Source organism: Dermacentor albipictus, chromosome 2, assembly GCF_038994185.2.
Source record: "Dermacentor albipictus isolate Rhodes 1998 colony chromosome 2, USDA_Dalb.pri_finalv2, whole genome shotgun sequence".
NCBI classification, from domain to species: Eukaryota; Metazoa; Arthropoda; class Arachnida; order Ixodida; family Ixodidae; genus Dermacentor; species Dermacentor albipictus.
This window is the reverse complement of record NC_091822.1, coordinates 47,007,291-47,127,614: the sequence shown is the minus strand read 5'-3', so window position 1 is coordinate 47,127,614 and position 120,324 is coordinate 47,007,291. Positions and strand designations below refer to the sequence as shown.

The window sequence follows — 120,324 nt, the reverse complement described above, 5'->3', positions numbered from 1 at the left end:
AACTCTGGAACTTGGGAATCGTGGGACACCACAAGGGTCCGTCCTATCTCCCATGTTATTTAATTTGGCAATGTCAAAAGTGGCTCGAGGTCTCGCGCAGATTGAGGGTATCCACTTTGCTATATATGCAGATGATGTAACAATCTGGAGTGCCGAAGGTAATATGGGACAAACAGAGACCAAACTACAGGAAAGCATTTATGTGGTAGAAACAACACTTGAGGGTATGGGACTGAACTTCTCTGCTAAGAAATCAGAACTATTGGTACTACGGAGCAGTAAGCGTGGGCGCAAACCGAACGGATATATCCCAGAGGAAGAACCCCGCATTGACATATATGCCAAGAATGGAGAACCAATCAGGCAGGTGGAGACTATTAGAGTGCTAGGCCTTCTCCTGCAAGCGAATGGATCTAATTGCAGGATGATACAACACATCTCTAACAAGTCAGAAGAAGTCATTAGGCTTCTTCGTAGAGTTACCAACAAGCATAAGGGGCTAGGAGAACACAGTGCCATAACATTGGTACATGCATTCGCCTTTTGCCACTTCTCGTACGTGGCTGGCATGCTACAATGGACACAGGCTGATAAGAACAAGCAAAACGCTTTAATCAGACGACTTATAAAGACTGCACTAGGACTTCCCATCAGCACGGCTAACGATAGCTTATTGCGCCTAGGGCTGCATAACACACTAGAAGAGATAGCTGAGGCTCAGCAGGTGGCCCACCAGGAGAGACTAATGGGGACACGACCTGGGAGGGCGCTACTTGAAGAAATTGGCGTAGAAATTAACAATCCCACCAACGAAGGAGAATTATTAACACAATTGCAAGCGGGACTACGAGAAACAATAAAAACGACCCCGTTCCCTAGGAACATGCACCCGACACATAACCTTGAGAGACGGAAGGCAAGGGCGAAGGCACTCCTTCAAGACATAGATCAAAATAAGCAGCAGGCGGTGTTCGTTGACGCTGCCTGGGTTAAAAATAAGGATGCGTATACCTCCGTTGTTGTAGACACTCAAGGTAACATACGGGATGCCATCACCGTCTATACCAAGGACCCAACAGTAGCAGAACAAGTAGCAATCGCCTTAGCCATTCGGGCTAATCGGTGGACACATATTTACAGCGACTCTAGAACAGCCATACGCAACTTTACCAACGGATATGTGACACGGATAGCAACAAAATTTCTAGAGAAGGTCAACAGTGAGAGGATTGAAATCCGCTGGTTTCCTGCACATCTGGGGGTTGTGGACGGAGCTCGGAGAAACCTCAATGAGGTGGCAAATGAAGCAGCACGAGGACTTTCTAGCCGTGCTCTTCAAGACCGAGCAACTTACACTTCACCCGGGGAACACAGGGATCGATTATTAACATACAACGAAATCACGAAGCATTATTATTTAAGCAGAAGGGAGTACCCATTGCCACACGGTAAGCTTTGCAGAGCCCAAGCTGTCACATTACGTTTGCTACAGACTAGAACATACCCAAGTCCAGATTTTATTAACAGGATCTATCCTGAGAGGGAAATTCAAATCAACTGTAATAAGTGCAATGGCATCATTACTCTTGACCACATGCTTTGGCAGTGCCCCGCGGTCTTCACAGACTGTGACAAGGAAGAAGAATGGTGGCGGCAAATGCTGCACAGCGAATCACTCTCTGACCAATTACGGGCAGTCCAGAAGGCCCGCGATGTGGCTGAAGGGCTCGGCCTGACAGTCCCAACGTGGGAGCGGCCCGCGTCAACCTATGGTTGACCTTCAGGACCAAATAAAGTTCTTCATACCATACCATACATGCTTACGCGCATGTTGGAAAACTATGGAACATGGGAACAAAATTATAAGTTCAGCCGTCTTACCATCATGCACCCACCATTTGCCGTTGATGCATGATGAAGGCAATAGCGTTGAAGACCAAGCCGAGGCTCTTGACCAATATTTGGGCCTGCGTCCAGTTTGGCAAGCTATTGAGCAGCTTTTCTTAAGCCTAAAGTAATAACATAAAGCAACAAGTAAGGCACTAAAACGGAAATGCAGTAAAAATAAACCATGCAACCAAGCTTTTCCTGTTGCCGAGTTCAGAACTTCCTTGATCAGCTGTGGGAAGCCTGCTCCTGGATCTGATGGAATCATGTATTTCATGATAATATAGCTTCTCCCTGACAGGCAACTAGCATGGCTGTCTCTTTCATATAATATCTGGACCGCAGGATACCTTTCATTGACATCGAACAGGGCTATCGTAGTTTGTTTTCAAGAGGTAAAACACCTATCCTCACTGTAAAGCTACCGACGGACTGCATTTACGCGTTACCTCTGTAAGTTAGTCGAAAAGATGATCAACTGCCGAATATTACATTTACAAAGAAATTGCTCAACCCATATAAGTGTTGATTCCGAGAAGGCCGATCCACAGCCGATCATCTCTGAAGGATTGAGGCTTTTGCTCACACACAATATTTTCTATCTCTGTTCTTGGCATTATAAAAGACCTATGACACTGGTTGTCGTTATGGAATTTTACGAGACCTCTCATAAAAGCGTGTCCGTGTCAATATGCTTATTCTAAGAGAAGGTTACTTATTAAAGCGTACATATGGCGTTATAGTTGGCCATACCTTGACCAGGCCATTTTGCAGGAAGCTTGTGTACCGGTAGGGTAGAGTGCTTCGTTTTTGCCCTTTGTATTGTAAGGATGAGCTGTTTACGCTCAATCATTCGACGAAATAACTTTTATTCTGTAGATGAAGATGGCTTGCATTTAGGGGTAAACTCATGCAACCTCGCAAAAGGGGAACAAGAGCCACTTGGTGTGAACAAGGGGCACAATTCACTGTGGAATTTTGTGCTGTAGCGCTCACTCGTGACATGTTGCACCGCAATTCAACAAGTTGCGGGGTACTCTTTGCACGCTGAAAACATGGCCTCTGCCGTGTGATATTCTTGACCACATGCAAAGTAAAGCGGTTAGGAAATAATCAAACTTCTCTTACAGAGGGTTGTGACGACGACATCCAGGACGAGTTGTTGGCGCGGTACATGGGCGGTTTCAAAGCCGCGCAGGGACATCCTCCCAGGTACAGCGGGAATGAATAGCACAACCTGAACAAGCCGATCACAATCTTTGATGTGCAACAAGAAATTAATGCGCTCACACGGAGCACCACCCCTGCCAAGGACAAAATAAATAAGAAGTTCCTGCGCAATCTGAATGACGGCAGCATTCACTTTCTTACTTCTTGAATCCTCATTCGGAAGCGGGCAGGCTACTAGAGGATAAAACTACGCGGGCATCATCCTTGATCCATAGCCAGGCAAACCCTCCAAATGAGAAAATCTGAGACAAATATCACTGACTTATTAAGCCTAGGGAAGCTCCTGGAATACGCCATTCTCAACCGATTTCACCCCTGCCTAGCATATAGCGACTTGCTTCCTGAAGCGATGTTCGTGTTCCAGCCCCACCTATCAACCCACTACATTATCTTGCAGATGAAGGAAGTCCTTCATCACATCTCACCACACAACAATGGAGCGATTCAAGCACTAGACCGCAAAGGCGCTTTCGAAAATGTTGGTCAGCAAACCACCGTTAGAAAATATAAGTCTCACAAACTGTGGTCGTAATACTTACAAGTGCATAGGCACCTTTCTAACCGACCGTATGGCAACGGTACACACTGGCTCACTCAGAACCCCGATGCTGCCTACGTGCAACAAAGGAACTCGATAAGGTGCTATTCTATAATCCGCCCTTTTCAACATTGGTATTATGAAACTACCTGACGAAGTCAACCCAGTGCCAGGAATCAGTCATGCTATACAGGCCGATCATATCACTATCTGGACCACCACTGGTTCCGAAGGAGAGCAACAAGTTGCACTCCTACAAGCGACAGAAGTCGTCCAACAAGATTCAAAAACAAGTGGTCTCCGATGCTCTCATGAAGTGGCAACTATTTACTCATACGACTAAATTCCTGGAAACTCAATGAAATAGCCCACATCACACTCACCCTCGACTGCAAATAAATAGCCACAGTAAAACGCGTCCGGGTCCTCCACATGCAATAGGACGGTGGAGGCGCATACACTATTCAACGTCTCAAGTAGAGCACCTTCGAAATCATGCGAATATCTAGTCGTATAACCACTAAACAATACGGTCTGAAAGAAGACGACATAACCTGGCTCAATCAGAGATTGATAAGCAGCCGCATCGCCTGCCCCTCACTCCCAAAGAAAAAGAAAAAAAAATCAAGTATACAGCATATCATCATCATCAGCAGCAGCAGCAGCCGCCAATTTTTTATGTCGACTGCAGGACGAAGGCATCTCACTCCAATCTCCAATTACCTCTGTCCTTCGTCAACTGATTCGAACTTCCGCCTGCGAATTTCCTAGTTTCATCGCCCCGCCTTGTTTTCTGCCATCCTCGACCACGCTTCCCTTCTCTTGGCATCAATTCTGTAACTCTAATGGTCCAATGGTGATCCATCCTACAAATTAGATGGCCTGCCCAGCTCCATTTTATTTCTTTCATTTTATTCACAATATAGTCTTTCCCCATTTGCTGTCTGATCCACACCACTCTCTTCCTGTCTCTTAACATTACGCCTATCCCACGCTTAGCCTGAAAAAAAGTACTTCCTTGTGTCTTGTTGTTTACTCCGATAGTTACGCTGAACATTTTTTGTTCGATCGTTCTTTGCGCGACCCTTAACTTGTTCTCAAGCTCATTTGTCAACCTCAGTGGCGTAGCTAGGTCTTCTGGCACCCGGGGCCCTTAGCTCTTCTGTCACCCCCCCCCCCCCGGGTGTAGTCGAGGAAGGCAAGGATATCGACAATTTTCGGGTGTCTTCAGACGTATATGACACCCCCCCCCCCTACTGGCCCCGTGCACCCGGGGCCCACGGCCCCCCGGCCCCCCCTGTTGCTACGCCACTGGTCAACCTACAAATTTCTGCCCCATATGTCAGCAACGGTAGAAAGCACTGATTTTACGCCTTTCTTGTCAATGATAGTAGTAAGCTCCCACTGAGCACCTTGCAATACATGCCGTATGCACTGCAACCCATTTTAATCTTCCGTAAATTTCTTTCTCGTGATAAGGGTACCCTGTGAGCAATTGGCTTAGATAAAGGTGCTCCTTTACAATCTCTAGAGGATGACTCGCGGTCCTGAACTCTTGTGCCCTTGTCAGTCTATTGAACATTAATTTTGTCTTCTGCATATTTTTCTTCAACCCCACTCTTATACATTCTCTGTTACGGTCCTCCATCACCTGTTGTAATTCATTCCCAGTGTTGCTGAAACCAACAACGTTAGCTGCAAACAGAAGGTTGCTGATATATTCATCGTTATTTACTGCTAAGCCCTCCCAGTTTAATACCTTGGCTGCATCTATGGAGCCCGTAACTTCACAGCACAACGCCATCATAAAATACCACAGCTTGAACAGACAATACCAACCTCCTCAATAGATCCTCTTTCGCGAAGACTCAGTAGAACAGCGACAACTAAAAACTAACACATACCCCCATTTAAGCAGGCTACAAGGAGTAAACGCCCATTATACTCGCACAAATGCCTCCTTTGTAACGAATAGCTTCCCTATATCAATTCGTGGGCAGTGCACACACAAACAAAACAAGAGAAGGAAGATACGGAAGCGCCTTTTTCTTGTTTTTCGCTTGTGCACGCGCTGCTCATGAATGAATAGGTTCCAACTCGCCCGGTGTTCAGATCCTGTATCTCACCACATGGGTGTGCCCGACATACAGGCAGCCTCGCAAATACCCATTTCCGCGCATGAACAGCGGAAGGCCGTGCTGTCTAGCTCGGACCTCCTGCTCAGCAACAGCCGGTGTGACTGGCGCTGGAGACCGCAAGAACCACAGGAGGCCTGGACTGATGACGACTCCCCGAAGAAGCAGGAAGACATCTGCTTGTTTGTTTCTTATCATTTTTAATAAATGAATTTCCTCATGCGAACTAAGCGAACTTACGAACAATCTTTGGTGTAAGTCTTACAAAAAAAGCGTGTTCACAAAGCTGAAACTGTTCCTTAGATCAGCAAGCTTGCCATCACCTCCGCTGCAGAGAAAAGCATTGTGGGCGAGAAAAAAAAGTGTGTATGTAATGGTAAAAAGTGTGTAATGGTAGCAGTGGTACGCACTTGATACTTGCTACAATGGTAACCGCAAGTCGATTCAAAGACTTAAACAGCCGTCGCAGCTGCCGTCGCAAGAAAGAATTTCTGAGATAGGGGGTAGCACTCTTACGAACAAAATCATCTCTTATGAGCCGCACTAGCTGACTAGGGTAAGCGTTGTAATGAGCTCTTTCCTCCGACTTGCCATAGGTCACAACTGATAGCCGAGAATGGCGCGTCCTTATATATCTGGGGCACAGTGTAATTTCTCATTTCAATGTGCACTGATCAGCTTAGTGCATAATTGATGAGGATGATGAATATAGTGTTTTGTGGCGCAAGAGCCAAGTAGGAACAAAAATATTTGGCCCTTGTGACACAAAACGCTTGCATAATTGCACGTGCACATGCACATGCAAAACACTTCCACGTGCATAATTGGATTTGGCGTGTGCTGATGTGGAAGCAACACTAATGCTTTGTTGCGAACATCTGCTTGTTGTCTGATAGGCTGTGTTTTTGTATGCGCGCAGTGGCTGCGATGATTATCATGATGGTGATATTGTGTGGTGTGTAGTGGCGCAAGGGCCAGCGATGGACAAAGAGCGCCTTGTCGGTGGCGAGGTCGAGCCAATGGTTTGTAAATGAGATGGATAGGGGAATCGCGATAGGTAGATGTCGCTTGGCTGTAGAAGGGCCTAAAGCTCAGTCGCTGTAAATTATCTAGAATGTACAGGTATTGAAATAATGGCATTGAGTAATGGTGTATGCTGTTATCACAAAAACTCTATTCAAGAATGACCTACTAAGAATGTGGGTAGTACTAGCACTTGTACCTCACCAGTTAGCACTTGATTGCAAGGGCTCGGAGGTTCGCGCTTTAGAAAATATGCTGGCTCTCCCGTAATCGAGATTAGATGTAAGCATGAAATGGCTACTCTCAAAGCAGGTCGGTTGGAGTAATTATGAGGATTACTCACAACCATCCATGGCGCGCGGGACGCTACCGGTCTGGTGACGCCGCGTGGCACCATCTCACCAAGGCGGTGACGCAAAACGCGCGCCGCGGAACACACAGACCGCTGGCGTTGAAAAGAGCGCAGGCAGCCCTGTCCCAGCACAAAAAAAAATTAAAATCAAGTGTATGGTGCACTGCACCTGACTTCACCGTACTAGAAGTTACAGCTTGAGTGATATTGTGGACAGACATTCGGAAGAACTCGGAAGCAACAGTTTTTGTAGCTTGTCTGGACGGTAACTACCGTATGTAATGCGGCCCTGTACTAAGGGTTGGAGGCCAGAGACCTCATTTTCTTAAATTTTTACTTGTCCGGATGATCTCGTCTTGTTCTCGCAGCGATTCCCGGATAACGGCTGTGGCTTCTGATTCATGGCCACTAGAAGGTTGCCCACAACGGGAGCTAAAAGCATTTCACGCTTAAAACCTTATCACAGCAGAGTTCTATATTAGGAGGATCCGCTACTTATTCCTTCGGTTGATAACATGCAATGTTCCAACCTCACGTAAAAACTGACTTATTGTCAAATAGTCAATCGATGCTTAAAACATTGCCGGATGTAGGGGAATATGTTGATTGTATGCAAGGCCAAAGTACTGTTTTTTAGCTTCTACTTCGCGACACTTTGACAAAGCATGAAGGACTGCCCGCGTCTCACCGCATTTATCGCAGGCAGGAAAGTTATAAATGGTCCGAAGGTAGGAGTGAGTGCCAAACGTACGGCCTATCATATGACAGCAAAAATAAAGTAATTTTGTCGTTTCTTTAATATTGGTGGTCACTTTCCTACGTTTGGCTTAACGTGAAGTTTATTAGGCGCTTCAGTGCCCCATGTACGTTGCCACTAGCCCCTCAGTTTCTTGCGCAGGAAGGACTTTAAATCTATGACAGAGACACCTGTGGAAGAATTAAATGGTTTTGGGGTTACTGATGTGACTTTGAATTTTTTGAATCACTTACTTCGACGCACATACTGTAATCCACAATTTGTAGCCTGTGAGTTTGCACGGTATATCCACTCGGAATGAATTCTCATAATGACTACACTTTGGGGATAGGCGTCATCAAACGTGCCATCAAAGTTCACTGATGTTTCACTTGTCTTTTAGCAAAACGTTCTTTTATGTATTGAAGCACAAAAGTAAATGAATGCCCATAATGTCGTCCCGCACTGCGGGAAACAAAATACCGAACTGGCATCATCCTGGAAATTCCTTTCCAATCGATGCGTCTTGCAAGCTGGCTGGCTACAATTCGTAAATTGGAATATGTGCCGTAAAAGAATTAATTAAAAAGTTTATTATTGCATTTCTGGTAATCAATTGAATTTGTGTTTCAATTTCTCGTGCAATTAATGTCGGTCTTACCGAATAATCCAGTTCAAGCACAAGAATTATGTTATCTGCTACAGGCGAGCTTTAAAAATATCATAAAGCTTAAAAAGGATCACCCTGTAATAGGTGTCACGCATAACATGAGCCAAACTTTGAAAATATGCAATTGCCATGCAGGTGGACATAAACAAGGGAATATTGCTTGCCGGGGCCTTGGAGATACTCAGATTATTATTTGCACTCCGTCTAATTACACAACCAGTCTTATGAATTAACTTCTCAAATGATATAATTGGATAAAAAGTGTGACAGGGAAAATAGGAGTGCAACATGAAAAACTTCCGATGAAGCTTTCTGTTGCTCAATGCATCCTATATAAGTGTTTTTTCCAAACAAGAAAGAAGCCCACAAATGCACGAAAAAAAAACCGCGCGACTGGCCACTCGAGGCACTTGGTGTGTGTTGCTCTAATGCTTGAAAAGCACTTTATGAAGCACGTATTGAGCAAGAGAAAGCTGCGTCGCGAGTTTTTTATATTGCCGTACAATGTTATCGTTGACGATTTTATTCTACTCCTATTATTTGTCACGTTGATTAATTACGATCAACTATGCAGTTAGGCGAAATGGAAAGCTCAATGTGGGTACATCCAAGCGACGGCAAACAGCTTTACCTTGCTTCTGTCCAGCTACGTGGCATTTGCATATATTTAAAGTTTCGCTCAAGTTAACTGGGTCACCCGGTATACTGTGCGCACGGTCATCCATCCGACGCCGACTGCAACGTTTTTGCGGGTGGGCCGTGACAAGCCAGCTCCGACAAGTTTAATATGAGAGGCAAGCTGAATTCTAAGCAGTGACAAGGTCATTCCTTGCTTTGTGCAAAATTCCATTTGGTTGTATTTTTTTAACGCTTCAGACAAAATGCGCAAAACATGAGCGCATCAGTGACATTGTCGCGTTTATGCCGCGCTTACCCCTACCGCTGCAGCTGGTTTACTCAGTACCTAAGGAGGTGTGTCTGAAACTGGGCATAAAGGTCACTGATGCTGCTACAGTTTTGCTGCGTTTGGCCACAGAGCTGTGTCATGCAGCAGAAAATTTTATTTTGTGCCAGATATGACTTGCGTGAAGTGAAAGACGGGAACAAATATTTGACATGAAGGCAAGCCGCAAACACGTGTTAACTTGTGCTGGTGGCATCGTGCTAACTGGCTGTAATTGCATTCCTCAGTACATTTCTAACTATTTCCGAAACTAGAGAATCAAATACCACTCTTGGGTATGCAGCGTGCGCGGCACTCTGCTGTTGTAGTGCGACAGAATGTTTTTTTGCATTACCTATGGGCTGTTCGGAATAGAAAACAAACAGTTTGAAATTGTTGTATATCAGAAAGCCTGCATTGCGAAGGAGGCGCTATAAGTATTTTTCAAGAACCTCAGATTCCAAATACAATCACCAGCATTCCGTTACGTTAAACCCCACAATCTCGCTTTGGTGCGAAGCAGCCTCAACTGAACGCATAAATTCGGTGCTTGCAGTTAAAAAAAGCGTTACTGAGGCATGTGTGCAGTTACAGTATTCCACTGCATGCCAAACAGCACAACAAGATCTCAAAGTGCGAGGCTAGTAATTGTGAAAGGAAGCTTTTGACATTAAATCTAGTTTTCCAACTGAGCTGGTCACTCTGCGTTTTGGCGTAGAATACGCTGTTTTGCTGGAGTAGCTTTAGAGTGCAAGTCGCGTAACGTTCCTTGCGCCTCCTTTAATGCTAACTTGAACCAAATGCCTGAGAAGTACGATAGCGGAAGTATCACGCTGAATGCAACACCTAGATTCACTGATTACTTCGAAAAACGACCAAAGGTGCCTCCTAATAGGACCTTCGTCATGGCACACAAAAGAACAGAACTAAAACAAAGGCAAGTGGCCCAGCGTGGCATGGTCTTTAACAAGCGAGAGGCGCAATTATTCAGTTTTAAGGCGAAAGCGTTAAAGCGCCCTTGTCTCAGAATATCCGGCGCCGTTGTCAGATGAATAGAGGACTTGGCACCCGGAGGTGCCGCGTCCCAGAGCTTACATCAAGCCAAGATCATTCGGTGCATTGGCCCCGGCGCTGCAGCTCTACCCGGACTGACTAGGCGGGGGGCTTTGGTTCGGGCCAACGGTACTTCCCGGACAAGGGGGCTGCTGTGGTGCAGCACAGCTGAGTTACTGCACTCAACACACAAGCAGCCATGTCGGTCCTACAGGACACAAGCCTGACTGACCCTCGGACTGCGCTGACGCAAAAGAGGTCAAGGCATGCAACCATGGAGGCAACCAAAGCCATCCGCGGTGCAGCCTGACCACACGTGGGTGCGCCACGACCGGTTCCGGCTCTGGGTTCCACTGAGCCAAATAAACCCCGTAGATCGACTGGCACAAGCGGCCAAGTCGAGCGACCTTAGGAGCATGCATCATAACTTAATGGAGAGCTTTCCACCGGACTCATCAAAAATCACGGCAGGACGAGCCCACAATTCGAGAAACTTCTTGTCGCCCAAGAGATGCCGCTCCCGGGTAAGATGGAACCAGACCTCCTTCCGTGCTTTCGCTAGCACTTCGTGAAGGCTCCACGCCCCTATCCCGAAAATAGCATCACAGCGGGCCAACCAAAGTAGGTATGAGCACTCGGCGAGATGAAGCACGAACTGGTTGCTCGCCTGCCGTCGGCTTCCCGCGTCGGCGGCCGGCAAAAAGAATTTCGAACCAACTACCGAACCACGCATACCCAACCACTTCTCTACCTCCAAAGTTGCTACGACATTTGCTTTCATTTTTTACAAAAGTATTCCTTGGAATTGTGAGAACGGCAACCCATAAACAAATGTAATGAAAAAAAACGACAACTCATGTCCTTTGTGTTATCTATTCTCGCAATGAACTATTATAAGTGCGAAACAATAACAGGAGATCGAGCCACGCAAGAAGCCGCGTTTCTACCAGAAAGCTCGCCTTCGTGCATAGCGTTAGCACTCAGCATTTCCCGCTAAACGTTACGGTTACATAAGCTGCAGTTGCCGGGAAGCATGAAAAAGAGTTAGGGGTCCATGTACGCTACCGCGTTCCACTCTTAATGGCGATACGTAAGCTTCTTTAAAATTTTTAAAGCGAAAACTTTACTGGCCACGAACTTGCGATTTCGCCGTGGCGGTGCTCTGAGGAGGCACACGACGTCACAACGCGTACCTCGCCGCGGATATTTCTCTCTCTCATTCCCTAGTCACTACTGCGCATGCGCCACTAGTAGCACCGAGTCACAGGTGTTCCGCCGCTGCGCAGCGCCGCGCCTATCCCCCAGCCGCCGTTTGGTATGACGTCACACCACGTTCCTTGTCGTTGCGCTCACCTCAGCTCGCTTCGCCAGCTGCGACGCATGCCGGATCACATGTCGGAAGACTGAAACGAAGAGCTCGCGTGCGCCGGAACCACAGTTGAGGCGGCGGTATAGACGGTGACAGTTCTGATAAGCAGGAATAGACCTGGAATCGACGTCGGAACGAGATGAAGAGGAAATGAATCGCCGATGAAACAGAGGAACTGCGCGCCGAACGACTGGCTGAACGCCGCAACATAGCCAGATGACTAGACTAACCTGGACTTGCAATCAAGATTAACCAAGGTTAACCATGCTATGCCTTAGCTTTCGCTACGTATATCTTGGCATAGCCGATCTAAGCCACTGCCAATTTTTTTTTTTATCGCTCAAGGTCACCTGGCAGGAGGCGCGGACTTAAGCTAGATAGCACTTGGCGGTGGCACGGCTGAGGACGAGAGTGACACACATATTTTTTTTAGCTTGATTTCGTACCCGGCATATTGTAATAATGGAGCTAAATATAAGAATGCAGGTCCGTTTTGTGCAAATATTACAACAATGATTGATAAATGTGTTGTCCTTAGTCCATCTTTCAGTGTTCATTTGTATCACTATTCAATTTCACACTTTTGAACACAATTTCGCGAATGGTCTGTGTCCCAGGACACGTCCAATGTAGATCGCAGGCATCCACTGCAGGCGCGGTAGCGGAGCAATTCAGACACTGGAAAATATCTGTGTGGTTTACCTCAAGTAATAGTGTTGGCCGATGTAAGGGCTGCTGTGGCCCGAACACTCAAAAGAGAGATTTCCTCCACCCCACAAAGACTGTGGCGAAGGGAGCAGACACGCAGGAGGGTGGATTTTCGGTCAATTCAAACAGAGCGGGTTTAAGAAGGAAGGGAAAGAGGAGGAGTGGCGAGTGTCGAGGCGTCGTGAGCAATACGGTCCACAAAGTCATTGTTGTGGTCCTGACCATGTGCCCGCACGCAGTGGAGAGTAATTTTCACGCTTCTAGAATTAGGAATCCTGTGTATCTGCTCACAAATGCGTAGCGTTCTCGTTACCTGTTTCAGATTCTTAAATGCACCGAGGTTGTCGGTATAGATGTGGACTTCATTGATGTTAGGCATTCTGTAGACTGAAGACTTTCTGTAGCATCCTGTATGGTCTGCAGCTCAAACCATAAGGCGTCTGAAACGTACGTTGCATAGGTGCGAGTGGCTTGGATCTCAGGGTGTGTAGGACCTGAAAAAGCTATTTGGCCTCCTTCTGCGTTAACCGCCGCGTCTATGTAAACCACACAGCTTCCCATAGGTATGGTCGCTTCACTTGTTGCAGTTGGTTGAACCTGCCGGTGGAGCTTTGTTGTCTCGTTATTGGTTAGTCATGTATGCTTCCATGATGGAAGATTGTGAAAGTTCATTGTCAAGGCCCTATCTATAAAGAATGGATCGCCGTGACGGTCGGTATGTGGCATCTTTTAAGCTTTCTTGCTTGCTGTCTTGCTCAACGTGCTCAGAAGTGCTGTTAAGTTGTGCGTATTCTTGAAGCGTTGGTATAGGTGCTAGATGAGGGAGGGCCGTAATTGCTCTGATTGCACTTCTGTTGATAATCTCAACTTTACCCCACTTTTGATCCGTCAGTTGTAGGAGTGGCGCTGCATATATAATGCGAGGGGGCATGACACTACGTACGAGGAACCAAGCCAGGTGAGTGCTAGACCCACCACTTCGCGGCGCAATTTACGAATCAGGTGAACCGTTGCCGCTGATGTCTTACTCTTGATCAACTTCACACTAGACCCCGACTGGTGAACGTCCTGGCCAAGAACCCCTAGCTATTCAGTCTGAAGAATAAGCGATGAGCTAATCTTGAGATTGAGACAACAGGGGGTTACAGCAACGAATAACAAGAGTCCTCATTTGCACAGAGCACTTGCTGTTCAGTGAAAGTCACGGTAGCAGTGAAGTTCGTCCCCCAGCAGCATCGTGACGCGACGTTTCAAGTACCGTCTCTGTTAATTTGATAACATTCTTGTGGTAAAATATTACATCAAGGCACCATTTCGCGCTACAGCGTAATACCAAGGCTTCATGATGGCTACAGGGGAGAGGCCCTTTAATACATTTAACATTTCACTATTTATTTTGTTTTGCACGCAATGCGCGAGTTGGAAGCCAACCGGGAATGGAAGCCTCGTTCTTGCCGCCACGTTTGGACACATGGGATTGTCTTGCCGATGAAGCGATTGCGTCATTTAGGTTTTTAGCATCTCATGGGCGACAGATCCTTCCTTACACTGGCAGTTTACGCTTGTACACTTGCGGTTCTTATTTTACATGATCCCCAAACAGCACACATCACAGAAACAGTCTACTTTTTTTACAGGTATATGACTCTATACAGCAACATTTACCGTTGTCGCGGAACACTTTTCACCATCCGTTCCTCAAGAACAACAACAATGTCTGCGAAGCGACACTTTCGTTCGTCGGCCATGTAGAAACGCATTATTATGTTCTGCGTGTGCTTGAAGGAACGAGGAGACCGCTTTACAATGGCGCCGACCGACTGCGCCGGTAGGTGTTTACGTGGCAGTCTTCGTAGCGTGGAGGCCCCTGGATTTTTACCTTTCGTGGGAAGATAGTTCTGTGGTCTACCCATATTGGTCAGAAGCCGGTGTGAAGTGATAATCGTGCACAGCCTGTTGTAGGGACTCAACGTTTTGCGAAGCCTGATATCCACAGTACTCACAATTTGTTTGGGGTGGTGCGCGCTGAGGCGGGCAAGTAAGAAAGTCCTAGAGAGGTAAATGCTCAGATACTGGCAGAAGGAAACGGGACGGACTGAGTGCGAAAAAAACATTGAGTTCGAGGAGGAGCAGTCATGTTCGGTTTCCGAATGCAGAAGTTAGCATGTCAAATGGTGACTCAGTCAATTGCACAAATGATAAATTAGAACTCCGTGGATGTGTTACACCTTTAGCCATAGACCGGCTGCTTGTTGTATTGCTGGTGCTCGGTGTTGTCACAGATCGCCCGTCGTGTGTAACCAGCTGGACCACTCCCCTGACCGTTTCTTGAAGCCAAGCATTTTTAGACTACGCTGGCACTACGGCTAATGTTTGGCCGGTAGTCGCCAGCGTTGCGAGCCTCGACACAGCCGCCACCTTCCTTCCTCTCACCACTGGATTCGAGAAGGTTGCTCCTGAATGCTGTATAAACGACACCATCAGCAGGGGCATCATCCACAACGCAAACTGTACGAGTACCGCATCAGCAATAATTGGTAAAGTTATCCTATATAAACGTACACTCTTACATACTAAATTGGAGCAATAAGCTTTTTTCTACTCTTTCCAGGTCTGTATTTCTATCTAACCAATTCTTTCGATATATTTCAGTTTCATTTGTGATGTACCTGAAGATTATGTACTTGGCCCCCTCTTATATTGCGATAGAAATTATACGGACATTCTAGGCGCCTTTCTGGCGTGGCTGTTGGCGTAGTCATTACGTTCCGTATGAAGACCAAGGGCGATAAAATCGTTGCCGTGCGGCGCATGTTGCATGTGCGAGTGGAAGCGTGCGAGGGTTAGCCAGCAGTCGCGGCTCAATCTCACGCACGCTAAGAGGAAAGCGGGGAGGAGCGCGCCGTCTTTCGTCGAGCTCAAGGCCACGAGAGGCGTCTTCTACTTGGGGCGACCCCGTGCGTCCGCGCCGGCCGCGGTATCTTGAAAGCTATCTGCGACGGAGATAGAGTCCGCCACGCACTGTGTTTCCGCGACTTTGTTCAGAACTATAACTAGATCGAAACTATAATACATGAATCTCATCTGGGATCCGTCCCTGAAGTTGGTCGCACTAACGATCTCAAAGCAGTTGAAAACCGCGCCGCAAGGTTCATTCATTCTTCATATTCCTATAACGTTGGCGTTTCAGTCTTAAAAGCGCAATGCGATTAATCCCCTACGTCTTATCTTCAGCACATAGCCACCCTGTCTCTTTTTCATAAGCTTTCGTAAGTTTTCATAGCCATGCATTACATATTGATGGTTCATGTGCCAGCGCTGAAACCGAATTTCCTTCCTTTCGTTGAGTGCCTAAATACTGGACCCGGCTTTTTCCGCAACAACGCTCTTATCACCTGACTCTCGACCTTGGGCTCTATAATGTAAAACAATTCCAATCGGTTTATATTCCAATCTCCTAACGTCACATTTACGTCACCATCGACGCAAGTATCAGGAGGTAACCGGTAGCGTTGTTTGAAAAGCCCAATAAAACGCACTGCTCGTTAAGAGGGGGTCACTTTTTGTTGCTTTCAAAACGAATAGTATTGCCTACATTGAGCAGTTTCTTTTATCTAATTGGTTGACATGAGACGAGGAGCACGCAAAAGTGGAATGGGTTTCGGTGGCGCCGAGCCAGCGTGCTCAAAATATTTAACTGGATGAACAGGGTGGTGCCGGCGTCTCCAATTGGCCTGCTTTTTCTTACTTAGCTTGTGGCGCCTGACCGAAACCCGCGCCGGCGTGCAACGGAAGGCAAGGTGTACACCAAGTTGACATTTCCAATTTCCTTTAGTTTTCCAGGTTTTCCCTGAGCCCCTTTGCGAAATTCCCTGAAAGAGCTGAAACTTTGTTTTATATGAAGACGGCCTGACACTATGTTGCCCGATGCTGTCACTCTCTAGTAAGCATGTTGAAAGAGAAAAAATATTTAATCCAATTTGAATAGAAAGGAGTAATCGCTATTTTATTCAAGAAGAAAACAAAAAGAAGGTGATAGTAAAATGCACAGCGGAAGAAATGGCAAAACCCATTCCGAATCGAGTCGAACACTTTCAAATACGAATGAAAACCAGATGTATACAGAAGTAAATGTTTTTGAATATGAGCTATTTCTATCAACTGATAGCAAGCTCATCGGTATGAGGGCTGAACTGTGTCACAACTAAGATTCTCTCTCAGCAGCTGGGAAGTCAACCTCACCTGTCCTGACGTACATTCAGCCCGTACACAACATATCAGTGTTGGGTTTCACTGCTTTAAATAGTTTATTTCGGTTTGAATGAGGGACACCTGCATCTCGGCGTCGGCCAACACTTTGTTTTTTGCGCTGAAGCTCCTTCAAATGGGTGGCGGCACGCTTCCTTTCCCGTTCATTCCTCAGTGCGTCGGTCCTTTCTGTTCTCATCCTCCTTCCGCCACGCGTGCACTCCAGGGATCATTTGAAGCATCTGCTTGGTCAGTTGTACAGTCAACGTCCAATTTTTCGGACTCCCTATGGGCTGCGAAAACATTCAAAAAATGGGGCAGTCCGAAAAAAAATGAATGCATGTCTTTAACTGCCCTTAACTCTGTTGTTACCACGCATATTAAAATCGATCACAGGGGATTCATACTTTAGATCGCCGATTTTGACATGTTGGAGCCATTTCATATCCACTTCATGCCATCCGGTAGTTAGTACAGGCACTGAACTTTCCTCACCAGTTAAAATTTTCGCTCTCCGGTGAAGTTGAGATTTTTGATGGACGTTTTTGCGAACGAATGCGCGTATGTTGTAGCGAAAAGAGGAGTGGCCGTCATCTTCTACCGCGCTTGAGAAAAAATCATATTACTCACGATTACACTGCACTAGCATCAAAATTGTGCAATCAAATGACTCCCAGTAAGTCAAAAATTTAAATATATCACTGGTTTTGTCGTCCGACAATGGTGAGCGGGTATAATTAACCGAAACTGACGCCAGCTGCTTACTAGTGAGCTTTGGTTTGGAGTCCGAGTCGTTTTATTCCACCAAAGTGTATTTGTGAAGGTACGCCCTATGTCTAGCATGTGGACCTGGCATTTTCAACCAGTTTCCAAAAGCATCAGTTTCGCTTCTCTCGTAAAATTCACGCAAGGGGCGCTGCCGGTGTCACTGCGCAGTTATTGAACGTGGCTCCCAACGCGTCATCCCGCGCGACTGCGTCGCGAGAAAAGCGTCGTGCCCGAAACTATGCTGTACCCACACTTGAATTTAGTGAAGAGGACTCGAGTCATGATTCTGAAGATGAAAGCAAAGCAGATTCAAGCTCAGACGGCTACGATGTTTTGAGTCGGCATGGGACATCCGCAACTGTTCACTGGCGAGTTTAGGTTACAGCCTTCTTTGCGCTGACTTATCTGCCGATCTTTTTGCACAACCCGAGAGCTCTCCTGATTATCTTCAGAGTGCATACTTCGCTTGGTTATGATGTGCTGCCGTAGGCAGCTAAGAAACTTCTGTTCACACCAAGAAGGCCACCCCTAGCACATCTCGGCCCAGCACTGCGGATCAGCGCAAGACAGTTTGCAAAGGCGTTGGGATCTTTTTTCTACTCTTCTTCTCTGCAAAAGTGATAAAGACAATCTGCAAAAATGCAAACAGGTATGCTTGGATGCATAATCTTGTAGTTGCCCGGCTACGCTGGGAGCAATTCGTTCGGGAAGAGGTGCATGACTACAGACGAACTGGTGAAGTAATTTCTCTGGACATCTCATCGGACCATCCTCAGAAGATGTCGAAAAGACGAAACTGCAAAATGTGTTACGAGGACCGCAAAGATGAACAAATACCAGATATCTCGTGGAAAAAGTGCGGAGTGCACCTATGCTTCCCAAAACCAAGGAACTGCTTCACCACATGACCTGAGCGATGAACTGGTTTTAGTTCCCTTTTTTTTTTGTATCCGAAGAACGGCGGTGTACTGAGCATTTTTTTCAGACACTGTTCCTCGGTTATTTATATTTGAAATGTACATTCGGAATTTCCTTTAATAATAATGTTTTAGCAGACCATCTTTATTGTTATTTTTATCAACTGGCAGAAAAAATGGCGCTTTCTAGAATTCACATGTTTTAGCTAATTTTTCTTTGTTTGACACCGTATGGTTTTGAAAAGAGAATGTCATTATAGACAACATGCTATGCTGCAATGTGTGCTGCAATATTATTTGTAGTGATCAATTTTTTTACGTGACCTAAAAGAGCAGATTGGGTGAGGGAACAAACGCGGGTTAATGACATCTTAGTTGAAATCAAGAAAAAGAAATCGGCATGGGCAGGACATGTAATGAGGAGGGAAGATAACCGATGGTCATTACGGGTTACGGACTGGATTCCAAGGGAAGGGAAGCGTAGCAGGGGCGGCATCAAGTTAGGTGGGCGGATGACATTAGGAAGTTTGCAGGGACAACATGGCCACAATTAGTACATGACCGGGGTAAGTTGGAGAAGTATGGGAGAGGCCTTTGCCCTGCAGTGGGCGTAACCAGGCTGATGATGATGATGTTAAAAAACTACAATTTTTTCGCAGTAACGAAAGAGTTAAGAGCTTAAATTGCCACAGGCAAGTCCAAAAAGCTCTTAAGGTCTGCCAGTACACTTATTAGGCATATCGGTGCTCTTACTGTACTCGTGTATAATTAAGGAATACACACTGGGTCCCGTGACAATTTAACCTTGCCAAGCTTGTTATGCTTCGCCACGTAACAACTCTATATTGAGGCGAAGCTAACTTTCAAAGTGGCATTACGCAAAGCATTGTACTTTGCGAGCTTCGATGCCAATCGCCAAGATTACAAAGGCGCAATCGGTGCCATTGCTGACAGCGGTGAATTCTTTGGATGAAAAACACGGCACCGCATGGGAAGAAGCTGGCGAACGTAGAAGCAGCTAGGATGAACGTTGCGCGGTAATCGCTACGGCTGCCAGTGGACCTGCATGCGACAGCACCGGTTCGAGGCGGCGAGAGAATCGAAATGGCGGCGGTGGTGGCTTATTAATGCCATTTCAGAACTTCAGTCAGGAAAACATACATTGAGTCTATGGAGTACGTGCTGGTGCTGCGAAGCCGTGCGACTTATTGGGCATGTCCGAAAAATCAGGCGTCTGGAAAATTGGTTGTTAACTACCCTGGCAACACCTCGTGCCGACGACACGGCGTCAATGACGATTCGTTGCGATTGCTCTGTTACTGGAGCCAGCAGTAACACGACTTTCGTTCCCTTTCAATAAAATTCCACCTAACTTTCCGTGGTAGAAGCACTAATTCCCTGATTTCTCCCTGAGTATTTCCAGACTATTCAAGTTCGCTGAGAATTCCCGGTTGGTAGACACCCTGGGAAGGTTAAGACTGCCGCTAAAACGAATCCTTGGCAACTTCAGCAGAGCGACGTCGTAAAGATGTTGAAAGTGATCGAAAACGTTACACGACCACGCAAGAAGTTTTCTCACACGGAAATAAACCCATGCGTCCGGCAGGGGCGAGCAGTGAGTGCATGAGCAATCGGCGGCAGCCATCTTTTATTCCTTTCGAACTGGGGAACCCTGCGGCTATTTAGAAAAAAATACAATTTTTTCGAAATTTTATTGCATTTTTAGCGCGTACACATCACTTGACGCGGTGAGTTTTACTGCTTTTGTGAAGTTGCGTGAAAGGGAAGTGAAGTTGGTGCAGCCCGAAAGCTTTTTACCAATAGCAGATGGTTATTGGCAAAAAAGCGTCGACTCAGAAATAACTATTTTTCTTTTTTTCGGTCTGATAATGCATAATCAGTGTGTACACGACATATCAGATGTCGAGCAATTGCGGTTTTCGTGACGTCTTTTGACGAGCAGGCCATGTGGAGGTGGCCCGAAAATGTTCCGACCAATTCTGGAGAGCTGATTGCCGGATTGGAGGAGAAAAGTTTGGAATAGCTTTATGTAATAGCGCCCCTTGACAACGAATGTAAATATTCATGTTTCACCTAAAGTGCTTCCGTTTTTTCTGAGTGCAGCCAAATACAGGAATGGAATTTACTGCAACATGGCTCCTGTCACGTGACCTTCGCCCTTTTACAGGAAATGTAAATATTTATCCTTTACTTTAACTGCTTCCATTTTCTAAGAGCAGCCAAATAGTAGAACGGACTTTGCCGTAACATCGTGCTTGTCACCTTACCTTCGACCTTTACAACAAATTGAAATATTCATGTTTTACTTTAAAGCCCGTTGATGACTTTTTAAAACATATTTTATGCATTCCACCCCTTGTGTAATGCCACCCCACGATGCCTTTAAGGAAATAGCACGATATGAAATGAAATGCGGTGCTCGAGAGATGCGTCACCGCCTTACCGCGAAGGGATGGTAATGTGGACGCTATTCTAAACGGCCTGGAATATCGTCTCCATGAGATAATGCAGGAAACGTGGGATCTGCTGGCAGATCCCATGCCGTGTGGTAATCGATGTTATGCGAAGCAGTGCGCGGGAAGCCTACCAAGTTAACGAAACGACTATGAGAGCACCAAGACGTAGGCGGCTCTTTCATGACGTAGATGGCACATATGTCATGATATTCATGCCATGAACAATTATTTATGTTGGCCATACACCCTTGTCGTGCGATGCCAATTTTCGTGCATACCAAGTTAGTCAAACGACCACGCAAGCCCCAAGACGTTGGCGTCCAGATAGATAGATAGATAGATAGATAGATAGATAGATAGATAGATAGATAGATAGATAGATAGATAGATAGATAGATAGATAGATAGATAGATAGATAGATAGATAGATAGATAGATAGATAGATAGATAGATAGATAGATAGATACTGTAAAAGTGTCAAATGTTCGCCAAGAAATACTTCCCATTTAAAAACTGAGCCCTGTGATTGCGCGTAATACTCCAAGTAAGGTTGTCACTGTACAGAATTTCGGCCTTACTTTGCTGTAATGTTTTTTTTTTCTGCGAGAAAAATATAAGGTCTTTACAAGCACATACTTTTCACGCTAGCAGAGAATAGGTAGCTTTCTCGGGTATTGAACTACTGCTTTAAGGACAGGTGGATATAGTGGTATTGTCGGCAGCTTCCCGCTGTTCCGTTTACCCATAAAGTGGTGGTATCTATTATATCATTTATTATGTAGATGCAAAGTTTAGAGTTTCGTAATAGTGAGGTATAATACTTCAGCAAAGAACCAATGTGCGAAACAGGCAGGCAACTTTCATTTCGTAAGAAATATCCCCGTAGTAAATGTGCTAGTTTATTTCTTTCGTGTTCAGCAGCGCGACGAAATATCAAAGTACCATATTCGAAGAGAGAACAAACGGTTCTTTACTGCGTGTTCTGCCCTTCTGATGGGAGCACACCCGATGCTCAGCGGAGGGCTGGCGCGTATAAGGCCACATAGCTTGTGTTCAGGACGTCTCTGTTGTCCCTGTCAGATATTGCCTCTCGGTCAGTAGTCGGCGGGACTGGAGACGCAGGTGGTTCGGAGGGCGGGATCTTGGCCTTGTAAGCCGCGGGATTCAGAAAGTCGTAGTGCTTCAGGGTACGAACAGCCAGAGTACTGGCAAACAAGATGGCCAACAGAAAGGCCACCATGGCGCAAAGGCCAATGCAGAGCTGCGGCAGAGACCAGCTGGCATCGGGCCGGATGTCGCCGGGACCGGCGTGCACCTGGATAAAGACGCGGACGAATGAACCGTTAGTTTCTCTAAGTTTGCAGGTTGAGTGACAGACTGAGCACCATGGTTTAAGCTATCAGTACAACGCGTGTACCAGGAAAAACACCGTGGTGAAGGCCTAAGCATTAAGTTCAAGTACCTTGAGGTTGTTTGACCCAGGGCTCGGTACTCGAGCATATTGTCAATGCAACCACAACACAATTGCGTGCACCCCAGTCTGAAAGCACATTTGGTACTTTGTACTCACCACTGGAACAAAACAACCACTCAGCCAATAAGATCTTTTGAAGTTTGATGGAGTTAGCGAATATTCAAAGCGCATAGCAACGCTTTATAGATGCGGTGAATAAACCACATGCTAGAGCATGGGGAAACCTGTGCCGCAAAGTTAGCCTGACATAACTGGGCATTCATTCTCACAGGTTTCATGCATCCGCTGAAGATATATAGTGAAGTTGCGCGAAATTCTCATGTTTCCAGCCGTGCTTTAAACCAAAATTGAAGCAAAAAGTTAAAACAGATAAAAAACGATTATTTTTTGCTCGAATTTGTATTCCACCACAGCGTTACGAATTTTTTCACTCTGGAGCGATTCTGATTGGAACAAATGGTGGTCTTACACTCAGGTTACGACCTCTTGAAATCATTTTCGACCATACAATGTCTGCATTTGTAGTTTCAACTACGCTACCTCATTTGTAGGTACACGTTCTGTTGTCGTGACTTTAAAAGTAGCACAATTGTGAGTACACTTATCACCGTACAGCGCCAGGGGACAGATTACGTGTTCGGTTAATGCGACATTTGCATCGCATCCAATGCACGGACTCGCTAAAGTACGTGCCACGTGCAGAACATAGAGGGTCTCCCACGTAATTTGAGCGAATACTTTAAAATTCAAAGGTGCGTAGGAAGCGAACTGAACCGAATGTATACTTGCTAAATGCTAAGCTATTGTCCAGACTCCTCTTTGCGTTGCCAGAAATTCTTATTTTGGCAAGAGGAAATCATTCATTGGCCAACACTGCTCTCATTTTTCGCATCTTAATTTTATGCATATATCTTCAGTGACCTTTAGTAGCACAGCATTACGGCTGCTCATAAATTGAAGAACATGGCTAGCACGCACCAATTTCCAGTTTACCCCTGCCCTCTTCAGCCTGTCTACGTTTGTGCAACAGTGTATCGCAAAGAATTAGGAAGCAACATTGCGGGAAAGAAACATGCCAAGTGCGTAGAATGGCCTATTGGTGTAGTTACATATATATTTAGGAATGTGGCAATGTATACATCAGGCAGGCTGGTCGCTGCATTAAGGAGCACTTGAAAGAGTGTGGTCGTGTTAGTTGACCGCAACCAGCTCGCATCTACCCCTCCACTGAGATAATTGAGCATGTCAAACTATGCGGAACGACAGCTTAATATTGAAAAGACCCACCGTGGTTGCTCAGTGGCTATGGTGTTGGGCTGCTGAGCACGAGATCGCGGGATGGAATCCCGGCCACGGCGGCCGCATTTCGATGGGGGCGAAATGCGAAAACGCCCGTGTACTTAGATTTAGACGCACGTTAAAGAACCCCAGGTGGTCAAAATTTCCGGAGTCCTCCACTACGGCGTGCCTCATAATCAGAAGGTGGTTTTGGCACGTAAAGCCCGATAATTTAATATTGAAAAGGAGCCCCGATTCTACTGCCCGGGAATTATCAGAACCTAATTGCTTAATGTAAAGTTTATCGGATTTTATAAGTTTTGGTTCCCTTGTCTGCACAACTCCGAACTACCTTTTCCAGAACTACTTCTTATCTTCCTTTCTTGAACATTCTAGTGCCATTCTATCTTTCTGTACACCGTCATATTCTATGCCTTCTTAAGCAAGGATATGATGCAGTAAATATGTTGATAATAGCGCCATGCTCTATCTGCTTCTTGTGTCGTCCTGCCGGCAGTGAAGTATAATATGTATGCTTTTATTAGGTATTATGTATTACCTGTTATGCGTTATATCAATACAAAGGGTTCTTTATTAATTAGGCTGGCTAAGTTGTGCCACTGCATTCAAATATTTTCTAGATTTAGGACATGAAAAGTGAACGCTGTGTTTGCATTCTTCCTGGTTAGTGAAAGCTCAGAAATGAGGTTCAAAGGAGCATTTTTGTTTTGTTGATAACATAGCGCAGCCCACGCAGTTGATGCATGTTGCCTTGTACTACTACAAATAATAATAAAATAAATCAATACCGTTTTAAAATTTAACCCTAGAAAGCCCAAAGTAGTGTTCTTGATATTGATACAATGATGTGAGGCTCCCGCACCGCGGGACAGCACGCACGATGGTCGGCGTCATGAAAGACGATAAAGCGCGTAAGCTACACGCTCTTATCCTGGCCCGCCATTAAAGAGAACCGCCTATTTTGCAAGACTCCGTCTTCAGTCTGTGTTACAATATGTTGGACTTTCATTTTATGCGGATGGAAAATAAAAAAAAAACTGTTTATACTATCATTTTTCATACCATTGGAGAAGTTTTCCAAATGCCGTAAGTTCAGCAAATTCAAAGGAAATTAATTGCAATAAGACAGGAAAATAAGACCCCCCAAGAAGGGCTGAATGTCGAAATGCTTTTCTTGCACCCTTACTATCTCTAATAATTTCCAAAATAGCGCTGAAATAGAATTCGTTAGCCGAACACCTTCAGCGCACACTCTCAAAACAGTTGCGCCCTTTCGGGTGTATATTTGCTGCACAACGATAATCGTCATCTGTATTGCTTGCATTTCCTATCTTGAAAACGCTGCGCTCGTAACTTTCCTGTCGAGAATGCTCTCTGATGCTGATAACGCGCATGCCGTTCGCGACTCAGAAGGGGGGGGGGGGGGCTCACAGCTTTAAGGACAATAATTGCGGAAAGACAGATGACGATTATTGTTGTGTGGCAAATAGGCATCCGAAACGTCGCAACTGTTTTTAGAGCGCACCCTTTCGATAATTTGAGGGTGCTGAGAGGGTATATTGTGCGAAACAGGTACCTTCGTGAGGTTGGGTGGTTTTGACATTTCAACATTGTAAGAAAGCAGGAAGCCATAACGTGCTTATTCGCCAGCGGTTTCAGCGATGTCATTTTTTGAGCTTTTCATATGATTACACTAGGCTATGGATGTCAACCTGTTGCTCCAAGTAGTTGACATTCCCAGCGGTGATGTGGAAAGGTGTAGTTTTTTTCCGTTTGATTCCCATATTGCCTTTTGCTTTTCACCATACACTGTAAGCAAAAGTTAGCCGAGATTGGGGTTTTTGCGGCTCATGAGCTTTGAAGACTACCTTGCACCAGAAAATTACTCTGGCATGAGGCAGTAAAATGCGTTACATTACATCGTTTTACTACCATCTCTGAGAAACGTAGTAAAAGGATGTCATGAGCCGGCTTTACGACGTACAGAGTTTTAGATCACGTGACCAAAAACCATCTATTGAGAGTTTAAAACCACGTGATCTGGAACCAACCTGAAGATCACGTGATTAAATACGACCACTTTACTCCCCAAGGTTGCAAGCTCCGCCCAATCCAGTTAAGCCTACGCTCGGCGACAGGCACGGCCGCGGAAGGAATGGCAAAGATCGATGCCGTGGCGGTGCATCCACCAGCGGAACGGCAGAACGTTGGAAACTTGGAACCTATGTACTACATACGTCGCGTAAGAGCTGTTTCAAGTGGACGCGGCTTCCTGCCGGCGCGCCGCCCGTTGCACGACCAACGAGCCAATTGACTGCATTGCGTCAGTGCGAACTCATCGAAAATAATGTTCCGATTCCGCTCTGCACGGAGAACCGGCGTGGCCATGCTCGCATTCAGCGACAAAAATCACCTCAAGAATCGTTCCTGGACCGATCCTCTCTACGGCAGGTAAATATCTTGCCGTTCGCGAGGGATACCGCCATCGGCCGGCAGCCTACAAACGGCGAGTTGTTGCGTCTGCTGCTCCGGCCGGAAGCAAGCGTGTCAGTGAAAGTTCATTGCCAAGCACAAGCCCACTTTTTCATGCTCCTACGAGCGAGAAAACGACTGTCTCTTGTCCACTTTGAAGCTGTGAACGGAATCGTCACGACCCACTGTAGCACAAAATAAACAAAACGTTGGTTAGTTGTAGTGAAAGTCAATGGAAAGTCTCACGCACTAGAAATAGATGCGATCATGTCGAGCGTTCTCACCATTTCAAGGTGACGGCACATAATCTCGTAAACACGACAGCTAGCGCTATAGGAAGCGTGTATACGAGCGGTGATCATGAATTTGTGCTCAGTAGGCGTCAAAGAAGCCCGTAGGCCATCCACCATTGCAAGCAGACGGAGCTGTGCGGACGGCGCGCTGATGGGCTCGTGTTCGCCAACTAAAGCGGGAGACACACGGTCCGATTCGGTGTCCGATCCGGCGTCCGACGCGCCTGAACGGCAGCCGGAATCGAGGTGCTTTGCCGTGCCGAAGCGCCGGATCGGACGTCCGGCGTGCGACAAACCAGGCAAATTTTCATCGTCCGATGTGTCAGACAACCGCACTCTCCGCACCGTCGTTTGGCCGCAGCTAATGTGACGTTCTCTGACGTTCCCTCCACGGAGGCGGCGCTGGCAGGCCGGTTTGTCGCCGTCTTTTTTTTTCCCCCTTGCCTGCTGCAGTTTGTTGCCGACACGACATAGTTGCCAGTTCAATAAAGTTATCTCGAACATGTGCTTATTATGCAAAACAGCGCCTAGTACACTAGCACTAAGCTACCGTGGAAATCGGGAGCCGCGACGCGAGGGCCTTTCCGCGGACAAACAGCACACACCGATCTCTATGCACCGACCGTCCGAGCGAGGCTGCTCGCTTCGTTTGCACGTTTGCCCTTCGCAACGACTGCGTCGAGTAAACCAATAGTATTTGATAACGGGCTACCTAAGTGCACAGCGTCAATTGTTTTGGCAAAAATAAGCCCTCTTCATCGAGATCGGGCTGAATCAAGGGCCATCGGCCGCAGCGTCCGCCTAGCTATGCCTGCCGGCCGTATCGCTGGCTGTTACCGGAGCCGTCAGTGGACAACGCGCCGTCGTGAAGTGTTCTGTCACTTGCAGGGGCATAATTTTATTGACAGTGTTCACGTAAAGCGGAGCAGTGTTGTCGAGAGTTTTTATATTGCGTTTCTCGACGTGAATCTGAACTCAAGCTGGAGGGGGGGCTGGATCTGGGCGGGGCTTACGCGCCGCTCGACCGTTCGGATACACGCACGTTGGATCGTACGCCGAATCGTACCGTGTGTCCACTGCTTAAAGCTCGCTCATGGTTCGGCGTTAGTCCCTGTATATTCTTTATAAATAAGGAAGCCTACCTAGGCGCTGTAATCCCAACAATTGGGGCCTAAATGCCTGCCCTCCAAACAGTTTCGTTTGAGCGACAAAGTCTGATTTCGAAGGCCGTGCTTTTGCAAACTGCATGCGACTGAAGCGGTTGCGAATCTTGAAGGCGACATCCGCTTCGTTTTTTTTTTTGAAATATACAGTACATTTTCTTAAACTTCGTATAAAAAAGTGCATATTTATACAAAGTTAACACTTTTGGACCCAAGAAATTTGTTAAAGTGTCCCTACCGATTGTTGTTAGGAAAAAACACGTAATTTTCTCATTTACGACACATTTTTCTAAAAACCGCAGAGTGGCGCCACTGCAGTATTTGTTTGGTCGACATACCACGTTGGTTGTAGTGAATGCACATTGCAGTAAGGCGGTATTTGAGTTATATTTTAAAAGTGCCTAGACAAAATGGGCTCCTTGTCGTGTGCAGTAACCATCGCAAACCGCCCGGACTCGTGTAACGCCGTTAGTTCGCACTGTGTTTCGTGCGATCTACAAGTGTCGACAGTGAGTGTCTTACTACAGCGCCCGTCCGAGCTGCCTTTGTTCTGCCGAGCTGCCTGCCCGCGCTCCCGTGAAAAGTCTGGTACTGGAACTTCGAATTGCAGTGTATGGAAGGCTGTTGAAGGTTGTGCTTTTGTGGAGCTGGAGTTCATCGGAAGTTCTACAGTGCTTGCGCCAGAAAAACGTCGGTGCCTCGGGCTGATCACGAATTTTATGTTTTGGTGGAGTGCCCTCAGTTTAATTAATTTACCTAAAGTAGCCTCCTCTGAGTTAAATATAATTGGGCGCTTGAGTAATTATGCCTTATATACTCCATATAGGCTATATTAATCTAGCCAAAATGCCTTTTTAAGAACACTGAATTCAGGTTTCGTGCCTTGAATAATGTTCTCTAGAGTGTCTAGAAAAATACGTTGTACTACCTAAAGACATGGTTTACGCATAAGTGCCTTAAGCAATGCTTTCGCACAAAAGTTGTATCATCGAGTTTCAGAGAAGCCTGTGTGGTCGGTATGAAACATGACAAAGAAAGACATAGACCAACCAAATACAACACTAAAAGCAATACATTTTGGCTTCCATATGGAAGCCTTGTTCACAATAAGGCTAAAAAAGTGGAAGTGCATATTTAATTAAGTAAGTTTTAGCAGAAGATGGGCGTGGGCTCCTTGGTTTCAGATAAACGCGTGTCCTGTTGATTGCATCTCCAGGGAATCCAGGTACAGGCATGGCTTCCAATTTCTTTCCTGGCCGATTATGCTAGCCACTGTCCAGTCACTATTGTGTTTAGTCATTGCTGCATGCTCTGCCAAAGCATTTGATGCCACTCTTTTCTCATCCACATCGTTCTGATGTTGGCGTAGCCATTGCTTAAAGTTTCCCATTGCTCTAATGTAGATAGTATTCATATACACATGTTATGTTTCAAAGGTCAGAATTCATGTCAGTAAAATTTTTGATACGGTTTGTTACTGGGATGGCTACCTCGTTGGTTTAACATGGCTTGTCACTGGGAGTGCTGTCTTGTTTGTTTAGCTTCTTGTCGGGTTCTTGTGGATTTGATTTTGTGCACAATGAGATGTTACACACACATCTTGCATATATATGAAAAAAAGGTTTACAACAGAGATAACATATATGCATGGGCATATATATGTGTCAATAAAATACTCGAGCCTCATTTCTGCCTACAGAAAAAGAAGTTATTTCTCCTCGAGGGCATGACTGCTTGCAATAATGAACCTCCAAGAAAAGGTTTTCTCTAATCCCTATTTTTGATATCTAAATGCTTATGTGGCATGTACAAAGTGCTTGCATCAATTTCTCATTGGGATGAGTGGTCTAAATTTTAAATTTGAGTAATAATTGCAATAAATAACTCATTTCACCTGTCTTCTAAGGACTCTAAAATTCTATGCTTCTACCTTGCCAAACCTTTTATGAAATTAGTTTGATGAGGCCCAATATACAGGGCTTTCTAAATTGAAGGTATCAGTGCCTATTAAAGACTCTGCTAACTAAGAAAATGCTGCTTGTGTATGTGCTTTATTCATTTCTCAGACAAAAGCTTTACACTCAAGTGCAGTCAGTAAATCGAAAACAATTGCGTCTTGTTCAATAGTTCTCGAGCACTTGTGCGTCACTATAGTCGGATACAAATTTAGAAAAAAGGGGAGGCCCCGCCCAGATGAATGAAGCGCGACGTCCGATTGCCTCCGCGACTAAAATCATCCCGCTCAAAAAATCGTGCTTAGGAAACGCGCAATTCTCAGTACAAATAAAGATTTTGATGACTGGTTTAGTAGAGCTCTCATGTGCTACAGCACATGCCAGATCGCGACAGAAAAATAACCCCGTGCCTTCCACAACGCTGCCCGTCGTCTGCTCTTTAGCTTCATTGCAAGTGGCAAAAGTAGAAAGACCAACTCTGCATGGCATTTGTGCTTGTTTACATGTACACGGCACATTTACTACTCCTGTTCCGAGCTTCAAATGAATCAGTTGCCACTGAACAAGTACTTATCTAAAACAATGCATTTATCGCAATCATTACAAACCCAAGATGCTCAGTGTCAGCGAAAGCACCGTGTTAAAGGTGAGGAGGGAGGTCAAAGCTTCGCATATTTCGGGTGACAAACTATCGACGCCCTCGCGAAAACGCCCACAAAATGTGGAGAAAAGAAGCAGCAGCACGAAGTAAGACACGTGTGCGCTGAGGTCATGCGCACGATTTCTTTCACCACAACGAGATACCGACGACCGAGAAGATCACTAACGAGTTCTCGAAGCGCATATTGTGTTATGTTTGTGCCCTGGGATTTGCCTGACGGAATGCCAGTGCTATGGTTTGTCGACCGTGGAGGCAGCATTGATTCCCGCATGGTGCCTGCCTGCTTCGGACACGACTACGTGCACGGCTCGAGTTTCCTCGCGGCTGCACGGCGTCCACGACGGAAGCAGCCACTGGATCACGGACTGCTATTCGGCCCCTCCCCGTCCCGGCAGCAATGCAAACACCCCCCCCCCCCCTCGTTTGTCCGGCGGCGCCCGCACCACAAACGACTCCCGCTGTGTTTGGGACAGTTTCCAAAGGAGGGCTGTGTTTCGACCCGGTGCCTTGCAATTGGTTCCCTTTGTCCTATGCGGGCCATAAAACTTGCCCGGCGCAGCATTTTGACCGACCGCCAAATCGTCCTGACGCCGCAGCGCGTTTCAAGGAAGCGCCGGCCACCGAGAGCGGCGTTAGGACCCCGGAGGCTGCCCGGACCCTCTCTCTCACGACCTTGTTTCGTCCTTGGGGACTGTCTGGGGGATCTTTGGACTCAGGGGTGTTATTTAAGCAGCTTGCAGCTACTCTGTTGGTCTCTGTCCTGATAACGACGACAACATGTAAACATTGTATAAAGAATTATTCGCAGAGAAAACTCTCCTCGTCTCTGACTCTGCGTGAAGCGAGGTCCAGACCTCCTGCAGCCACACATACCTCGGCAAACGCAACAATGGATCTCCCAACACGGAAGCGGTGTACTGTGTGTCAAGCACAGCAGCCAAGCATTCTCCCGTGACCTCTCAAATAAATAAGCGGTTCATTTGATGACATATTCCTTCTAATGGAAGCCCAATTCTGAAAAAGCAACGTCCTGCACAGATCATGCTCAATATAAGCGTTGGCATGGAAACGTGCTGAAATGATGGGAAATCTGAATGCAAATGCAGTTATTAACTCTGAATAACTATGTGGGGCCCGAAATGCTAATTCGGGCAGCCACTGTCCAGCTTCACACGAAAAAGCAGTAGTCAACGTGAATGAAATTGACAGCCACTCTTAGCAGCCTGCACGCCAAAGCACATTGTACTTTGCGTGCAGTTGCGCTGCCCCTACTGTTTTTCCAGCCCGTTGAGATGAAAAATGCCAATGTTGGAAGGCCCGAAATACTCTATTGGGCAGCCACCTATGAGCATGACGGGCCCTGTGATGAAATAACAGTCATCAGGGCACACTTCAAAGGCACCTTTAGCAGTCTGCACGTCAAAGCCCAGTCAAGCCGTCACCACTGTTGGTGAAACGGCAGCAATCAATGCGAGAATGACAGCCACTGTTGGCAGCTTGCATGCAAACACATTCATGTGGTGGCATTGTTTATTTTGGTTACCTGGCCCAGGCAAGTAATGCGAATAAGCGAACAATTATCAAACATCATTAGCTTAGTTAGGCCCAATATACCCAGGCGGGTAGCTATTAATAGCAGTAGTCAAGGGCACGCTTGAAAGGCACCATTAGCAGTCTGCACGTCAAATCACAGTCATACCGCAGCCATTGTTGTATTTGTTTATCTGACCGGGCAAGTAACACCAATGCAAGCACACGTATTCACCCTGAATAGCTCTGCTAGCATTGTGCTAAAAAATGCTGAGTGAAGTTGAACGCGTCTTATTCAGGCAATTATTTAATTTACGAGCCATCGGCATGTCGATCAACGGCCAGGTTCAGACAATGTCATTTGTGAAGTAATAAATGGTGAAAGTTGCAAAAGCTCTCAGTGCACTGCTTTGCTGGCCTCCATTCACTGAAGAATGTCTTTGCAACGGCGAAAGCGTCAGACAGAAATCACACCCCACTGCACATTGTTATTCGTGCTGAAAATTTTCGCCATCATATGTGATAGGCAGCGAAACCGTTTGTTTTCTAAGACTGAATGCATGAAAAATGCAACAGCATAGCAAGGTGTTTCACAATGTGCAGCCTTTCATGTGCACTTCTGGCTAGCTGCCACATGCACTGACGCATAAACATCAACAGAGGTAAGAGGCAAAGTTACTGTGCAACCCACGTGACGCTTTTAAGAAAATGTATATCTAAACCTTTCTGTTTTGATAGGCGATCAAAATTTGTTTCTAGCAAGTTGGTTAATCACATTGCAGCAACAACACAAGAAAAAAGGACAGAAAACGCAGCGAGTAGGCAGATTGAGAAGACGAGGTAGACCAGTGAGAAAGGTTTTAATGAGATGGAAGAGGCCAGTCCTGCAGTGTGCAGGAGTTAGTGCTTTGAATGAGATTGGCTAATGAAAATGTGTAAGGACTTTGCTGAAAGAAAACTATCAAAAAGAAATGCTAATATAAAATAAAAGGACAAATATGAGTAAGTGCAAACGCGCATGGAAGCAGGAACGCTGGCAACACAACTTATGCGTGACTGTGCCACAACACGCATTCTACAGCTTGCGTGCGCGATGAGCACTGGTGGAAAGAAATCAATCGACGGTGCTATACACAACGCTCGAACACCGCCGTTAGACGCTCGGCTATCTCACTGTTGACAACGATCACTCACGCTAAGTTGACGGTGACAAATCTTTGCATTGGAGGCTTCTTTGTCAAATATTTTCTGTTGAGGCCCTCGTAGGTTTGTTTCACGCGCGCACGCTTTTATAATTTCTCCTGAGAATGGTTTTGCTCCATCACTTTACCCCGTCCGACGAAAAATGCAGCGACACGGTACACGAACTCACCCGCCGCTGACAGCAGGCACCAGACTTTGTCAAACTTTTCTTGTCCTAACTTCACTGTCCTAACTTCACTCGGGAGCGAAATAAAAAAGACATGAAACAAACAGGCAGGATGTGTGTTTGCAGCAGTCATCGAGGCATCCTGTTTTCAGGCAAAGCGTAGCGCAGCATTAGCGATGCTCGCTGCAATGTTTCTTCGCCGGATCACGGCTTAGAATAAACGCACGCAGCACAGATGCCGCATTGTAAGCTCGCAGTAATATTTCCGGCATGATAGACAATGACAAACAGTTTGGGAATTCCCTATGACGAGGCATTGACACGCACAGCTGACGCGACTTGGCCCAGTTCGAAGCCCGGGCGGCCATCTTCTCCGACGGCGGGCCACTGGCCGTCCGGCGCATGACGTCAGTCCAGAGTGCGCACCCATTAGTGGATGCTCGTGTGCATCCGCCTCAGAGGAGTAAACGCCCCTGTTTTTCTAAAGTTGTATCCGACTATAATCGAGCACAGCTTGACCCTTGGCCTAACTAAATCAGGCTTGTAGCTTTCAATGTGTGCTAATCGCTAGAACAGCACCAGATCTCATTCTGTGCCAAGGGGTGGAACGCATTTGCATAGAGCTAGGCAGATGAATGTCTTTCTTTCGCATTGAAGTTCCCAATACTTTCTAGTCTTAGGTGAAAGTACACAGCTCAGCACAACGCATGTATGGTATACGTAAGGGTACTTTGTTCTTTAAACCGTATCAACAAGAAGCAGCTTCTTCCGTTTTTGCAAACCTTACCTTATTTCGTAACCTTTTTTTGATCAAAAGTGTAGAAAATTAATCTGTGCTTGTTCTGTTGTTTCACAGGTAGACATCGGCGGCGGTGTATATGTTGAAAAGGGCCTGCTGAAGAGGCTGCGCCTGGATGCTAACAACTCAGGCTTTCAGTTCGCGGGGACCTCCTTAAGGCTCCTTTTACAAAAAGAAGAGGTTGAAGGGAGGCGCTACACATGGATGCGCAGCGATTGTTTGTGACATCGTCAATGCTGGCAGGCCTGGCCTGCCTTTTCGCTTCGTTCTGGGTCTTCCACGTTATCTACTCGAAAAAGACCCACAGGATTTTGACATTTATTGAGCAATGCTTTCTGGATTTGTGCTACACAAAGCCGCAGATGAAAGCATTGGATTTAGTCAATTTATGCAAGAACTATTGCTGGGCAAAAAAAAAAATTTCAGATGCATATCCTCAAGGAAGTTTCTGTAAAAATTATTTTGCCTAACAAAAGTACTCGTGGGTTCTGTGGCTGGCAGGTTGCCCAAGCCATGTAGCACAGTGCTTGCTTTAAAGGGACACGAAAGAGAAAATTTATTTGAGCTTTATTAAATCATTCTTCTACAACACCGAAAAAACAACTCCCACCATGAGGATTGGCTTGATAAGGCAGATAACTCGCAAAAACGAAAACTGGTGTCGCCACCACCACCTTATAGTTCCTGCACCAGCTCGCTGTGATACGGAATTTGACGGTGTCTGTTCGGGTCTAGCTAATGTCCTACTGGCCAATATTGATGAATTCTTTTGTAAAGGTGTCAAAGAATATACTTGGTTGGAGTATGACTCCACACTGATGTGCGGGCACTGCATAAAACTTGAAAAATGAAATTTAAATCTTCATTTTCTCATCTAATAATCCGCTCATTGCCACAATATTCATGAATACAGTTCTGAAAGATTGTTTTATCAGTCTAAAATGATTTACTGTTTCTCTTTAGTATCTCTGTAATGGACCTTCAGCAGCAAAATGTGTGTTAGTATGCCACAGGTATTCTCAGCGGGAGCCAAAGCACCAGCAGCATGCTCAATGACTCTGTACCAACTGATAATTTGAAGGATGTCCTGTGCCAGTAGGGTTAGGCCAACGTGGCTCTGTGTTAATCACCACAAGTGTATTATGCAAAACCTAATGGCCCAGAAATTGGTAATTCAGGGGGGAGTTGAATTAGCTATTTTTATTTCTTTTTTTTTCTTTATCATGGACTTCTCACATTACACTTTGTCACAACGCATTCACTTTAAAGTAACTGGAGAATAAGGTGGTTTGGTATTCAGAAATGCCTTCTGTGTGTAAACAGTGTTAGATGAGCAATACAAATATACACCATAGTTGCTGACTGGCAACATGAAGAGGTTTGAGGGCAGCTATAAATATACATGCTTGTAGTCGTACCTATAACACTATGTTCAATTTGTCACGCGAAGCATATGGCATCCATCACAACTGCATGCCTAGAAACAGATAAGGGCAACACACTCAATTCCCTTTTAGTCTATCTAAGAAGCACTACAATTTTTAGGCAACGAAATTGAAATCTGGCTTGTACCCATAAGTACTGCAATACAGTTGTGCAACATGTTCCTCTTGTGTGGAAAAAGGGCTGCATATGTTATCTTCGAGCACAAAGGGGAGTGGTATCAGTTAGAGACCCTCCATCCACGCGCCACTGCCGCTTTCTTAAGAAGCGACAACCTTTGTTGTGCGCCGCCTTTTCCCCTCACACCAAATCCTGTTCCAGCATTTCCGGTTTAAAAAATTTCCGGTTCCGGCGTTACCGCTTCCTGGAGTTGTGCTGCGGGAATTTCCACTTTGACTGCCGATGGTGAGACGCCCACGCGTGCTTAGCAGAGCTGTGGGAGTCACCGTGAGAAGAATGCAAAGGCGACAAGCTGTTATATTCCGCTGAAGTAGTAATTCGCGGTCGCTGTTTTCTAAATGCACGAAAAACGGCAGTGGTCTCCAAGCGCCCAGGTGCTACATTCCACTGTACGTTGTCTCTCGTGGCACAACCCGTCGCAGGTTGACGTGAAACAGCGAACACGATCAGATCGCTGATTACAATAGACGGTGGTACTTGGATGGAATCGCATTCCCAGTTTAAACCGCAGCTGGTGCAATTAAAGCCTCTCCATCGACGCGAAAGTAAACAACGTTAAGAAAAAGATAGCGTTACTTCCACTCGGAACAGGAAGCTGCAGCTACGGAAGTTCCGCTTGACACCGGAAGCTAAGGGGGTGAGTGGCAGAGGAGCGTGTAGGAAGAGGGTAGGTTGGCGGTACTTAACCTGGTCGGCGGAAACGTGTATGGAGGGGTTTTAGTATCAGTTAACGGCTGTTTTCACATATAAGTTTTGTCGTGTGTATTAGCAATCACCACTTTCCTTATCTGAGTGAGGTCATTTTTTAGAAAGTTTGAAAGTTTATAGAACATGTTGCTCATGGTTGTTGCAGTTTTCTTCCTAACTATCCATTCATTGTACTGTGCACCCATGTCTTGGGCAACTAGCTGTTTGAAGGTCAGTATGCTATCGAAGGGTCTAATGATAATCTCTAGTGTCCTCGCATTTGCTTGTTGCAATACTGAAGAGTTAGATTTTGTATATTGTGTCACTTGTTTATTTTCACTGCACGTTAGTTTCACTACATCTTGAATGTGTTGTGATAGTTTTTCTTTTGCAATGAAAGATATGGTGGACAGTTGCCGACACTAATGTGATAGTATGAATGCTTGCTGTACTTATCACGATTGTTTCATTTCGCTGGAGCACTAATGCTCATTAGCAGCAGATGCTAGCTGCCCTTAAGTGCAATGTTTTTATGTTGCATAGTATTGTTCATGATCCATTGAATGCACCACACGCGCATGTTGTGGACAACTGCCTGTTTGAAGAAATTGTCTGCATATTCAGTGGGTCTAATGTGAACATCTCTACTACTGACTTAGCTTCACTACATCTTCAATGTGTTGTGATAGTATTTATTTTGCCGTGACAGATGTGGTGGGCAGTTGCCGGCACTAATGTGATAGTACGAATGCTTGCTGTATTTACCACGTGGTTGTTTCATTTCGTCTGAGGCACTAGTGGCCGTTAGCAGCAGATGTCATTTGGCCTTATGTGCAATATTTTTATGTCGCATAGTTTTGTCCATAATCATCCATTGAATGCACTGCAGACCCATGTTCTGGACAACTGCCTGTTTGAAGGAATGATCTGCATATTCAGTGTGTCTAATGTGAACATCTCTAGTACTGCCTGTGTATTTGTGAGTAAGATTTTGTATTGTGTGTCATTTTGTTTTCACTGTGCTTTAGTTTCACTACATCGTGAATGCGTTGATAGTTTTCCTTTTGCAGTGAGAGATATGGTGGGCAGTGGCCGGCACTAATGTGATAGTACGAATGTTTGCTGTATTTACCACATGGTTGTTTCATTTTGTCTAGCACAGTAATGGCCATTAGCAGCAGATGCCATTTGGCCTTAAGTGCAATATTTTTGTGTTGCATAGTTATGTTCATACTAATCCATTGAATGCAATGCACACCCATGTTCTGGACAACTGCCTGTTTGAAGGAATGACCTGCACATTCAGTGGGTGTAATCTGAACGTCTCTAGTACTGACTGTATATTCATCAGTTAGATTTTATATTGTACGTTGCTTGTTTTCACTGTACTTTAGTGGGATTGCACATTGAATGTGTTGTGATGTATTTTATTTTGCTATGAGAGATCTAATGGGCAGTTACCAGCCCCCAGTCTGTGTGTTAGTACAAATATTTATTATGCTTATCACAGCATTTTATAAGGCTATAGTTTTGTTATGATTAACTCATGCCTGACTTTTTTATGAGAAACATGTCAGAACTAATAAGCAATCACTCACGCTTGGGATCCATGAAATCATCTTTGTAATCTTTCAATTGTCTTCAAAATATTTCCACATCAGGCCCAAGAAACTCCAGAACGGGCTTGAAAAATTACTCTCGGAAAGAACCGAGAAAACCTGATGAACGAGGTAAAAAAATACTCCGAGATCAGCTGCAACAAACCACAGAATGGGCTTGAAAAATTACTCTCAGGTAGAGCTACGAAACCTTGATAACGAGGTAAGAAAATACCCCGACATCAGTACCAACAAACTCGAGAATAGGCCTGAAAATAACTCCCAGGAATAGCCTAGAAAACTGGATGAATGATGTAAAAAAGTAATCCCACATCACCTCCAACAAACTCCAGAATGGGCTTGAAACATTACTATCAGATAAAGCTGAGAAAAGTTAATGAAAGAGGTAAAAAAAGTACTCCCACATCAGACCCAAGAAACTCATGAATGGGCTTGAAAAATAACTCTCAGGAATAGCCGCTAGAACTTCGTGATGGGAGTAAAAATATAGCCCCACTATCGTCCCTAAAAGCCTTCCCACAGATTAAAAAATTACTCTCGTTTCTACATACAAAAACCTTGGTCAGCATGGTAGTAAATTTTTACCTCGACTGGTACGTAGTAAAAAAAACCCAGAAACGGGAATGCGATACAGGACGAGCGGTTTACTCCCGTTTCGCGTTATTTTTGTTTAGTGTGTATGCTTCGTATAAGTTGTTTCAGCTCGGTGTTGTTTTATAGGTCAGCTACGAATCGTCAGTGAATCACAGCGCGTCCGTCAATCACAGTTTTTCAGCCTTCAGTTGAACGCTCTTTCTGGTGTAGCATCGTGGCGGGCGCAGTGTTATGCGCAGTACGTCTTGCATTGTTTCTTGCATTACAGGTCCGTGCACTGTGGAGACCCATTAGAGGATGCCTTAAAACAGGATCAAGCTATATCGCCGGAGGTCGCTCGTAGTCATCATGGCTTGAGTGTACTTGATGACTATGTCACCATCACGCCTCGGTCCAGCAGGATCGTTTTCGTCGGCACCGAAACAGCCGTAGATGCAGAAGGCGTCATCGCGGGCGACCATCGTGTACTGCTAGACCGTGAAATCTGCAGCGCAAGAAGGATCACTCGACTCCACGAAGGAAAACCGAAAGGGATTCTCGCAAACTTCTGCCAGCAGTTCAAGCACCTAAACAACGGCACGACAATCACATACATCGCGCAAATTGTTGAGGCCAGGAATGCGTTAGTCCTCTCGGATTCGGCCGCATCTACTTTCACAACCATATTACTGAATTCAGATTTCTACATAAATCCAAGTCTCTTCTTCAGTAAGCAGCACGAGGTCCGAAGGCTTCTCCGATGATATTAAGACTGCTTTTCGACGTCACGGAGGATTCGTAAAACACCAGTTGTAAAGCATCGCATAATAACCGAAGTGCGCACTCAATCACTCCGCCAGAGCCCTTACCGAGTTCCGACGCGAGGACGTGAAGCTACAAGGAAAAATGTCGACGAAATGCTGCGCGATGACATTAAGCTGTCGAAAACCTCGTAGGCATGCTGAAGAAAAATTACGGAGCCCTATGTTTCTGCGTCGATTATCCTCTACTGAACAACATGACAAGAAGTACTTACACGCACTCCCATGGATAGACGACACATTGGATGGGATCTGCAACGCTAAACACTTCTCATCAATGGATCTCACCGCTGGCTACTGGCAAATAGAAGTCGACGAGAGGGATCGCAAAGAAACCGCCTTCATCTTGCCACGCGGCCTCTACGAGTTCAAGGTCATGCCAGTCCGAGTGTGCTCGGCACCTGCAAAGTCCCAGCATGTCATAGATACGGTATTTACAGGATTGAAGTCTCAGACCTGTCTTGTTTACTTGGATGACGTCGTCGTCTTCGCGGGAAATTGCGGCGATCACCTTAGCCAGCTTGCGACAGTACAAGAAGCCATGAAGTCATCAGGGCTCACTCTGAAGCCGGAAAAGTGCCGTTTCGTGTAGGATGAGCTTGTGTTCCTGGGGCACGTCATCAGCAAATCGGGAGTCTGCCTCGACTCACAGAAGACAGCTGCCATCGCAAATTTCTAGCAGCTCACCGACAAGTATGCAATGCGTAGGTTCCTGGGCATGTGTGCCTACTAAATGCGCTTTGACAAGGACTATTCACGCATATCTGAGCCACTGGCAGATATAGCTAAATGTGATGTCAAATTCAACTGGGAAACGCCGCAGACCGACGCATTTCGCGAACTCAAACGACGCAAGCAGTTGCCACCGGCAATTGCGAACATCGAAGAGGACGCCGATACAGAAATCCACATTGACGCCAGTAGCCTAGGCGTCGGTTCCGTCCTATTCTAGAGGAAAGACGGACTTGAACGGGTGATAGCTTACGCTAGCCGGTCACTGTCAAAAGCAGAAGACAATTATTCTAGGACCGAAAAAGAATGCCACGCCACCATTTGGGCTGCAGCAAAATTCCACCCTTACCTATAGGCAGGCCGTTCAAGGTCATCAGCGACCATCACGCGTTATGTTGGCTAGCGAATTCAAAGGATCCTTCAGGACGGACGGTGCGATGGAACCTGAGACAGCAAGAATATAAGATTTCTGCTATCTACGAATCCGGACGAAAACACTCTGATTCCAATTTATGACGTGCCCCATTCACCCACCGCCGCAAGATGACGAGGATGACGACGCCTTCCTTGGAATAACAAGCACTCAAGCCTGCTGAATAGCATCGAGCCGACCCGGAGCTAAAATTCCCGGTCGATTATTTGCAAGGAAACACCGAATTTCTACCTAGGGCATTTAAGGGAGGATTGTATTTGTTCTCGCTTCGGAACAACCTACTCGTAAAGAACTTCTCACCAGTCCGCGCCAACTGCTTTCTGGTTGTTCTATCGGCGCTGGGTGCAGAAATACTGCTTGCCCTACGTGACGATCCAACCGCTGGCCACCTCAGGTTCTCCCGGATGCTATCGAAGATGCAGGAAAGGTATTACTGGCCACGCCTGACCACCAAGTTCGCTCGTTACGTCAAGACATGCCGAGACTGTCAGCGACGCTATACACCAGGAAGGCCAATGGGATTACTACAGCGGATCGAGCGTCCTCACCGAACATTTCAGCAGATCGGGGTGGATTTGTTTGGACCCTTCCGACGCAAACATCCGGAAATAAGAGGATCGCTGTGGCGACGGACTACTAACCTGCTTCGCTGAAACGAAAGCTATATTGAAAGGCAGCGCAGCTGTAGTGGCAAAATTCTTCGTCACGAACATCCTGCTGCGACCTGGCGCAAGAACAGTCATCACCGACAGAGGAACGGCCTTTACTGTAGAGCTCACCCAAGTCATTCTGCAATACAGCCAGACAAGCCACAAGAGAACAACTGCCTACCACTTACAGAGGGATTGTCCTACGGAGCGCCTGAATAACACCATCGCCGACATGCTAGCAATGTACGTCCACGTCGAACACAAGACGTGGGATGCTGTCCTGCCATACGTATCCTTCGCTTGCAACATGATGGTGCAAAAAACAAGAGACCACGCCGTTCAAGCTGGTTGACGACAGGAACCCGACGACGGCTCTCGACGCCATGCTGCCGCACGTCAACGACAAAGAGAATCTTGACGTCGCCCCCTATGAATCCCGACAGCTCGCCCGCCTGGGGATCAAGAACCAGCAGAGGACCAACAGCTGACAACACATCCTTCGATGACGCTACGTCGAGTACCAGCCCGCAACCGTGTTTGGGTTTGGACCCCAACATGTCAACGAATACTTAGCAAGAAGGTTTTACGGTGCAATTTTGGACCTTACAAAATCATCCGATGCATTAGCGCACTGGACATTAAGGTCGTGCCAGACGGCACTTCGCTATCACATTGGCGCCGCTCACGACCAGAAATAGTCCACGTTGTGCCACTTAAGCCGTTCTGCCAGCGCCATTGAACTTTGGGACTGTGCATATCAGAACTTTGGACATTCTTTTTTGGACTGTGTAACCTTGGACGTTGTTTCTTTGTTGTTTTGCTAGGTTTTTTTAATATGTGTGCTTTTTGTTTTGCGCTCTCCTGCTATGTTTGCAGCATCGGAGCGAAGCTTTTTCAGAAGGGGGCATATTCAAGTGTACTTCTTTCTTTCATTCGGGTGACCGCTTTTCCCCGCCGAGCAAATGTTATCGCCTAGCGCGGCACGCACCCGCATGTATCAGAAGTGTCTCGAATGATATCAACGGTTCTATCTGCTGTTTGTTGTTACTGAGCTTGTGTAACCTGATTCAATGTGAGACGCGAATTATTCAGAACTTTCTGGAATGCACGCGAGTACCAGCGAATACTGTGGACCCATCGATGACTCATGTATAAACGCCGACGCGCTTGACGCGCTGATCAGTTTTTTTTTCGTAGATCGGCTGACTGTGTTCGCCGCTATCGTTGTTCGTTCAGTGTAACTTGCTTTTGGGGGCACAGGTTCGCTCAACAAAGTGCTAATTTCGTCATTCACAGTTTTGCTGCCTTCTTCACTGTCCCTCCCACGTGACAATGTAGAGAACAGGTAAACCCCGCATGTATTACTATCGAATAATCTTAAATAGCGGTCTTCTTCCACGCACGTGAATGTCCGTGACAGGACATAACATTGAAAACTAACTACAAGTACTATATATTTTATACGCAAAGGTGTACCTGGCCCAGTGGTCAGTAAATATGACGTAATATTGTGAGCATTTGCGGCCATAACATACTACCGGACGACGACACATAGCACAATTCTTGTGCCATGCCTTTTGCCTCAAGGTATCCACATCCATGTTTGCAACTTAATACTTAAGCGCATTTGCAGTTGCTACGGTAGCCCATGAATGCGGATACCAAAGTCGCTAAGTAAATAATTGGGGCCACCTTAATGAAACCGATAGGTGAAAATCGAAAGCAGCCTATGATGGCGCCTCTCGTCAACGCTGTGCGATGTTTCGGCGCTAAGAATGTGTGCCAACTAAAGAAAAGTGGCAGCGGAGTGCTTCCGACGATTAACGTAGCACGTTTCCTCCGTATCATAAAAACTATAAAAAATAAACCGTGGCTGCCTTTCGGGTAGCGTCTGAAAAACGTATACTCAATCATAACTGGGTTTGCCTTGTCGAAGCCAAACGCTCTTAGGATGATTAGCCATTTCCAGCCGATCAGCGGCGACGCTTTATCAAGAAAACTGATAACGCTGGTGGGACAAGCTTTGTCCTGAAACTCAGTGTGCAGGGATAGCTTTTAATTCTCTTATTTCTATTTGTTGACGTCACCACAACATCACCGCGGATAATTTTTAAAATTTAAGATCAATACGCCGCGCGGTGGCACTCCCATGAACCAAACTCTCATGTCTAGAAAAGCTTGATACGTGGAGGGGAGCTTTCGAGGTAGCACACGCATGGGTGGTGGCAGCCGAAAGCCATCTAGTCATGTCTTCTAACGCTGAAGCCTTGCGGGCCATAGCACTATGCGCTGTCTCTAATGCATACACGGAAAGGACGGCAGTATGTGTGGAGTCATGAATGCCATATGTGACATACTGCTTGGCCATTGGGGAACCCCAGTTGAGGTTGCAGGTGCCAAGGAGCTGCAGCCTGTCACAGAAACATAAGGCTTTGTCTTCATCTGGAGCTTGTCAGCTTGACCGCATCTGCATAAAGCGAGCCTGATAGGCGCTTCACAGGTTTTCAAATGTAGAAAGCAGCGCCGCTCTCCCGCTGGACAAGGTTGGAGAGGCATGCCCTTCGAAAAAGTTCCGAGCCTGAACTGCACCTGGGAGACGCCCTTCTGCTATGGAGCTCTTCTCGGCCTCTGTCCACGCGTATCGAATAGTGACAGACTTGATAATATGTCCTCATGTTACGGGTTCCTCTTGAAAACCATCGAAATCAGGAAGAGTCGTCACCGCTTGCGGTGAAAGCGCGGTTCGTCCGACGACTGAAGCAAACACCTCAGTCATTCGGTGCAGCGCATCTGACTTCCCCTGGCTAACCCTGCACGTCGTAAATTCTGGTATGTCCAGCTTGTACACCTGCTCTCGTTAAGCATAATGGACCAAGAATCGGAGAACATCGAGTTCGAATATAGCGCCCGCTTGTAACTAATACTTTGCTGTCGAAGCAACTTGACGAAAGTCTGAGTAAAATACATGCATCTATTTGGAACAATAGCGAGAAACAGGGCAGGACGACGGCTTGATTTATGCGAAGCAGGCGGCCGTCACCTACTAAACGCCGGTGTAAAAGGTAATATGAACCGAACAGTCTTTTGAATGTTCCGGTAGCCCTGTGGTTCTATTAATTTTCAATAGGCGCACAAGTTCGCCACATACAGAAAGGAGACGTTGGAGGGGGATAGCTGGCAGAGGCTAAGTTGATGCTATGCTCCAGCGTAGTTATTTATTGCGCATCCACTTTTAGTGTATTTCACGCACTTTGCAGGGCTATCCATTCATGTATGTTTGTACCTGACTTTTTTCCACGTGCATGGGTCTCTGGGTAGTCCGTCTTCGAATGGGTGCGAATCGAGCTGCTGTGCAGAGGGGAAAAAATTCAAAACAAACTTGCATCGCTGAATACGTGGCGATGAGCCAACATGGGTCACTCTATATGCTGGTCTAGGCAGGCATTCTTTTCTCTTCACTCGTTATGTGCTAACCGGTCAATGCTGGTTTTCAATTAACCTTTCTGATGTGAACTTGGGTGGCTGGGTATCAGCCATTATATGTATGTGCCACTGAAAATGCTCCACACTACAACGACGAAAAATATTCTTTAAATTTTATCCATGCTGGGTAGAATCGAACCCACGTCACATGTGTTCGTGAAGGACAGCAGCCACACGCTTTATCGGGCTGCACCACAAGTGCACTGGGCATGCGCCGGTTGTCAATGAACGCCTTTCACATGAACGCTTTAGCGAACTGCGTCGTGAATTACATGGGCTTGCGCCACTCTTCGATGAACTTCGCGCCATCTTGGGTCACTTGATTTGTGCCACTGAGTGGGTGGCCATCTGGGAAACAATTCTCAGTGTTCGCGGGTACCGGCGCGCCCCGCTTCTAGTCTCGGAAAACCGGTTTTGCACTTCTGCGCAGTGAACCGATGAGGAAGCGGGACAAAAGAAAATTAAAATATGGGGTTTTACGTGCCAAAACCACTTTCTGATTATGAGGCACGCTGTAGTGGAGGACTCCGGAAATTTCGACCACCTGGGGTTCTTTAACGTGCACCTAAATCTAAGTACACGAGTGTTTTCGCATTTCGCCCCCATCGAAATGCGGCCGCCGTGGCCGGGATTCGATCCCGCGACCTCGAGCTCAGCAGCTCAACGCCATAGCCACTGAGAAACCACCGCGGGTAAGTGGGATAGAGGAACCCTGTTGTTGCGTGAGGCGTTTCTAAGCGTTCACGCGCACTGGAGCGCAATGCATTCCGAAGGGCACACGAAGGCTTCGCGGCGGTGGCGTTTGGCGGTGGCTAGCGTTAGGAAAGCGCGATAGAGGAGTCACGCTGCAGTAAGCGCCTCATTCATAACTCTTTTCGACGTGGTAGTAAGATGCGTCACTATATTCATTCCATGTTAATGCCTTACTATCGACAGTCATCGTGAAATAGGTTCTGCAGCATTATTGTTTTTCATACCAATGCGCTGAGCGTATTTCCAGACATTCTAGCCCTCTACGCAGGGGACGTGCAAGCGCCTTCTACACCGTGACATAACGACAGAGGCTATGGCACAAACGCTCTGTACGCTCGGTTGCTCACCGGTTGGTTGGCATCGTGTGGTAGCTAATACCGAGTCTCTGGCTTTCGAGTTTCCTTTCATTTTACTCCAACGCAGTCTTTCTGTAATTTGTGCATATGAAGTGACATTTGCCGCTTTCATGTCAATAAAAAACTCATGTGCACCATTTAAAAGGTAGTAGAAGTTTATGCAATGCCACTTTAAGCGACTAATCAGGTGGTAATGAAACCTGTGGCTTAACTTAAGCGACTCGTTCGTCTTCTCGCAAGCCGCACCTACAAGTGGATAAGCGAGAAGAAGCATGTTTAAGCTATCTGCCAGTGCAATAGCTGCATGAAGTTAATTCACGTGTATGGTTTGTTGTTCAGGTACTGTGTAATTTATGGTTGCGAGTGTATTACGTCATAGATGAGAAACAAACTGATAGCCAACTGCGTGGGGGTCGTGGATCCGCTTATTGCTGAAAAGTGCAAGCTGCCTTAACTGCCCTAATGCGCCTTAGCTGAAAAATCCGACACCTCCTCACGGCATAAGTTTAGTATATTCTAGGAAAATTCTCCTTTGCACAGAATGGACGATAAGGCCTGGACACTGGTGTTGCAAACGCTAGACAGAAGCGAATAACTTAAACGACCACTCGTTTAAATGCCCATGATGTTCACAACACGGGCTGCTTGGACTGGTGGCGCTCACCCTGTCTTCCGAGGGCAGCAGCAGCAGCGAATTGAACGGAGACGGCAAGGGTGGGAGGTCGCTGCTCGAGATACCATGGCTGTGCAACTGCGAAGCGACCGCGCTAACATCTTCTGACCTGGCTTCAGGTGCCAATGTCGGGAGTCGCTGTCCACCGCGTAACGTGGCTTGTTGCAGATTAGGCTGTTCTTGCAACGCCTGCAAAGCACACACGAAGCAGCTGGTGGGCACCATATCCTTCGTCATTCGAGATGCAACAAATTTCAAAGAGAAGACAGAAGACTTAAGCGATTTCTACGGCTCCAAATGCATTTATTGCGACGACGGCCTTATACACCAGTCAAGACCAGCATCGAGCTTGTCTCTTTGTTTTGGCTGCCGGCCTATTGCTCAAATAAAAGCGTTCACCCACTACGTAGAATTGGACAAGAATCCAGCGGTTATAGGGAGGTTCGCAAAGGGAGACGGGTGAAGTCGTCAAAATAAAAGAAGCTTAACACATAAAGATTGAATTAAAGGAAATACTTGGAGTAACATTTCAAATGTAAACAAAATTCGGCAGAGACACTTAACACTGCTTACGTGTGGGAATGCGAAAGCATTTAATCGTCCAGGCGAAACGTTTTCGGTTGTTGTTCTTTGTGTTCCTTTGCTTCGTATTCCGAGACCTGCTTCCGTGGGCGACCACGTTCCAGGGGTGAATCTCCGCGTGGCTGCCATTGGCTGTTTTGAAGCAGACGCTCTTTCAACGCATGCGCCAACGTACCCTTCAGTTACGGCCCTAACAGGGCGGCGATGCTAAGCAAAATGGCGGTGCACACGATTGTTACTTTGTCATGGTAACAGGAGCAGCAGCCGCCCGGCGCCTTCTCCCTCTCTCTCTAGCCTGTTTTTTTTTTCGTTTGTGTTTTTATCATGCCGATACGCTCCGCACTCTGTCCACCCTTTCCCATGCTCCGCGCGCCTTTACTTTTGCTTTCTTTTTGCTTGACCATGGCGCGTTTCTTTTTTGTTTTTTTTGTTTTTAGCACGCGTGTTCGCTACTCCAGGCATGGTTTGTGAATTTGCGAGTGGTGCGCCAGGGGCTCATTATGCGTTAGCATGCACGCAGTCTTGTCTGTCCACACTTTGAGTATGCCAACATATGCCAGAACGTATACAAATTTCACTTCCAACACAACATATCCTTGGTTTTGTTTTGTTTACCTCCGTTTCCTAAAAGAAATGTTTTTGCATAACTTTGTATGATACATGTTCCGAAAATAAACAAAAGTGGAGAAAGCATGACATGTACATGACTACTACACAACACAAAAGTTCACAGATAGTGAGATAACAAAAAATAAATAAATAAAACTCCAGAAAACGCGAAGGCCTTCTTATGTACACACATACAACAGATGTCTATATAATGCCCTTATATATGCGCACTGAGAGCTTCTGATATATTCACAGGGATGTTGTACAAAACTAGACGACGTGTATGACATAGCTGTGACAACTAAAGAAAGGAAAAAATTAACTGTCAATGGCAACAACAATGATTTGCAAAATACGTAAAGAATGGAATAAAATGCTAAGATTGTTTTATTGACAGCCATAGCAAGACAAGCCACAAGAACTCATAAACCTGCACAAAAGCATATGAAATGCGTGACATGGTCATTACTACTGAACAAGATGAAAAACACAGGGGAGAACAAAATAACATTATACTAAAAACGGAAATATACATTATCGCATTATTTTGCACTTGGCCACAAATTTAGTACCGGTAGCAAGAAGGAGCAGAAGATATAGCTTTTGCGGCCGCACATACAAAACATTCACTTGAAGACGTATTCTTTTTTCAAGGACCAGGTTCTAAATAAGCCAACAACACGACTTTTCTTTCACCGCGAATGAAATGCTTAGCAGGAAAATTACGTCACTTAAGGCGCTAAGTTACGCCTGCTGGGCACTCCTTCGTGTGATAAACACGAACTGCAAAAATCTGTGTATAGGCCACTTGCAATGATCATGCTTTCAAGAAAAAGGAAGGGTATCATGCCTACACATGAGGGTTGTTCGCGCGGTTTTCTCAGCGGTAGTAACTGAGCTAATACATAAACACGAACGCTAATTTTTTATCTGTTAGTACGTTTGTAGAATGGTCACACACAGAAAAGGCACTGAGGGCGGAATGGAAAACTGGGCGAATTAGTGAAGTTTCGAAACGAGACTTGGAACAGAAAAAGAAGTCATAAACCAGGTGGCAATGAGGAGGAACGTGTATTTGTCAGCTTTCTCTTCCGGTAAGGTGGCCGTGTAGCACAATGAATGCGCAACGAGGTCAGGAGACTCATGGACCACACAAATGCACAGGGCCCTGTTTGTGTAAATGCGTCTACTTATGTCCTTTGGTCTGCGCGCTCACTTGCTGTGTTTAGTTACCCGAAAGAACCTTCCAGGGCCTGTTTTTGACGTATTCGTGGACCACTGCATGATGCACGAGCGGTGCGAGTCGTGAAACGGGTGAAACATGGCCGAGCACAAGCTAACAGCTACCTAAGACCACCAAACTCACGAAACTGCCCACGCTGGTCAACGCACAGCAGCGCACGCTTCCCGATAACAGCAGATAACGAAACATGAAACGTCATGCAGCGGGCTAAGCTGGCACCGGGCCAGCGGGTGCGCGTGGAGACAGTCGAAGGTGAGGGGGTTGTGTGGAGGGCAAGGGGAGAGGAGTTGAAAGGAGGGGCGAAAGGGCACAGCCTCCTAGATCGGCGCGCGCCGCACGCGCCGATCTTAGCGGCCGTGCAAGGTAAGCGGAGTTGCTTTGCCGCCCTCCCCGTGGATGGCGCCAATTATCTCTGCCACGGAAGCGGCGGAGTCTCCGAGGCCGTATGAGGTTTCACAGCTGCTGCCGACGCACAAGGTTCGGAATGCATGCCACTAGACACAGCACCGATGAAATCCGAAGCTCAAGTGACGCGCGGGAGGCAGCGAGTGACGTGTGCAGTGAGCACGCACTTGGCACTACTCATTTGATACCCTCATGATTTGGCTTCGCGAGTGCATCGCCGTAGAGACAGCATCGATAAAATCCGAAGAACATATGGTATGTGGGAGACAGCGAAAGAGGAACTGACGTGACGTGTGTAATGACGCAGGCAATAGGCACGATTTTAATGAACAATAACAATAACCAGCCACCGTGGCTTCAGGGAGCGCGCTTGTCTCGCACCTCTGCGGCCCGGTTCGGTCGCTACCCAGATCGAGATATACCAACTTTTCTTTAAAATTCCATTAATTTACTTTGTTTATAGAATCCTGCCTAACAAATCTGTCGTCTTATAGTCAAAGGTAGAAGAGACATTGACCAAAAACATTAAAAGAAACCAATACATCTCGGCTTCCATATATACGGGGGCCATGTTAATAGTGAAAGCTAATGAAAGGGAGAGATGATTATGTACGTGTCTTCAGCAACGTACATAATAATATGCCACTTTCGTTTGCTTTTATTATGAACGAGGTCGCCGTATGGGAGCCGAAACGTATTGGTTTCTTTTCTTTACATGTTTCGGGTGGGCACCCGTTTCAACGACGATGCCGAGATTATCAACGTTTTTAAGGTGTTTGTTAACATCATTCGGCATCTGATTGCCGATCATTAGACACCAGCAACATTAGCCGCAGAGCAACTTCTCGAAGCTCTCATTCCAGTTCTCGACGGCCTTCATTACAAACAATATGAAGACTTGTCGAAAGGCTCGTCCAATTGTGCTGCAGTGGAATGTGAGGTCCCAATGACCGTGGCATGCTGACCTACTACTTCTGCTCCTGACAATGGACACTTCGGCAGATGTTAATTTTCTTCAAAACACTAATGTAAGAGAACAAGAATTAAGACTTCCTGGCTTCGTAGGCGCCCACAGAAGCACTCGATGCAAATTACCGCATGCGGTACTTACCAGTGCACGGACGACACACATCTACGAAATGGTTGAAAAGCATCATTATACGTACGATCTGACCAATAGTTCGCAGTTACTGACACAGGTGACATCTACGACGCCGATTTCGAATGTCGTGCTGTAGCTGTAAGTCTCAGAGGTACAACGACGACTGCGGCAAGCATACATTATCGACCAACGTGGTCTTCAGACACCACATTACTGGAGTACATAGTCTCTCGTTGCGTCCCATCATTTCTGTTGCGCGGAGACATCAATGATCACCATGCTCGCTTGTGTTCTCGCCCACAAGGCAGTCGTGGCGTGGAGATCAATGAACTTATTTTTAGACATGATCTATAAACCCTCAATGACAGCTCACCTACATTTGTCTGCAGAAGAAAGGAACAATCCACCATCGACGTGGCAATATGAACGAGAGATGTGCGCCTGGCCTGGTCATGTGAAGCTGACCGATGGGGCTCAGATCACCTACGAGTTTGATTAGGTACAGAAAATGCTCCTTGGCACCAGACGGCGTCCTACGCTGTAACAAATTGGGACAAGTTCCGTCAGCTGATTTCAAAGGCGCTATCACATGACAAGCTGTTCAATATGGTGAGTGAGTGCCTACAAGTTACCGTGCGAAGACGGTGGCGCCTACACAAGCCAAGCCTTGATCTTAAGCTCTTGAGGCTACGTTTCTGTCGACGCCGCGCTTACAGGAGGGCACAGCACTCTAAATGAAGCTCTGATTGGACAGTATATTACCGCCTAGATGCAGCTATGCGGCAGGACACAAACCAACTTCGTTGAAAGATCTGTACGGCACTTTGTATTTTGTTGCATACGGCAAGCGGTTTCGGAAGTGTGCGGCGCTTACTGAAGGCTCTCCGAAACTCCTGAGATCTGCACGAATCCAACTGCTGCTTTGTGCATAATGACCAGCCCGGTCGCCAAAAGTTCTCGCGGAAGCATTTGCCGAGCTTTTATTATCTACTATGTCAAGAGACAACACAAACGGTGACCATAATTCTTTGAGAAGTCATGGTACCATAAGCTTTTGCTATGGTCCTGCTTGCAAATGGATGAGGCAGACACTCTCGAGGCCCTAAGCTATGCGCTTACCCTTTGTAAACGCGGCACTGCCCCAGGCAAAGACAGTGTCATATACCAAGCCTTACAAAACATCGAAGAGGCCTTTCATCAGCTTATCTTGGACGAATATAACGGCATACTGAAAAGATTTTGCGCCACAAAATAACACACACAAGAAAGACGACGACACCACGGGCGCCACCACGAGACCACACCACGAGCGCCCGTGGTGTCGTCGTCTTTCTTGTGTGTTGTTTTTTGGCTCAAAATCTTTTCAGTATGCGAGATCACCAACTATCCCAGCATTTACCTCTTCTAGAATATAACGGAGTATGGCGAACGAGTCTGATCCCCAACGAATGGAAATCCTCTGTGGTGATACCTGTTTTAAAGTCCGGGCGTCCTGCAAAACACCTCAAGGTATAGCGGCCAATAACGCTAACATCTAATATTATCAAGCTGACGGAGCGAATGGTACTGTTTCGTCTAGATTGCAGATTACAGGAACTGAATTTCTTTCCTGATGTCATGAATGGCTTTGGTCGCTATGGTTCAGCCCTTGACAGTATAGCAAACCTCATATCATCGTTTGAATCTGCTCTAGAAAAGAACTCTGCATATATACTATTCCTAGACACACAGCAAGCACTTGATTTGGTACCACATAGGGAGATGGTTTGCGTACTTATGACTGCAGGAATTTAGGGTCGTTTGCTTCGTTTTGTGGGCCATTTCCTACCGGAGTGCGAAATGAAAGTGCATGTTGGAGGACAAACAAGTCAATCTTGCACTGGTAGGTGTGTTGTCCAGCAAGGCAGGGCCTTATCGCCGCTTCCCTTCAACAGCGTACTTGTTGGAATTCCAAGCTAATTGCGACAAGAATGTGACTTTCCAACAAACATACCCGTGCATACATATATATATATATATATATATATATATATATATATATATATATATATATATATATATATATATATATATATATATATATATATATATATATATATATATATACATGTGTGTGTGTATGTATGCACGTGTGTGTGCATGACAATTTCGGTCACAGGTTGTGGGCCAGAATAGACGGATTGGTAATGGCTGCTATCTGGCTTCCCAGACAATATGTGTCACTGAATTTGGCCACCTGGCCACTGAATTCTACAATTTTAGTATCGTCCCAGTCACGCTTGGTGGCGTTCACAGGGTCCGCTAAACGCTATGGCAACGTCTGCACGCGTATACTTCTTTTTTATAAAGTTTAAACTTCGCAAAAATAAAGCTCGGAGTTTGATCAATTTATTGGGAGCTGAGAAACGTTGTTGGAAGCCATATTCGAAAATTTTCTTGTGGATTTTTTTTCTTACTGTATTACCAGCTACTGCTATTAGCCTTACAATGACGCCGCGTCCACTCTCGCGAGGGGTAACCAGAACCCAGCTATTTGTTTTTCGCCATGACGCAGCGCCAGCGTCAGCAGAGAGGCAGTGCAGCAGACTGGGCTGGCGGCGATTGTTCCATCATACATGAGACAAGACAGTTTCACAGCCGCAACCGAGCCAAGAAACGCCATTGTTGTTTTCAAGCGAAAACCTTTCTCAAGCAATTTCCATGAAATGAACGAAGGTATTCATTGGACGGAAGGGCTCTGCTGCAAAGGGCGGGTGCCAAGCGCAGCCGAGTTGCGGGGCGCTTTCCTCGGGGCTTAGTAGCGTCTCAAAGTTTAGATGTTGCTGTCAGGCAGAACAGCCCTCCTCTACTCCCGACAGCATCCCCCGCGGTGACGCGGGAGAGGGCTCCATGGCAGAGGTGAATGGCTGTCGCGTTCCACGCCCTCAGTCCAGCCGCTCGAGACAACACGCAAGTGAAATCTGCTTACAGGTACAGCTGTGCTGATGGAAGGGTCATTCTCCTACGAATTGCCAAAAGAAGCAGCGAGTGCTACTTAAATATTGGCTTCCGTACTTGCTTATCTTTCTCGGGTGACCGCTTTTTAACTGGCTAAAAAAGGTTAAACGTTACACCTCAGCGTAGGACGCGCATGCATGTATCGGAAATTTCGCGAATGTTATCCATGGTTGTATACGTTTTCCCTTGACACCAAACCTAGTGTACTCCAATTGTATGCTATTCACGACGCGAATTGCATAGTGCTCTCTGGAAGACACGCGCGTGCCAGAGATTCCGCACCCCGGCCGAAACATCAGTGAAATCCTGCTCTATATATGGGAGAAGAACGGGGGTTAACCGAGGGACCCGATTTTTATTAATCATATCATAAGAAGCCAGCAGACAACCACGCCAAATACCACACAGGGGAAATTCTTTAGAAAGTATAATTCACTCAGTAAGTACAAGTTATTTCCCCTATGTTGTCCTTGGTGTTTGGTCGCCTCCGCGAATATGCCTGTCTTTTCAGGCACTACAAACGCAAATTTCATCTTGAGGATCTAAAAAAATATCATTAGTGGTAACCCTGAAGTATTTTGAAGCATCCTAAAACCAAACATTCAATCCCATAACATTGTTCCTGTTTATGCAGACGGCTCTGACGTTCCACTTGATCAGCGGGCTGATGTCATGAATTCCTATTCCTCTTCTGTTTTCACCTCCGAACCTGTTCATGATGTACCGGCGCTGCATAGACCAAATTTTGGTGCAATCCCGCCGGTCGTCATCACAGTTGAGGATATTTTGTGCCTCATTATTAATTCAAAATTTCGAGTGCTCCGGGACCTTACAATATTTCTGCAACGTTCCTTAAAAGTACTAAGGACGTGTCGAGTCGCATCTTGCAGAGAGTTTTTGCGCAGTCCCTTTTAGAAGGTGACATTCCGCACGTCTTGAAGACTGCGAAAGTAACCCCGGTTTTCAGAAAGGGCAATCACTCTGCCCTGATATAGGCCGATCAAATTATCGGCCTATATCGGTGACAGTAGTTGCGTGCAAACTAATTGAACACATCATATATTCCCACGTCGCCAGTCATCTCGATAATAATGATTTCTTTTTCCACAAGCAGCACGGCTTTCGCCCCGGGTTATCATGTCGAAACACAATTATTCGGATTCGCTACAGATCTTAACTTGAACTTGCATTCGTCTTTTCAGACCGACATTATTTACATCAATTTTTCGAAGACATTTGGGCGTGAAGCTCATCGTCGTCTCACGGCCAAACTCAGTTGTCTTAATTTTGACCCGCTGACCTTGTCATGGATCAAAAGCTTTCTAACAGCACGATCTCAGTTCACAGTCATTGACGGTAAGCTTTCAACAGCAGCACAAGTAGTATCTGGCGTCCGTCAGGGATCAGTGCTTTGCCCGCTTCTCTTTCTTATCTTCATAAATGACTTGCCATCTAGAATAACGCCATCTATTAGCCTCTTTGCTTATGATTGCGTTGTATATCGTCGAATCTCAAACAGTAGTGATCAATCATTACAACAACACGACCTAAACCTAATTCAAACGTAGTGCTCGCGCTCGTTGATGGAGCCTAATACCTCAAAGTGTATATGCATGGTGGTTTCACGCAAAAAAACTAATCTGATCTTCCAGTATTCCCTTAATTCGACAGATTTATCACATGCTAGCTCTTACCGATACCTAGGCGTCCTCATTAACAGTAAACTGACATGGTCGGAGCATATCTCGAATGTTGTAAGTGATACCACAAAGTCGCTTGGTTATTTAAAAAGAACACTACGTCTGTCCCCCCTTCCCCGGAAATCAGGAAAATAGCTTACGAAACCTTCGTTAGGAGCAAACTCGAATATGCCTCTCCAACTTGGAGCCCCTACCAAGATTATTTAATTACCTCTCTCGAGTCAGTGCAAAATCGTGCTGCCCGATTTATTTCATCGAACTATAATACAAACGTCAGCGTAACTAACATTAAGTCAACTCTTGAACTACTCCCTTTAGCAGTAAGACGCAGAATCTCACGTACGTCTCAGCCTGTTCCATAAGCTATATCACAGCTGTTCTAACCTGCATGGTACACTGTTACTGCCACCCGCTCGAACTTTTTGCCGCCTGTTCAACTCCAACAGCGTCCAATGCCTTCATGGCAGCCATTGAAGACTGGAATTGCCTTCCCGAAACAGTTGCTCATGAGAGAAATCCAGAAAAATTCAGGCAGTCCTTATCTAAGCTCTTTGTTAAATACCTTCAACAACGCATTTTTCTTTTCTCGCACCATTTTTACGTCACAGGCACTGTCCAATAGAATACAGTCATTTACAATATGCTTTGTATACTTTGACTTGTATTTCAATATCTGGTTGGGTGTGTCAATTTCTTAATACAAAGTATATCTTCGTTTGTTAGCTTATTCCTAATTACTTGCTAAATCCCATCCTTCTATGGAAGGATGTGTGTTTTACCTTTTTTTGCCATGTGTTTTCCACTGCTCTTTACTGTATCCTTTGTGTGTGTATGTGTGTATGTGTGTGTGTGCTCTGTACTTGTAACATAGTTGGTTCATTGTTGAATAGCATTCACTTCATTATATGTTATTTCAATGCTGTTCCCCCTTATGTAATGCTCTTTTAAGGGTCCTATAATGTTAATAAATAACGATGAATATATAGTTTTCTCATCAACTTTTATTTCTATTATATGGCATTTTTCAATGACATTAATCGGTTCAATTATTTCCCCTGTGTAGTCCTTGGTGTCTGTTGCCTTCTTATGCGATGATTATATATATATATATATATATATATATATATATATATATATATATATATATATATATATATATATATATATATATATATATATATATATATATATATATATATATATATATAATCAGCCTGGTTACGCCCACTGCAGGGCAAAGGCCACTCCCATACTTCTGCAGCTACCCCGGTAATGTACTAATTCTGGCCATGTTGTCCCTGCAAACTTCTTAATCTTATCCGCCAACCTAACATTCTTTGCCCCCGGCTACGCTTCCCTTCCCTTGGAATCCAGTCCGTAACCCTTAATGAACAACGGTTATCTTCCCTCCTCATTAGATGTCCTGCCCATGCCCATTTCTTTTTCTTGATTTCAACTAAGTTGTCATTAACTCGCGTTTGTTCCCTCAGCCAATCTGCTATTTGCTTATCCCTTAACCTTACGCCCATTTATCTTCTTTTCATAGCCCATTGCGTCGTCCTCAATTTAGGTAGAACCCTTTTCGTAAGCCGTACGTGAGTATGGTAAGACACAGCTGCTATGCACTTTTATATTGAGGGATAATGGCAACCTTCTGTTGATGATCTGAGAATGCCTGCCAAATGCACCCCAGCCCATTCTTATTCTTCTGATTATTTCAGTGTCATGATCCGGATCCGCGGTGATTACCTGCCCTAAGTATATGTATTCCCTTACCACTTCCAGTGCTTCGCTACCTATCGTGAACTGCTGTTCTCTTCCGAGACTGTTAGACATTACTTTAGTTTTCAGCAGATTAATTTTTAGACCCACCCTTCTGCTTTGCCTCTCCAGGTCAGTGAGCATGCATTGCAATTGGTCTCTTGAGCTACTAAGCAAGGCAATGTCATCAGCGAATCGCAAGTTACTAAGGTATTCTCCATTAACCCTTATCCCCAATTCTTCTCAATCCAGGTGTCTCAATACCTCCTGTAAGGATGCTGTGAATAGCATTGGAGATATCGTATCTCCCTGCCTGACGCTTTTCTTTATTAGGATTTTGTTGCTTTCTTTATGAAGGACTACGGTGGCTGTGGTGCCGCTGTAGATATCTTTGAGTATTTTAATTACGGCTAGTCTACACCCTTATTCCGTAATGCCATCATAACTGCTGAGGCTTCGACTCACTCAAACGCATTCTCGTAATCAATGAAAGATATATATATATAAGGGTTGGTTATATTCCGCACATTTCTCCATCACCTGAATAATAGTGTGAATATGGTCTATTTTTTAGTAGCCTTTACGGAAACCAGCCTGGTCCTTTGGTTGACGGAAGTATAAGGTGTGCCTGATTCTATTTGCAACTACCTTAGTAAATATTTTGTAGGCAACGGTCAGTAAGCTGATCGGTCTATAATTTTTCAAGTCTTTGGCGTCCCCTTTCTTATGGATTAGGGTTATGTTAGCGTTCTTCCAAGATCCGGTACGCTCGAAGTCATGAGGCATTGAGTATACAGGGTGGCCAGTTTTTCTAGAACAATCTGCCCACCATCCTTCAACAAATCTGCTGTTACCTGATCCTCTCCAGTTGCCTTCCTCCTTTGCATAGCTCTCAAGGCTTTCATTACTTCTTCCGGCGTTACTTGCGGGTTTTCAAATTGCTCTAGGCTATTCTCTCTTCCATTATCGTCGTGGGTGCCACTGGGACTGTATAGATCTCTATGGAACTCCTCAGCCACTTACATAGGGGAAATTACTTGTGCCTCGTAAATGAAATAAAGAAACGATAAATTAATGGATATGAAAGTGGATAAAAAAGCTACTTGCCGCAGGTGGGGAATGATCCACCTTCGTATTGCTCGTGTGATGCTCTACCAATTCGGCTACCGCGGCGCCTTTTCGCCATCCACTTTCCTGTGTATTTGTGTTTCCTCAGCCACTTGAACGGTCTCATCCATATTAGTAGTGATATTGCCGGCCTTGTCTCTTAACGCATACATCTGATTCTTGCCTATTCCTAGTTACTTTCACTGCTTTTAGGCTTCCTGCGTTTCTAAGATCATGCTCAATTCTATCCACATTATACTTCCTTATGTCAGCTGTCTTACGGTTGTTGATTAACTTGGAAAGTTCTGCCAGCTCTATTCTATCTGTAGAGTTAGAGGCTTTCATACATTGGCGTTTCTTGATCGGATCTTTCGGCTCTGGCGATAACTTACTGGCATCCTGTCTAACGGAGTTACCACCGACTTCTATGGCACGCTATACCATACTATACTATGGCACGCTATAATGATACCCATAAGATTGTCATTCCTATCTTCAACACGTTCATATATATATAAGCGAGAGGAAAGGTGTTAGGTGAAAGACGGTTAACCGAAGGGCCCGATTTGTATGAGCAATATTATAAGAAGCCAACAAACATTGACACCAAGGACGACATAGGAGAAATTACTTGTGCCTCGTAAATGAAATAAAGAAATGATAAATTAATTGATATGAAAGTGGATAAAAAAGAAATTTTCCGCAGGTGGGGAACGACACCACAACCTTCGTATTGCTTGTGTGATGCTCTACCGATTGAGCTACCGCGGCGCCTTTTCCCCATCAACTTTACTGTGTATTTGTGTTTCCTAGTAGAGGCCAGGGAGTGTTATAACCAGCGCCACCACTTACAAACCATGTCGAAGGATGTGGAACATTCTTTCTGCCGCACGCGAAACGAGACCGTGATCTTTTTGGGTGAAGGCAACGGCGTAATATATATATACGTGTGTGTAAGGAAGAAGAAGTGTGCCATGCAGAACTCCGCAGCCGGATCGCCAGCGCTACTGAAGTGGGGCTCGGGCTTGACGCCGTTCCAGGTGTGACTGGCTAAGCCTAGGTTTTTGCGTCTTCCTGTCGCCGTCCTTCGTGTCGTCCACAGCCTTGTCGGACTTCATTGTCATAATTGGTGGAGGTTTGCGGGGTCTCCTGTTACCGTGGAATTGCGCAGCCGGACTCTCCCTGCCATCACAACCACCGAAAGCGCCTTGAGCTTACCACCACCTGTTCCCCAGTCCTCGTTATGCCCCCAGCACACTCCGTCAGCGGGACTCTCCCTTCTTCAGCGGCACTGACGACCTCGACGTTGATGACTGGCTCTCATCATACGAACGTCTCAGCCTGAACAACAAATGGGATGATATCACGAAATTGACCACCGTCCCATTTCACCTCCCTGGCATTAACCACTTGTGGTTTCGAAACCACGAAAGTGAAGTCCCAAGCTGGACGGTGTTCAAGACAAGGTTCAGCAAGGTCTTCGGCAGCCCTGCTGTTCAAAAGCTTCGTGCCGAACAGCGTCTGCAGTCGCGCTCTCAGCCGCCTGGTGAGACCGTTACAAGCTACATCGAAGATGTCGTCGATCTCCGCAAACGCGTCGATGCATCCATGACTGTGGGCAATAAAATCAAGCATATAATGAAGGGTAATGAAGAGTAGCGACGACAACGCTTTTCAGATGTTCATTTCGAAGAGCCCCCTACTCTTGCCCAAGTTATTGTACTGCGCCACAGCTATGACAAGCTCCACCGTCAACGTCTCTTCACCCGCCGTCCTGTTGCCCATCAGTAATCGTTGTCCGGCTTGACCTCTCCTTTTCAAGATTCCACCCTCCTCTCGCAGACCAAGGCTTTCGTCCGGTAAGAATTGCCTCGCCAGCTCTCCCTCATCTCCAACCCGCCGGAGTCGAGTTCGTCGCTTAGTCCGACCCTACGACACGCTATAGAAAAATAAGTGTCCGAGGTCCTTCCTCTGGAACGGGCGCCTCAACTCACCGCCCCATTGACCTACGCTGACGCCGTCGCATGACCACGACCACCAACCTTCCGGGTTCCGCTTCCGATGCCCAGACGTGTTTTGACCTCCACGCCACCACGACCTCCAGTCCATCGAGTAATTAATCCCTGGCGCACACCGGACAATCGGCCCATCTGCTATTCCTGCGGTATTCCCGGACAAGTTGCAAGCCTGTGCCGCCGCCGTCCACTTCATCCACGTGACGACCCACGCGCAGCCGCGTACGACCATCCGTTGTCTTACGCTCCAGACCTTAATTTACCCCTTCTTCGCGCAAGCCTTCACCCAGTTTCTGAGCGCCGTTGTCCTTCTCCACGTCGTCGTTTTAATGCACCAAGTTGTCCCTCACTGACGACATTCAAGTACCTCCGTACGCATCCGTTCGGGTACCTGTATCCTTATCCGTTGCCTCCGACTCCACCGTACCCTTCCCACCTTCCACTGCTTTCGTTCGTCGCCACCTCTCCCCACTCCCAACAGCGCTGCTAGGCCTTCAAGCTGGTGCGACTGACCCTCCTGTATACAACCACTTCACATTCCCGATTACGTTGCTTCGCGGTGAATCTCTCGGCACTGTGCAGCCTTACGACACCATAACCACGTTGGAACTTTCTAATGGATCGTGAGAGGTCAACACCCTCTACTGTAGTTCCGTAACTGCCACAGCGCCTGAAGACGTTTAGAGCGACGTCATCGACAACACCTTAAACCCCTAGCAACGCCATGACCTACTCCATCTCCTCAATAAATTTCGCCCTGCTTTTTATTGCCAATAACTCTGTGCACATTTGCGCAAAAGTGTAAACATTTGTGCAAAAGTACATTTGCTCTTACACGGCATGTCAACGCCGCAAGCCTGATCCTTGCCGCCCTTCTGGACCAACGCAACCTTTTCCGTGCCCTTCGCGACCATTTGACCAGGTTGGGATAGACCTATACGGCCTCTGGCATACACAGCTGCTGGCAATCGCTGCGTCATTGTAGCTATAGACCACCTCACGACGTATGCGGAAAGGGCCGCTCTACCAGCCGCGACGGCTCGTGACGTTGCCTCCTTCCTGCTTCAACGCTTTGTTCTACGCCACGGCGCTCCCCGCGAACTCCTGAGCGACCGAGGCCGCGTCTTTCTCGTCCATGTGATTCAAGAACTTCTCGCTGAATGCCGCGTTATTCATCGCTGTACCACCGCATATCACCCGGAAACAAACGGATTGACAGAGCGCTTTAACCGAACTCTTGGCGACATGCTTTCAATGTATGTCGCCTCCAACCACACCAACTGGGACCTCATCCTTCCCTATGTCACGTGCGCCTCTAATACGACACCCCAGTTAACTGGGGGCTTTTCTCGCTTCTTTCTTCTATATGGCCGCGAAACATCATGACCCATTGACACTATTCCTCTGTACTGTCCCAACTCATCAGAGGGTACACCGGTTTCCGAAACCGCCCGGTATGCAGAAGAATGTCGGCAACTTGCTCGCTCCCTTATAACGTAAGATCAAGGGCTATAGAATTTCCGTCACGATGACCGGCGCCCCGCCCACATCACCAATTTTCGTCTGACGCACTCGTTTGGTTGTCGGTGCATCCTACTTCGATACTAGGTGTCTTCTCCAAGTATGTATGCCGATACTATGGACCCTACCGGGTCCTACAGCAAACTTCTCCAGTGAACTACGTCATCGAACCTCTGACGCACCCCTACGGGCCTGCGTCGCCGAGGCCGCCAAACTGTGCACGTAGATCGGCGCAAGCAATATCACGTGCCCTTCGTCCTCACGACGAGTTAGGCCTCCTATGCGGCTCCGTCTTCAGCGAGGGGGAAGTTGTAAAGAAGAAGTGGGCCATGCAGAGCTCCGCATCCGGATCGCCAGCGCTACTGAAGTGGGGCTCGGGCTAGACGCTGTTCCTGGTGTGACTGGCTAAGCCTACGCTGTTGTTTCTTCCTGTCGGCGCCCTTCGTGTCGTCGACAGCCCTGCCGGACTTCTTTGCCATAGTATATATATATATATATATATATATATATATATATATATATATATATATATATATATATATATATATATATATATATATATATATATATATATATATATGTGTGTGTGTGTGTGTATTGTAGCGTTCCTACTTAAAGGACACAGTAGACGTAAAGCATTGCTGTGGAACTGGCGTCCATCTTGTCTACATTTTATTCTCACTTCCTTCTTCATCTTCTATTCCAAGGCTCATACCGCTTCACCCTTCCAGGTTTCTTTTGCTAACCCCTCCTGGGGTAATACTTGAAAACGTTTCCAATCGAAGCACATTCAACTGAGCCACGTTCGCCAATGTACCACACAGTCTTCAATATTCCTTTCTGAGTGGCGGTCTTTGTCACAGAGTAAGGACCATAAAATTTGGCATTGGATTCTCTTACTCCTCTCCTAAGTAGAATGAGGTCGGTGACTTGAATGTCTGGGATATCTGAGCAATGTCTCTTGTCGAAATTTTTTTTCATTCGTTTACGGTACCTCTCCTCCTGCGATTTCTGTTTCCTTTCCTCGACGATCTGGAGATTTTCTAACAGCCCAAGTTCACGGTCCGCCTGAAGAATAGGGGTTTCTCCTGAAGAAGCGAATTGCGGGCTGCATCCCAAGCCACTGGTGTAGGAGCGATTGTGATGTCTTACAGCTGCTTCTAAAGAGCATTTCCAACCACCAGGGAAACTAGGGAGCGCGCCAACCCAAGCTCTCTGTGCCGCCTGCAAGGCGGCGCGGTTCTCGCTGATTACGGCTTGACCAATCCGCGCCGGACCGTGTGAAGTGACCGCTTGAGCTAGCGTTTATATTTTCTTCTGAAGTAAATGATATGTCGTGAAGGCACTCCAGGAGCCCGTCCATAGTTTTAGGTGACCGTAGTTGCACTTGCTTCAGGACTTGCGCGTGCAGTCCGTGCATTATTAGCGCTGCTACGGCAGACGGAGGAAGCATAGGCTCGGCCAGCTTTAAAAGGCGGCATTTGTCAAAGAAATACTCGACGAGGGAGCCTTGCTTGAATTTGAAATTAAGCGCGGCGTCCCACCTTTGCACTGGGTTGCTTCGGAATGTCGTCAAGAATTTTTCTTTCCACTGATTCCAAGAGTTGCCAGCCTCTTCAATAATGTGCAAATCATACCACTTCCGTGCAACACCGCTTAAGTAACTACGCATGTTAGTAATCTTGTACTCATTAGAGTGCCAGTTGTTCTTCCCAGCGGCATATTCATAGAATTCAAGCCAACCTTCTGGACTTGATGACATGCCGTCGAATGCATCGGGTTCTACAAATTTAGTCACTGGCTTCTCAGCGTTTAAAGAGCTTATAAGCGATGTCACCAGCTGGTTTTGTTGCGAAATCTGTTCTTGTTGTAGCCGAAGTGCTTTCAAAACGAGGCTCACCTCTTCCGTCGATGACTGTGATCCAGAGTCCTTTCGACGCATCGGTTGAAGAACTAATTCGTCGAAGATCACCAGAGGCAAGTTCACGTTCACAGCACCCTTCCGACGTAGTTCATCAGGGTCCATGGAAGCCTTCTCTAACACCAGGTTCATGAGTTCTGCCGAGTTGAGCTCGCGAGGTAGTTCCACCGCTGGTTCATCTTCAGCTTGGTATCTCGAAAAGATGATCTTGTCCGCGGAGTTCTCCTCGAGGAAAAATCTCACCCACATGTTGGAGTTTGCTGTCGGCTGCGCCAAAATAATGTAGCGTTCCTACTTAAAGGACACAGTAGACGTAAAGCATTGCTGGGGAACTGGCGTCCATCTTGTCTACATTTTATTCTCACTTCCTTCTTCTCTTCTCCTGAACCCAGACTCCTGCGCTTCTTCATCTTCTATTCCAAGGCTCATACCGCTTCATGTATATATATATACTATGGCAAAGAAGTCAGACAGGGCTGTCGACGACACACACACACACACACACACACACACACATATATATATATATATATATATATATATATATATATATATATATATATATAACGATCTTAAAAATGGATTGAACCGTTCCGGCGTCAATAGGAAAGTTGTGGAGCTTCGGAAAATGTTGGCCTACCCTGGTACTACCAGCGAGATAGACTTACCGTGGCCGTTTTTATTCGGGAAGAACGAAAGCCCGCGGGTTTTAAACAATACAATGTGATAGCGCGCTCTGTGCACCCGAACGCGCCGAGAATACAGCGCTCGTGCATGATTTGTAAAAACATTGCCAACGACGCGCCTTCCCTTCACTTACGAAAAAGGGCTTCAACCTTTGCTCGGCTATGACATTACCGAGTGCGGCTGGCGACGGTGCTCCGAAAAAGCGCTTCGTCAGCAGCCGCTCGTGCCTGTCGCCGAAGAACGCGCCGTCATCAGCCGTTTATTCCGATATGACGACAAGAGCATTTTTTTCCCAGCGTTCAAGCACACACGAAACATGCATCATACATCTGGAACCTGTGCGAGAGGGAGCATCATTTGTTACAACGCCGCTTTTCTTCTATGCTGTACTAGCGGCTAGATAAATGCGAGCTCGACTGTCGGTTACTGCCGTGCCGCACAACCGTTTCGCAGAATTTGCCTAAATCATGCTGTACTCAAGCGAGCAGAAGGCGAACATGGTCTTAGCCTTAGCAGCGGCACGGGGCGACAAGAGGAAATCTGCCAAGGTATGCCGAAATTGGCATTGCGGGGGAAGACCTAGCGCGAACACAATTATGAGTCACTGTGACAGGAGTCACAGAAGACGCGGCACAGAAAGGGTACCACCAGTGAAGACGCTGAAGGAGACATTTTGGCTTGCATGACTGCAAACCCTGATTCCAGCGTGCGTGATGTGAGTGGTGAGGTAGGCATTTCAAATTCTTCAGTGTGAAGAGTTCTTAGGAAGGCTGAAATGCATCCCTATTACCTCCAACTGCGACAAAAGCTGCATGAAAGCGACTTTCAATGGCGGCTTGATTTCTGAAATTGGATCGATGTGAACAGTGATAAAATACCGGATTTTGTTGACAAAGTGCTCTGGAAAGATGATTCAACCTTCTCGAGAAATTCTCAAGTCCACCTCCATAATGCACATTACAGGAGCGATACGAACCCGCATTGGGTGGCGCAGATCAGACACCAGTATTTATGGCCATTCGGTGTGTGGGGCGGTATCTTTGACGGAAGAATAATTGGCCCCATATTTTTAGTGGGTATGGTGGCATGGACGAGTGGCATGGCCTGCAAGGTCACCGGATTTGACACCGCTTGACTTCTTCTTGTGGGGAAATGTGAAAGAATGAGTGTACCGCAAACCTACAACAACACCAGAAGCGCTAAAGGCAGATATTGATGAGGCTTGCAGCGAGATACATCTCGCATCATCAAAAAGCTACATCGGACGAGCTGAAAAGGTGTCAATACTGCATTATGGTGGAGGGCTACTTGTTGGAACACCTTCTTTAGACAGAAATCACAGTGAATAAATATCTACAACCGTTATCCATGAAAAGAGCCATCTGTCTGAAACTTCTGCAGTACGTCGAAAAGGCACTTAAGTAATAGGAAATTACGAATTCACTGCCGACAAGGAAGGGACAGGAAGCTGAAAAGCAACTTCCGTGGCAGTTTACGATTCTTCCTTTTGTGACAACCAGCGTAATTCACGCGACGTTATCAAGCTTATTATAATGCGTGTTTGCTTGTTGGGATCTTGCTCCCTAATCCGAACTCACGAGCGTGTCACTTTTCCTCCGTATGCATTCTGCTAGCGTGAGAGTGCACTTATTGCCGCAGAAACGGCATCCGCGCCGTATTTCAACTGCCTCCCGAACCCACTGACGTTTATCTCGGAACTAAGCGCAACGCGAAGCTCTGTCGTAGGCAGCACTAAAGGCGTGAAGCGACCGTCGTTTTTGCCAAAGCATCGTTGACAGCGCTGTAATCGAGGCGCATTCGGGCCCACAGAGCGCGTTGTCACGTGGCAGTTTTTAAACTCCACCGACTTTTGTTTTTTCCGAATAAAAACGGCCACGCTATGCCTATCTCGTTGGAAGTGCCTGGGTTGTGCAACATTTGTAGCGCTCCATATCTTTCCTCTTGACACCTGAACGTTTCAAGCTATATTTAAATATTTAAATAATTTATCTCGGCTAATTACTCTAAAAAGACGAACAAAAAATGGTACTGTAACTTTAGATAAACTCTAACAACATCCACGCGATTTCTGTTCTGAAGAACGCATAGGTTTTTTCAAAATCTTGGTCCGAGTTAACTGGGACACCTTGTATGTATGTATGTATGTATGTATGTATGTATGTATGTATGTATGTATGTATGTATGTATGTATGTATGTATGTATGTATGTATGTATGTATGTATGTATGTATGTATGTATGTATGTATGTATGTATGTATGTATGTATGTATGTATGTATGTATGTATGTATGTGTGTGTGTATGTATGTATGTATGTATGTATGTATGTATGTATGTATGTATGTATGTATGTATGTATTTATGTATGTGTACATAGAGGACTTTAGCCAGAGTTTAAAGATATGCCGATGCACTCTGACACGACGCGACCCAATGTATGTTCCTCACTTTTCGATGTAGGGCGTCACGCTAATTTTGTATTTTGCTAAATTAAGTAATTAGTCAAGATAAATTAACCAACTTCTGAAGCAACGAAGCTAGGAAAAAAATCCAATTAGAAAGTTGCAGAATCATTGCAAAACGTCCGAATAAACAGTTTCTGTGTGTCTATCAAGTATTAGTGCTTTTCAGCTTACTGCGGATGCCCCCGAATTACCAAAAAAAAGAAAGAAAAAGCACCACGTACCATGCCCGCTTGCGCGTCGTGATTGCACTGCTCCCCAGCGTTCCACGCACAAGCGCACGTAGTACTATCTATCGGGTCGGCTGCCGTTGTGTCTGCTTATCGCTATCGTTAACCGCCACCAGGGAAGCACATCGATGGAGTAAATCGCACAGCCAGTGCCTTCGTCACTGCCCTGTCGCCCTTTAAGTGGCAGCACAACCTGCTACATGCTATGCTCGTTTGTATGCCAGGTGGTATTTGTACGACAGGTATGCCGCGAGGTATTTTTTTTTATTTCATGGGCAGTCGCAGTAAGCTGAAAAACAATAATACATATAGATAGAAAGTTAGAAACTGCCAAATCGCACGTTTTGCAAAGCGCTGTTTTGCAAAGCGTTTTGCCTAACTTCGTTCCTTCGGCAGTTGGTTAATTCATGTTGACTAATTATCTAAATAAGCAAAATACAAGAAACAGCGTGACAAACTACATACAAAAGTGAGTAACAGGCATTTCGTCGCGTCGTCTTAGAGTGTGTAGGCATATTTTTAAACTCCAGCTAAAGTTAGCTGAACCCCCTTGTGCGTATATAAATAAAATTGTGGTCATGTCCATGGTGTTGTATTCAGTTGTCAAATATGAGAGCGATATTGACATCAGAATGAGACAGAGTCTGTTATGTCGTGTAATACATATGGATGACTGTACTTTTGCCAGTCGGAGTAGACGTAGACGGTGCGTCGCCTTCATCGTCAGCAGACTAAAAAGGCGCGACTGCGCACGTATTATATGTGTATATATGCCTTTGCCTAATGATGAAAGCCAGTGCATGAGTTTCCTTTCAGGAGGAAATCAAGACAAACTGCAGCTAACTACCTCGCATATGTGCAGCTCACAAAGACCCCTTCTCTCTGCATACAATACAGCACGCAGTCTAAAACAGCCTGTATGAGTGGGTAAAATTGTTTTATCGTCTCGAAAACTTAATTCAACTTCTGTGACTCGACCACTCCAGCACATCGCTACCATCCGCGCAGCGAACGGTCGATGGTGTCGCCACATGTGCTCACAGAGAGTGCCGACGTTGGCAGGCCAATCGGCTCCACGCGATGGCAACGCCAGCATGTCACGTTATCATCCACGGCCTGGACTCCAAAAAAACTGCGGAGTTGAAAGTGCAGTTTTGAAACTACACATCATATATATATATATATATATATATATATATGAGTGAGCCGGGTAAGTTAATACCCACTTCCCACACTAGCCGCACCCGTGTAGCCAGTGGAACCAGTACCGTAGTAGGTGTAGCTCTATGGAGGCTTGCATATGCCGGCTATCTGTTGTGCCACAGGCAATAGTTGAAAGGGATCAACAAAAACGACGTCATATATCCTTATGTAAAAACAATAAATTGAATGCTTGCTTATTTTACTGCGCGAATGGTATCTCTAAGGAGGTCCCCTTTCAGCCACATGCTCTGGGACCTCCTCCTGTATACTTATGTAAGCGTGTATTTCCACCTATTAAAGAAATAAACTGAAACTGAGAACTGAAGGAAGTTGTTACCTTATTTCGTAATATCTTGACTACAGATTTTGGAACATCGATTCTTTTTCCTTTCACGTTGGTTTTCTCGTTGAAGTACTTCACCCCCTACCCATCTAGTCGAGCTACAATCGTGCCGCAATAAATTATGCCTCTGGCAATACGCCTTGGCACGCTATCCATTCGTAGGTGTCTATTGCATCCACTGCACCTTGCTTTCGAGGTGCAGTGGCTGCAATGCCACTGGCAGCGCACCCAACCACGCGAGCGTTGCGAAGCGCGTACTAGCTGCCAGCAATGCTTCTGCTGCGCAGCCGCAGTTGCTTCAACTGTTACGTCACCCAGACATATTGCCCCCGCGTATTGTTGAACACCCTAAGAACAGGTTCAGTGCAATTCACAACCTCGCTGCCGCTTCCAACGTTGAACCACCTAATTTTGCACGAAGTGATTGGTGTGCTTACACAGTTGCTAAACTTCTTATTTTGTCTACAATAAGCCTCATACGCCATCTTGCATATATATATATATATATATATATATATATATATATATATATATGTCGGTTACAGCGGTCTGTCAGGTGACCGGATCGCGCTAATGACTCTATCTGCACACGACGCTTCGTCCATCCGTCTGCCGTTTGTACATGTCCCTCAGCGGACAATAGACGAAATGCCATGCTATAAACGACACATTCACATTTTGCGCACGTATATCTACCCGTGTGCTCGAGAAATGTACGAGGCTCTCGCTATGTTGCAAATGATCTTCACGTGTCAGCTCACCCGCAGACACCCTGAGCGGAGAACTTTTTTCATAAGTGAATGATAGGATGCTTTTTATTTCTGCGTCACCCAAGGTCAGCTGTACGAAGATTAATAAATGGTTCACTTGGCAGTCATTATTGCTTATGTGCCACTTTTTCTTCCGTGGTGTTTCGGTCATAAATCGGCATACGTATTTTTTTTTTTTGCATCCACGAAAATGTGGACACGCGGTAAAAAGTCTGACCCGCGACATCGTACCTGTAGGAGTACGCAGTGCAAATGTAGTCGTGGGAAAGGTTAGCGCCAGTTTGTGACGAATGCAGTACATTATGGGTAAGGAAAGACTGCGCAAAACGTTGTGACAGGTGTAGGTGTGTATGAAGGAGAATCCTAGGCCACATTAGGTATGCGTTGATTTCGGAGCATCTGTTCATGAGATCTGAGGTTAGACAAGTGTTTTATTGGCTAAAGCCACAGGCATCACAGAAGGTCGTACAATACATTATGGCAATACACAAAGGTAAGGGCAGCACCTGTAGCTTATTCAATGCCTATATTGCGCATTGGGCCCGGCAGAATTCTCATTCATATGTAGATTTCAGTCGCATCTCCTTACCTTCTTTTGTAAGGGCACGGCTGGTGGACGAGTGGAAGGCGATGTTGCCCGCGAACCCCTGCCGCCTTGTTCTTCCTTGACCGGAAAAGCCGACGAATTCAGCGAGGCGCGGTCGAGCTCGACACCCGAATACGACGGCTCAGGACTCCGCTGACTCGATGGACTCGATCTCGTCTGGGACATTCTCCAGTGATCTTCTTCTTTGTTGCGAAATGACTCTGTCCCAGAACAGGTGCTGGAATCGCGTGGTTGGCCACTGTACCCAAGGAAATGAAAGACTGAAACGATTGTACGGTAATGAAGAAAACGAGGAAGGGTCACTCCTAGTGGCGTCCGGGTAGGGGAAAAAAAAGAGTAGGCGTAGTTTTTTGAAAATGTTAATCGCAGTAAAATGCATGCAGAACATATCTTACAATGATTGCAGTTGTTAATGTGATTAACCTCCAAGCAGAGAAACGACGCAACCATCTTGCCACGTTATTCACTTCGGTATTGTTGACATCTTCATTTTGTTTTTCACCGACATCATTTTCACTTTATTGCAGGGCTATTCTCGCCGCTCAATGTACTCTCTTATTCAATACCATTCGCTTCATTTCTCCACGTTTGGCTGCTTTTGACACCGTCTTTTTCGCTTCACTGTGGCTCACCTTACCTATCCCAACTTGTGCTTAATTTTTAATCTATACACCGTACACATGGCAGGCACACGGATAAAAAGCCATAAATAGCTGGCATTTTCAAAACTTACCTATGGTTTTATTTGACTATGCGGGTACCCTTCCAGTGGCACGTACTGATTCTGGATCCACACCTAGTCTCACCTGTGCAGTTGCACGTACCGGATGGCCCAAGATGGCGTGAAATAAGTGAGAAAGGAACATTATACCAAAAACACGTAGTGACAGTGGTGGTAATTTGTCTTAGAACAGCACTTTTTTGTTGATATTCGCAGGTTGTATAGCTCGCCGCCTTGCCTGAGCTGTACAACTGGAATCCGGGCAATCATTAGCGAGAATCGCAACAGGCGATTTGTCGACAATGTTGGAACGTCTTTAAGAAATACTCCGCAGTTGACACCATGCTATGTTGCTCCCTGCGGCCTGCCTACCTACGGTCGTCCGCCACCGCCATCTGTGATCACTGGACGCGAAAATCTGGACGTTATCGGCTGCATATTGTGGGCTTCAAAAGGGCCATACTTCGCTCCCTTTGATAGCGATAGTGGCAGTGGGGGGAAACTCCCCGGTTTCGGAGGCAGAGGTAATTGGCGCCATCTCTGTATTCGGCGAACCCGAAAATCCGTTTCCCTTGCATGGCCTCATAGATCGTCGCGTGCACGCGCGACGATCCAGGTGGCTGAGCTATTCCCCCCCTAACTCCCCTCCAATCGCCCTCCCTCGTTACTCCCTCATCTTCGGGAGGCCACCTGGAGGCCCCGCCTGCCAGGTGCCAGCTCAGCCCGCTGCATGAGGTTTCATGTTTCGTTTCCTCCTGTTATCGCGAAGCGTGCGCTGCTGTGCGTTCGCTGGCGTGGGTAGTTTCGTCAGTTTCCTGGTGGCCCTCGGTAGCTGTGTGCTTGTGCTCTGCGATGTTTCACCCGTTTCACGACTCGTACCGCTCGTGCGTCGTGCAGTGGTGCACAAATACCTCAAAAACAAGCCCTGCAAGGTTGTTCCGGGTGCCTAAAGACAACAGGTGAGCGCTCAGACCCAAGGACATCAGAAGGCGCATGTACACGAACATAGCCCTGTCCATGTGTATGCTCTCCATGAGGCTCTTCCCAACGTTACTAGACTAGCTTCAGTTTTAAACCTCGGCGCCGTTGCGCGGAACCGCCACCCGCCCTTGCCTTCGTGGCGCTGCAGTTGCGCCCAGCTTCACTTCATCACTAGCCGGCTACGAGGGCAGGCTGGACTAAGCACGTCGTACAGCGTTGATGTATTCTGTGGTTCGTTGCTGACGGCGAATTTTAGCAAGCATGTCATCCGCGAAACTGTAGCCTTCGCCGAGTTTGTTAAGAATATCAGCAGACGATGCCGACGTGTTGCGTAACTGACTGCATAGGCGGCTATCCGAACGATGTCGACAGTTCGGCGCGCCACTTTTTCTGTGCTCCCAGCAATGCGACGCTTCGCTCGGCGTGGAACAGAGCGTTTCCTCGTGCCGACCGCGAACATTCTGCGAAATCCCCGGCACGCGCTCGTGTACTGCTCCCGCGAACGTCTTCGGCTTCCACAGCAGGCAGCGTTGCCGTTCATCATTCCAGCGTAGAATTTCACTTCTCTTCTGTCGTCGTACTGGGGAGGCCGCGTGTACGGGGGTATCAGCCATTGCATAAGGGAGTGTGAGCCACCCAGTCTTACGTAACGGATATATTTAATTTTGAAGAAATTATTTTCGAAGAATCACAAGCAGCAAATGGCGGGCGAAGGCTGCTAACCACGCCGCCGAGCAAACTCGAGGCATCGAACGCAAGTGACAACGGCGGACTGCGGGCATCCGTCAGTGACGTCGTTCTCTCTGTCGCAGCCGATTGTGTGTGTAACCTCTTAATTGAGAAATACTTTATGGAACCGTCGCGATTAACCCAGTGATAAACACAGGGGCCACAGGTTTCAGATTCACTGGTTAGCCATCTTCACGGAGGGGCAAAGCCAACGATTATTTTTTTTTGTGTCTGTGTGGCTTGTGTGTTCAAACACTGACCTCATCTTTCTTTTTGTAGCGCTTCTTTGGTGTGGTGAGAAGCTACGGTGTGGATGAGGATCATCCTACAATCACGCACTTTGACCAGATGTTCAGGCTCCTGAGCCTAAACTGCGCGAAACTTTAAGACGACAGGAAGAAACACAGCTTCTACGCTTCGCTGTATGCGTTTCTTCCTTTTGTGCAGTTCACCCTTCTTTCAGTATGAACCATCTGGCCCGATAAATCCTATTGCTGTAGGTGGGTACCGCTTTCTCATGGTATCACTAATTCGGACAAGGGAGAATGCCAGCAAGCGTAAAACACGCGCAAACTGCCCGTCCGCACGAACCCAAGGCTGCGGCGAGGCGTCTGCAGTGGAGCTCGATAGAACGGCGCTGCCATCTGGCGGCTGTCACAGAAATGGCGACAGCGGCTGAAAGCGCGGGCGTTGAGCTTTACAACTGAAGCTAGTCTAGTAACGTTGGCTCTTCCCGGTACAGAAAGGTGACAAATAGATGTTCGTCCTCATTGTCACCTGATCTATGACTTGTGTTTTCCTGTGCCAAATCTCATTCTGCAACTTCAGTAACTTGCCCAGCTTTTTCTGTGTATCACGTTCTACAAACGCATTAACAGCTGAAAAATTACTGTTCGTGTTTGTGTACTATCTCAGTAACCGCCGATGGGAAAACCGCGCGAACAACCTTCATGTGTAGGCACGATACGCTTTTTTTTCTTCTGGAAAGCATGAGCATTGCAAGTGTCCTACATGCAGATTTTTGCAGTTCGTGTTTATTATACAAATGAGTGCCCAGTAGGTGGGACTTAGCGCCTTAAGTGACGTAATTTTATTGCTAAGCATTGCGTTCCGGTCGAAAGAAAAGTCGTGTTGTTGGCTTACTTTTCCTGGTCATTGATTGAGGAAGAAGCCTTTCTGCGAATGTTTTCTATGTGCTGCTGCAAGAGCCGACTACCTTGTGTTCCCCTTGCCACCGTTACTCAAGTTGTGGCCGAATGCAAATCATTTTGATAATGTGTATTTCAGTTTTAAGTACAATGTTATTTTTGTTATGCCATGTCTTTTTCAATTTGTTCAGCAGTAATGAACATGTCACGCATTTCGTGTACTTTCGTGCAGATCTATAAGTAAGCTCTTTTTTTTGGTATGGCTCTCAATCAAACAATGTTAGCATTTTATTCTATTTTTTAGGTATTTTGCTTGTCATTGTTTTGGCCATTACCAGTGAGTTTTCCCTTTTTATAGTTGTCGTGACTATATCATGCATGTCGTCCAGTTTTGTGCAATATCTTAGTGCATATATCAGAAGCTCGCCTACATTTCGGTCTTGAGGACGTTATATAAAAATGTTTTTTATGTGTGTACCTGAAACGGCCTTCGCGTTGTCTAGTGCTTTCTTTTGTTATTTCACCGTCTGTGAACGTTTGTGTTTAGTACTCTTGTATATGTCATGCACCTTTCACTTTTGCTCATTTTTTGATCGTATATCACCACCACTTTATAAGAAAAATGTGTTTTCGGAAAGGAAGTCAATGCAGCGAGACCAAAGATCTGCTGTGTTGGAAGTGAAATTTTTTTTATGTCCCGTCACATGCTGGTATAATATAAGTATGGGCAAGAGTGCGTGCGTGCGAACGCATATCCCACGGCGCACCACGCGCCAGCTCGCAAGTAATGCCAATGCGCTGCGTAGCGCGCGCATTGCTTGCGAGCTGGCGCGTGGTGCGCCGTAGTACGCGCGCGATATAGAAAGAAAAAAAAAACGATCCCCGCGTACAGGTCAAAACAAAAACAAAGTAAGCGACATGAGGGAAAGGGGGAAAGTGTGCGGAGCGGATCGGCATAATATAAACAAAATGAAAAGAGAAACGATAATAAGAGGAGGCGCCGCGCGCCTGCTGTTCCTGTTGCCATGACAACCTAAACAATCATGTGCGCCGCCAATTTGATTCTGCGTCGCCCAGCGTTTAGGAGTGAAAGGGACCTTGGCGCTAGCCTCGAAAGAGCGTCTGCTCGAAAACAGCGAATGGCAGCCATGCAGAGATTCACTCGCCTGGTAGTGGTGGCAAGCAATCAGGGAACAACGACCTTCTCCACATATTTGCCTGTTGCAGCGCTCATCGCGTTGCCTGTGCTGTACACCTCGAATCCGGGCAAGCATCAACGAGCATCGCAAAAGCGGTCTATTGACGATTTCGCAATGTCTCCTAAAGAACTAATTGCTTTTCAGTTGATGGCACGCTTTCTTTCTCCCTGCGGCCAGCCTACATTTGGTTGTCCGCAACTACTATCTGTGATCGCTGGATGTGAGTTGTTAGTGGTTATTGAGGGCGAGGGCTCGCGGAGTCGCCATCTGTCGGAAGCGCCTGCCCTGCGCAGTATGAGGGTTCACGCGGCGCCCTCCTCATAGGTTTCGCTTGCGGCACTCAATAAAAACACCATGCGGTAGCCCTCCTGAACATTTATTTAAGCACTCTCAAAACCAGGGTAGCTTGACGCGGAGAGTAAACTATGTGAAATATGTTCTTATAATGGGTTGTCTATATAACCAAATTGAGCATAACGAAATGAATCCTCAATGCAGCGTTCGCACGGGTTCGCAGAGACCGACTGCGCGTCTTCATGCATTTCCGGCACCTGTTCTCCTTTCGCTGTGAGCGAGTTTTCGCACCGTGCCGTGAGCTTTAGGCCGCAGCGTATAAGCATATTACAGTGCGCTAGCAACCATTGTTGCGTGGACGCTATCCGAACTGTTCAAAAATTATTTCGTTATAGAGACTTCGACACCTACGGCGGCTGTGATGTGCCGTCGCGACAATTTAATCTGTTTTGTCTTCTAAATTCTTCGGCATTTCAATAATATTTATCAAGTTGCGTCACACTGTATGTTTATCGGTCTTCTCAGCGTGTGATTTCCCTCAACTTCTTTTTCCTAATCCGGTGCATTAATTCATAACACCAACATGACCATACGCCATGCCTTTTTTTAATGTGCGTCTTACCGCTTCCTTTCAGTTCCAGTGAACTTGCCCGCTTCTAGCATCAACAAGTTCATAGACCAAACCGTCATGACATTAGCCGGGCAGCGGGCGTGGGCGACGGTCTCAGTGCGCGTTTTCTGGCATGTACCGAACATCGCAGTACGGGCGGCATAGCAGAAATCTTCCTCGCGTCTGTGCTTGCTGCATACCCGAGTTGTAGCCAATGGCTGTCTGCTGGTTCTAAGTTTCGTGAGCCAAGCTTCACGCAGCTCATTGTCCTGCGGCTACCTGTTAGTAAGGCTCACACCGGGCTCCGTTGCGTACGTCCGGCACTGCGGCACCGAACAGTAGTCTACCACGCTGCACACCTCCAAAGGCAGCCACTACCTATTATAGTGCTTTTAAATGTTGTCAAACAGACACGCAAGGCAGTGAAGCCTCACCACTTAATCAGAACCGAAGCGCAGCTGAGAGTTTAAATTTTCGTTTTCAGCTCGCTTCGGCCCTTCCGAAGCAGCTGACGCGGCCGCTATGCCCACGTGATCCCTCATGCCATGTCACGCCGACGGTGGCGCCAGCTTTTCCAGTGGTGGAACTTGCCCCCAATAGCCTGCATCTTGAGGGCGTGAAAAAGGTCATCCTTCGCTCGTGTTGGTAGAGTCAGCGGTGGCAAGCGGTCACGGAAGAACCAGATAATGACGCTCTGCTGATATTCGCAGGGTTTGCACATTTGCATACTTTTTGTTCATGCATTCTCGTATCCTGCCACTGCTGCTGCTGCCATAATTGTAGTTCAAAGTGTCTGTGTCTTCGCTGTGCATTCGCTGTGCTGAGTTGCTGTCGGGTTGCGGTTGCGGTACGGGTGCCACTGTGATAGTGCAATTTATTTCTTCTTTCGCTGGGTGTTTGCATTCTTTAAAGTGTGAAAAGCGATCAGAACATTTTTTTTATGAATTAAAGAGTGACGTGCGGGTAGTGTTCAACGACGTTAAGGAATGTATTGGGACAGTTTCCCGGAAGCAATTAAGAGGCATCAAGGCTTCGCTGTCTGAAGCCAACAAAGAATACGAGCAGATTATGGCATAAAACAAAGAACATAGAGTCATATGCTGAGTTACACGTACTGTGCTCCGGTGTTACACGGTAGGTAAAGGCCATGAATTCAAAACACTTCAAACGGAGCAGTATACTCGGAAGGCAAACATTGAAATTAAAGGTATATTCTAGAGTGCTTTTGTGGACATAGCTGAAGTGACCACCATGATTGGCGCGTGCTTAATTGTTGCGCTTCCCTCAGCCGATATTGAGTGTGTGGGCCTGGTTCCGGCTGCTAAGAATGTAACTAAAGAGAACGTGGTAGAGCAATTTGCACACTGGCAAAAGCGAGATAGTTTTCTGAATGACACGCCCGCGGCAAGCCTGAAGTGTTCTGCTATCGGCATCGATTCTCGAGCAGAGGTGTTCGTGAACGAGCACCCGTACGGCGTGTTCGCTGAAATGAAGCGCCTACTTGGCCGAGCTGCAGCACGCAAGCGCGAAGTAGAGTGTAAGTAGGTCTGGACCCACGATGGCAGAATCTTTGCACGCTAAATCGCTAAATATTCTCACAGACTCGAAAGAGACCTGTCGCAACTACATGAGGGGCAGAATATGCAAAACTGCCCTTAGGATCGTCAGAGGGGGTAACCCCTCGGAGGAGGCGAAAATCAAACACAATCTGATCTGGATACCTGGACACGAGGGCATAAGGAGTAACGAGGCGGCGGACGGTCTAGCTCGAGCTAATAGATTCCGGGCTGGGCAGCAGCAGGAGTACCGCGCTAGTTACGCCGGGATCCTCGATGACAGTTATTCGGAATTACTGCAACACTACAGGGAGACTAGATTCATGTACCCACCGCCCCATAAAGCGCTGACGAAGAAGGATGCAACGGGCTGGCGTAGGCTCCAGACAAACACCTTCCCCAACCTTTTCATATTCAACAAGATGTTCCCAACGCAGTATAGGGACACCTGCCCCTGGTGCGGGGCTACATCCACACTCTATCACATAACTTGGGAGTGCGAACGAAACGGCGCATTCCGCGATCATAAACCCCCGAGTGCGGAGCTTTGGGAGAGCCGGCTCGTCAGCTGCTAGCTCGCCGTCCACAGAAGGATGGTGGAGCACGCTAGGGACGCAGCCAAACTCAGTGGAGCCCTGGACTGAGGGGCCACCCGTGCTGAAGAGGCTTCCCTTCGACGAGAAGACAGCGTGAAGAGATCTCGATCCGCGAGAATTCCATTTTATGATTCAATAAATGTTTTTTTCTCTCTCTCTCTCTTGCCCGGCAAGCCGGTGGCGCACCCATGTTCTGTGGTGGCGCGCCCACCAAAGAACAGTTTCCGTTTAAAGAAAAAAGAATTCACAAAAGAATAAGAAAGCCCTGGGTAATCCGTAAAATACTTACTCGTATTAGAAAAAATTAATAAATTTTATCGCCACATGTCCACATATGTCCTGGCGCTCTTTGGCTTTAGATGCGCTTGCGCCAATAAAATGCGATCATCATCGTCATCATCATAATCATCATCAGAGAAATCATAACAGCTTTAAATACGTTCAAGAAGTACAGGAATGAATTAAATAACGATATTCGAATTGCCAGACGAATTTAGCACGAAAACACATAAGAGTCTATTATGACACTTCATGACGCAAAATTTGAGCGCAGCTTAATACGTGTTTTCATTTCGCGTGTCAATATCTTGTATTATGCTTACATAGGTACACAGCTTGTATTATGAAGCGAACGCTGTGATTAGCGTGCTTTGTTTCCATAGAGACGACGCGCACTACTTTGCCGACATGTTATCGCCCGTCTTGCGCGGCACCACGCTTTTCTTCGCCCGCTTTTGTTCGTCTAGCCACAGCAGCGGCCCTTCGTCGTGGGGGAATCGTGCCAGCAGTGTCAGCGGCGACAACAAAGAGGCGGCGAGCCTTATTCGTAGCAGCTTGCCACCGCCCCTTGCAGGAGTAGTCATCGTCGTCAGACACACTCGTACCGCGGAGTCACTACGCCGCAGTCGATTGTAGCACTGCCCTCCTCACACTATTCCGCTCCCCACAACCCCCACTTCGGCTTTCTGCCGCTAACATAGCGCAAGCGCAGGCTGTATACCCTCCGCTCCTTCCCCGTCTCATGCTTTCACTATAGCGTCCTCCTCCACTTTCCTCCTTGCGTGCTCTTCTCCCTAGCTGTGTTCGTGCTCTCGGTTACGCCGCCTAGGTATGACGCCGACGCTCAATGCAGGAACCGGCGCCTGAGAGATGCGCTTTAAAAAAAGAAGCTTGGAGGACGCTCAAGCATCCCATTAAAGAGTGGAACACCGTAGCATTCAAAGATTCCTGACTGCTTCTAGCGCTTCTCGGCAAATGCAACTTATGTAAACGCAGTGTTCACCCAGAAACGCTGGCGGCAAACGCTATGCATGAAGGCGACGTTTCTGGTAGAAATGTGGCCTCTTATTTGTGCCAATACCGGGCACGGCGCACAGCCACGCAAAAAAACAACAAAGTACTCATTTGCAGATGTATGTTATTGTTTCGCACGTTTGATATTTATGTCTGAGGAAATTTAACGTAAAACGCATGCGCGGTATGTCTTTTGTTTATTGACAGTTGTTTCTGGGCTGTCATTCTCACAATTCCGCGGAATAAATTTGTCATGATTGCAAGACAAAGTATCAGCTACTTTAGAGATAGAGTGGACTGGCAATATAACCCCCATATATGATACGTCATATAACAAGGCGTGGCACACACATATGCTTAAATATATACGGCATTTCTCACTAACGGAGAGTTCCGGCGATACTGAATTTTCTTCTACACGGGGCCGTTAAAGTTATCAAGTTGATATAATTTGAATTCGCACTAAACCATTCAGGATAGCCTTTGGAAAGAGGTTAGCTCAGAAGTTCGTGCAAAGGTTGGCCGTAGGAAAGTTGAGAGGATTGCCCAGAATGGCCGCGAATACGCGGGCAAACCTTTCGCTGATCCAGTCAATGGGTATTTCACTGAGCAGTTCGACAGCCATGTAGATATGCCTATGCTATTTACTAAGAGGCACTCACCTATCATGGCTTTAGAACAAGTCATTAGAAACCAAATAATATTAGTATTTTCTGAAATGAACAACAGTGGATCATGTGATTATATGGACATTCAAATACGTCCTGCGAAACGTGTAGTACATCATCTGATCAACTAACATATCTATATAATGTACAATTAAAATCCGCGCAATTGTCTTCAGCCAAGAAATTTTCATGGTTACCCTTCCTCACGAGAAAGGCAACATAAATGACTGTTCAAATTGTCGGCCTATTAGTACTATTCCGGTTTTTTGGAGGTTCTCGAGAAAGTAATTCTTCGGCATGTAGAGAAATTTTTCGGAAGCACACGATATAATCACAGACTCCCAATATGGTTTCAGAAAAAAAAATCATTCGACTGAAGTTGTCCTATTTTATAGAAAAGAATATATACTAAAGTGCTTTTGATCCGATGAAAGATGTCGTAGAGATCTCTGTAGATCACAGGAAATCGCTTGATCGAATAAATCATGATATCCTCTTTGAAAAGCTGGAAAAGCACAGGATAAGCGGAGATGCGTTGCTCCTTATTATGTCCTACCTGTCATCACGGGCAAATGACGTTGAAATTAATCAGTTTTAGTCGTCTTTTCGCTGTCTTGTCTGTGGTGTGCTTCAAGGCAGTATCCTAAGACCGCTACTATTAATATTTATCTTAATGACATCGTAATCATTGATACAGTCGCCCGGTTTATACTATATGGAGACGACACAAATATAATTATTTCTAGTGCGAATCATACTAATGTTTTAGCTCAAACGAATTAGTTACGGCAGAAACTAGAAAATATGGTCTCGTTCAAGCTTGATTTCGTCAATGTATTGAAGCTTGAAGCTACCATTTCTCATGCTAAAAATAAACCTGTAATGTTGCTGGTAAATCTTCTACATGTCTCAAATGCTATTGAGATAGTACAACCATCCAGATCACTCGGGGTATAGTTTTCAGAAAACATGCAATGGGACGACCACGTTAAAAACATCTCGAGTAGTGGGCCTTCGGATGAAGCACTGAAGCATTCGGCCCCCAAAAGTAAAATATATTTTATAAAGCTTTTTGTTGTTTTTATTTAAACTACTGTACACTTCTGTGGGCAAGGACTACAGAATCAAAGCTGCAAAAGATATCTATCATACAACAACGAATCCATAGAATATCAATGAACTATCCTATAGGCACACAAAATCGGTTCTCTGGTTTCGTTTGAAATTGTTATGGATGGGATGGGTTTATTTACAAGATGATAGATGATCTAGATGATCTAGATAGATGATACATGATAGATGATGATCCTGCAAGGCCAACAGGCAGCGGCCATCTCCGCGCGCACACCTCCACTTGCTCTTCCTTCGGCAGTGTCCTGCAGCGTGACAGCTTCACTGGGGGCAGACGAAACTCTTCAAGCGACTTGCACAGTCCGATGGTAGTACTGTTTGAGTCCGGCGGCGTGCACGACTTGCGTTCTACGTGACCGGCGGTTGTGCGAAGTCACTCTTGCGATTACGTATGTCGCATCACTCAAGTGTTTCGGTATGACCTATAGGCCGGTGTATTGTGATAGAAATTTTGCGTACAGCCCCTTTTTCCGTACCGGTGTCCAAAGCCAAAGTCCCCAGGAGCAAATTTGACGAGCATATGTCGAGCGTCATAACGAGCCTTTGCAAGATCGTGAGAAGAGAGAGTCCGGAGGCGGACCTGTCGACGGGGTTATTTGGCACGGCATAAAGTCTAGTTCAGGAAGAGTCATCATGTGGAGGCCAGGGAAAGATAGTGTCAATGAAGCTTTGCGGGCTGCGTGCATGCAGAAGGATGAAATGCGCATAACCTGTGACTTCTTACTGGGCAGTATTGTAAGCGTACGTAACAAATGGTAAGATAGAATCCCAAGTTTGGTTAATTTTGAAGACATACATGGCAAGCATGTTCGTCAGGGCACTATTTGTGCGCTCAGTGAGGCCGTTGGTTTGCGGGTGGTAAGAAATCGAGTGCCAGTAATCACATATACAGAGACGTAGTAGTTCTTCAACAAAGTCCACAGTAGACTACCGTCCACGATCATTAATCACACCGCGTAGAACACCTTGACGGAGAATCACGGAGTTCAGCCGGAAATCGCCGAAGCAAGTGTCACCGCCTCAGTCTACCGGGTCAAATAGTTCACAAACACAGTAATCCAGTGACGTCCGGTAGTAGACTTGGGCATGGGACTTAGCAAATCGACACCAACTTTTTCAAATGGCAAGGTCGGCGCCTTAACTGACTGCAGGATACCCGCGGAAGGCGTCGTTAACTCTTTATCTCGCCTTCCGTCAGCAAGAATGCGAGATGGGGACGATGGCTTAGATGAATACCTTCGTACCATCTCTAAACTGTTTCCTGATGCGACCGCTTTCAAGCGTGACACTATTGTTACTACCACATAATATATTATAATATTTAATAATATGATCTAATAACTTATACCACTACAGGCTACTGCGAAGTTCAAAGCGGAGTGAAAAGAGTGCCAGGACAGCTTTTCTAGTCCTGCGTCGTTAAGCTTATTGCAATCCCCGTATCCAAATCGTCTGAAAACCCATTGGGCTTTACTGATCACACGGACTAACTATCGGCGGCAAATGCTTCACTACCAGTTGCTCTTCATATAAAATGCATAAACCAATGTGCAAGGTAGCTTTATGCACGTAAATCATTTGGACAAACACAAATTTCTCGTGAAAAAAGAAGTCAGCCACAATACCAATTTCCTCACACCCAGTTTTCCGAGCGCCGCCTACACGCGGACCCTTCGACACGGGTGTCCGATTGGCTGACGTCACTCATGTAACCTTTAAAGCACATGAATGTGTAGCGGCGCGACTATCGTTTCTAAAGCAGGTGAAGAGGATGGGCTCACGTGCAGGTAGCGCGAGAATACAACCCGCTAGCAACCTCAACCTGAGCGGCTGGGGTGTCTGCTCCTCCATGGCTCACCGGCCTAAATAAGCCGTGGCTGCGTCTTCGCGGCGCCTCCCACAAATTCGTGACTCCGACGACCGAGTCCAGCCATGCCACCGTCAACCTACAAATTCCCGATGGCCGAGAGCAGCCAAGTCAGCATCAGCGCTCCGATTCTACTATGGCGTGACTGAGTGGCATCGTGCGGTCCGAAAGAGGTCCCGTGATTTATGATGTCCGGGAATTCTACATTGACACGGCGGACATCTCGTTCGTCAAACTGGTCACCCACTTTCTTCTCAACAATGGACCAGTCACCGGCTGCGTTCGAGGCTCCGATTGCCGCCCCACGGGCTCGACTTCTACGAGGACTTGAGGGCAGCCGTCCTTGCTCACAACGTCGCCTCGAACGCTAAGCCTCCTCCACCTAGCACTTCGTCACAATAGCTCTTGCAATTTGAGTGTCCTTCCGCATCCTGTCGTACCCCATCGCCGGCGTTCACCCGTTCCGATCGACGATCTGTACGACGATGCTTGCCAAGGAATTCACTGAGCCAACGTATGCCCTTTCGGCTATTCTACGACCTGGTGCTCTCCTTCGTTGGATTTTCCCGAAAACTGTCCGCTTTCCCTGTGGGGCACCTCACTCATCACCGATGCGGCGGCTTTCCCTCCGGCTCCACTAGGCGCAAGTTTAATTCTCTCAGGCACGGCGACGTCACAAGCACAACATTCGCGAAGCAACCAGAGGCTACCGCAGCCGTCATGCTATGGCATTCGGAATTTCAACACAAGCAGCAGCAGGCAAGCATTCTGATGTTCCGTATTCACACCTTTCGCGGATGCGTGGCCTACCGAGGTTTTGCAGGAGCAGCAACGCCATCTGATTTCTTTGATTCCAGAATCACTTCTACGTCAACAACGTCAGTGACCGACACTTGCGCTACATCCACGCAAGTCCCTAGCTGCCAGGTGGTCTACTTTTGGAGCTCCGACTTATACAGGGCCGGGCATGTACGAGAACCTGCGGCAGGTCGCGATTTCGCACTATGGTATCGCTGTGGCTGCGCCTCGCTCACAACCTAGGCTGCCGGTGCTGCCTGGTACATCTCTCTCGGATTGCGTGAGCGCGCCACTGCCAACACGATGCTGTCTGTACACTTTACCTGGACTTTACCATTGGACTTTATTTCGATAGCGCTTTGCACTAGAAGGGGGCCCTGTAGCGGTATGACTATCGCCTCCGAAGCAGGCGAAGGAGATGGGCTCACGCACAGGTAGTGCGAGAAGAGAGCACTCCAGCCCGCTTGACCTGCAGCGGCGCTGCTGCAGGTCGCTACCGAGATCCCGCTACTCCATGGCTGGCCGCCCTAAATAAACCACGGCCACGGCGGCTACCTCTTCGCACCTCCTCCCGCAAGTGCACGCAGGGCAGTACTGGAAGGCATTTTTCCATGCTTGACGTCGTGCTAGGTTCCATACAATGCAGCGACAAAGCACCATTTAAAAAGTGGTTGTTCATTATTGTTTCTGCAAGCTAATGGAACAGTATTTACGTGATTCAAGAGTCAGCAGGATAATAAAGTTTACTTTCAAATGGCAACCTTAAAAACAGGTTCTCGAGAACGTTCTGGAGATGACACTATTAGCAGTTCATGAAAAAGTGTTAATCTGAAATTTCGAACCGTGTAATTTAAGGAATAGCGACGTTTCTCAACGCTGCCATCAGTAATATTTTAATACCCTTATGTACCTACCTCTCTAGTAGCTTGCTAATGTTACATCCAATAAGTGCACGGAATCCAAAATTAAATCGGCATATCACCCACCGTGGTTCCTCAGTGGCTAAGGTTTTTGGCTGCTGAGCACGAGGTCGCGGGATCGAATCCCGGCCATGGCGACCGCATTTCGATGGGTGCGAGATGTGAAAACGCCCGCGTACTTAGATTTAGCGATACGTTAAAGAACCCCAGGTGGCCGTAATTTCCAGAGTCCTCCAGTACGGCGTACCTCATAATCGGAAAGTGGTTTTGGCACGCAAATCCCCCTAATTATCCCCCTTAATTAATTCGACATATTGTTGCGAGAAACCTCCGCGATACGTAAGAAACCTAATTTCTTGCTCTACAATATACTAAAATACAAATGGCTAAGTTTTAGGCTTCGATAGTGAATAAATGCGTGGTATTGTCTTTATCTTTATCTATAAAATAAACTAGCGAAATCAGGCAAGTTGCTTTGGGCTCTTCCTACTAAGTTTTTATTTTCTATCGATTGAGCGTTGTCGTAATCAAGAACAGTTACCAGATTTCAGAGCCCAGCATTCTAGGTGAAATATCTTTCCGTATACGGTTATATCCAAATGTTTCAAAGCAATCCGCGCATGCGTGCGCGGAAATCATAAAACTTGAAAACTAATGGTAAAAAAAAAATACACTTCAGGCGTGCTTGGCACATGATTTTCCATCTGAAAACTTGTTTTTATAACTTACAATGGCTCCTGTACACGTTTAGGGACAAACAGACATTTTCCCTTCCCAAAGCAACGCGCACGCCTTTCTCGAATTACATCGTGGTGATTTCGGCACAAAAGCATCCCGCACTATTGCATCCGGGGCATGAATCAACTTCGGATACTACAGTAAGGTACTACAGACGGGAGCGGTTGATTGAGTGCACCTCGAATTGGTGTGCAACTTTACTTATTCTTTTCTATTGTGCGATGCTTACTAAAATCTTCAAGTAGCCACCCGATGGCGCAACGTGGCGGTCTCAGCCAGGTACATTGTTGTGTCACGCGAGCGTATGTGTCACAATAACCAGGAGATGACGGAAGTAAGATGATGGCCTGACTATGTCGGCAAAGACGACGAAGGTATGCGTGCTATGTTTGTCATGATGTCTCGCCCATTTTCATCTCGCTCCTGCCTGCAGTCAAGGAGTACTTTGATATAAAAGGTGTTTCTGAGGGAAGAGAGAGAATTTTATTTCTTAAGGGATACTTGTCTGAGTCTTCACTGTTTCAATCCAGCTGGGTCCAGGTGATGCTATGGAGTCCGTTTGCCTGAGCACATTCATGTTTTTGATGCGGGCTGTCAGGAGTTGCCATAGACATGGGCGCTGCTGTCGCTGGTAAACGCTGTATACTCGCGGACCGCATTCTGTGGCTATGAAGGGAAAGGTACCAGCGCATGGCTGCTGCACATGTGTTAGTGCCGTCAATTGCTCGGAACAGACGCTGAAACGACGCAGCTTCCACGTGTGACGGTTTCGCGTTTGCCCAGATGCAGAGGGGAAAGCCGCAAAATAAGTAATTATGTACACTCAGTGGTGTGCTCCGTCTTAATTATTTGTTGCTAATAAGGTGTATAAGATATATTAAAATGCAGAACTCTTTTCAAAAGTGGTTTTACTTGTGCGCGCTTTGCCTCGGTAGCGTTTCCTTCACAGCCACAGAAAGTTGTGCATTAGTATAGATGTTGCGAAGAAAGGGTGTGATTGGTGAAAGAATTAGATTGCGTGTATTTCAAGTATTTGTGAATTTCCGTTGGGTATTTCAAGCGTAAATAAACCGCCGCTTGGCCTGGAATGCATTTAATGTGATGTTTCATAGCGTCCTTGGGAAGTACGCTTGTGCCTGATAGGTTAGCACAGCGTCGTTCTATGGTGTACGTCCATGACGGTGGTGGTAAGATAAGTGTGCTGTTTTTCCAGCGAAGCTGTATACGTCTGCCGTTCAAGGAAATTTTCGTGACGTTGTAAGCAAAAAACTCTCCATACGTGGGCCGATCCCGGAGATCGTACCATACCGTGCCGACTCGCTGCGTACGTGAAGCGGGCGTCAAGTACTCCCCATACGTGGGCCGATCCCGAAGATTGTGCAATGTCGGGCCGATCCGCGGCGGAGGTGCAGCAGGCGTTAAGCACTGCCCATACATGGGCCGATGCCGAAGATAGTGCAATGCCAGGCCGACTCGCGGTGGAGGTGCAGTTCGCAATTAGGGGCCCACATAAACAGCTTCACTCGTGATCCTCCTCCTCAGAGTGGAAATGCACTGAGTTTTGTTTATTTCCTGAGACGATTAGAAACGTTGAACAGAGCGAGGAGTAGCAGCCATGCTTGTGGAGGCCATGTCTTCTTTTAAGATGTCTTCATGGTTCTTAGCGTAAGCACGGCCAATAAATTGTGACGCGCTGTGATACCAAGTGGGTGCCGTTCACATGAGGGATGCATTTCGGCCGAAATATTCAGTTCCTTGGGGCCCACAGTTCGATCCATGTGTCTTTTGTGGGCTGTAACTGTTAATTTTGCGCTAAATTTGAGCACTCAAGTTATAAATCAAGCAGTATGCTACTTCGACATAGGCTATCCAACCCAACGCTCCATGTTTGACTTTCCCACCTTTGCTTCTGAGAGACCTCTTGAGACAGGTGCAAGGAATGGTTCTACTTATGGCGCAATGCAGGAAATATAGAATACAGGGAGTACGGGGGACGGAGTTGAAAAACGCCTACATCAGTATAACTATTTCTGTTTTACAGCAAACCTGCTAGACTGTAGATGGCTGGGATCTCTCACGGCGCGTCCTCAACGAAAAAAATACCTTTAGCGATTAAAGAAAATATAAACCTTCAGCGATTCAACGAAGAAAGGCATTAATTCTTTGATATCCCGCATGCAACGTACAGCAGAGCATTTGTTTCAATAAAGATCAAGCACAAAACAAGCCTTCAAAGCTCATGATTGATAATAAAAATAGTGCGAAGCAGATACCGTTCCCTGCGTACGTTTGCCGGAAAAGATGCGCAAGTTGCCGCGGCGATGGCAGCTTGCGACGTAGGGAGTGACTTCATTTGCCTCTCATATAAAAAAAACTGAAAAAAAACGATTTTATTGTCATTGCTGCAGCGCTATGGGTCGGCGACGGATACTTAGCCCTCCCCCGGAGGCGCGTGAATACCAACAGTGGCTAAGGTCAAAAAACGGCAAACAACCAGCAGTGTCGTGCTGCCACAATTACCATTACTCGCCCACTGCCATTATTCTAAATGACCAAAACTATAATTACTATAAAGTAATAAAGCATTGCATACCCCACTAATTAATTATATTATGCCTAAGGGCATGCTTTCGAATTAAAAAGAAATGAGTTCTAGTAGTGTCTTTCAGCAACATTCCTCGACGTCTATTTTCAGAGGGCCGGGATGGTGAGCCAATTTTTTTACTGAGTAATAAAGTTTCAATAAATTGTTAATTAATTGTATAAATTAATATTTCCATCTCACTTAGGCTACGGATGGTGATTGAAGGAGAATTCATTTAACAAAAGAAAAACGCCACATTTGCGCCATATTTGAAGAATGCTCGTTTGGAGTACAAAAATCTAATCAAATTGCAGGATCTGTTGGGCGTAAGGAAACACACAGGCCTGCAAATGAAAATTGGAACGTCTGGGGCAAATTATAGTGCACTGTTTGAGTAAGTGAAAATTTGTGAATTAAACTTCACGACAGTGCGGCTGCAGCCACCTGAGGTCAAACCTGCTCATTTCAGCAAGCCATGAACATAAATTCTTAGATATCAATTTAGACAGCAAGTTAGCTTTCCTCCCGCACCTGAAATATCTGAAAACGAAGTGCCTGAAAGCTATGAATTTGCTGAAGCCCTTATCAAGCACATCATGACACAAGCACCAGGAAATGCCTCCTTAACCCATACAAAGGTCTTATACGCTCACGCCTTGACTACGGAGCTCTAGTTGATAACTCTACACCTAGTGCTTTGAAGATGTTAGCAATCGTTGACCATCTCGGCATCCGATTCGCTGCAGGTACCTTAACGACTAGCCCGCCGGAAAGCCTGCTTATTGAATCAGATGAATGGTCCGTGCAATTCTAAAAAAAACGTATTTAAGTTTATCTTACCCCTTGAGGGTAAAGGAAGATGCAGAACACCCATGCCATTCCACTATTAGTGACATGTCTGTTGCCAGAATTTATCGAACCAGTCCGTCTGTCCGGACTCATTTGTCCCTGCGTTTAGAAGGGTTGGCTGAAGAAACAAGCATACTACTTCAAGAGAATGCCCTAATGGCTCCCAGTCGCATTCCGTCCGCTTGGGATTAGCACACTGCTGAGTGTGATGTTTCTTTTATAGAGATTTCCAAGCGCGCACCTGAGATTCGTATACGTTCGCACTTCGTCTAAGTTCAGGCGAAGTACTGATGTGCAGAATTTTACACGGACGCTTCCAAAGTTCTTAGTCTCACTGCTTACGCAAATTAAGAACCGTACTTTCTCAGTGTCCGGGGCACTAAATCCGCATACAAGTATTCTCACAGCAGACGTATGCGCAATATTCTCGGCAGGTAAGCACGTAGAGCTAATGAGCCTAACGAAAGCATTTGTATTCATCGACTCATTGAGCGTCGCTAGAGCTCTAAGGACCCTACGAAAAGAGAAGCATTGAGTATTTCACCAACTGCACGGCTTATTATGCTCAGCTTATATCGGCACACAAGAGATCATAGTATGCTGGGTACCAGAACGTACAGGCATAAAAGGCAATGTAGCTGCAGAAGAAAGTGCCTCATCAGTAATTTTTGAAGATTCACAAACAAACACAGCTATCCCTACCCCAGGCCTGAAGCCGTTCTTGCGCCACGAGTTGCGAAAATACTTGCAAATGTTGTGGGATACTGTAGTGCCAAACAAACTAGATAGCATCAAACCAAAAATAGCCAAATAGATATCGGAGAAACAACAGGACACAAGGAAGTGCTTTTTTGCAGGCTAAAAAGAAATGCAGCTGGGCAGGTCATGTAAAGCGCAGGCTAGATAACCAGTGGGCCATTAGGGTTACAGAGTTTCAAGTTTATTGCTTCATTCATTAGTGGTCCATATATGCAGTAGAAGTTATACAGAATATACAGTTATATACAGTTATAGAATATACAGTTATACAGAGTGTGTGCCAAGAGAAGGGAAGCGCAGTCGAGGAAGGCAGAAGACTAGCTGGGATCGTAAAATTAACAAATTCGCAGGCGCTAGCTGGAATTGGTTGGCGCAGGACAGGGGTAATTGGGGATCGCAGGGAGATGCTTTCGTCCTGCATTGGACAAAGGTAGGATTCTGATGATTATTATTATTATGATGATGATACATATCAAGCACACTCTTACGTCCTTACTGGCAGTGATCCTCCGACATGTCGTAGGTGTTTGAATAGTCTTACAATCCTTCATATTCTTGCCCAGTGTCCTGAAATAGAAGTCCAGCGCAGAAAGTGCTTTTATCCCGCATATCGCGAGCACGTCCCTCTTCACCCAGCATTGCTTTTGAACCATGAGCCACTTTCTGATTTTATAATAGTCTTATAGTGTTTAGCAGAAGTAAACACCGTACAAATTACGCTGCCTGGTTATCTGAAGCTCAGACTCGTCTTGCATGCTGCAGCTGCAGGGGAAAACGCTTTTCAAAACACGTGCCTCCCAGCCTTTGAGTTGTAGACCTCTTGAGGCATGAGTGCGCTTGCACACTCATGCCTCAAGAGGTCGAAAACTTTTGCGGGTGGCAGTGAAAGCAAGGCGGCTTATGTAAGAAAAAGCAAGAATGCGACAAGAGTTCCTAAAATAAAAAAATCCCCCAAAATTCTTACGCTGCAAGAAACATACAAAGAACAGAATATCCTTTGATACAAACCTGCAAATTGAGCGCACAAAGAACACTACCATAAATTAAATTTGACGTATGTAAAACATAACACTAAAGAGTACACTGGTATAGCGGCCGACTATTTAGCAAAGTATGCATTAATAAAGAGAATATACCCGGACAACAGCCCACGACTTGCGAAGCAATACTAAGATGTTGATGAGGGCTAGTTGGTTCAAATTTAGAACTAAGGTTGCACAGTGAAATTAAAACAAGGACACGAAGACACAAATACCAAAGACAAGCGCTGAGTGCCAACTGGATGGTTATTTGAAATTCTCTGGCCATTTTATACCTATTCCAGCATAGGCATGCGTACACAAGTCGCATATAAATCTGCAAACTCAGTTACATCATAATCTTTTATGCAAGAAAGAGCTACTCGGGCTGTTCAACCTCAATTATAGTCGAGCAATAGAGCGTATACAATGCGCCATAAACCACGTGCAACCTAAGCTCGCTAAGAAAAGATGAAAGGACACCTGACATATACATCATGGAATACATTTATGCGGCCATATATCACGTGGATTCAAGTTGAATACGAAAGTGGCAGTTTACTGAAATACAAGATAAACAAATTTCAGAACACAATCCTCAACACTCCGGTCGTGAAAACTTGAACAGGGACGAAAAAGCATGCTATTACTGCACCGGCTCTCGCATTGCGCAAAGGATTATATGTTACGAGTTGGTAGAACAGCCAGGAAAACCTAACTAGAGACGACGACCTAATAAACATCACTGTGCACATGACACTTCGCAAGCGTTGCGCTGCAGTGCCAAATTGGGACAAATTTCGAAAACTTAGAGTATCACTCGCACTGGACCCGACTTTGCCACGCGGGCCAAGGGCCTCATAAAAACTGAGACAGTAGTTAGAGACATGCATATAACTTCAGCGGCCGCAGACCGGCCCAACGTGCACATCGCACGCATCTACAGGAAAGCACAAAAAGCTTTTGAGATTTTTATCGAAGTAGGAGCCTAAAAACCAGTTGCATAAAAGAGCAGATGAGATAACAATTCAAGCGATTAGTCATGTCCGGGCGCCCGGCCCGAGAGAATGGAACCATATTTTTGACAGCACACAGAATACGTTACACAAAAATGCACGTGCCTTCTTTCGCGTGCCTTGCTGGGCACAAGGACACGTGATCCCTCCCATACAGAAACACGTGAGCGCACCAAGTATAAACAAAACATTCGAGGAATGTCGCAACCTTAACACACCTGCAGCGCATCAGTCACTGTAGAGAGACAAAACATAGCATTATTACAAAACAATAGGACGACCGCGCCGGGTCCTGACGGCATCATATGTACTCTTTTGCGCAATGTTCCCGGTGGATACAAAGAAACCCTTTTCTCGCACATAAACAAGCGCGAAGCATTTTCTGCACAAGATCATAGCGCACCGCAAGAATACTTCTACGCAGGACTAATTTCTCATACCAGAGAACATGTTTCAGCAGCCATAGAGAGCCTAAAGCCAAGTACTTCCCTGAATAGATATAAAAAGATGTTTAGTAATGTTGCACAAGATCACATATTCGAATCAGTTCCCCACACTTGATGCGGCGCTAACTTGTACAATTACATACGCAGTTTTTTCAATGGTTGGACAGCACCCTTCGAGGTCACGCAGTGTCTTTCCTTCGGCATCAATATTACCTGTGCAACACCTCAAGGATCGACTAAATCTCCCACCCTCTTTGTCTCTGCATGACAGTACTACCAAGGCAGCTATCCACAATCGCCAACCCTTCACCACACCTTCTACGCCGACTAAAATAGCCTATGGTGTGAAACCGGATGTCCAAGGGAGGTCGAAAGAACCCTCCAGGAAGGCGTCGACACTATAGTTGACCACTTACACAAAGCCTGACTCCAACCATAAAAACAAAAGTTGAGACACTCCTTGTGAATTGAACACAATGCCAAAAGAAAAGAAACGCCCTGATACAACTCAGCCTATTAGGTCACACCTTGCCGAATACTTGCATTCATCATTCATCGCAGCGAGAGCGCAATCTCTTCGTTATACAGTATTAAAAGGATTGCCGAAATATCAAGCGCCTAACGGGACGGATCATCTGCAAAAAAAAAAACTCACTTATAAAAAAAAGCAGCACAGCTCGTGATTGTGCTCCTGTATAGCGGGCTTCTGTACACCGTTCCTAACGCTAAAACAAACAAAACCCGAAAACTGCAATCTTCACTCGACACCCTTCACGAGGCCGACCGGGGTCTACCTACACACACCTCAAATCAAGACCTTCAACACTCTCGCCGAACACAACATCGAGACAGAGAAGTAGCGCGCTTCTCTTGTACAGAGCAAGGATGCGACGTGCTCAAACGCGCAGGAAGCCCATACAGCTGTCACCAGTTAATCGAAGCACTCAGCTACCACGGAAGATTGCATTTCGAAACGTACCGAGAATATGACGCCGCACCTAAATGACGGTCGACGTGAAGAGCAAGCAAAACATCCCCAGAGACAGGAAATGTATCATGATATGAAGATGATGATATGTAGTGTTTATTGGCGCAAGGGCCAAGTGTTGCCAAAGAACGCCATGGGCGTACATCATACGCTCCAATATGGGGTCATACGCTTATAAAGTATTTACGCCCGGACAGCCAGCACCGATCACCAAAACAGCTGGGCCATTTTCCTATATTCCCACCATATCCACTCTAAAACTCACGCAATAATATATACCATACAAGAAGCATCCCTGCTCACTAAGCGCCAGTACAATAACATAAACATCTATACCGACTGCAGCAAAGCCACTGACAACATAAAACGCCAACTACGGCGAACCTACTTACGTGTTTTTCTTATAGAATCCTGCAACCGCAACCCCAACATTGCAATTGCAACACCCTGCGTTGTTTACCTGTTCATTCTGGGAGCGAGTGAAATGAGTTTGTTCATCAACTTGCCCGCGAAAGCAACCCCCGGGAGCCCTCGATTCTCTGGTTATATCCAACGACAGTGGACCACGAAGCCATGCACAAAGAACAAATAGCTGAACACTACAAGAACACGAGAGAAAAGTACACTCATTCAATGCGGAACACAAGCACGTGTCATTGGGAAAGTTCCGTCCTAACCCTGCTGACCCCACCAATGTTCTACAACTTCGTGTGGCGTGGCACAGGTCACTGCCTCAAGTGTTCGGAGATAAGGGCACATACAGAACGAATTTCACTCATGTAGCACTGCCTTTAGCGCTCCTTATTTCCCTTGCCCTACCCCTCCTCCCTGAGGCGCCTGGCTTCGCTCGGTCTCGGCAGATCAACAACGGTGCCTTAGCGGAGCAAGCGCTCTTCTTGGTGGTCGGCTTAGCTTATATAAAGCTTTTATTTTACTTCCTTCCTTCCTATTCCATTTGAAGGAAGGAGGAAAGAAATAATTTTTCGTGAATAAAAGTGTCGCGAATATTTGCCTGAATGTCCACGAGGGGGTCGGTTGTAAATCGTTCTTTTGGAAAATTGCACTGGTAAATACCAAGCAGTTTTTTGTTTCATTCTAGGAAGTATAGAAGCCGCCAAATAATCATTTTTCGAATACTATACAAAATAAATGTGTAAAAGCTATATGCTGGTAACTGGCAACTGAAGATGTATCTTTACTAACGTTCAAAATGAAACAACAGCTTTTTTCATCTAGCTAAGAGGTGCCCGACAGCCCGAGCTGTTTCGTAAAGTGCGAGCAGTATAATGTGTGTGTCGGCACGGACGTTTACAATCGTGCCATACATGATTTTGTAAGCACCAAGTGCAGAGGTCTGATATGCGGTAAACAATCTTTTAAGCTCAGTGATCCTAAAAACATCGTTATAACTCTAAACCATGATGTGTTTATGAGGCATGGCATAGTGGGGGACTCCCGAATAATTTTGGCCACCTAGGTTTCCTTAACGTGCTGCCAATGCGGAGCACAGTGGTGTTCTTGCATTTCACTGGCATCGAAATGCGGCCGCCATGGCCGGGAATCGATCCCGCGACCTCGTGCTTAGCAAAGCAAGGACCTAGCCGAGAAGCAACCATGGCGGGTAAATTGCATACCGTGGAGTAATTAGATTGCCTGAAATTTAGATGCTGCGCCTGAAAATACAGCATGGTTGGCACATATTCAGATAGCAGTTTGGTTTTATTGTCAAAGTTCTATCCAAATCTTCTAGAATTCGAGTACATCATTTGCGTCGCCATCAACTAGAAACATGTGCTTTGTGTTATGAAGAAGTTTGATTATGCAAGAATCCTTTCCTGGACGTATATTCTTTTGTTATAGTGTTTTGTCGTGGTAAAAAGAAAGTCGCCATTTATTCGGCAAGGAGATGCCTTTGTTGTGTCTATCGCCTCCAGGGTGACACTGGATGCCCGCTCCTCAAGGCAGTTTGCCCAAGTTTCTGGGCTCGCCTAGTAAGAAGAGAGCCCTTGTGTCTCTCTTCTTGCTGTACTCTATAGAAATTGTACCACCTTTTTTGCTGCCTGCTGCCATTTTGTAAACAGACTGGCCACACTAAGCTGTTTGAATGCAGCTTTTTGGACCTAGTCTTTCTTCTTCTCGGGAAAATAAGTCACCCTTGAATCTAATCGCGGTACCTATATTGTCATTCATGATTAAAATTTGAACACAACCCTACTCGGGAATATAGTAGCGGTGTTAAAAGAGTGAGGGTTCGATGTTGCCAAATGCATTGAAAAGACAGATATTCGTTCGTGTGAAGAGTATACATCTTTATTGTGTGCTGCAAAAAAAGATACAGGGTCAAAGCACCAGTTGCCACAGGATCAGTATTCTGTACAACCAGCATCCCATAACTCCCCCTGCCCACCTCGGCACTTCCTAAGTCTTTACACTTCGACTCCACTACCTTTGCTTTGATCCATTCCGCCACCGTATTTTGGCCTTGGGCAGTTCGATCGGAACTGACCCATAATGTTTCCTCGGGGCTTGTAGTTGGACACAACGAACACTTTCCCGTCTCGTGACTTAGCGACGCCAGTTCCCAGCCAGCGGCTGTTCTTCCAATGACTTGAGTGAAGTGGCCTGTTCTTGGGTTGAAATTGTCGCTGTCGTAATTATGATACTTGATCTCGCTGTACCATGAATCTACGGGAGCACTTCCTGCGCACAGAAAAAGTTCCAATGTAGACAAAGTAAAAAAAAAATCAGTGGAAGCGAAGGCCTCAGTTTATTATTAGTTACAAAAATATTCCTTTTTCACGGAACCAGACTGAAGACTCCAAGGTGCTGTAAGCCTCGTCATTAACCTGTTTTCTGCATCACAAAAAAAAAGCCTCAGTGCCCTTCCACTTTGTGAAGAAGGATTACCAGCGAAGCTCTGTATGTGGGCCCCTTAATGGCGAACAGCACCTCCACCGTGGGTCGGCCCGGCATCGCACTATCTTCGACAGCGGCCCACGTATTTGGTGTGTTAGCGCCGGCTTCACCTCTGCCACGGTTCGTGCCCGTATCGCACTATCTTCGGGATCGGCCCACGTATAGGCAGTGCTTAACGCCTGTTTCACCACCTCTGTGAGTCGGCCCGGCATCATGTATGGGGAGTTTTCTGCTTACCGCGCCAACGACACGAAAAGTTTCTGGGATGGTAGAAGTATACTACGTTCGCTGTAAAAAAAATATACTGGGTTTGAGCTCCTATTCTCCCTTGCTACCTCTCAGAGGAAACTGTCTAGGTGGTAACATCAGGCGGTGTAATGTCTTACTGATGTTAACTGTGAAAATGCTCCCTATAGTATGCACTGCTGCAAGCATCGACGATATGCAGCAGAGGTGTTCGAGGTGGTTCAGATGAAACTATAGTTTCGAAAGATATTTCACTGCACAGCAAGCACATACATATCATGAGGTCTCTACTATAGACCACCTAGAAGACCCTCCGTTGAAGCGAGATTAATGCTTAACAACAAGCATATTATAAGCAAGGAACAAAAACGAGCCCACGAAGGAAGTTAATTCACTACGGTTCGTAACAACCAGCACGTAATCTGATTCCCGAAAAGCAACGCAAGCCTAAATTCTTTAGGTTAACTCCGTGTTGGGCAGATACATTAACACTCACACATTATGCTGCAGGCTGTAGGATCGCAAAAGTAAACGCGACGGATGACTGTTTCTCGAAGGAAAATCAATAAAGCTCGTGCTGGAGCCCAATTTCATGTGTGAAGTTTCACGTACCTATTCGTTCGACGTATCTAAACTTCACGCTCTTGTGATTTTATGAAATACTCCAGGATTGTGGCTCGCGAATGGCTTTTCTTTTGTGTTGGACAACTTTGGGCAACTTTGGTTTGCGCTCATATTATTGCAGTTCTTGTCGTTTTTTTTAATCTGGACGTCTCGCTCATTCATTTGGTCCCAAGCAGGATTGCCTTAGGGAAAGTGTAGATATTTGAGTAACATCTAAATGAGTCTTCACGCGATAGCGTTAAGATTCCTGTGTCGCAGAATATGCGGCCTTGGCTTCCGCCGTGCCGCGACGCGTTAGGCGTCGGGCGTTGTTCCGGCGAAAAGATTGTCAAACCACACATACCTAGGCCGTTCATCTGACGCAAGGAATTCACTGAACTAATTAAATTTCTGAAGCAAAATACATGAAAATATCGTAAACTATGACGTAATCACAACCTACAGACATGATAGCTCTCGGATTGTAATTTCAATGTACGAGAAACCATGAGGCTGTTACGCGAAAACTCAGACCCCTATTGTAGCGTGTCTACACTGCACACACGGAGACGGCGTCCGCCATTTGCGCACAGTGGCGCGTAAGCACATTAGTCTTTTTCTGGATGCCTTTGAACCTGCTCTAGAACATCTCGCTTCTATGAATAATCCTGCAATAATATGTGGAGATATTAATATCGACACTCTTAATGACAATTGCGCACCATACGTGAACCTGATTGAGTCTTACGGGTTCCTTAATCAAATAACACAACCAACTCGAGTCACCCCCTCCACAGCGACGCTCATAGACCATATCCTATGCAATTTCGAAACGTCACTGTCTTGCTCTGGCGTTATTGATGCTGATATTTCGGACCATTTTCCAGTGTTTCTTCTAGCATCGTGTTCTCCTCTCAAAAAAGAAATTAAGAAACGCGTGAAAACAACTATTGATCACAGCCTGTTAAGTTACCGTATACGCACTCTAGTGATCAATGTTGAGAACAGTGAGAATAATAACAAAGAATTCGACCACCTTATTAATGTTATCTCATCTTGCTTTACAGAAACAATTGTTAACGCAAAATCTTATTATTCTGACCCAATATGTCCTTGGGTAACGACTGAGGTCTTAGCTGCTATACAAGCTAAAGATAAATGGTATAGAAAGCACAAGCAGTTCAAAGATAATGAATACTATCGTATACAATATAAAATACTTAGAAATAAAGCTCTGGCCTTACTTAGAAAATCCAAAAAGCACTATCATACAACTCTTATAGAAAGCAACCAACATGCCCCGCGTAAAATGTGGAAAATAATAAACTCGGTCATTACACTTCGAGAGAAGGATCATATATTGCCAGAAATTATCCCACCTACTAGAACCACAGAAAGCCTTGCGGAAGACTTCAATCAATACTTTTGTAATATAGGTCCAACTCTTGCGAAATAACTAAGTATGCACGAAGCCCCCGAGCTCCCAGCTCCTGTACTAAATTCGTTTGTTTTTGATGACATTACTCAGGATGACATCATTTCTACCGTAAAAACAATGACTGGAGGAAGAACACCAGGTAAACATAAGATACCCTTACTCGTCATTAAACAGCACATCGAGGAACTGAGCGGGCATTTAGAAAAATTATTTAATGCATCCTTCTACATGACCACATATCCAGTCGCATTTAAAATAGCGCAAGTCACACCAATATACAAGTCCGGTAGTAAGGATGACATCCAGAACTACCGATCAATATCAATACTTAGTGCCCTTAACACAGTATTTGAGAAGTTATTGATGAAACGTTTTACCCATTTTCTAGATAAGTATAACGTACTAGTAGATAACCAGCATGGTTTTAGGAAAAACAGATCTACTTCCACGGCTGTACAATGTTTAAGTGAATTTATTAACAAAGGATTAAATAACAAAGAGTATGTAGTTGGCATTTTTGTTGATATTAAAAAGGCGTTTGACACTGTGAACCATGATATACTACTATCAAAACTACATCGGTCTGGATTCAGAGGTCAAGCGAAGCAGTTTCTCGAAAGCTATCTTTCTGGTCGCAAGCAATCTGTTAAAATCGACAAATCCGTATCAAGTGTTCATTCCATCCTTTATGGCGTGCCTCAGGGCTCGGTATTGGGACCATTACTCTTTTCCTTGTACATAAATGACCTGCCAGATGCTTTGAATTATGCCCAAACTATTATGTATGCTGATGACACAGCCCTTGTCTTCTCTAGTCATGACCCTAATATGCTCGAAAGGCACGCTAATAGTGATCTTTCTCAGATGTGCCAGGGGTTTTTACAAAATAAATTAACAATACACACCTCAAAGACTAAATACATTGTGTTCTCTAGTCCATATAAAAATTCATATAGCTTAAATGAGTTACGAATAGGCGCAAACCCCCTGGAACGAGTCGATCAACAGGTATATCTTGGTATAACCCTAGATTCAGCTTTCAATTTTAATACTCACATAATTCGAGTAAGCAGTAAATTGAGACGGGCTTGCTTTATCCTAATAAAAGCTAGAAAGTTCTTCCCGCTTCGCACATTAAAAATTTTGTATTATTGCTTTTTTCAAAACAATATGACCTACTGCGTGGAGTCCTGGGGACTTACGTATAACACGTACTTCAATCAAATAGTAATTTTACAAAAAAGAGCACTTCGAATAATAACACATAGTAAACACACAGATAGATCCGCTCCGCTATTTCGTCACTTAGACATTACACCTTTCTTTGCTATGCGGGATTTCAAACTAGCTTGTGTGGTTATACATATACTAAACCATAACATCCCACTATCATCATCTGTTTTTGTATATCCATCCCGTCCAACTAGAAATTTTTTCAGTTGTCGATTTAACCTTCCAGCTGTTAATAATGTGTATGGTAAAAGAACTATCGCCTATGCCACTGCTAAAATTTGGAACCAGCTGCCTGCTAACTTAAAAGTAGGTCAATTCTCAGTCGCCGATATAAAAAAAATTTTCCGAAGCCAGCAATATTCGACTCCTCTATAAGTCTGTGTTTTCTCTTTGATGCATTCTTCCTTTTATTTTTTATTATTTTTTTACTTTTTTATTTTTTATGTTGTCCTCGGAACTATTGTATAATTTCTTGAGCATTTCGCCTGCCTTTGTGTATAACTGTCGTATAACTGCTGTTACGTGAATCCTGTGTAAAATACTGAGTTGTCTCGCTATAATTATTTTTTCGCACTTCCTGCATGGGCCCAAGTCTAGCCGAGAAGGCTAAGGGCCCAGATGATTCACATGTATTTCTGATTAGCCGTTTGAATAAACTGATTTTCTGATTTCTGAAAAAAAAAAAGTATCGCAGAGTCCACGGAGCGTCGCGCCCTCTTCCTTGAAACACTTCCAGATGGCGCTTTCCTCCGCCGCATCGCAAGAGGCCGCGTTTAGACCAGAAAGCCCGCCTTCCTGCATAGAGTTCGCCGCGAGCGTTTCCCCGTAAATATTACCGGTAACATATGCTGCAGTTGCCGGGAAGCGTGAAAAGCCGCTGGGATCGTTGAACGCTGTCGCGCTCCACTCTTAAAGGAGAAGCTTAAGCGTCCTCCAAATTTTGTTTTGGATTTTAGTGATAACCAGGTGAATGCTGAACTTGCCTTGAATGTTCCTCATGGTTTTTCTGTGTCATCATCACTCCTCACGCAGTCTTTACGTGCTCGTTCCCACCTCTCCTCGTGCCGAGTAGCAGGCTAGAGCACCCTAGCTCAGGCCGACCTCTCTGCCTTTTTTCAAATAAATTCTCTCTCTAAGTATCTATTACAGTTTTTGGCTTATAACGTTAACCTGATGTTGCAGTGCTGTCATCTTACACCTATGCTTTCTAAAATGTTTATATTGGCACATGATAACACTGTATTCATATCTGTCTTTTGTCTTTAGCATTCATGTCGTGATTTTAAATTCGCTTCTCATACACTGTGCATAGGTGCGGGCATGGTATTTCACGATAAAAGCGGCCATGCCCGGCAATTGCGTAATGCGTGCAAAGTCCTAAATGTACTGCGGCCAAATAAGCTTGCATAGCTGCAATGCTATACAGCTTGACCTCGGTAAGATACATTATCTCTCAAGGGAACTAGATATCAGCGGAAAATATTATTTCCTTCCAGCCTATTTTCACCGAATGACTTACCAATATTAACTTTTAATATTACAAGTAATTCTCATGCAGATACACTACATGACAGAAGGCTGACAGGTTTACATGCCTTCCACAAGTTTTCACAATGGCGATACCAAACATTGCCCTTTGAAAAATTGAGGCATTGAGTGAGGACTCCTCGCTTTTTCACCTTAAACCAAGGGAAAGCAAGGAAGAATTAAACGCTTTCTTATAGAACAGCCGTTAACTAATGAGAAATGCATCAGCTCCCGTACTTCCGTATACAATAAGCGCACATTATCAATGGGATCATATCTAGGCACGATACCATAATCAAAAGCAATCATTGAACTGGATAGTAGAGGAATATGTGGATGCTGGCTCAACAAATTTCGAAAACACTAGGAACACTCTGATAAACTCCCTGAAACAACTTACCATATTGGACACAATAAATAATATGCATGCATTGCAAGCAGTTCTAACTACCGCTAATGCGGTACTTGACAGTTATTTGAACATAGCTCGGCCTTCATCATATTGTATACAATAGGACGATATTTGAATGTCTGTGGCTCACCGTTAACTTGGAAGTTGGGGTCACTGTTGTAGGACATATAGATATTTTCTCCGTACGGCGATTTGCTCCTATGCTTGAACTGTCCCGTTTCGGCTAGCCGTTCAGCCCACGCTTGGGCGTAGTTACTCAGCTGAAAAAAAAAATGGCGAAAAAGGGTCTCATTGGGATGTGAGCGTGGCACTTTGAAAACCTATATACGGTTCGCAAAATTCACCTCACTGAATATTCAGCGTTTCCGCAGATCTGTAAAATAAAATGAGAAATTATTTTTATCCTGCCTTTACCTATGCGATACTCTCGGCCGCGCCCTGGGGCCGCTTTTGTCACCGTTCTTGCCACAGCGATGTAACAGCGCTGTCAAAGTACTGATATGAATCACGGATCTATGTTCGAGAAGGCTAGGGAGAAGAAAGGAAGTTAACAGAGAGGCCCGAATTCTTTTAGTCATATCATGAGAAGCCAACAAACACTGACTTCAAGGACAACATAGGGGAAATTACTTGTGCTCAATAAAGGAAATAAAGAAACGTTAACCTAATGGAAATGAAATTGGATGAAAAACAACTTGCCGCACGTAGTAGGTCTGCAGAAACCCGCAAGGTGAAGGAGGAGGAACCCGCATGGGTTTCCTTTGTAGCCATTGCCACGAACGGGTGCATGTCTGAGTTTCCCTTTATCCATTACTTCTCTCCATCGTGCGGGTTTCCGCAGAACTACTACGTCAAACTCTTGCCATTGCTTAGTGTTGTCCACAAATTCGACTTCGCCCTGCCGTCTGCTAGCCGCCTGGTTAGCTCAGATTGTAGAGCGGTTGCCCCGGAAAGGCGGTAGTCCCGGGTTCGAGTCCCGGACCAGGACGAAATTTTTCTTTAACTCTGAGGCTTTCCTTCGAGGAACCCGTGTGGGTTTTATTTGTAGCAATTGCTACGAACGGGAGGGAGGAGGAATTTGGAGGAGAGAAACTTGCCTAACCGTAATTGGCTCAGACAAACCATGGTTCGTACCAAAACGCCAAAAATGACGCCGCTGCTGAAGACAGCTTACTGTTAAGCAGGCACGCCCAAGGACATGATGTGTTATGTGGTGACCAAGCGAACCTGAGGTGCAGCGCCTGCTGCGGAAAGATTATGGTAACCCTTGGCAGCTATCGTTTTCTTCATATTTCAACGCACGTTTCGCTCTAACAATATACCTGAGCGGCAAAATAGGGTCACTATAAGCCGAATAATCACTTGTATTGTTTTCTTCGCTCTTCTAGACAATTAATACTTGTTTACTCAAATGCCAAAGCCTTGTTCATGCTTTGTCTGCGGCTCTATGCAGTACCGGTTAAGATTCTTACCACGAGGATTTGCAAGTCCTTCGTGTTGTCTTAATATTTTGAATATCTCTTCGAAGTGGCTAACTTACCTCATCGCTATGTTTGAGATCCGGAACTCCATGGAGTCTCCTGTAAGAATTGTGGCGCATGCGGCAGTGGTGCTGCACTTTGAGCATATAATCCGTAAATTCACCATGGAAGACCGTTGGCTCATTTCCTCCACCAGAATGCATCTGAACAATCCGAGTAGACGTGTTAGTTAGTTGACAAGTAGAATTCCCCCAATGCACCCTTACCGCTACTATCCTAAGCTTCTATAGTATGTATAGCAGTATTACGGCGATAATGTCTGCGGCGTCAACCGTCAGCAACTTCAAGCGAGCGGTGTGTGTGCCCTACAAGGGACCTAAAACGTATCTGTACGGTCATTTGTTGAACGTTCCACAAGATCATTCGTGGCAGTATTGCAAAGCGCTCTCCGCACTGTCGTGGGACCTCACAAAAATTTCTAGGATACATAAAACGGACCATTTATTTTATGCCTACGGCGAGCGCATATTATGTGCCTCTGCCTTATGTGGCTATGATAGCAACACAGAATGAGTATCAAGCAACCGATAACGAAGTGTCTGCCTAGCTTTATGCTATCAAGATGGGCTTCTCGAAACCGAATTATTGTTAAACTTTCACCCCACAAAAAATGAGGGATGTGGGATGTTAAAAAACAAGCGCTGACTCCCGTTGACTTTTGTAAAACATGATACATATGTATCCCAGTTAAATATAATGAAAAATTACCAGTTCGTCCAACTGCCGGTTTTTTCGAAAGAAACTATGCCTGAATCGATGCTCCTTTCAAGCTTGTAACATCATACATCACGCACTCATTTGTGTTCGATGTTTGTTTTTAGCACTTGCAATTAAAGCAGCGCTGAATCTGCGAAGACAACAATCTAAAAAGCACAACTCCAGGCATTGAATGGCGAAAGCTCTCTCTAAAAAAAAACAAAAGAAGACAAAATTGTTTTTCTTTATCTTTGAGATATACGACAAAGCAGGCAGCACCGCGAAGCCTTGTACCGATTTACCTGTAAAATCACCGTGATATGACACTGGCAGATAATAACGGATCATTTACGCTATCTCACATGTAAAACGATACAGTTTTGATCAAGGGTACAGAAAGGGCTTGTAAATGTGTTATGTTTCCTGGAAGCTGTGGCTAAAAGTGCCCCACGTGTGTACATCTGTGGCTTCATCTCACACCATCATAACAATGAACATTTCCTAGTTTGCAATGTATGGGGTGTGTAATACTGCAGAAAATGACATTGAAATTATTCGGCTGAATCAGATTACCGAGCGTCTGTGAAACAAAATACACCATTAAGCTTGTGAAAGCAAAGCATATATTTTCGTTCACTTACTAAACATGCCAAGTGGGCAAATTTTTTTCAAGACTTGTTTTGGAAATTTTTATGTAGTATAGAAAAAAATTTGTGAGCGTTATGTTACATGCTTGAAATAAGCCCTGCATGCAGATTTGGCGCCATAGCTTTAAGCGTTATAGGCTACCAAATGCACGATGCTCCTCGTTTATCGGCCTATACGGGATTGTAACGCTAAGGTTTTTTGTCGAAATTAGTCGTGCAATCCGAGACAGATTCTACCGTCCTCGGATTTCAGTCAAAGAAGTTGGGTTCGTAACTCATTTGTAATCAAACGTTCAAGCTGAATGCTTTGTATTGAAAATATTGCCCCCAATGCAATGAACTTATCTTATATTTTGAGTGCAGAAGTCAGTGGCGTTCATCTAGTACTTGGAGAATGTGTTACGATGACGGCGGCTGCCGGATGATCAGTGTTTGCGGCATCTTTGCGCAGATTTTCTGGCTTTCAAGTTTAGATGACACACAGTTGCAGCTTTGACCATCAGAGCTACAACAGAATTCGTTGTTGTGCTGTCAAATTCAAGCACAAAGTTCTAGCATATTAGCCACTTTAGCTCAGTTCTGGACCGTGAAATTTGGGCGAGAATTAGATACCTGATATTAGTGAGAGATCGCGAGATCATTTCACCTAGCTTTGTAGAACTGACACAATAGCACATTTGCAGCGGGAAACTCGGAATAACGATGATGATTCATACAGTTTTCACCTGGTTTTCGCTTGAGAGAGAGAGAGAGAGATAGAAGAAAGGTGAAAAGCAGGTAGGTTAACGAGAGGGAATACCCAGTTTGCTTCCCACTCTTGGGAGAGAAAGGAGAGGTGGTAAACTGACAGCAAAATAGCGATAGACACAGAAAGCGAGCACAGATGCGCAATCACAGTCGGTTACTGTCACCGTATCCAGTCACCGTACTGCGCAGTAGCACTTTGAGCATTATAACATCGGTTCAGGGTAAAGGCGCTTCTCCAAGTCTGCTGTCCTCAAAAACTTGCAAAATAGCCCTCTTCGGCCTCCGTTTCGGTGGCTTGTGATGCTGGTATTCTAAAATGATTTCATCTGTTAAAGGTCTTTGGACAAAGCGTATTATCGCGATTGCGAGCGATCATCTCATAAATTGTAGCGAGGACAGTCACAGAGAAATTGCTGAAAAGTTACCTCGCTACCAAGAGTCATCAGACGAGAGCTTGTCGGCCCATCCGATTCTGAAAGCAAAAGGCTTCATAAAGGCCACTCCTAACCATATTCGAGGAAGAAGGGCAGCTTCGCGTCGGCAGAGTCCAGTTGGGATGCGAAGGCGGCGAGAAAAATCTTGGTGGTGCAGCCGATTGCTTTGAAAACTTCATGTGATCCACATGGATAACTTGACATTACGGTTGAGCATTCGAAGTTTTCTAGTGGCATCTGTCCTTGACAATGATATTGACTCCCCTTTGTCGCCTTGAAGAGCGGACCGAGCTGCGTTATCAGTGTGCTCGTTATCCATGACGCCGCAGCTACTTGGAAGTCCTTTCTCAGCCAAAGTACGGATTATTTCTCTAACAACAAACACCATGTGTTCGTGTAGTCCGCCCCCCAAGGCTGATAACAAATACGGCAGTGGTGCCTTCGAGTCACTGAATATGGAGTATGTTCTTGGCTGACGAGACGAAACGCAACGCGAAGAACCGCAAGCTGCGCAGCCGTTGATGTCGTTGTGTAGCACGTGCTGAAACTGGTGGTGGTGGCTATCGCTGCGAAAACCACGGAACAATGGAGGAGCCCTGGAGAGTTGCCGAGCCATCTGTAAAAATATGCACACGGTCGGGATAACTCTCGTGCAACAGGAGCAGAATTAGTTGCTTAAGAGAAGGCTATGAGAGCTCAGATTTTTTCCTATTCCTGGCATAGTGAGCTGCGCTGCAGGTGGAGCTAAATGTCATGACGGAATCAATGGCTTCGTTTTGCCATATGATCTGACCACTTATAGAGATGACATAGGGTGTCATTTGTTGGCGAGTGAATGCCACCAGCGCACATTGCCTGATAAGATTTCAAAACATAGGGTGCCGAGCTATAAAGCTGTCAGAGTAGCAACATTTGAAGTCTTGCACGTGGCTGTGGATGTGTCAAACCTCAACTCCATGCGCATTTGTCGTCTGCGTCCATGGTTATCTTGATGGCTGTTGACAGATCCTAAACGAGACTAATAAATGTGAGGTTTAATTGGGGGGGGGGGGGGGGGAGGGCTTAGTAGGCGTTCAATAACGCCTCAGTAGATGTATTGTCGTGTGGTTTGGCCATCGATGGTACACACAAAGAATGACGTCATAAATACGCAACTAGAAATCCAACTACAAGCTGGACACGAAAGGCCGGCAATCTCAAGAGCATTGGGAATAGCTACTTGAGATGGGTTATCGTATACCCTCTTGACATCTAAGAACAAAGGTGCAGATAATCTTTTGCTTGACTTTTGATGTTGGGCATACGTAGCCAGATGAACAATACTCTATAATGATGAAAGACCTAAACGCAAGCCTGCCATGCAATTTAGAAACGTGTAGTGCTCCAGGTTTTCTTGTATCTTTCCCACGCAGTTGGCCACCGCTATTAGGTGGTGTGAGGTTACTTCAAGCGTAGACTTGCCGTGCTTAAGCAGAGGGACCAAGTGCCTTGTCTTCCGTTCTTAGGGAATCACGCCATCTTGCCAAGAAGCCTTGTAGATATCCAGCTGTTCTATACGGGCACCCTCACTCCGGTTGCAGAAGGACAGGTGTAATATTCCGTCTGGTTTCGGGGATGACGAACGTCTGCTAGAGTGAGAGCCAGCCTAATTTACTCCGCTATAAAAGGAAGATTCATGCGGCAGTCACGCGAAACAGTGATGTCACTGGGGTCAAAAGAGCCTGGACTGGTTACTTGGCCAGAAATCCTTGCACAATTTCTTTGCAGCCTCAAGATCCAGCCGCTTCTGGAAGAGCGCTAGCGGTTTTAATGGGAAACGTTGTTCATGGAGGGAATGCAGGCCACGCATGGTTATCCTGATGTGGGAAAATGGCTTCTGTTCTAGCCAGGGAGAAAGGGCGAGACGGCCAGACCAGGAGTCACCTACACAAAGGTTTAATGGTCTCCTAGACGTGTTCTATCGAGAGAAGAAGAGCACGCGCTGCCAGAGCGCCGACCACCCGCAGACACGGCGAACTATGTCTCCCTGCTCTCACTAGATGGCAGCATATACAGCACCTCCTCAACAGACCTCCTCAACGTTCGTGACAGCAGGCGGCTTCCGCGCCTCCCACTTCCAGTATGCATCTCTGCTATCTCTACTACACCGTCACTGATACAAACACTTTCTACGTTTGTTTTGCAGGGGAATAGCGAACTAGCTAGGTCCTGTTCCTGCGTAGAACACCGGTGTCGGTGTTAACCCAGTAGGACTGAGGCTATGGAGCTTGTACTGTCGCTTTGCACCAGAAGTCTGTCAACCAGACGTCGTCTCCGTAGAATAGCTCCGGCCTGTTGCGGACTCCGTGAGGTCTGTCGAAGTCTTTCCTTTCACGTTTCCGGAACTGTTCTTCGAACTTCCGAAGGCTCTCTTGATTCTGCAGTTGGGGTGTCAGCTTGGTGGAACTAAGAGGAAGCTTGGCTCTTAGCCGACAACCCATCAGTAGTTCCGCAGGGCTATACCTGTTCTTCAGAGCAGTAGACCTGTAAGCTAGAAGCATCAAGTAAGGGTCTTTCGTCTTTGTCATGGAAGTCTTGATGATTTTTACTGTAGCCTCAGGAAGTCCATTGCTCTGAAGATAGTGAGGGCTAGAGGTAATCTGGTTGAAGGCGTAGTCCTGAGCAAAGAATGAAAACTCAGTCGATGAAAACTGCGGGCCGTTGTCGGAAACCACTTCCTCAGGAATTCCTTGGCGGGCAAAAATCACTTGCAGCAGTTGAACTACAGCTGCGGACGTAAGCTTCTCGAGCCGAACCGGTTCAGGGTATCTTGAATAATATTGTGTTGCTATCAACCACCACTTGCTCTTATAGCAAAACGAGTCCATTACAATGCGTTACCAAAGTCTTTCTGGGAATTCGGAACCATTTAGCGGAATTTTGCTGTTACTTGTGGTTTCGAAGCATTGCTGACCTTCCTTCACCAGGGACGTGACATTAGCTCGTATTGTGGGCCCTCAGACACAATCTCTGGTTCGAGCAAGTGTCGTTGTTATGCCGAAGTGTCCTTCATGTAACGGTCGTAGAACTTCGTTTTGGCAACAGGCAGGGACGACAACTCGAGCAGCGTAGAGGAGTAAATCGTTCTCCAGAGTGAGCTGGTGTCGATACTCGTAGAAGGGCTTTAGGACCACTGGTAAATCTCGCCTGGAAGGCCACTGTTTTTTCTTGCTCCATCTGCGAAGTTGTGCATAAACATGCAGCAGTCTCTTTGTTGGGATGCCTTTAATAATTGAAGGCAGTACTCCTTATGGGAAAAAAAAAATGTTTTCAAACTGCATAGAAATGCTTCCACGTTTTCTTTGTGCTCTGTGTCTTCTATTTATTGAAGAGGCGCTCTGGAAAGAGTGTCTGCGGCTAGAAGGTCTTTGCCTGGAACGTATGCAATCTCGCACTGGTATCGCATCATTCTCATTTTTAGCCTCTCTAATCTGGGCGTCAGGTCGTCAAGGCTCTTCGAAGTGAAGATAGGAACCAACGGCTCATTGTCCGTCTCCTGCTTGAACAGCTTGCCGACAAGATAATCGCCGAACTTGTCACATGCCCAGATTAAAGCAAGAGCCTCTTTCTGAATTTCAGCGTAACGCTTCTCGGTCTCTGAGAGTAATCGTGGAGCATAAGCGATCACAGAAAACTTCCAATCGTTTGCTTCTGCTGGATTAATGCACCAAGTCCGAAGTACGATGCATCTCCAGTGACGATCGTTTGCCTTGATGGATCGCAAACTCTAAGGACAGAGCGAGACGAGAGCACCGACTTCCATCTGTCGAACGGCTGCTTTTGTGGAGCATCCCAAGCAAACTCTTGCTTCTTTGACAGCAAAATATTGTGTGGCTGCAGGAATTCAGAGAGATTGGAAACGAATCCGGCGAGGTAGGTTGCCATTCTGTGAATTCTCTGCAGCTCTGTCATGTTTCTTGGGCTCTCCATTTTAAGAATGGTTTCAACTTTTCGTCGGGTCGCATTCCATCTTCATCTAGCCAGCGTCCAAGGAACGTGAGGCGCCGGACATTAAACACGCATTTGGTCTTATTCGGTCACTCCAGCCTTCACGAGTAGCTGCAGCACATTTCTGAGTAATCATTGTGCTCATGCTCATTCGATTCCCAGATAAGGATGTCGTCCATGTGACAGACAACAATGCTGACGCCACAACAATGCTGACGCCATTTAGAAATGTCAAGATCCGGAGTTCCCTGATGACTGGCTTGCCTAGCAATGGAATGCGGACCTCATCTAAGACCTAGACGTCCTGAGTAGTCGTACAATCGCTGTAGATGAGCTTGAGTTGTGCCACTCGTGCAGCTGGACGAACCTTTGCATCTGGTTCGTGTAGCGGGCGAAGAGAAACTGAGAGAAAGGCCTGTCCTTGAGGGTCCGGAATACTTGCTTAGGGAGAACTGTTTCGTCGGCGCCAGTGTCAATGCTGAAATCTGGTGGCTGACCTTCAACCAAGGCTGTTGCCTCCCACGTTCCAGCATCCGACGTCTTGATTACTCCGAGGAATCCTACTTCTATATTGACATGTTGCGTTTCGACACAATCGATGCGCCGCGGCATGCATACGGAGGCATAATGACCCTTTTTCCTGCAATTCTGCAGACTTCCGAGCGTGCTGGACACAAAGTACGAGGGTGACGCTCTTCAGCGCAACTACGGTGTGTTTCTGCATGCTGTTTTACCAGAGGATGAAGATGGCTTTTTTGCTCCCCGTGAATAGCTGCCACTTTTGTTCTGTGTTGAAGTAACCCAACTGGATTGGGGACCGGACACAACTTTATTCACACATGCCACATCCTGGCATAGCTGGACTTGTTGCTGACAGACTCTCTGGGTCTGGCGGACGTACTCTGTAGAGTGAGGTCTGCGTCGAGCTGCAGCCTGACGGATGGCTGCTTATCTTTTAACCCAAATACGAGGCAGTCGCGCACGAACTCGCAGCCTTTCGGAAGTGTGTGCAGCGCTGTAAGGAAATCTTCGGCCGACTCACCGTCTTGTTGCACTCTGGTGTTGAATCTGGCTCGCTCAAAGATTACGTTGTGTCGCGGGGTAAAGTGGTTGTCGAACTGCTCCACGCTGCGTCGAATTTCTTGGAGTTCTCTTCAGAGAGAGCAAAAGTGGCGTAGATTTCCTCTGCTGACCTGCCCATGATGTAGAGTAGCGCGTCTATTTGATGCTTCTCAAGCTTTATGTACAACCGTGAAGAGGTTCGGAAACGTTCAAATCTATGGTTGCACTTCGGCCGCTCGTTCGGCGACGAGAAGTTGAAGGCGTCCGGCGGTAAAATTAGGAATGACACCATGGCCTCGAATGTTAAGTGGTCGTGTTGCTTGAGTACCGAGATGTGCGTATAGGGAGCAGCTCACCGGTGTTTCGTTGCTGGCATTATCCTTCGCACGGAGGAGGTCTAGGAGCCGATGTCCGTTGGTAGAACCTGTTCTTCTGACAACATGTTGTAGCCAGGAAGGAAGAGCGAGATGTCCAGACGAGGAGTCACATACGAACACGTTTAAAGGTCTCTCAGACGTGTTCTATCTCAAGAAGAAGAAGAGCACGCGCTGCCAGATAGCCAACCACGCGCTGTCACGGGGAACTATGTCCCTGCGCTTTTACTAGATGACATCATATATAACAGCTTCCAGAGGTCTAGTGACGTGGAAAATATTTTGCAGTATCGAGATGCTAATCTATCAATGCGACCATGAATTCTTTTATGTTTGCCTGTTTTTCATAAGATCATGGATGGATTTCTTTCGCTGCTATTTTCGCTCTGCACGACTGCAGGGTAACTAAGGCGCTTTAACTCTATCTCCAAACACGTATGCTTAAACAAAACGTGAGCGTGACGTCTCGCATTGCACACGTAAGTGTTTCCTCTAATCCAGGGGACAAACCATGTCGGCAAGCATCTTACATGGCATAGGTAAAATCACTCTAGTCAATTAATCGAGCGGTGTTGTGTGAGAGGGACCTGGACATCCTTCTGATGATAATATACCTGAGAATGTGATTACTCCCGAGGTCCTTGATATCTAAAAACAATCTAAGAAGTCGTTTGAAGGAACTGAAGCCGAAAGCTAGGTCAAGACCGCTCCCATAAAAAATTAAATTCTGGGGTTTTACTTGCCAAAACCACTTTCTGATTATGAGGCACACCGTAGTGGGGGGACTCTGGAAATTTCGACCACCAGGGTTTGATTTACGTGCACCTAAATCTACGTATACAGGTGTTTTTGCATTTCGGCCCCACCGAAATGTGGCGGCCATGGCCGGGATTCAATCCCGCGACCTCGTTCTCAGCAGCCTAACACCATAGCCACTGAGCAACCACAGCGGGTAAGACAGCTTCCATAATTCAGGGCTCGCAGGAATTAGACTGCCCAATCGAAGAGAGAACGGTCGTGGTGGCAGGCGAAGTTTGGCAGTCTTTGTCGTCTTGAATTTGTCCTTGTGCTTCTCCATATGTCATATGGAGAGCATTAAATTATCTGAAGATGAGAGATATAGCAGAGCTCACCGTTAAGATGCTTGTTATAATTTTGGAATCCGAATTACATGAAGGCGATCTACCACGGTTGCGCTTTAAAACCACGGCGTTGCAATTTTGCTTTCGCTTCCTTCCTTCTTCTCCGCCTTTAAACTGGCTCTCTTAACTACTACACGCAGAGACAAAGCAAAAGCGCGCGCATTAGATCCCACAGATGAGATGAATATTTACAGTTATTATTAGGTTCATAATCATATTCGAGTGCTCATTGCTGTGCTATCGTTTGTTAGCGAAGCTTTCTCTCAAGTTTAAATATTTTAAGGCAGTTTGTCGTGTGCGTATCATGACCACGCACGCTTATATCGCCTTCCGTTTCTCTACCATGGTTGCGCTTTAATACCACGGCGCTGCAATTTTGCTTTCCTTTCCTACCTTCGTCTCCGCCCTTAAACTGGCTTTCTTAACTACTACACGCAGAGACAAAGCAACAGCACGCGCATTAGATCCCATAGATGAGATGAATTTTTACACTTAATATTAGGGTTCTAATTAAATTTGAGTGTTGACTGCTGTGTTATCGTTTGTTAACGAAGCTTTCCCTCAAGTCTAAATATTTTAAGGCAGTTTGGCATGTGCGTATCATGGCCACGCACGCTTATATCGCATTCCGTTTCTCTACCATGGTTGCGCTTTAAAACCACGGCGCTGCTATTTTGCTTTCCTTTCCTTCCTTCTTCTCCACCCTTAAACTGGCTCTTTTAACTACTACACGCAGAAACAAAGCAACAGCGCGTGCATGCGATCCCTTAGATGAGATGAATATATGTATATATATAGAAAATTATCAGTCATAGCTCTCGTAGTATAGCCCTCTGGGCCGTTTCCTTTTTTTCGAAAATAGTCCTATTAGGGTTATTATAATTGCACGAAGGTATTTCGCCCTCGTCAGCAGCAGTCCCTGAGATAGCTATTCTGGCGGCTAGCTTCCCACGCTATGCGTGCCACCCTCGCACCTGTTTAAGCTTTTCCTAGACGCTAGAGTTACACTAGGCCCGCGCAACCTTGAGCGAACTGAAAGCGCGTTTTCCCCTCTTGGCCGGCGGAGAAGGGAGGCTTTGTTCCGGCCGCAGAGTCCCCGTCTCAGTAAGGTGCCTGGTGGTGGTCTCGTGCGGATGATGCCCTCCCGGTGAGCGCATATTCCCCCTCATCTTTTAAGAGGTTCAATGCTTAGAAGCATTTGTCTCGCAAACCATATTCATTTCAAGGGAGTTTTCCACGTCTCAATAATTTCTCTCGTCGTATTCGAGTGCTGATTGCCGTGTTATAGTTTGTTAACGAAGCTTTCTCTCAAGTCTAAATACTTTAAGGCAATTTCCCTAGTCTCTAAAGCCGCTCGAGTTCGCTCTTCTCCTCAGACGGCCATTTTTCCAAGAAAGTATGCTTTCCAACCACTATCAACTATCGCGGACGACATCAGTACCTTTCCACGTAAGTATGAGGCTCCGAGCAGGAGCTATGGCGCTTGAAATTAACCTGGGGCCTGACGAAATAACCGCCTGAGCTATCTTTCCGGGCAACATCCAAGGGTCACGCATTCAAATCACCTCTTATGTCCCTTTTTCCCCCCAATTTTTTTTCTTTTTAATGTCTGTTCCTTTATTTCATCACTGTACGGGAACGCGCCTTAAATATATATATATATATATATATATATATATATATATATATATATTTATATATATATATAGAGAGAGAGAGATGTAGATATGGTCAATTAGATATGTATCATTATATATATATATATATATATATATATATATATATATATATATATATATGTATAGAGAGAGAGAGAGAGAGAGAGATATGGTCAATGATATATGGCCACACATATGCAGGTCAGAAATACCAGGTTCGCTAGCCGAGTGCCATCCGTGTGGTATAATCGAGCTCATATTCGTCCACCTTGACTGATCAAATAGTGCACCACTGTAGGTGAAATGAGGCGTACACCTCCTGCGGGACCCGCCGTGGTTGCTCAGTGGCTATGGTGTTAGACTGCTTAGCACGAGGTCGCGGGATCGAATCCCCGCAACGGCGGCCGCATTTCGACGGGGACGAAATGCGAAAACACCCGTTTACTTAGAATTGGGTGCACGATAAAGAACCCCAGGTGGTTGAAATTTCCGGAGTCCTCCACTACGGCGTGCCTCATAATCAGAAAGTGGTTTTGTCACGTAAAACGCCATAATTTAATTTTTTTAAATTTAACTCCAGCGGGGACGTTAGAATATCCGCCTCCCGTGCAAGATGACCATGGTTCAAATCCCGGTGCCACGCTATTCTCCACCAGAAAATACAAAAAAAGAAAACCGTGTGTTGAGAAAATTGCACAAACAGGCCTGCAGTGCGGCCTTATCCTGGTGACCAAAACCGGTAACGCACTCTCTCACCAGAGCAGGATTAGCCACCCTTGTGCAGTACCTGGCCACAACCTCCTATATGAATACAACAATCAAACCCCGGCCCTCACTCCCCAGCAGCCGGGAAGCAACTGACCACGGCCGCGGTGAGATCTGTGACGCTGCAGAGGGTGCTAAGAATACCTGGCTCCGGACAGGCCGCCATTGGAGTCTGAACCTGGCAACGTTTAACGTTAGAACGTTATCTAGTGAGGCGAGTCTAGCAGTGTTATTGGAGCAATTAGAGGGTAGTAAATGGGTATAATAGGGCTCAGTGAGGTTAGGAGGACAAAAGAAGCATATACAGTGCTAAAAAACGGGCACGTACTGTGCTACCGGGACTTAGCGGAGAGACGAGAACTAGGAGTCGGATTCCTGATTAATAAGGAAATAGCTGGTAACATACAGGAATTCTATACCACTAACGAGAGGGTGGCAGGTCTTGTTGTGAAACTTAATAAGAGGTACAAATTGAAGGTGGTACAAGTCTATGCACCTACATGCAGTCGTGATGACCAGGAAGTCGAAAGCTTTTATGAAGACGTGGAATTGGCGATGGGTAAAGTCAAAACAAAATACACTATACAGATGGGCGACTTCAATACCAGGGTAGGCAAGAAGCAGGCTGGAGACAAGTCAGTGGGGGAATATGGCATAGGCTCTAGGAATAGCAGAGGAGAGTTATTAGTAGAGTTTGCAGAACAGAATAATATGCGGATAATGAATACCTTTATCCGCAAGCGGGTTAGCCGAAAGTGGACGTGGAGGAGCCCGAATGGTGAGACTAGAAATGAAATGGTTTTCATACTCTGCGCGAACCCTGGCATTATACAAGATGTAGACGTGCTCGTGAAGGTACGCTGCAGTGACCATAGGATGGTAAGAACTCGAATTAGCCTAGACTTGAGGAGGGAACGGAAGCAACTGGTACACAAGAAGCCAATCAATGAGTTAGCGGTAAGAGCGAAACTAGAGGAATTGCGGATCAAGCTACAGAACAGATATTCGTCTTTAACTCAGGAACAGGACCTTAGTGTTGAAGCAATGAACGACAATCTCATGGGCATCATTAAGGAGTGCGCAATAGAAGTCGGTGGTAACGCCGTTAGACAGGACACTAGTAAGCTATCGCAGGAGACGAAAGATCTGATCAAGAAACGCCAATGTGCGAAAGTCTCTAACCCTACAGCTAGAATAGAACTGGCAGAATTTTCTAAGCTGATCAACAAGCGTAAGACTGCGGACATCAGGAACTATAATATGGATAGAATTGAACAGGTTCTCAGGAACGGAGGAAGCCTAAAAACAGTGAAGAAGAAACTGGGAATAGGCAAGAATCAGATGTGTGCGTTAAGAGACAAAGCCGGCAATATCATTACCAATATGGATGAGATAGTTCAAGTGGCTGAGGGGTTCTTAGAGATTTATACAGTACCAGTGGCATTTACGACGATAGTGCAAAAGAGAATAGCCTAGAGGAATTCGAAATCCCACAGGTAACGCCAGAAGAAGTAAAGAAAGCCTTAGGAGCTATGCAAAGGGGGAAGGCAGCTGGGGCGGATCAGGTAACAGCAGATTTGTTGAAGGATGTGGTCAGATTGTTCTAGAGAAACTGGCCACCCTGTATACGCAATGCCTCATAACCTCGAGCGTACCGGAATCTTGGAAGAACGCTAACATAATCCTAATCCATAAGAAAGGGGACACCAAAGACTTGAAAAATTATAGGCCGATCAGCTTACTGTCCGTTGCCTACAAAGTATTTACTAAAATAATCGCAAATAGATTCAGGAACACCTTAGACTTCTGTCAACCAAAGGACCAGGCAGGATTCCGTAAAGGCTACTCAACAATAGACCGTATTCACACTATCAATCAAGTGATAGAGAAATGTACTTTAGAAGCGTTAACTGCTGGGCTTGTTGGTGATTTTGCATACCGAAAAGATTTTGCGCCAAAAAACACAACACACACAAGAAGGACGACAACACCACGGGCGCTACTTCAACTGTTTAATGAGGGTGAATGCACTCGACACATATAGCCTTCCAAAACACCGCGCATGCGTACAAGGTAACATGGAGTACATAGTTTTATCAAAGTAGGCGTGATAGAAACTTCAGCTCAGCCTTATAAAGAAAAACAGATGTATCACTAAAACAGTTAGGACCCGCTTTCTTGATGTAGAAGGCTTCCAATGTTTCACGCGATGTCTGATGTTTGCCTCTACCCAAAATCCTCGCTTCGCGGAACCGTGCAACGCAATCGGTGCAAGCCCTGCAGTGATCCACAACGACCCGCTTAGGGAACATGCGAAAGGTATAAAATAATGCAGGTGAGCGACTTGTGGATCACTGCAGGGCTTGCCACCTCTTCAGCCAGTGCCGGTAGAAAGCTTTCTTTTACTCTGTTCTCTCCGTTTTTCGATTGTTTCGCTATACTGGCACTCTTTTACACCCATCGGAAGCTATATAAAAGCGAGCTCGTGATATTGTTATTTCGTCTTCCGAAAGCAGGGGCTGCGCCCTAACGTCCACATGATGAACAGTTGTGTTTAAGATACACCAGAGCAGTACTTGCACGTTCTTGCTGATGACCGGTATGAACGGAAAAAATGAGGAATAAAAATGAAAATCAAATACATTTGCCTAAACGTAAACGCCTTAGCATTTAGGTAGTAGCCACATCGCTGCGATATGCCAGTAAACGTTTAAACAGAAATTACGGTTTTGAAAGCTTACCTTTCTTTTCGTCTTTTGCGCTGATGCATACGCGATAAGGCAGAGCATGAAGAGTGCGAAATAGTTCATCCTTGAGCTTCAATACGGCTTAAGGGCCTCACCAATGGCGAACGTACCTTTTCCAGGAATATATAGGAGACCGGATCTGCTTGTTTTTGAAATAAAACAAATTACAACAACTTGCTGTCTTGAGCAATGGTCCTTTGTGTGACAGGAGAAAACAAACCTGACAAGGTACATCCATCACCCATTCTTTCATTATTTCTTGCGCATCAATGCTTAGTGACAGTTGAAATGCGAAATACGAGTGGTGCAGCCTATTTCTAGAACACGAACTGGGAGGCGAGCAACCATGCCCAGATAGAAATGAAGAAAACACACAAGAGCTTCGAATGTGACATTTAGATAGTGTACGTAACAATAGTTATATATATATATATATATATATATATATATATATATATATATATAATGCATTGGAAGTACCGTATATCCTAGACTACAGTTCATAGATTATGCAAGTTTAACATTTGCAATTGAAGGAAACTAGTGTACACTGCGCCTGCAAAGGTTTCTTGTGCTATAACACAGCACTATACTACTCAGCAATGATCGTGCCTGCGCACCAACAACATCCTATGTCAAGTTATTTTCAGGGATATTACGAAAGGTGGACGGAGATCTTTTCTGACAGAAATGTCAGATTCTGAAGGCGATGTTGAGGAGGAGTTTTTCAAATCTGAAATGCTTAACTTGTTTTGTTGCGATAGCAAAAACGTAAGTGATTAAAGCGTTGTATGGAAGGACTGCAATAATATATCTAATGAAGGACTCGGGTGCTTGCTGGTTGAGAATAAAACCTGTGGGTCTGTATACGTGTTCATCCCTAGGTACTGTGCAGCGTGTGCGGAATAGAGTCCAGAAAATACGGTAATGTTATTTGCTACCTTAAATTGCATGTGAAAGCTTTGTATTTGGTTTGTTTGCTTTTGTTTTCAGCACATCCGCACTGCTTTCACAACGAATCATCGTATTGTTTTAGTACGACGGCCCAACCTGAAAACAATTGAACAAAGCAAATAATAGCCACCATTGTCCTGTCCACATTTATTCATAATGACTATTTCGTCACACAAATAGCGATAGAGCTGTCAAATGATATGTTCGGCAGCGACTTGTCTGATGGGTATTCTTTTATGAAACATGTAAAGCTAAAGAGAACAGTTTTGTAGGTGGTAGCGCGATATTTTGTGCAGTATGCGTCACTGAATCTTCGAAACGCTATACCACTGACTGGTGTCTCTTTTGTGCTCACAGAATTTCAATAGGTTGACGGGCGTACCTATGAACACTCTGTAGCATACACGGCTCGCTGACTGCAAAAATTGCGATCATTAATAACAAGCATCGCTTTTTCTCTCAAGTGTCGTTAACTACCCTGTTGCGACATAATTTAGAAGTTCGAAACTCATTTTCCTGTGCGAATTGCAGGGAGTAAGATAAACAGAAGCGCTGAATAAACTATAAGGCGTTAAAACTTGTGTCTCGGCAAGCCAGCTACGTCACGGCGCGAATAGTAGATGCCGCGGAAACTTGTTACTAGCACAGAGAGCTACGTAACCTGCGGCACAACAAGCGCGGCCTGGTGCGTAGCTAGGCATATTGCGGCTTTCTGTTGGGGGACTAGATCGTTTGTTGTAGAGATATGCACGCATTTCCGCAGTTGCCCACGTGGCGCTGTGCGTGTGCGCGCGCTAGCGAATATCGCTGTAACTTGACCCAGCTCTCTGAATAATTTTCGCTTTCAAATGCGTAAAGAATTAACGAGTGAAAGCGCCACTGCCACCCCCTCCCTATGCTATCGCCTGTTAAAGAGACACGAAAAGCAAAAAATAGGACGAGACAAAGCGATAGATTAGTGCTCGAGAATCCCTAAATCGTCACTAGGATCGCGAACAGAGCCTCAGTAATAAGAGAAATTCAGGTAAGTTCAGAGCACCATTAGAGCCTCCCCCTGGACGTTCAAGTGGTCGCCCAATGACGAGAGCACTACTCATTGAAATTGTGTGACTAGTAGTCAACCAGTCGATATAAAAAAGAACATCATTGTATTGCGTGGTAAGACGAAAGAAAATATTGCTTGTCCCGTTGAATCTAATCTTCAAAGAAAAGGAACTTATTAACATTACCTCTGACATAGACGCGTCTTGTCGAATAGTTTTGTTTTCGTTTTTATGTGCCCTATTTAACTGCGTGCTTTCTGAGTTGCAGCAGTCGCGTTGTGCTCGGGTGGTTTAGCTGGCTCCCGAAGCTCGGCGCAAACTGGAAGCAGCAGAGAATTCCACGGTCATGTGATGCCGCCGGATGCCAGAATGGTCCAAGGCACCTGATGCAAAACAGCTGCAGCGGCGAATAATAGCTCTTGGACCATTAGGGTCGCAGAATGGGTACCAAGACAAGGAAAACGCAGTCGAGGATGACAGAAGACTAGGTGGAGCGATGAAACTGGAAAATTCGCGGTGGCTATTTGGATTCGGTTCGCGCAGGACAGGGGTAATTGTAGATCACAGGGAGAGGCCTTCACCCTGCACTGAACATAAAATAGGATCCTGCTGCTACTGGTGGTGATGATGATGATGATGACGACGACAAAAAATATTTGTGCCCTTTCGATGCAATTTTCTCACAAACTAAGTCTTAGCACTGAACAAGCGCTGCAAGGTTCTTGGAATGGTATTAAAAAGCCCACATCGATTTAGTATTTAGTGTCCCTCTAAACTCTCAGATTTTGTTTGTTGGTATGGTTTTATTAAATTTGCGCTCGTTGATAAAAAACAAATTAAGAAGCTCTAAATTGCCTTAGGTCTATTTGGACTGAGTAAATCTCCGAGAATATCTGAGAAATAGCCTGGCTCATTTGAACGTGCTCTGTACAAAATCTTTTCTCTGGTCATGAACTTCTCGCTACGACAAGCTTGTGCATGAGTCGTGGAATGCTTCTGCCGGGCGCCCACCAGGCTCACACGTATAGCTGCAATTAAAGCATTTCGGAGTTTTTATCACACACATCACTTAATTTGTCGACTGGTGGTAGCACTGCTCTAAAGTTAGTAAGAACGAACCATGGGCCCTCAATGACAAAACACCATCTTTCGTTTCATGCGGGAACTCTCCTTAAAATAATGTAATTTTGTACACCTGACGGACGTGAATGAGGTAGCAGGCTGGAACACCTGCATAAGGCGTGTCATATAATTTCCTACATATATTAGCTTGGTGCGCGCAGACATCATCACAATCGAGCGAGGCACTTTCTCTAAGCACAGCATTATAAGAATAAAACAATCACGCCATTTTCGTAGTGTGCGAATTTCTCTAATTTCAGAGAGGCGAATTTGCGCCTTCCATAGCTTCGATTTCGAAACAAACACAATATGGCACTCAATTGTGCACGAGTAAAAAAGAATCATGGTTCATTCCCCGCT

At 45.9% G+C, this 120,324-nt stretch overlaps 2 protein-coding genes across 2 annotated transcripts; both read right to left on the bottom strand.

The window, feature by feature from the left end:
• Positions 1-21,940: 21,940 nt before the first annotated feature.
• Positions 21,941-69,993, bottom strand: LOC139055399 (uncharacterized). The gene is made up of 3 exons (XM_070532856.1): positions 69,743-69,993; positions 46,465-46,662; positions 21,941-22,370 (listed from the first exon to the last, which is right to left on the bottom strand). The coding sequence occupies exons 1-3, from the start codon at positions 69,923-69,925 to the stop codon at positions 22,068-22,070; spliced, it is 684 nt and encodes a 227-aa protein (XP_070388957.1). The 5' UTR covers positions 69,926-69,993; the 3' UTR covers positions 21,941-22,067.
• A 5,987-nt stretch (positions 69,994-75,980) lies between these two features.
• Positions 75,981-116,960, bottom strand: LOC139055699 (uncharacterized). The gene is made up of 5 exons (XM_070533232.1): positions 116,840-116,960; positions 102,586-102,729; positions 101,176-101,305; positions 95,078-95,370; positions 75,981-76,136 (listed from the first exon to the last, which is right to left on the bottom strand). The coding sequence occupies exons 1-5, from the start codon at positions 116,906-116,908 to the stop codon at positions 75,981-75,983; spliced, it is 792 nt and encodes a 263-aa protein (XP_070389333.1). The 5' UTR covers positions 116,909-116,960.
• Between the last annotated feature and the right edge of the window lie 3,364 nt (positions 116,961-120,324).

Excerpts from the sequence above, each read along its gene's own strand:
- LOC139055399 (XM_070532856.1), bottom strand. The coding sequence starts at position 69,925 with ATGTCCCAGACGAGATCGAGTCCATCGAGTCAGCGGAGTCCTGAGCCG. Across the intron at positions 46,663-69,742 it reads CCGTGCCCTTACAAAAGAAG|GCGTTGCAAGAACAGCCTAA; the intron begins GTAAGGAGATGC and ends TGTGCTTTGCAG. Across the intron at positions 22,371-46,464 it reads TGCTGCCCTCGGAAGACAGG|GTGCACGCCGGTCCCGGCGA; the intron begins GTGAGCGCCACC and ends GTCTTTATCCAG.
- LOC139055699 (XM_070533232.1), bottom strand. The coding sequence starts at position 116,908 with ATGAACTATTTCGCACTCTTCATGCTCTGCCTTATCGCGTATGCATCA. Across the intron at positions 101,306-102,585 it reads ATCTCAAACATAGCGATGAG|CTGAGTAACTACGCCCAAGC; the intron begins GTAAGTTAGCCA and ends TTTTTTTTTCAG. Across the intron at positions 95,371-101,175 it reads CCCCAACTTCCAAGTTAACG|GAAGTGCTCCCGTAGATTCA; the intron begins GTGAGCCACAGA and ends TTCTGTGCGCAG.